A 143,059-nucleotide genomic window follows, 5' to 3' on the forward strand; every position below is an offset into this window, starting at 1 on the left:
ATGGAGAAAATGCTTGTGCCAGCTGTCTTTGTGTCACCTGGAATGATCCCACTGTCCCACTTAGAGCAGCTCCAAGGCCACATGTCTCTACTGGACACTGGTATGGCAGCTGTAAAGATTTACTCCTTTATGGGTGGCTCCCTACACTGGAATTTTACCTGAACAGTGTGGATCCCTTTCCTGACATCCATGGAGGACAAATAAAGATACCAAGAGCGATATGGTGACACTGAAATGCACTGAGTTGGAAAGAGTGAAGGGCCAAAGCGCTATAGTTTAAAATTGCAAAAGGCCTTAGGGAGGATCAAGAAATGGAGACAAAGGTAGACCTGGAAATATCTACAGAGCTACATGGAGAGCGTAGAACAGAAGAGCAAGTAGTAAATAGAGAGAGAAGAATACTTCAAGAACTGTTACCAAGGGCTGGAACATGAGCAGGACTGTGGACACACTTGGTTTTGCAATACTCAGTGATGTGTATTACTCCTGTGTGCTTCCTGCTGCACTCAGCACCTGGTGGAATCATAGAATCATGGAATGGTTTGCGTTGGAAGGCACCTTAAAGATCATCCAGTTCCACCCCCCCGCTATGGGCACGGACACCTTCCACTAGACCAGGTTGTTCAAAGCCCCATCCAACTTGGCCTTGAACACTTTCAGGGAGGGGGCATCCGCAGCTTCTCTGGGCAACCTGTGCCAGTGCCTCACCACCCTCATAGTAAAGAATTTCCTTCTTTAATCTAAATCCACCCTCTTTTAGTTTAAAGCCATTACCCTTTGTACTATCACTACATGAAGAACTTCAACGCTTCTTTCTGCTGCTGGGTCACCCAAGGTGACAGTACAGCTGATTGATAGAAACATTTGGAGGGTCATTGTTTTGAGGAACTGGACCAGCCTTTCCTCAAACAGGCTCATGCTAATCTGTCTACCCACCAGTACCAAAGAAAAGATTCCATTAGCAGAGTTTAGACTAACTATATTTGGATAAGAAGAGGCAGCGGCAGTGTCCTGCTTCCTCTTCCCTCTCCAGGTTGGTCCTGCTCCTCATCCAGAGCACACACAGCTCTGATATGCCGCCTGCTCCAGCTGAGTCTGCTCCACCATCAACAAACAACAGATCAATGCCTCACACAATCAGGTGTGGTACTTCTCTGCACAACATGGTTTCCCCCAGTTTTTGGAATGGCTGAAGCATCCCTGGCTGCTGAGTTGCTGTGTTCTCCCTGCTTCTAAGAACAGCCAGCATGAAGAAACATCAAAGGGGGCTTTCCAGTCCGCACTTCCTAAAACACAGCACTAGGCAACAGCAGTTGGGAGCTGGCATTATTAAATATGTATAACCTCATGGATCACAAGGTAGCACTTAGCTATCCTCTAATTAAAAGGCAGATGCTTCCTAATACAGTGCAAAAAGCCTGCTAGAAGACACTAGATTTTTCCCTGCATGATGGCTGATTGATGAGAAGCCCTGTAGCTCTTTCCTGCCCAACTCAGAGATGCCAAAGGGACCCTTCAACCTTCTGCAGCTTCCTTCCAGAGCTGCTGAGGGTCTCTGCTCAAGAGACCCTTCAACCACTTAGACAATTGGGATCTCACTTGATTCGCAAAGCCAGTACTGAAAAGGTTAATGCTGAGAACAGGTGGAAGCACTTTTGGACTTCCATGCCAGCTACAGAGCTGCTTCCTGCACAGAAGAGCTTGGAATGAATAAAAGAAATATTGTTGTACTGAATCAGTCCCTCTAGCAATGAGCTCTGTCTTCCCCTGGCTGTTTTCATTAATTAATTACATTTGTATTCATGGAACATGCAAGCATCCCAATCATGGTCCAAGATCGCACTATGCTGGGGACTGAAAAAAAAATTGAAACAAGACAGCTCCTTCTCCAAAGAGCTTCAAGTATGGAAAAAAGAGACAAGATGACTGCAGCCATCGAGCCATGGGGTGCAGTGACATTGTCTTGGCGTGGACAGAGCTGCGGTCTGAACATATTTTGGAGTGACACTGCAGTATTGCAAGCCAGTGTGATGCCAAGGGAGCTTTCTGCATCATTCCCATGTGCCTGGGATACAGAAAGCCCAAGTGGCTCCTCAAAGCGGTTTTCCTCTAGAGGACATGTTTGTATCCATGAGCTCAGTTGGCAGAGACGGGGCTTGCCACCCAGGCTCAGCATCCCCTTTTTCCTCAATGGCGAAAGGTGGTGAAGGAGGCATCGCACCAACTTTTATGACCTTGGCACCCAAGTGCTGACCAGAGCCCAGGGGTACTACCCAGAGCATCCCTCCTTGCCCCCCACTGATGAGCCTTCCAGAGGACAGAGCAGGTTTGAGATCCTACGGGAGGGAGATGCATACAGGTTCTCATGTTCAGCACTATCCTCTATGGCATTGTGGGATCAAAGAGACACTGACTCACAGTCAGCAAGATGCACGCTGCATGTTAAGTGGCTGCACACAGCTCCCAAATGAAGCTCCCTCTTAACAAGAGCGGAGTCATTAGGGATGAGCCACTTATTTATGCTACAGAAGAACAGAGACGATGCTAAGATAATATTCAAAGGTGCTTCCCGTTCTAGAAATAATGAATCACAGCGTCTCCCCTGCCTACTACTTTTTTGCCCCAGTTCCCATCCCTTAGCTGAGAATGTTTCCTGGTGGCGGGTGAAGCTAACACGCCCCCGCTTGCCCTCTTCCACCAGCTGTGAAACAATGACTGAAAAACAGGCATAGGAGGAACAGAGAGATGGGGGGGGGGAATAAACCTTGAATCATATATATTAATGTGAAAAATTAAAAAGCTAACAAACCCTGGATCTATTTCAAAGCCAACAGGATGAAAAGAATTTGCAATATAAATATACTAGATCTTTTTTCCTGCCTTCCTATTTATACCATTTCAGGTAAATCAAGGGGTAAATTCTGCCCAGTATCTCCCAGAGCCACAGAGCCTTCACGGGTAATCTCAGGCACCCAGGAGAGTGCACAGTACTTAAGGTAAAGCACAGCTAAAGGCTTCGCAGGAGCAAGGCCTGAGCTTGTTAGCAGATCTCAGATACTAACGCTGTATGCGAGGCAGAGAGGGCTACAGTGATTTTTGCATAATCCCTCCCAAGGATGTGAGCTGCTAAAGCTGCAAATATTTGACAAAGGTAAACAAAGAGAAAAGGGTTACTTAAGATGAAATGATGCACAGTGAGGAGCCATCCTGGAATGAATTTAAGAGGGAAGATAGACTGAAGCACAGATTAGTCTGCTGCAGAGATCAGCTCCAGGGAACAAGGCTGGGATCTCATCAACTGCAGCATTTAGCCCTAATGGGGATCCTGTGCAGAATAAGGGATATATGGAATATGTGGAATATGCTTTATTTCTCTGGTAGCTCCTGTGATGACCAGGGGAGTCTTCTGCCCGTTGCCCAGCTGAGTAGAAGCTGTGAGATAGGAAGCCAGATCTGTCTCCCTGTTCGCTGCTGCCCAGTTCTGAGGGGCTGGCCAGACGAGCAAAAAAAAGGATGAGGCTGCCTAAATAGACAGCAAGGCACTGGGAGATGATGCTCTTGGGACATCATGTCATCACTGTAAGACTAGAGGGAACAGTGCTAAATTCCCAGATCAAAACAGCCTTTCTGACTGGTAATAGCAACCTGATGTGCATCCCCTTGCTCTGCATGTGTAGGTGAGCTTGCACGTTTCCCTCTTCACCAGGTTACCTTTACCCTTCCTACCAGGTCAGACTTCAAACACAGTTACTGCTCTCCCAGCAGTAATCCAGGACACATCATAAGTTTCTTGACCAGCTTCCCTGCACCGAAGGCAGGAGAAAAGACATGGAATTTATGAGTAACCTTTCTGTTTTTCTCCTGTGAACTGTTTTCAACATTTAGAAATCATTTGAATATTATGCAAATTGAAGTGACTTGGCTTCTAAATATCATGAAAAATGCCCACTATGGCAGTCTGTGCCATATGGAAATTACCTCTGCTGAGATGTTGTGAAATAAATCACCATTAAGGGAAGGATGGATTGGCCAAAAGTGAACAGCTGACATGTGAGAGGCGAGGTTTGTGGTTAACTCGTTCAGGCAGCAGGTCGCAGGGACCCCCCCCCGGATGGGTCCAGCTCCGGGGGCAGAACAGGGGGCTCACACTGTGGAAGGGCTCTGCTCTGCTGTGGGCAGGCAGGATGCCCCTGTGCTCTCCAGGCTGCCAGGTCATGGGAAGCTGCTGGTTCGCTTCCACTTCAGCAAACTGTGTGACTTCAGCATGAGATGCTCGGGAAATGCCTCGGCTGGCACTGCTAAACGAGCTGATGTGCTGGGCACCAAGTCAGTCTCCTCAGGAAATACAGAGATGGTGACGGTCGAACTGCAGTCTGGCATCATAAGCACAGATGATGACTGTTGTCAGCCCTGCACCATCCATCCATCCATCCATCCGTCTGTCCATCCCTCCCTCCCTCCCTCCACTTGCAACTGCAAACAGACAGACATTGCCCATGCACACAGCCGAGCAGTGTAAAGTAAACCCAGGAGGGAGGATGCAGCTATAAGTGCTAATAGCTATGAGGAGATTGGGAGAGAGTGCAGAGGGACTTACAAATCCCCGTGAGCATGAATCAAGGCAGGAGCAGGAGAAATGCAGCCAGTCTTCTGCAACTGCTTCCAAATAGAGTGGGAAAAAGCCCTGCTAGAAGACACTAGCTTTTTCCCGCATGATGGGGAGAGCAGAGGAAGAACCCTGTGGCCCTTTCCTGTGAAAGGGATGGGGGATCCATACCTTGGGGCTGCCTGCATACTGAGCAGGGCCTGGAGTGGGGTGTCGTGAAGCACATGGCAAGGGGGACCACTCGCTTATTTTTATCAAGGACAATAAATGTATCTGTCTAGACCTTCTGCATTTGAAGTAAACGTTCTAGGAATAATCTACTACAGAAGTAATGAAGTGTCTCAGTTCTACAGATCCATCAAGGAGATTTTCCACAGGCTCAGAGAGATTCTAATTTTTTAAGACACAGGTAAAAACTGTGTTATTTACATACATGGGATAGAATCACCAGCTCTGTCTGCACGTGATAAGTGAGCTATAAACAAAATGAAAGCTGATCACAGGTCACAAGTCCTGGGTTGGTTCTGGCTTTGCTGATATTACCCAGATGACTCTGGGCTTGGGTAAGCTGGATCTGGGAAAATGGCTAAGAAAAAAGAAAAGAAAATGGTTTGGAGGCTAGGGGAACAGCGTTAGTGGGTGGCTTAGAAGCTGAGGACAGAAAGAAAGAAAAACCTGTGGTCCAGCTGCAGATCTCCTGTGGAGCTAAATGCCCCACTGTGTACCGAGGCCGTTGTACACGATGGGAAGGTCTTTGGCCCTGTCCTCCATGCAGGAATGATGAATAAGCAGTTGAGCAGATGGTGCAAAGAGACTTTGGATTGCAGAAGCCAGGTATGGCTTCAGGAAAACAGGCCCACAGGGGTGAAATATTCCCAGCAGGTCTGGGAAAAGACACCGAATCCAGGTGAGAGGAAGGAGGTTTGGAACTAACGCTTCTTTCAATGAAAAGAGAGGTTTGGATGGACAGTCCCTCTTCAGGGGCTCCCTAACCCTTGGAACAGCCCCTGGTAAAAGCATCTCATGGTAACAGAAATTTGAGCCAACAAGTGATGGATGGACAGGTTTGCTGGCACCCAGTGCTAAAACTGGAGGCTGTGCCATGCTGTAACCACTGCCTGTGCCCCAACAGTAGTCAGATACATGGAAATACAGGTGGAGCAGTGAGCAGGGCTCAAGGTCTCCCGAGACGGGCCAGCACCAGTGAGTGAGCCAGGGTGCCCGATGGCTGCAGTCCCTGGCCTGAGTGCTGCCACTGTGGTGCAAATCCAATGGCAAGTGCTCACTGCTCTGGGCAGCACTGCCAGGCTTTTCTCTGGGGCTGGCAAAGCTGACTGAAGTTAGGAAGTGCTCAATAAGTGCTCAGGTAATAAGTGCTGAGGTATTTCTGTGCTCATTTGGTAATGAAAATCTTTGCATTCTCCTGTAACTGGAAGCCCCTCTGATGCAGAGGACAACACCAATTCTCTGCTTCATTAAATCCCATTATAAACATCACCCTGCTCTGCTTAGCAGCTGACTCCAACTGAAATTCAGTCTGCCCAAACCATCCGTGGAACTGAGCTCCCTCCACCATCCTCCCCCGACTCCAAGTCGTGAGCTGTATTTTCTGCAGTAGCGTTTTACAGGGAAAGGCAGGGCAGAAGCCTCCCTGGAGAGCACACCTAGCCAGATGCCTTTTCCCCCCTCCCCTAACAAGCAGCAGGATGCTAAATTGACTGCAGGCAGTGAATCAGAAATTGTAATTCTGTTGCTCTTGATCCCATGGGAATTATCCTCCTTCCTGACACAGGCTGGGTGAAAACAGCCCTTCCCATCTCCACCATGGCCTGGGGATTACAGCAGAGTAAATGGCTGGAGAGATGCAAGAGGAGAAGGGCTCTGGAGTCTATTTTTTCTCCCTGTTCTGCCCCCACAACATCCAGCAGGCAATATTGCCTTATAAGGCAGAATTTCTGACGCACTGGGAAGGGGAAAGGTTTATTTTGAGGTTTCCAGCAATGGTGTGAAATTCAAATCTCATTCAATAGCAGCTGACTCGCTCAAGTATTAATTGATTTTGCTGCAAGGCTCCCTTGTGCCCCCTCACTGCCTTTCCCCCCTCCTTTGCACAATGTGTGCCCCCACTGTATTTTGTCGTCATTTCTGAGCAGACAAACTCTATCCCAGGACCTCAGAGCCTCCTCCTCTCTCTTTCTCCCGGCTCCTTTCACAAGCTGGTTCCTCTCTTCTCCTTTATGTCTCACTTGTGTCTTCACTGCTGTATCTTCTCTGTCCTTGTCTGTTGCCCACCTGAGGTGGCATCTCTGCCCTGCATCTCTCATTTTGTCTGGAGACTCTCAGCCTTTTCTATCCCATGTTTGTCGACTTTCCGTCCTGCTCCCAGCATATCATACAGGTCCTGCAAATCATCTTTGCTACACTGCCCACCAGAACAGAGTCTGACCATATCGGCAGGTCAAAAAGCAAGTAATCCAGAAAAGGCATAAAATGAGTTGTCATCTGGTAATTCATAAAGTTGTGATGAAGCTTAGTCTGCAGCTGTATCATCTTCACACACCTCATTCGCTTCCTCCCCTTGCTGATTGATTTGTGAGTTAAACAAGTTCCTCAGTGATGGAGCTCCAGAGCTGCTGGAGCACTGAGTGAGACCCCACAGCTGTCCACAGGCTGCTGAGCATCTGCCAAGTGTGTAGTTATACCCTCACACAGCCCTTTTCGGATGCTGGACCACGGTGCAGCTTCTGCTGCGTGGCTTCAGCCTTGCCATGTACAGCCTTTGCCTCCTGCACTCATGACAAGAAGCTATGGGAGACCCATGACTGTGTGTGAGGCCACCAGGAATTACCTGGCAAAAAGGGTCTCTGGGACTTTCGGGCTTTTAGGCAGTACCAACTTTATAGAAAAATACAGCCTAAAGAGGCATAGGCAGCTAGGGAAATCTTGCTTCCAGGGCTGGTTGAGTGATGCATTTCCTCTGAATGTGAAAATGTTGATGGAAAGTGATTTTAATGTTTCCCTAAGCATTTTTTATTTTTCATTTAAAAATTAAAAAGGGGGGTTTATCTGAAATGTTTTTGTTAAAAGTTCAACAGTCTGCACAAGGAGAAACTTGGATAAAAAAAGAAGTAGTTTAGTAAAATGTATTCAATTCTCCATCAAAATATAGCTTAACTTGGGAAATACTAACCAGCTGTAACAATATTGGATCAGGAGGGAAATAGCTACAGGTAGAATCTTATTTCTTAGAGCTGACTTTTCATCAAAACTCTCAAGTTTTTTTCTGCCTAAAAATTTCAATTGAAAATGTGATCGTGTATCCCCACAGGAATCAGTTACTTTCTGAAATCAATTTGGTTTAGTCAAGAATCCAACTTTCCATCCAGAAACAGTTTGGGCATAAAATGCTTGCCTTTGTCTCCACATTTCAAGTGACACCCTCTTCCCCTCCCCCCCAGATCCCTCTTTTGCACATCACACAAATTGCTGTTGAATTTGTTCTGAAATACTTGTAGTCCCTGAAGAGGTCATTAAGCAGTTCTTGGGCTTTATCCCCTCCTAGCTGTTTCCTTTTTTTTTTTTTTTTTTTTTTTCCCTGAGCATGATGAAAGTCTTACCTGGGTGGACTGCAGTCAGGCACATGGATTTCCCATATTTACTGGGACTTGGAGCTATAATGCGTATAGTAGTCTCCCTTAAACATTGATCGTTATCAAATTAGTTACATATTAATGGAACAGGCCTGAAGGAACTGGTTTTGCTATAAATCTTTGGGCACTGTTCTGTGTACAGAATAATTGATGGCGTCTTATAAATGTTTGATTGGCATGACTTTGCGATGGTGCATTACAACGCATGAGCTGTGCTAGTTATTCCAAGTGAATGCCTGTTAAACACCAGACCACTTTACACTATGGACACTATGGAGCTGCGTAAACAGTTTTTAGACTTTTCAGAGGTTTCCCTGATCCCTGCATCTGAGTCTGTCTCGATTCCCGTAATACCCAGGCTGAGTTCCCAGGACATCAAGGAAATGGACATAGATGCCCTTAGCAGTCCCTAGGAAGAAAGAATCCACATGGATTCTCCACATGTAACATTTCAGGTTTCCTTAACATCAAAGGGATGGTTTGCTCATTTCTTAATTTGACTTTTTCCAAGAGCAAAATCATCCCCACTTTGTGATGAAAAGGGAGGTAGGTGATGCTGAGGAAAATGCTGACACTTTCATGCTACCACCAAAGGCTTTCCAAAGAAGCCCTGCCAAAGGCAAAGATCTGGTCAGCTGGGAACCCCTTGCCCTGTGCAGAAGGTTTTGGCCTCAGGCTTTGTGTACGGGGACTCAAATACAAATTTATAATTGGAGAATTAGGTGCTGCATGAGCGAAAAGCAAAAAGCAAATAGCAAATGCCTATTTCACAAGGTCTTAAAAGCACTGGCCAGGTGGATTCATATAAAAGATAATGAACCATGGTATATTTGTTACAAAGCTAAGCAGCTAATCTGACATCCCCACGAAGTGACTGCTGTGTTTGCTACTGCTGCTGACGAGGTAATGCGCTGTGTTTGCTAATGAGATGCTGTATCAGGGTGTCTACCAGGAATTCCATTTAGCACAAGTTCAATTTGAATGTGTCAGTCCCTGCAAGACCCTGACTACTATCATGAGTAGAAGCAGTAGCAGTAGCACTGTCTTGTGCCATGTACCCCAGCTGTGCTCCAGGACCATGGTGCCACATGGCGCACAAAGATAATGGCAGTGGAAACATCACAATTTGAACATCTCAGCACCTTAGCGCTGGGGTTTGCCCATGCCCTCTGGCTTTGGTTACACTGACTGCCACTGTTGCCTCGGGACTTGGAAAGGAAAAGGTCTCTTGTATTTGGAAAGTTGCTCCCCTGAGCTGCGGGACTGGCAATGGCCTTTGAGAAACCACCACTTCCACGTGACCATCACCTCCCACCCAATGCACTAGGACCATAAGATGGATATGCCTGTAAGACCTTTTGGAAATGGAGCCAAAGTGAAAACATGCCTAGTACCAGAAAAATTGGAATTTGCTTGCTTTGCCTTCAAACAACGTAGCCATATCCATGCAGCGGAATCACAGAAAAGGTTATCCCAGACTGTGTGGACTCCAAGGCTGCCACATGGCTGCATCCTGATTAGATGTTCTTACTTGAAGGAGGAACTGGTGACTCATGTCTCAAGCCTGTGTGTTTTCCTTGGCTATGAAAAGTGGTCCTGGATGACCCAGATACATGTACCTTTACTGGAGCCATCTCCAGGTAGGGAGCTGGATCCCATCCTCAGTGCTTATGTCTCCATGGAAGTTTGTATTTGCCATACTCTCAAGCATGACACCTCCCAGCACCTCTGCTAAAAAAAATACAAACAAAAGAAAACATTGAGATTACCACATGCAGTTTGGGCTAACCCTGCCCCAAGAATCTCTGGTGGCAAAGAATGTTCCCCATTCAGCTTCATCCCCACTCTACACAGAGCCGTCAAACCCCTTTTTTGTGAAGCTGGAGTGTTCTCTGCTGAAATGAAAGCAGGTTTGTATCTCTGTTCATCCTCGCTGCCCTTTTCTAAGCTGTTTTTTCTAAATTCTGCTACAGTCTTCTTGAAATGAGACAACCAGAAGGGCACATGGTCTTCAGGGTGCAAACACTCCCTGGGTGTTTCATTTCACCTGCTCACCAGGTGCCCTTTACTTCATGCTGATCAGAGTGCACTAATGCCCTTGAAGCTGTGTCAAGCTCTTCTCCTGGACCAGCAAGAGCTAGCTCAGAGCTCACCATTGTACTAATGTGGACAGCATTGACTTCCCCATGTGCTTTCTCTTGCCTTTATCAACACCAGTATGTGCCTTGTAACTCCCAACCCTTCTATATCGCTGAATACCGCTCCATTTCTTCACAGCCAGTTTCACATTTGACTGTTCTCAGTAACAGCACATCATATGCAAATACCATCTTCTTTCATTTGCTCCCTTTTCAGGTAGTTTAGGAACATTATACAACCCAAATGTCAACATAGACCTTTGGGGAACTCTACTGGCAACCAGTTTCATTTATTCCTGCTCTTTGTTCCTCTCCTTTAACCTATGATATGTTCCCACTTACACCAAGGCAGCCAGTTCTTGAGGAGCTCCTAATGAGAGAGCACGCAGGATGCATTTGGAAAATCCATGTGCGGTATACCAAGCTGGATCACCCTTCTCTACATGCTTGTCAGTTCCTTCAAAGAGCTCAGATGAACGTCTGAAGCATTTCTTCCCACTGTACATCCATGACTACTAATTCATTCTGCACTACAGCATTTTCCAATTTTCCCAGTGTAGAAGTCAGACTTACTACTCTGTGCCTCCCTTCCCCAGGTTCCCTGGGAGTTTGTTTTAAAAATTGGCATCTCATTTGCCACCTCCTATTCCTCTGACACTCAGGCCAATTTAAGCAATAGGTTGCAAGCCACAGTGAGCAGCTCAGCAATTTCATATCTGAGCTCCTTTACAACACTTGTGTGAATACCAGCTGGTCCTGACGATTTGTCATTATTCACTTTATCTATTCAGTCTAAAACCCTCCTTACTGACACTTCAGTCTGAGGTTGTTCCTCTGACTTGTCTCTTGCACCACCCTAAGGCCCCAGTGAAGGACTGTCTCCTTATTCCAGTGCAAAGAAATAACAGGAATTTTATGCTATCACTTTACCTTAATGAGCACTTCTCCACACTTTGGAGGTCACCTGTTGGCTCCTCCAGGTCTTCAGCAGTTTTCCCGATGGCCTCTCCTTATCAGGACTATGAGCTGCTGAAGGACTGAGCAGAACAGAGGATTGGGGAGTGTTGCTTTTTTCTGCTTTTTTTCCACGTGAGCCCAAATGCCCGGCCAAGTAATAGGATGTCCCAGTGAGGAGCTGTATGAAAATAGTTCCTTCAAGCTGGCCTCTGCAGCCAGCTGGGACAGCCTCAATCAGCCGCGCATGAAAGAAGCAGGTTATATCATCTGCCTAGATTTCCTACCAGTCCCCGGTGACTAGGCTTGGAAATGAAGCATATGGTAGACAGGAGCTTTTTAATGAGTTTAAGGAGTCCTATGTAGTTTCCTTTTAGTTTTGATTTTCTTTCCCCATAAATTAAAAAAAAGCCTTCGGGGTAAAATGTAATTCTTCCCCTAATGCTACCTGTTCCCCTTGATATCCTTCCTGAGACCAGTCCCTTCCAGCAGAGCCTGGAGTTACCTACACATCCAAACGAGGCATTTTCCCAGCTTCAAGACAGTGTATATGTCTCTTTCAGATCCAGCTTGGCTGAGGAACACTGAGGAGGGGAGCGAAAAGGCAGTACAGCTTTTAAACACTATATATGCAACCCAGTCTCCATGAAGCCACAGCACATGCTTGGCCCTCCTCTCCATCACATTATCTCTAAAAATGGACAAAGTCCTTCAAATGCCGGGAAAACCTTTCCCCTCTACCAGACTGCATTTAAAACACAACTCTGAGCTTCTTTTCTACCCAGGACTATGCCTTTCTGATGCAAAAAATTCTGCAACCCAAAAATAAATATTATTAGAGGAGAGCACGAAGGAGAAATGACCACTGCTCACTGCTTGCCATGACAGTGATTTCATGCTCGATTACACGTGAGCCCCTCTGACCCGGGTGCTGAGCATGCTAACAGAAACTCCTGGAATAAAGGGTTTGGACTGGCACGATCAGGGAGCTGCAAGAGCCACACCATGCTGGCATCACATGGATAGCCATTACTCAGGCTTCTCATGAACGTTTAATGAAGAGACGTGCTTACTGATTTGTAACTGGAAAGAAACCACATGGATTATTAAAGACACTGTCCTGAGCCTTCAGCCTGCTCTATTTCCAAGGAGTCTGCCAGGGCGAGCGGGCTGCAGCAGCAGAGGCGGATGAGGGGAGAACCTCCCCATGTTGCGACGACACGCATGCACACACATCCACATTCACACACACACACCCCCACCCTTCTGGGTGTGCTTGATCAGCAAAGATGGGAGCTTGGGGACGTCTCTGTGGCGTGAAGGCAGCACCACGCAGAAACCCAGCATCATGACGATGTGCACTTACCGGGACGCTGCCAGTGCCAACCACGGTCAGAATGTCCGGCCATAGATGCTGTATCTAACCATAGGTTCTTTATCTCACCCTTTCCCAGGCAGAGGGGCAAAACAGGGACATGCATGGCAGCACTCACTCCGAACGGCTGCTGGATGATGCTTTGGTCAAAAGCTGTCCACGCAGGTCACAGATGCCCTGTAACAGAGCTGAAGCAAGGTGTCCTAACGTGGGGGAACAGGGCTGTGAAACAGCCTCAGCTGCAGAATTCGGAGCATTTGCCACCCTGTGGGAAAATGCAGCATTTTGTCTTTCTTGATTTTGGCCCAGAAGGGTGAGAAAGGCTCTTTGGTGGGGGACAAGGGGACCTCTGCAGAGTGGAGCTGAGGAATGTGTGCCTCGGTGGTCAGTGCCTTCCACCTCCCGGGTTTCCAGACTCATGGCTTTTGCTACCATATCAATTTCTTTGTGGGGATAAACTTCCTTTCCTGACTTACACATGACCACCACCTCCCCACCTCCAGCATTTATTCCTCTGGACAAATTCACCATCCCTGGCTTAATAAAAGAAACAGTCAGAGCATAAAATGCAGCCCCAGCAGTGTGAGAACTTCCACACAAATTCCAAAATGTCACTTTAGAAGTTAGCACTTCATCTTTTTTAGCTGCGAAGGGTAAAGATCCTCCTCAATGCAAATTAGCACTGCAGCAAAAATGCCAAACCTTCTTTTCCTCCCCCAGTCATGGTAAGATTCAAGATTGCCGCATGATTAAGCCCTGGCAGCTTTCCCTCCCCTCCTTTTTCTAAAACAAACATTAAATTATGAAAATAAATGTAAAAAATCCCTTATGCTACTGAAATCTGGATGTTAAGGATCAAATGGACCGAAGTCAGAATATAGAAAATCAAAAGGTTAGAGAGAAATATCAGCTCTTCATCCTTCATTTCACAAACTTTAAATCAGTATTAAATGACTGCATTAAGCAGGCAGAATATTAGAGAGGGAATTGGATGAAATTTTGAAGGAATACTTTCAGTCAGTGAAAATGCAAATGTATTAACAACAAAATGTTTTGCAAATCCATATTTGTTTTGCAGCTTGTGCATTTATTAAAGACACTTGGGCAATGTCATATTCTTTGGTTTCAATCATTGTGCTTTTTATAGTTTGAGGTTAATTTAAAAAAATAAAAGGATGTTCCAATTTGAAGTTGAAATGTTTGTGGTTTGTCAAACAAGTTTTCACTTTGCCCCAGTAAAATTCATCTTTCAGTTTCCAGTTTTCCAAAAATTTCAGTTTTGGTTTTTCTTTAGCTTGGAATTAATTTCTCTGATTCTATGAAAAAATCTGGGTCTATATATCAGCTACGACAGGGCTGTTTTTCACCAGAACCTCTCCTTTTGTATTTTCTGTCTCTTCAGTTTGCATCCTAAATCTGGGGAGCTTTTGACTTTTATTGCTACAATCTATTTTAGTAAATATTTAGTCAGCAAGTTAGTCAGAATCTCTTCTTCTTCCTTTCTTCTTCCTTTCAAGTGCAAAGTCCTTTCATGATGAAATCTGCAGTAGTCAGTGCTGGGAACTAACGGACACATGTAGGGGCATTCTCCACCCTCAGCTGCTTAGACCTGTTAAAAACCTTTGCCACACTGGAAAATTTTCATGGTGAACGTTCTGTCGCATGCTGCCAATGGGCCATGTGTCAGTTGTACCTCTACATCACTCTCATTAAGTTCCCAGTATGTTAGTGCTTTCTTCATGGTTTTGTTGCTCTCCTCCCTCCCCAAATGGACTCACCATCTCCATCTGTTTGGGATGATTGCGATGGGCCAGCGCTCCACTGGGATGTCCTTGATGAAGGCCTTCTTCTGAGATTTGTGGCTGTGAAGGGAAGTCCTGGTGGAAAACGGGAGAAATCAGAGGTCTCAACAGCAGTTCCCAAAATTCCAGAGCATTTGGTGAGGAGGGCACAATCCAAGTGCTGTGACTGACCACGGTGGGCATGTCTGTGATTGACCATGATGGTCACGTCTCAGGGCTGGAGGAGCATCATAAAGCATGACTGAAATTCATGAATTGTATTAGCTGAGAAAAAATCTGCAGCTTTTTCCAAATGAGGATGCTGGAGTCCTGAGGAGATGCCAGTATAAAAGTGGAGTGAGCGTACACTGAGACTGAAGCTGGAAGAGGTGCTGTCTGTGCTCGGTGGTGTAGCACCCAGATACGCGTATGGGTGAACCCTACACTTCACCCCCCAACCCAGGGGAAGGGCACTCACCAGTGCTCTTCCTGTCCTGCACCCGGTGTTTCAGGAGTAAAGCTGGAAACTAGGGGAGGAGCAAGGAAAGGAGAATTTTGTCAGCCCGAACTTATACTCTGACTGTCTAGGTGCATGCAGCCAAGCTAGAGAAAATATACAAGTTTCAACATGCAAGTCACTGCTTTCGCCTACTTAGATATCTTCCTGGTAGCGAGATTGATGGCTTTCTGGCAGGGATGATTTCTCACTGTTGACCATAATGGGACTCTAGATGATTACTCAGATGGAGACATCTCTACTCTGCATCAGTGTTCAGGCAGATCAATCCTGCCAGTGTCCCAATCACTCTGACACTTGCCTGCACACCAGGAGGGAGCACTCTGCCTCACACGATTAATGGCTCAGCATACTAGACGAGTTCAGGAGGATACAATCCTGTCCTTCTTGTCCCATAGCCCGGTGTAGGTTTTGTCCATTCAGCCTAGAGCTCTCTCTGGAGTCACAGGAGTGCTAGGTTCCATCCCAGCTCCAACACAAGCCAGGTGAGCAGCCATGGAGTAAAACTCCCCTCTTCTGTAAATCAGATTAAAAACAACTCTGCCAAAATAAAGCAATTCACTTCTTGTCAGAGGAAGTGTTTCATTCGGCATTTTAACCAAATATGAACTGTTTCACCTTACCAAAAATTCTGTAAAGTTGTGGTTTTGGGTCAACCTCAGACAATTATATTTTTCTGGATCACTGGCCAAACCAAGAAAACAATTACTTGCGTATCTCTGCTCGTGACAATCAGACAAGGTAGTCCTGCCCTCCATTTGCAAAAATAGCAGAAGGAGGTGAAAGCTCTGAGCCGTCACTAACACACACTCAATATTGCCAGCTCCTGCCTTCCAGGGCCTAGAAAAACAAGTGATTTTACAGGAAACAGTAAAGTTGATTATTTCTTGAGCTCCTTTCCCTGGAGCAGAGAGGGAGGGATGAGGCTGTGATTCAGAGAAAGCATGTGGCTTGGAGATTCACGGAAAAGTGTGCTTTGATGCAGAGGTTAGCGAAGAAAAACGAAATGCCAGCAAAACCACACGTCATAGCCATCATTGACGTTTCTAGGAAAATGAGTGTAACCCTCTGAGTAGGCATGAGCTGAATGAGAGTCCAGCACCTCTACCAAGGGCTGTTCTCAGCTAGACTTATTACAGAGGTGATCTAATAATGGCTGATTCTGACCCAAAGCTGTTATGATTAAATGTTTGCAGTTTCTTAGAGATGTCCTGGTGATTTATTTGTTAGTATATTCACTGGAGAACAGCTCTACTCTTGTTGACGCCATTTCTTTTAGTAAATGAGTACACAAAAATCAGAGAAATTCAGAAAACAGGAAGCAAACGCATTGCAAGTTCAGAGTAGTAAAGCAAAAATGTTTTCCAAGGCTGTTAGCTGCAGGTTCACATATTCCTCTTTCTAGCAAACCCTACAGACCTCCTTCATGCAAGGAGACTCACAACTGGAGACAGCACAGAGGATGCTCTGTGTCTGTTCAAGCCACACATCACTTGCAAAGTGACGATCCGGGGGGGGGGGGGTGCAGATGCCAGGCAGGATGCATGGGAAGTGTGTTTTCTTGTTCACTGGTCATTCTTACGTTGATTTCCATTGTGGATTCCACTATGCCCCTCGTGGTCTTTGGTGCAATTTCCTTCTCCATGGACAGGGGCAATCTGTGGAAGCAAATAACCTCTTTGAGGGATGGGACTGACATCAGCAATCTTCATCTCTGTTTGCCCTTGACTTTTACATCTAGGATCAGGAACGAATTTCTCATGGTTTCTGAAACGATGTACATCAAGCTGCATCCAGTGAGCAGGGAATACTTGAGACTCAGAGAAACATACTGACACAGGCCAGCCCAACATCCCACACAGCTTGACCTCGCTATTTCTGCCTGAATTGTGACCTTACGGCTTAGCATTTCCTCCTTCTTTGAGCAAACTGAGGAATTAGGGTCACCCACCAAGGCAACATGCAAAGTGGGTGTTGGACATGCCTGTGGGTGTTATGCAGGAGCACACCCTAAATTTCAGTCCTAAAATGCCATCTCAGGCTGCTGCCTAAAAAATCTGCTGCTTTGGACTTTGTGCAGCTACAGGGCTCTGGATTTCTATGCAAGATCCAGCCCTTCCAGCCTGGACCCCACCGTGCACAGCTTTGGTGTGTCTAACTTTTTAGTGGCTCTAGCAAAAAGTCCAGCACTTCTTAAATAGCTAGCATTATCATAAATTGCAGTCTGTGTGCCATTTTCAGATGCAGACTTCCATGCCTGCAATTTCCTACAGCTGGATTTTGATCTGTCCTTACCTGCAAAATTAGACACTGTTTTTCTATCAGTAATCTGCACCCTGTGGGTGGATTTTTGTGCTGTGACTATTGTTCGTAAACTTCACTTTCATAAGCTGAAAGATGGATCTCCTTCTGTCTGTCACACTCAGGCAGGTTTTCCAGACCTTGCCTCATCCTTGCAAGTCTTTGTCTACTTCTTCCGGCTTGACAACACATTTTAACAGTGTGGAGATCAGATATAGATCCAGTGTTTTACCTTGTTCTCCCTAATACTGTATGCAGAAATCACACCATCTCTTCCTACCCAGTTAGCATTTCCCTATGAACGGAATTTTGGCTCATGTTCACCATCTCAGTTTCTTTATCTTAGAGTAAGCTTCCTTTAGATGGTTATCTCAGATGATCTCGAAGTCATTTGTGGGGTTATGGCTTTACCATTTCGCGTACCACAAGTCTGATCTGTGCTGCCTGTGCCTTGACTTAAGTCCTTGTGTCCGATGTGTTAAGCTGCATATCGTTCACTTGAGCCTGCCTTTCGGGACCGGCCCTTTGTAACTGACCTGCCATGAGGTACCACTGTACCTCATTCCACCTCAGCTGTGAAGAAGCTGAATGGTTTGGGGCTGAAGACAGAACCCTCCAGAGCAGTTAGGAGCAGAGGGTGGTGGGCAGCTTGCTCTGCTGGGGCTTGATAGAGGGGATTGTAAGAAATGTGAAACTATAACAAAAAGTCTTAATATTTTCTAGTTTTTAGTAGTCTTTAGTACTGTATCTTGTATTTCTGCATGCATAGTGATCTAACGATGTAACTGTTACACTAATCCCTGTTTTCTCATTAAGGAATGTAGTGGAAGGACATGGGCATAAGCTATCACTTAGTCATTAGACAAAATAATTAAGTGAAACAGAAGTGGTCTTGGTTCTCAGCAAATAATTGGGATAATTGTGGATAAAAGAGACTCCCAAATAACTCTACTCCAGACAGCTCGGCCTTGGGAAGGCAAATGCGCCAAGCTCCAGAGATCAGGAGGCACCAAGAGAGCAACAAGACCAGAGCCAAACAACCTGAAGGACATGATCTACGTGATCCTGGAACTGAGTCTGCGCAGAAACAAATGTCAATCAGTGAACAGCGTGATGAAGAGGATGGGCCTTCATCTTGGGACCCCCGAAGACCACCCAAAGATGCTAACAGACATGCATGAAAGATATTTACATATGCTAATTAGTTCCTAGAAATATAATGAATATTTACATGTGTGATTGTATTTAACCTGAAGCAACAGGGTGTCTCGTGCTCATGTTTGGAGGAGAAATCCCCTGTGTGCCCGGCGCTGCAATAAAGAATCCCTGCTGAGCAGTATACGTTGTACTGTTAGGTTTTCCTACCGGATCTTCGAATCAGGCTCTGCAGCCTGGGTGGTGGTTTGCTACCTGCCATGGCCAAAGGTTTGCCATGTGGGATGGCACCAGTCCACAGGAGAAGCAAGTGACTTCCTTACAAGCTTCCTCATCAAGATGAGAGGATGATTTTAAGTGACTCCTGTGCGCTTTGATAAAGAAGCTTCTAGTTACTGCGTAATACAGTTTTTTCCTCTGCTGCACTTATGTTTTCCATCATCAGTGAAGTGTGACTTTTGCCAGGGTACCTGATTCTTTCCTTGTCAGTGGAGAAGAACACCTCGCCAGTTTTCTCACTGCTTCCCAGGCTTCCGGAGGAGGACTGAGCCACTTGACATCTAAAAATTCACACCCAGCCTCTGGTTCTGCCATCTGTTGCCTGTGGTGCTCACGGAGAGCTACTCTTTTCCTATAATAAAGCTATCAGAGCCTCCCTGCAGGCTCTCTCTCTCTTCACCCAGACCAGGGTGGACAGGGAGGTTGTGTTTACCACACCACCGTGCAGGTGTGAGATTTGGACGCTGTACAGAAAACGCGTCCAGCTGCTGGAGAAGGATGCACCAGAGGAATTCCTAGCTTTGCTCCGAATGGGAGAGCGAGACAGGCTGTGCAGCAAAAGCATTTTGCAGCTTGCTGAGTGCATCACCACTGGGGTATGATTAATGAAGGCCCAGCTGCACTGGGACAGACACACGGCTCAGATGGACACAAAAACACCCCAGCAGTTCCAAGAACTCTCCAGAAAAGTGCATGTCAGCCAGGTCTTTTTAATTACCGCTTGCAAAAAGGCAACAAAACAGCAGCTACCTGGGGGAAGCCTTGTGCAGAAACAACAGCCCTGGGAAAGAACACGCACCCAGGGTGGACGGTGCGGCAGCAGGGAAGCACCGTTCCTTCCAGCTGCAGGGGACCCATCGCAGCCGCACCACTGCCAAATCCATCTCTCGACATCAGACCCAAACTTGGATAGTATTTTGATCAAAATTCAGTCACGTTAGGAAAGAAAGAACCTTTTAAGACAAATACTGACTGCAGAGGGAAACAGAAATTGATTGATTTGCAGAAGAGCCCATAGTCAAGGCCAAGAACCCAACATGGGCCCCTGACAGGTGAACTATGGGTCAAGCAGCAGCTATAGGCACAATCCCAGCAGTTTGTTACTCATCTTATGGGCTCCTCCTACCTGGCATTTGCCACTGGAGGCCGGTGAATGAAGTGGTTTTACTTCCCTGTTACAAATTCACAACCAGAGGGGATTGTTATGCTGATCTTTCCTGATCTCCTGCTGATGACAGAGCAATAGCCATCCAGCCTCTTTTTTATGGCTAAAGAAGAACAGATGCTCTAGCAAGGCATTAAATCTTCACCTAAATGCCCTATCTGCACAGAATCCTCCATATTTAAAGGCTGTGGGATAAACTTTGTGCTTTGCTGGGGGGGAGCTACTGCCCTACCGCCCTTTGCTCATTTGAGGGCCTTTGCTGTGCCCCATGGAGCTCCATCAGTGCTGGCGAAAGGAGGCTTTGTACCATGCTCTACCGTGCGTGGTGAAGATGCCCAACACCCTCACGGTTTGAGTAGCCAGGAGTGTTTTGTGGTGTGCAGGGTACGCAGTGCGATGCCATTCACGCTAGAATTTTCTCATCTCCCATATTTTCCCAGCACCCTTTCTCAAAAGAAAAAAAAAAAGTATTAAGGTGGCTTTCTGCTACCCATCCCTCCAAACACAAATAATGTGACTATCATAAGCATGTCTAATTCACATGAATAATTTATGCAAACTAATAAGTTCCTGATACCAATAAACAGAATAAATACAACTCCCAGAGACCACATTACAAACCAGAATTCATTTTTACACAGATATAAAACTGTTATGATCAAGTAAGGGGAGAAATAATCTCCATCAATAACACTTCCTTTTCTCTTCATTGTTTTATTCGCACAGTTCTACATCTCTGTACAGTGCACAATCCATCCAGCTGTCCCGGGGATGCCTAGGAAGCTATTCCAGCAGGTATTATATTAATCATTTCTCATCACCAGACAGACGTTGTTGGAGGCTTTTCTTGTTTCGCTTGCAACATTAGATCACTTTTAGCAACAAGCAGAGTAGGATCTAAACATATTTTCCCCTGCAGATGCTGAGACACAGTCTTATTTGTAAAATACATATTTTCACTGTTAATTTCATATTGGCATTCACTGCACAAGACATAAAACGCTATTATCCGACACCGGTAGCATGTCTGAATTCAGGAGCTAAGTCAGTGAAAATACTCTGTGTCACTGGCTGGTTGTTCTGATTTCTGCAGATATTATTTTCCATTCAGGTCCAGATCATCTTTTCCCATTATTTCCCAGCTTCTACCATTTCATCATTCACTAAACTATTTGAGAGCTCAACAGAATGATTTTGATGCACCATCTACTTAGCAGTGCTACTTCTATGGCTGTATCCTGTGGACAACCCTGGAATTCTACCTTTCACGTAGCAATAATAATAATTTACTGGGTAACTACTGTTTTTCCTCTTTGTTTACCTGATTTTCTAAACTGCTTAGCAGCTCTAAAGAGCACAAAGGCCAATTGCCTACAATAAATGTACTTTCATTTTTGTCAGGAATTTGGGATTGTCAGTAAATAGGTTAAAAAAGCCCCTGATTTAATACTTCGTAACTTTTTAGACTTCGCTAGCCAGATTACCGCAAGGACAATATTCAGCTGCATTTACTAAGCAGCACAAATTAGCTCCCTCAGTGGGAAACTCTCTCATGCTCAGCATGGAAAACATCAGGTCCCTTCAGAAGGGAAACACCTACCTCTGCAACTCCTAATTGCAACTGTTAATTGTCGCGCTGGAAGTGCTGGCTGCCTACAAACAGGAGCTGCAGGTGACAAACGGAAGATGAAAAGAGAACAAAGGCAGCAGCCAAATGCAAAGCCTGCGTGCTTTGGAGGGCAAAGCGTGGGGACACAGCAGGCCCCCGGCAGAAGGACCAGCCCAAGCAGAATTTGGAAACGCAGCAGGTTACCTGTGGAAGAGCGGAGTTTGGAGACGGGGTAGAGTCAGCGGGGCATGAGCCCAAAGCATCGCAGGGCTGCGGTCCTCGGACTCCCCGGCACATCCAGGATTTCTCCTCCTCTCGCACCTCCAAGCTGCAGCCAAGCCTAGGATCAGCCACCCAGGAGGCAGGCTTGGTCCTGGCAGAGCCGCCTGTGCTCAGGACATCCTTCCAAGGGTTTAATCACGCTGAGGGAGATAAATGTGTTTTAATGAGGAAAGCTGCGGTGCCAGGGCAGGCTTTTACTGCACAGAAAGGATGCCGTAGCAATTATCTCAGATGCCTATCAGGGAACCTGCATACAGCTCTTTACCACATTGTACAGGTGTTGGGAATAAATTTAACTTGGTTTGTCTCCATCACTGGTCTGAGAAAAATCTTCCAAAATGGCCCAGGGAAACAATAACACTAAAACTGCCGAGAAAACTAAGGCGGTCTCTGATTGTTTTTTCAATTACTGTGTTTTCAGGAAGAAAAGAAATCTCTTTACAATTACTTTCATGAGAAGATTTCATTTTCCCACACAGAGTCTGTGATTTTCCCTCTCATTTGATCTTCGTCCATTTCAAAAACATGGGCAAGTGGAGAAGATCTTCTTATTTTTACAAGGTAAATCTTTGTTTTTAATTATTCATGATTTCATAGAGAAAGTTAGCCTTGGAAAAGGTTTGATTTTAGCAGGTGGCGTGAGCTGGGAAGCCAGTATCCACACGGGAGAAGCTGAGTTTTCTCCATTCTCACGGGTTTTTCAGTGGCCAAAGAGAAGAAAAATCCACATACTTGACTAAATGCTCTTTCAAAGTCTTGTAAAGAAGTTGTGTTTCTCAAACATTTTGCTTAAAAATAGAAGCCGGGAATGAAAACAGTAATTGAAAATTAGTGTCACTCCTTCAAAAGCAATTTCCTTCAGAGAAACACTGTTTCTTGAATAAAAGAAGATACTTATTTTTGGAATTTTTTCACTCTACTCCAATTAACGCCATCTAGACAAATACTCTTGTTTCTGAGTACAGAACAAATCTAGCCAAATCCACACATATTGTTTTTATCACAGTCCTATGGCATTGGATATGGATTTTTTCTGTCCTCTAGCAGATCTAATGTCATTGCTGAAAAATCCCAGTGGCAGTTTTCCTGGATGAAGCATATTTATGACCCGCCTCAACACAGGAGATATATTCTTCCTAGACGTTTGCTGATACCACTACTTTTCTTGGCATGTTTAGCTGAAATAGGTTTAACAGCTCCTGCCACTAATCTGCCCCTCCTTTATACGTCCTTCCCATACCACACTGAGGACCTTCTCTGGACACTGGTTTTACCACGCAGCCCCAGAAGCACAGCTGGAGGAAGCCTTGGTCCTTACAGCAGCAGACGGTATTTGCAGTTTGACCTTGGGTTCCTCCATAATAACTTTAGTGTCTGGATATTTTTTTCTTAAAATAGGTGCTAAGATGGTTTGTATGATTTGTCCTCTGGAAATACGTTGTGCTCTGAGTTCCTCTGCAAGAAGCAGCTCCGATTTGGTAGCTATCTTTAATTTCTCAGCTCATCAGCAGCACTGTGAGCATACCAGTGCTTGTGTATATCTATTTTAAGTGCAGGATTGGATGGTCACTGTCTCTGGACAGAGCCATCGTCTGAACAGAGGCCTCCACATCAGTGTGAACAACACGTGCAGTCCCTCCTGGGATTTGGTTTGTGCCAGAATTCAAAGCAGCTTTTCTTGCTCCACGAAAGCATGATCAAAGCCTCCCTCCCTTGAGCTGATTCCAGCAATATTCCTCATCAAAAAGCAAGGCAAAAAAAACATATTTGACTGTGGTTGTCTTCTAAATAAATCCCCCTATCTCAGGAGGCTTGGGGCTGCTGTCTTGCCACCAATCGGTTTCCGTGCTGCTGGTAGGATTCTTCTTTTCTCTTCATCACCTTCAGAAAAAATCCCCCTATTGTAGGAATTTGAGATGTTTACAACTGCTTATCTTCCTTCTGATCTCAGGATTCGTATAACATTTCAGCTCCCTCTTTAGCTGTATCATTAATTCTACACAGATCACTGAGAAAAGCCTTCTTGCAGAGCTTTGCCTCTGGAGCCAGCCCAGCACCGGTGCCCCAGTAAGAGCATTTCTTTCCATCCATGTGCTGATCAGGCAGAGTGGAGATCCGGTTCTGACCCCAAAGCTAAGCAAGTTGTGCCTGAAGGCACATAAACCCCTCTATGGGACATTTATAACCTCCCCTGGAGCAGAAGCAGGTTTAGAATTTACCTGCAAAATTGCAGGGGACCCAGGTGCCCTGGTATACATCTTCAGACAGGGATGTTCTTCCAAATTTGAAATGATCTAAATGCAAGAGAGCTGAGACAAAATAGACTGCCCAAAAGCCAAGGCTTACTTCTGTAACTGTCATGATTGGTGCAGCTGAGCTGAGAGCAAAGTTCTGACTCCAGTGGGTGTTGTGGTCCTTGACCCCACTCTGAACGAAGCCATACCCGTATTGTCTTAGGGAAGCTACCCATAACATGGTTGTACCCTTATGTACCTGTAAGACCACACTACCCGGCCTGATTTTTATGTTCACTCAACTTTTTTAGCATTGTGTTAGGCAGGTGAGGTAGGAGAGCATTTCAGGGGCAGGACCTGGCATTTCAATTCACCGTGAAGCTTTATGATACACCAAAGGATGTTTCTAGAGTCAGATGCATCTACAGTGTCACACTGGAGCATTGCCAGCTCCTACTTGTCCTTGCTGTCCCCATACTGACACCCAGGTGGGTCCTGCCCCAATACACACTCCCTTGGGAAGAAAACTCAAATGCAACTGAAAAGCCAGTGTACGTTTGACTTCTCTCACCCTGTGAGGTCCTGGCACACCAGATATGGCTCCTACAATGGGGACTGTGTGCCCGTGCAAGAGCTATGCCCAATGCCCATGGCAGCGTGAGGTTGAGCGTGGTGGTGCCTGGGAGAGACCATCCTGATGGATGTCTGCGTGGGATGCCCTGGGCACTGTCCTCTGCCTTGTCTCAGAGCATACACTGCTGTACAGGCCATGACGAAGCACCCCCGCCTTGGCCATCTGGCAAGAATTTGGGGATGGAAGTCACCTTATAATCTCCTGCTTAAAGAGGGCTGCATGGCCCAGATAGTAAGGGAACATTGCGTTGTCCAAAGCGGAGGGCTGGCAGTAAGGCTGCAGTGTCCCAGCTCAGCGAGTGTTCTGGTCTAAGTGCTTACAGCACGTGACCATTGCCTGCCCACTGGTATCACCAGCTACGATGCTCAGGGAGACCGCAGTAATTCCACAGCATCAATATTCCTTGGGACTCATGAAACAGAGAGTATCAAAGAGAGAGGATCTTTCTACCAGTCCCATCAATGTCCTATAAAAGTTAAAATTTTATGCCTCGATCCTTTTAAACCCTACCCAACTTGCTGGTGAGCCAGCACGCTCACCTTCTGCAGATCCCTGTCGGAGCTGGTGCCTTCAGCAGTACGCATCTGCCCTGCGCCAAAACAGCTATCCCTCCTCTGTCTGTGAGAAAACACGTTTTAATTGAGCAGCCCCACTCACCCAGGAATTTAGCTAAGTCTGTAAAGCTGCTTGCTTTTATCTGTGTATGCCATTCTGCCAGTCTTGATGTTATCTGCAAATTTTAGATTTATTTTTTAGATAATTGATAGAAGTGTTGAAAAGTACAAAGGCTTCACTGTTTCCTTGAGATCCCGACAGGAATGTCCCCATTCAGTGACAGTTTTGTGTTGATTACTCGTGTTTTGTAGCCTGTTGTCACTTCCCAACTCATTTAGCATGGATTAGGTAATGCCCAACACTGATGTTTAAAAACAGAATGTGATGTCAGATCCCTTGCAAAAGCCTTTTGTGGGTTATATCTGTCAGGTCCATGCTGAGACCTCAGTGCCCTGGAGCCCAGCTATTTTGCCAGTGCTTTATTCACACCATACACAATGGTCCTCGAACCTCACGACCAAACAGCACAGAAGCAAAATTCAGACTTCAAGGTCCAGGAACCTCAGGCCAAATTGGAGCTGGCCCTGCTGAAGCAGAGCTCCTGTATTCCCAGTCACTGCTTCTCTTGAAGGAAGTCTCGTACTCCAGCAGCAGCACTTTTCTGCAAGACTTTGACCTGCTCCTGCTGCCTTTTTCAGCACGCCCCTATGATGCTGTCAGCTCTGTGAATGGGTTACCCATAGGGAGAGGGGAAAGGAGCTCTGCATGGACCACGCTCAGCAGGTCAGCTGTTGCCCTGCTCCCCAAAGCCATCCTGGCTCTGACCCTGAAAGAACTGCCGCATCGAGCGATGCCCGATCCATCCCTGCATCCCTCCGGCCCCACAGTGCCCTGCCCGATGCCCTCCCTCTGTGCAGCTCTGCTCTCACTCTCCTGCCCAGCCGCCACGGCAGAGGGATGAAGGCAGCTCTGACGGTCTCCCTCTGGTAGCCTGGCCTGGGCTCACTGCAATTAATTCTCCATCCTGCCCACTGACTCTATAAAGGTGTAAGCACCGGGTTGTACCAGTGCTTGGCAGCAGCCCAGGAGCAGCTCCATGTGTCAGGATGCAATCAGCGCTTGCAGTGGGGATTTTTATAATTTTTTTTTTTATCATCAAGCTCAGCTACAAACAAACCTTTAATTAATTCCTCCACAAAGTTCTGCTGAGCTTGTGGCCTCCAATTCTTCTGGGAGGCTAATTAACCTGATCCTCTCCCTCCGTGCTCCTTTCTCGAGATATTGTCAGTTTTCACTTGTTGAATCCTAATGCCTTTCACTGGCGTAAAAATCTGCTCTTCCTCACCAGACGCCTCTCGCCCCCAGCGCACAGGCTGCATTTCTTTTTTGAAGTCTATATGAGCTCATGCTACAGCTGCTTGAAAAACAGCACAGCTCACATTACTTTGCAGGAAAAATTGACTTTTTGCAAAATTTCCCCTTAGCATTGGAAAAGGAAATCGCCCAGGAATTTCAGTTTTCCACTAAAATTTTCAGTTTTCAAAAGCTGTTGGGGTTTTCTTGTGTGTGAAAGATGAAGTGCTGTGGAATATGTTCTTGTTCAATGTTTTCAGCAAAAGCTTGAGGAAAAAGAAACCAAACTGATATCTGCACAGATACAGACATACGCAGGCATTTTGGGCAAAAGCCCATTTTTTTGCGGGGGGGAGGACAGGACTATTTCACTCGGTTCCATCTTGATCAAAAGCCCATTGATTTCAGGTGTAAGGCACCCAGGCTGTCTTCAACACGCATCTCCAGCCTTGAAAAACATTCCCTGAAGCTGAAATCGAGAAGCTCATAGAAGTAATTGAGATGTTTTGGAGGCTGTGCTTTCAGTCTTCTTGTGACTCAGTTCCCTGAGATTGACATAGGAGCACCGAGCTTTCCAGCCTGCCCTGGGGAGTGACATTGAGGGCAAAAATGCTTGCAAAGCTTCAAGACACTGATGTGCACCATGAGCCCGTGGCCGTGGAAATGCTGAAGGCAGAGGTGTGGGGTCCATGTGCAGGGGAATGAGCTGGCACCCCAAAACCTGGGACGGAAGTGTGGGACGTGGCATCACTGTGGGATACAGGTGCAACACCCCTCTGCATCTCGTGGGATGGCCACAGCCACTTGGTCTGGTATAAAAGCAAGGCTAGGAGAAGGTGCTGCAGCAGTCCCTGGGTACGGGTGGGCTTGTTTAGTGATGATGCACAGAGATCACCCTCTGCAGCAAAGCATATCGGCATGTTTCCATGGGGGAAAAAACCTTGCATGATGCTGTAGCCTAGGGACAACGACGCCTACCTAGGAGGGATTTCACAACAACGCAGCATGAGAAGGGGCAGAGGGGATGCCCTGGGACTTTTCTCCCAGATCTGGGCTGGGGGGAAAGGAGATGGCCTCCACCTGACTCTCTCAGGGACCTGTGCCTGAGTGCAGGCTGCTATTTCCAAGTTTTTGCTTCCACTGTAGAAACCTGAAATAGAATCAGTTTAACAGATTTTTTTTTGTTGTTGTTGTTGAGCACACGGTTTTCCTCTTTTCAGCCCTCTTGAGAGAAAAAAAAAAAGTGGAAAAACACTGACATTTCTGTTGGGTCCAAATTCTTTTGGCCACTTAATGCCTCAAAGATTATTTGCATGTTGGTACCATTTATACCACTCTCATTAGAGATGCCTGGGAGATGCTGCCTGTTAGCTAAACGTTTGGGAAGGAGGAGAATAGAAATATTGTAATTTGGGTTCTGGGGGGTTTTTCTTGTTTGTTTTTTTTTTTAACCTGTGTGGCATCCTCAAATCAGTAGAAATTTTGTTTGCTGAAATGGAGGAGGCTGGGAGCAGCTTTCAGGTAGTTTGCTGCTCTGACAAGCCAAATCCCATGCATGCTTTGAGCGGATGAGAGGGCAGCAGCACCAAATTCTGCTCTCCAAATGCCCTGCTCTCCAAGCACCCGGAAGGTGCTGACTAGAATGGTGTTAAAATAATCTCCCTACTTTACAATGGTCTTGAACACCTTCAGGACCAGCTGGGAAGCACTCAGATGCTGTAGCAAAAAGCCCCAGGACATCTATAGTGCTATATTCAGAGCAGAGCTGGGTGAAACAGGCCACACGGTAAATGGTGCCTGTGGAAAGGAGAACAGAGCAGTCGTTCCCAAGTTGAGTGAGGTGAGGCCGTGTGGGAAAACTATGAGATCATTTAGTTCACCATCCGAAGGCATGCTTGCAAGGAGTTTGCAGTAACGCTGCATGGGGAGGCAGCCCTGGTCTTCCCACTTCTGTAGCATTTGATTGAGCATCACCCTACCGCAAGGTCACTCTCCAAGCCAGGCTTTCCAGCTACCGCTGCCCATCTTGTGTGGGGGCAAAAGAGCAGCTCCAAAATTGACTCAGACCTGCCAAATTCCACTGTTAGTGAAACATGAGACTAAATGCAAAGAAGCAGCCGTATATAAGTGAATATCAGTTTTCAGCTTTATTCAGGAAAGATGTAATTGTTGCTCAGCTCAGGATTTAAATTCAGGATTTGATCAGCCCTGGATAAAAATGCAGCAGTTTGTGTCCAAATCCCTGCCACCTGGGGCATTTCACCCACTCAGAGCCTCCATTGCTCCCATGAGTAATGACAATATAGGGCTGAGCCCTTCCTAGAGAGACTGAGGTCTAGAAGAGAAGTACTGCACAGGAGCTCTGCCTCTCTTCGTAACTCTTGTGCCACAGGGGGCTAATGACTCTGTTAAACTCTCTACTTGGGTTAGGTTTTGCTGTTCCAGGTTGTGACAAAGGATGGAAAAGGTGCCAGGAGTCCTAAAGTAACAGCCTGCCAGCCCTGCAGCGTGGTCCTGGGTCTCAGGGTACAAACACCGGTCCAGGGACTGGTCCTCATTCCTCGGTGAACCCCCTACGGCCAGCACAGCACCTGGACTTTGTCCCCCCAGGCAGCCTGCAGCCTCCCCCCAAACAGGAGACAGCACCTCTGAGTGTGGATGCCCAGATCTCAAGTGGCCTAGCACAAGGCAAAACAGACCTGGAGGAGGGAAGAGAGGGAGGACAGACTTAAAATAAGATCATCGGGCAAAGCAAAAAAAGAAAAAAACCCACCACACACCCTCTCAATCTCGCATGCTTTCAAAATGTGTGAGTTTCTCTGAGGCTGAAGAGATGACAAAGAAGGAGCTCCAGGGAATGGGTCTAGGGAGGGGGTCTCCGTGGAAATGAGAAAGCCCCACGACAGCACCGCTTTGCAAAGGCCCTGCAGGGGTGGGGAGGGATGCCAGTTATCCCATCACAGCTTATTAGTGCACTTTGTTTCTATATTATTATCCTCCTGTTGCTAGAGCCATTAAAAACTGTCTCTAAATAGCTTGGCATGGTGATTTACTAATTGAGTTAACTTGGCTGCAGTGGCTCTGGTGCTGAAGGATGTGGTTTGTGATTAGATAAGACCATTGCCCCTTTCAAAATGAACAACACATTAAGAGGTTTTTGTAGGTCATGCTAGACTGCTCAGCACAGCACTCTGCCAAACACTGCCCAGCCCAGGGCCCGTGGCCCCAGCCCAAGACAGACGGTCATTACAGCTAATGAAGGTCTGTGCTTTCCTTCCCCCGGAGGAGGCACGGAGCCTGAGAAAAGCCCAGGAGCATCTTCAAGCTGGAATCAGTCTCTTCTGCCTCAAAGTCAAGGGAAGGCCAGCTCAGGTTGCTTGCACTTCCCAGGTCCTGCTGCACAGGTAGTGAGTGAGGGGTTCCCATGCTCCCAGGGGAGACACGTACTCCGATCTCCCCACAAGACAAAACCCTGCTTGGTGACCTCAGTTTAGATGGTCTTCAGGGCAAAAACCACTGGTGTGCCCCCCTTGCATTTTTCTTGCTGTTTCTCCCCCAGATCTGCCAGCACCATGCTGACACTGGCCAAACCCCTTGTCCCAGGAGCAGCAAATGCTGGGTTGGACTCTTCCTCAGTAGCACACATCTCAGATGCATCTCACAGGCTGTTGAGAGCCAGCACAGACCCACACCAGGGAGGAACTGGCAGCTCCACTCTGCCTCAGCTGTACAGCGGCTGGTGCACAGAGCTCCTGGGCTGCCCACTGGAGAGCTGGTAGAAGTGATGGATCTCATTGCTCTTCCATGAACATGCCTATAGTGTTAGGTGAGCTAGTTCTTGAGTGCACATGGGGGCCAGCCTCCTTTGCCCACATCAGCCAGCACTGATGAGCATTTAGCTCAGCTTTGTTGAGCCTTCCCTTGGCAGGAAGACATAAGACTTCATGGGGCTCAATCGCAGCAACCGGTAGCACAACCTAGAAGCAAGTTGTGTGATGCTGAGGTCCCACCAAACCTCAAGAGCGGCACCACTCCACAGAAAGAGTCAACCCCAAAGGAAAAGAAGATGGCAGCATGCAGGCATGTTCACTTAGGTCTGCCACAGTGTTTCTCAGACCCTTGTGTCCTCCAGCTCAGACTGACGAAGACTTTGAGGCAAACCCTGCATTTCTGACATCACAGAACTCAATACAAAGGGGTTCTTCTTCCCTCAGCAGTGCTCAGGCTTACACCTTTGCCTGCACCGCTGTCCCAGGGACAGGCATGGGGGAAAGCAAAGCTGGAAAAGTCCTGGGGACAAACCATGAGGAAAGACTACTGCAGCCAGGGTCCTGGAGCCACCATTCCACCAAAGTGCTTTCAGCGGTGGAGATGCATTTGAGAAGACCTCCCGCCAGCAAGCAGACGCTGTGTCACACCTGCCTGTGTCTGCATTGCCCCGCAGTGACGGCTGCGGCGGAATCTGCCCGGCTCAAAGCACGGAGGGGAGCTGCAACATATCAGAGGGGACAAAGCCGCTCTCCTTGCAGCTCAAGCACTGGCCAAGCGGGTGTGCTGGAACATGAAATAAAACCCCGTTTAACAAGAAGCCTGAAAGTTTTTAAACAGTGAAATAATCTCGGATGGAGCCCGGTTCCCCCCTGTCAGATGAGAGCTTCAATTGGCAGCCAGACGAGCACCCGTCAGGGCTGGGCTGGAGTCATTAGCAAGATCAGAGTCCTGGCAGAACAGCGGGAGGCTGGACGAGATGACCTAATTTGTGTCCCTTCTAGCTCAAAAAAGTCTGTGATGTATTTTTAATGAAGCACACACAATAAACTGCTAACACAATATTAGAGGCTCACTTCAAAGCTCAAATAGGCAGGGAAATCAAGGTGAAAGTTTCTGAATTCGTCATTACTGCATGTCACTCATCTTCACTATGACAATCCCTGGGCACACCAGACACTTCCGTTCCAGTCTTTGGTACACGGTTTGAAGCCCACCCTCCTCCTCACTTTATTCAAGCCAACCAGAAAGAAGCTGGAAAGTATAAAGCTTGACTAGACATCCCTTATACATGTATATGCATTGTTCCAGCCCCACAAAAGATTTCTCAAGCAGCAAAATTTAGTGACTCTGGAGAAGACTGGGGTCCTACTTTAGAGAAGCTGGGTTCTGCTGACCCCTTGTCATCATTTAGCTGGTGCCTGTAAGGTTTATGATTTCACGAGATGTGTCAGGGAGCAGCAGGAGCAGGGCTGCTCCCTCAGGGAAGGCAAGCCAGGAGCCTAGCTGTATCCCTTGGCTGGAAGGGAGCCCAGCAGCCACAGCCTGTCCCACAGGACCTAAGTGAGGAAACCAGACCAAGAGATGGTGGCCAGGTCCAGCCAAGAGTCCATACCACAAGGCAATATCACAGCAATGAGGCAGGTCCAAGGTGAAGCCAGGAACTCAATCCACAGCTCAGGACCATGTCCAGTGATCAACAAGCACATCCATAGCAAGGTGACAGGTCCAAGGTCAAGCCATGAAATCAGCCCACAGCTGGGGTTCAGAACAGCAGGGTTCAGAGCAGCAGGGCTCAGTAGTCAAGCAGGGACACGACTACAGCCGAGCTGCAGACCAGCACTCCTCTAACATGGCTCTGACAGGGACTGAAGGCACCAGGCTGAACATAACTGGAGCTTCTAGGCCCATGGATTGGGTGGAGACCCCAAACAAGGCTGGTCAGGACCATTAGGACCTGTTAGTCAACTCAGGGCCCTGGCAAGATGTCTGAGCTGCACCAGTGATACAGAAACACGCAATGGAAAACTGGATGTCACTGTGGAAAATGAGATGACCTCCTTGTCTGGGACACTTCAAGCCGCTTTCTCCTCAACACCCGTAGTCCCCACCAGCCTCACCCCCCACAGTCCCAGCAAGGTCAGTCTGGCAGTGAGGGAGGGGTGGTGAGGAACAAAAAAAAAGCATTTAGCAAAATAGAGAATTTAATAGTCTTGATTGGAAACCTTGTTAAAATTTCAACTTTTACTGCCCAAAGCAGACGGGAACATTTAGTCCTAGCGTCTTGAAGTCAACTTGAAATTCGGTGAACGCCTGACATTGCCGGGTGAGGAGCGTGCCTGTTCTCCAGTCTTCCTGCATCTTGTTTGAGTTCAGCCTCTAATTGTCATGCAGAAAGGGACTGAGCCTTCCAGGTAACCTGGTGTTAATTTCACTGCGGGGAGGATGGAGACAGCTAATGAACGTGCAAAAGTGATTGATTCCTGTCTCGGTGTCAGGACACCGAACGGCTGTTTGTCAAGAACCAAGAAAATGTCACTGGGATTTGTAAGCGCTTGTAACTATTACATAAAGCACTTTGACTAAGAATCGTATAAGATAACTTTCCGAGACCGCTGCTCTGAGAGTGTGTTAATGCAACCACTGGCTCTTCTTGACATTTCTGCAAACAACTTATAAATATTCCATGGGAGCGGCTGCTCCTGCTGTCTTTGTTGTTGCGGTTTGAATAGAAATACCAGGGGAGAAAAGAGCAGCTCTGCCCTTATTTAGCAAGCGTGCAGCTAAATAAGAGCCCTCAGTCAGCCCACTCCAGGGCTTTGCTCCAGCGAAAACAAAAAGCACTCGAGCATCCTGCCCTTCTCATGCTGAAGGAGACGCTTGGATGTGTGTGACGACCCAGCACAGTGTCCTACCACCAGCCCCTCCACACCCAGACGGGCGCTGGGAAAGAGGTTAAATGACTCGCCCGAGGTCTCGCGTTGTGCGTCTGACGCTGCTGGGAACTGCAGCCCAGCCAGAGCTGTCTCTGTCGCCGTACCCCAAGGCTCAGAGCTCCTCGAGCAGGACACGGCAGCGCTGGAGAGGCTGAGGGTCTGGGGGCAAGCTCAGGGTGTATTTGGGGACTGTACGTGATGGGTGCTGTTGAAGAAAGATGCCATGCCGCTCCTCCCAGACACGGCCACGCTAGTGCCTGACGTGCAGGGAGGATGGGGGCGATGGGAGAGATCATGCAGTGACCCGGTGAGAGATGCTGCCGTGCTCCGGGTCTGCATCAGCTGTCCACGCCGTGAAGCTCCTTGTCATTCTCTAGAGGTGCTGGGTCAAACTGCTTGGGCAGAAAGCGGAGCAGGGTCCTACAGCTCAGGCAGCAGCAGACACACGTGCCGCAAGCTGCAGGAGTGCTGGTTTAAACCCCACTGACTGCAGCCAGCCAACCGGTGCAGCCTCACCGTTCTGAAATGCGAGCTACCCGCCCACATGGAAAAGTCCAGCACTCCCTCCTCATACCAGATTTTGTGGTCCTTCCCTGCTTTAAACCTCAGCGATAATACTCAAAACCAGCCACAGAACAACAAACGCAAAACCACACCACCACAAAGGAGCTGAGCCGTGAGCACACCGCCGCCAGCAGACCCGACCCACAGATCAGCCACTGCAGATGGACCCCGACACACGTCGTAAACCACTGCAGATGGAGCCACCCACAACCAAAACGCTGCGAAGAAGCCCAGCCCGTGACTCATCCCAGAGAGCGTGCCTGTGCTGCTGCCACGTGGAGCGCGGGGCAGCCTATCAAGAGCTGTGATTTCATCCCAAAAGACGTTACTGTTTTTATGCCTGATGACAGCTGGGCCTTTTTGGTACCTGCTGACCTAGAACAAGTCTCTCAAACTGTACCGAAGTTGGGTCACTGCAAGATTTGAAGTCCCTCATCGTTCAGCGAGTGGGCAGCATATACCTTTATTTTCATCATGCCTCTCTTTGCCAAGTCTCCATTATCCCTATTTATAGATGCCCTGAGAAGCAATTCCATTAAGTCTCACCTGCCTCAGCATTTCCCATGCAGTGCCCTAGTTATGGCTCAGATCAAGGGGTCTCTAATCAGTGTTTCTGCCCCTAGCCAGATTCAAATGTCTGGGCTTGGCTTCATAAGGAAGGTCCCTGCATAATTTCACAGATTCCTTGCCCTCACCGTGGTTGTTCCCAGAGCTCATGCTATCTCCGGAGCTTCCCATCAGCAGTCGTGACACCGTGGTCCAATATCATCCCTCAGAAACCTTTGCCTCTCCTGCCTGTTCTCTGTTCTCCTACCCACCCCCATCTCTCAATGACTCTGTTTTTTTGTCCTTTTCTGATTTTGAGAAGGAGGCAGAATGGCAATAGCTCTTCTCCCTTGCTGTTTAGTGAGAGGGAACTAATCCAGAAACACAGCTTTGAATTAGAAAACCTTCCAGCCTTTTTTATTTCTATGCATCATGTTTGTTTGTAGCAAAACTCAGCAGCTCGGATAATCTTCTTCTTTCCAGACCAGAGAGATGTGGAAACACCACTTGCTCACAAGGTTTAGGAGGTCCTGTTTAGAAGCAGAGTTCTCAGCCCTGTGGAGGCACAGGAAGCTCGGCATTTGCCCCGTGATCTTCTACGAGCTATTGGGGAAGGATGGGGCAGAGATTCCATCTGCCTGCAGCCCAGGGCTGGGGTTACAAGCAGGTACTTGTCCTCATGGACAGGTAATGGCAGGCACTACTGCCAGAAGCAGTGTTCAGTCGCCGACACAGCACTCCTAGCTCTCAGCACCGTCCCGAGTCTTGCGAGATTTGGTGTTTCTCTGACTGGCCCAGAGGAGGAGTCCCCACTCAGCCTCCTGAGAAAAGCTTGGAAGCATGGTCTCCAAAAACAGTAGGCTAAGCAGAACTCAGACGAGCTTCATTAAGAAGCCCCATGTATTTAAACCGATTTCAGTCTGGGGACACGAGTAATGTTTTTTAGCAGTTGGAGAGTCACAGTGCTGCTGTCTGAAGGACCAGCTTGGAAACAGGAGTCCCCTGTCTCAGGGGAAGGGCAGGAGAGGCAAAGGCAGCTTGCATGTCCTCTCTCTCACATCCAGTGAAAGAGGGGCAAGAGGGGAGGAAAGCAGCTGCCACAAACACGTCTGAAGCAACTGTAGAATCCTGAAGTCTGAAGCTGAGAGAGACCAGTAGCTCTGCCTGAGCTTGTCTCCCTGAGGGATTGCACTTCTAGATCCCCTGCGTGCAGCAAAATGACTGTTCCTGAAACACTATCGGGGACACGATCTGCTGTGCGCAGCAGGCAGAGAACAAAGATACCAAGGTCCAGTGCCTGGCCACAGTCAGCTGGTCTTGTCCTGCTCAGAGCCTATCCTGGTTATCTGATGATGTGTTTCCAGGAAGGCTGGTTCAGCACCTATAGCAATGAGGTTTAGACTCAGCCCTGTGAGGAACTTCAATGCACAGACCCAGACTGCTCATCTTTTGAAGGCTTGGAGGGGCTCTGCACAGGGAAAGCGAAGAATCCTCATGAGACCACAGCTTACAGTAGAACTGCTTGAGCTACATGTGTCACAGCATCTAAGTCCTTTGCAATCAACATCTAGGACTTCTTACGAACCAGGCCATTCACGGGGTTTCTTTCACACTGCATTACCCCTCTCTTCCTCCCTGGCTTTGATCGAAAATCTCTTGCTGATGGAAATGGCGTCAAAGCTACAGCATCCCTGTATGAAGTTTTGATCTCGGTGAATCACAGTTATCCATTAAAAAAAGAAAAAGAAATCTTTCAAAGCCAGTTTGATGAAATTACTTTTACATAAACTGTCCATGTCAGATGTTGCAGCTCAGCAGCATCGCAGAGAGAGATGGGGACCTCTGGAGCGAGGCTTACCATGCCTGTGTCAGGCACCCCGTTTAGGATGGGACAAATCACTGCCTGGGGACACACACCTTTGGACTTCACTTCCCCACCCACAGGCAGAGGCACAATCCCATCTCCCTGCCCTCTGCAGGAGGATGGGAAGATGGAGGGAGGAGGCAGAGGATAGAATCATAGAATCATTAAGGTTGGAAAACACCTCTAATCAAGTCCAACCAACATGCCTACTAAATATATGCAAAAATACACTTCACGTGTTACCATGACAAGGAGGGGCATAATCGTCTCCTTGGCTAGCTTGGAGCCTGGCAGTGCTTACAGGTATTGCATCTTCAGTAGTGAGCACTGCATCGTCCAGGGTCTGCATGGCTACAATGCGTCGGGGACACCACGTGCCGAGTCGTGCAGCTCTGTGCTCTGTGATGGGGAGTCCACTCTTCCCAGGACAGTCTGGACTGCACCCCTCATCCATGCAGAGCCATTCTGCCTCCTCGCTGTTGACTTTGTTTATTTGATTTCACTCCTGACATCAAGGCTGTGAGCAGAAAATTGACTGTGAATTTCACAGTGAGAAAGGAAGACGGAGAACGTATCACAAGATGGGCAACAGTCAACAAGGTCCTGAGCCCTGCTGGATAAATCCCACTTAAGTTAGTGACGTCTGTATGTAAAATAGGTCTAGGTTCCAAAATATGCAAGACTTGTGCCAACCCCAGCAAAGCACAAAGCAGAAATGAAACTGCCTTCCTTTGAAGTCCTCAAACCCTTCCTACCCTCACCAATACCAGAGCTCACCCTTTGCCTCTTCCAACCTCCTATGGGTGTTCCTACTGTCCGCTGCACCCCTTCTTCAATAATTTGTCATTCAAATGGCCTTCTAATGCCTGTAAACACAGAAATTGGCATCTGGACAGCACGAAATCTAGGAAATTAGCACAAGGGACTCTTCTGGGCTTCTGGCCAATATGTAGTCCTAAGAGCTACTGAAAGCACAGCAGAGTCAAGCTCTAGAAAGCAGGATGAGTGTCACTGGGTTGGCATAAAGCGACTCCTAGTCCATTCAGGGTAAGTGACAGTAATGCGCGAGTCTGCTACGTGTTAACCACAGGGAGCGTCAAAGCCAAGCTCCCTGTGATACTGATTTGGGCACGGACAGGCCCAGATCTCAGCCCTTTTCAGGGCCCGCTCAGCTGCTGTGGGGAAATGCCACAACATGTACCTGTTCTTTTTATTTTTTTTTCAGGTTCATCCTGGGTTTTGACACCTCATCTGGTTTCCTCATGCTGGTAGAGCTGTGGGCACTGGTCCAAGCATGTTGACCACAGGACTCACCAACTACTGTACAAGGGAGACATAGTCCTGAGACTATGACCAAAATGGGAGTTTCCACAGCAGCCCATCACAGCACTCAGCAATTCTCCTTCTGGGTTCTCCATGGGCTTTGGAGTGGTGCTGACCCTGTGTCCAAGCCAGGCTGAGCCGCTCTCTGCTACTGTGCTTCAGCTTCAGGAGTAGGTTTGAATCCCTCAGGAGTGTGAATGATGCTTTTGGATGAGTAGGAGAGGACAAGGCCTGCTTTGGGCACACAGGACCTCAGAAAATCCTTCAGCACCACTGGCATGAAGGGGACAAATCCTAGCAAATACGGCAGAAAGCAGCCGGTAATGTACTGATGACTCACCTGTGTGCGTGGATCAGTATGCAGAGAAACCAGACATGCATGCAGGCATCAGGATTGTCAAGGCTGTCTAGCTTACCAAGGCATTTAGGAATCCCAGCACAGGGCACTGACTTCTTGCTTCATCCTTTGGGCAGGGCAGTGTATTTGCTCCAGAACATTACTGGGTTCTCTGCAGAGGCTGGTGCTGGTCATGGAGCTGTGATGGCAGCAGTCAGATCTGCCAGGATGCCGGGGCCATGCTGCACAGAATCTCCTGCCCAGCAGCACAGCTGGTACTGACCGATCATTCCCCACCTCAGTGCCCAGAGCAGGCTGTTCACCAGTACTGGTCTGTGCCACGTATTTTTGCAGCCCCAGTGGTGGGTTTGGAGGAGACAGATCACAAATGCAACAGTTTGGGCATCATCACCCAGCCTGTCATTCACAGAGCTGGAAACTGGCTGTGGCAGAGGTAGAAAGTACGCAGCAACACTCCATGAAGTTGTTGCAGGCGGGCCTCAGGCACTGACACACTGGCTGCCCAACCTGCAGCTTCACAGTCTCTCTGGGACCTGAGCCATCCAAGCATCCTCCCCTGCTTCTTCCCATGGTTGCTGTTCCCTCATCATGAACCATCAAGCCTAGAGCAAGCTGGCAGTAGGTCACAGCCCTGCTGATGTCCTTCACTCCCAGTTTGCGATGGTCCCTCCCTCTTCCATGTGTGGTTGTTCTGCGAAGCTGAGCACCAGTCCCAGTGCTGTGAACCCCAATGGTGGCCGGTGCAGCCTGCAGACCCTCAGTCTGACTTGCACACATAGTCCTCTACTGCATGTTCCCCAGACCTTGGTACACCCCTGACACTGCTCTCACTCTTCTCTCGCCCACGCTACATGCCACCTGCTTGTGACAGGCTGGTCTTGCGTGCATAGACCTCAGTAACCTCAACAGTCTTCCTGATGAGAGAAGCACAGAAGAAAATCTATAGTTTGACAAGGAAACGCAACCTCCTGGCAAACCCTCTGCACAACCCTGCCACAGCCAGGAGCACATGCAGAGCACACAGTGTCCGCAGCACAGGGAGAACACAGCTACCTTGGCAGGTGCTTTATGGCCCGCTGTGTGGTATGGGGCCAACCAGACATGGATGGGTTTATTTTCATAGCATCCTGATGTCAAAGATGGGGGTCATACAGAAGATGAAGCCACTTGCACAGTGACTCCACAAAGCACTGGCGGTACAGCCAGGAATAGACACCAGCTCTCCAGCACAGCCAGCCTGTGGCCAGGATCTGCCTGTTTGAGGAGATACACCCTATTTCATAAATGCAAGCCTGAGTTCTGCTCCACTCTGGAAGTACCTTCTGGTTCATTCATCACAGAGCTGAGTCCAGTCATCTGTGCATATCAAAGAAAAACGGCCCTGCCCGACTTCTTGGGATTGCTTACTAATGTTCCTCTACCTGCAGCCTGGAGTCCTCAGCTCCAAAGGGCTGGGATAATATTTCCTGCTATTCTGAGCATCCTGAAATATGAATGACGCGGGGCGAATGCGTGAGACAGTCCGAAGAGAAACAGGAGCATTAGCAGAGCATGTTTCACGCAAGAAAGCTCTTTGCTGGCACCAGTTAAAGATTGCATAACCACACCGAGTATGTCTTATTTATTGCTGTCGTGTTAAATGCTCAGACTGCCTTCAGATCATGGATTGCTCAACATCCTTTTAATTTTTCAGCTTTTTAGCTGGTTAGCGTACTTCATGCCTTGCAGATGACAACCATTTAGGAAAAAGAAATCTTTATTTTATATTTTTTTGTATACTTGTACACAAGTAAAATAAAATGCATATCTATATATACTGCAATCTTGTGAAGGAAAAGGTAGCATTCTTTAACAAATGCTGCCCATAAACATGGTGTGATGGAATGAATACGGAAAAACTGCAATATTAATAAACATAGGATTAAAACAGCATCAAATTCATTACCTCTGCAAATGGGAACCTGCAATATTGTTCAGTGTGATGTCAAGTTACAAACAGATTTTAGACATTCTTTTCAGAGCATTTCTTACACTTTTTTTTTTTTCTTTCCTGTAAATAAACCATATTTCTTTACCATCTGCTGTAGCAAAAGCTGCTTTGTGGGCAAGTGCAGTTCCGAAGACCAAAGGTATAATTCACAGGTTTCAGGACAAATAAATTATGTACATCTCGGTGTTTGTCTTTTTTGTGTTTTTTGTGGTTTGTTTTTTTTTTTTTATAAAGGCATCCAGTTAACTTTTGTGTAACAAAGCTTTCTCAGGGTGGATGGTAGTTTTGCTTTTGTTTGCAACATTTATGGAGGTCAGCAAAAGTCTAGTATTAAAGTGTCATCAACCCAGGAAAAGAGTTAATTTTAGCAGAATAACAGTAAGCTCCACACCAAGGGGGGGATCAAAAGGCTTAGGCTGAGCTGTAACGTGGAGCTGTTTGCTTGCTGGGTGAGGCGGCACTGGGCCTTTGATTTGTTCTTTTTAGAGCAGCCCTGCCTCTTTCTGGTTGGGATTGTGGAAGGTTCAATAGGCTCTAGAAATTCTGGTTTCAACTTGGTCAATGGAGGGTCTACAATGCTGGGGAAGGTCCCAAAGGGGGAATCATTTATCTGCTTGTTGCTGCCATTTTTGGAAGGGTCCGTCTCAACATACTTGGTTTTGGACATGTTCTCCTTATCCTTGAGAGGGTTGTTGGAGGAAGGCCGGCTGCTGTGGGAAGAAGGACCTGCCTTGCCTTTAGCTTCGTAAATAAAAGACTTATCCGTTTCTGGCTGGCAGCACTTCGGGGAGCCGTTGTGGGAGGCGAGAGGCGGGACCCCGGTTGACAGTTTACCAGACCTGGTCTTAGTGCTAAAAACGCTTGTTCGTATCTGGTTGAAGGAGTCGACGCACCCTTCCAAGTCGGCGCTCTGCAGCCTTTTGAGGTCTCTCCCTGCCAAGCGGGGGGGAAGGTGGCACTCCAGCTCCGAAGATGACCCTTTAAACTGCTTAAACCAATTCCAGAGAGACCGGGCCTGGCAGTCACAGATCCACTGGTTGCCATTCAAGCGCAGGTACTGGAGGGACACCAGTGGAGCCATGGTTTCCCCTGTGAGCACGGTCAGGTTGTTGTTAAACAGATACAAGGTCATCACTTTCCCAAGGTCATGAAAAGACCGGCGGTGAACCAGGCTGACCCTGTTCTGGTGCAGAAGCAGCCGGTCGAGGTTGATTAGCCCACGAAAGACGTTCTCTGACAAGCTCTTGATTTTGTTACCGTGCAAAAACAGGTAGGTGAGGTTTGCGAGATCTATGAAGGTATCATCCAGCAGGTTCTGAAGATTATTATCCTGAAGGTAGAGATATTGCAAGGAGAACAAACCTCGAAAAAGCCCTGTGGAGAGCTCCAGGAGCCCACAGCGATCCAGGTGTAACGTGTGGAGGTGAACAAGACCCCGGAAAGTGACAGGGTTGATAGATTTCAGGTTCGTGTTGTCGCTGAGATCTAACTCCTCCAGTTTGTTGAGCCCATAGAAGGCTCCAGGCTCAATGAGGCTGATGTTGTTGGAGTGGATCCAAAGAATTGTCATGTTGCGGCAGGAGGTGAAGCTGGTGGACCTCACAAGGGTTATCCTGTTGTTGTGCAGGAAGATTCGCTGGCTCTGGATGGGTATCTCAGTGGGGATTGCTGTCAGTCCTTGCTGCTGACAACTTATTGTAATCTTGGGTTCACTGTAGCATACACACGCCCCAGGGCAAGACTCCACTTCTGACTGGATGTTCAAGCAAAGCACCAAAATCAGCAGTCTGCTTCCTAAAGGATAACAAAAATAGTATGCAAATTAGCCAGGGTCATGGGACAGTGCTTTTCTTCGCAACTAATAGACGAGCCTGAAAATCACCCTTCTAAAGTGCGTTGCCACTAACCACAAACAACATATGCCAGGGGAGCCAAACAACTAAAATGCAGAATTAAAAATGCTCTACCACTCAACGCAATAGCTACAATCAACATACACTCGTCGTGACAAAGTCCGAGCATCTCCTCAGCCTTTCATACTTGGGAGGCCCCTGACTTTGGTGGCGAGAGAGAGTGATCATTACGTATTTGCACCATGGGTCCTGGATGCACACCTAACACGAGCCCTGTTCCAGAGAGCTTACTGCTGGGCAAAGGAGCTGTCTTCTGGGGGCCGTTTGTCTCTGCCACGGGCACATTTAGCACAGTTCAGCCTACGGTAAAGCATCTGCCCAGCTTTGGCTGATGGCTGCAGCCACAGGGTTGTCCTAGGCAGCTCTGCGTCCCATTGCAGCAGTGCCACCAGCTCCTTGCTTTTTGGGAATGTCGAACAACTCCCCAACATGAGCAGGTGTCCCCAGATTGCACGCAAAATGTAAGATGGAAATGTGGCTTTGTGACTTTCCATGAGCAATTTTGGACTGATCTGGTCTTCCCGTAAAAAAAAAACTGCGAGAGTTTCCCAGAATAATGTACAGGTCAGACCTGCCTGTAGAGGTCTTGTGACCAAGAGCATCCTTTCCTTCTCTTGGTCCAAACTTTATGCCACGTATTCTCTCTTCTCCTCCTCTCTCCCCTTTTTTTCCTTTGAATCTGTGCAGCCACCGAGGAAGAGGAGAAAACAGCACTTTTTTCCACAGAGGGCAGTGCTGCTGTTGAAGAAAATCACATGCAATGCTTGATTGAGGGATTCCTCAAAGTCTGCAAGGCAGAAGTGGATTTCATGTGTCCTAAGCATGCAGGCAGCCCACTGGGGTTGAAGAGCCCCTCAGAGGAACATTTTCTTATGGGGGTGACCACCCATTTCCCCAGGTGCTGGGCTGCACAGGAATCACGAGGAAATGTTTTGATTCCCCAAATTCACCAGCCCCAGCTGGGACGCTGGGAAAGGGCCCCAAGGATGGGCAGAGACGAGCAGAGGCTGCGCAGCAGCAGCATCTTCTGGAAGTGGACCTCGGAGGGAGGGTTGGGGTGAATCTCCAGCTGAAAGAGAGACCTGCAGAGAGACCTACCCGTGGTGGGGAAGGCAGTGAAGAGAGGCAGGTTCGGCAGTGCTTTACCAGCAATTAGCAGCCAGTAGTTAGATTGCTTCCTCTAAACCTCATATGGAAGCTAAAAGGAATGGGCAGCCACCGTGGCAGCGGGAAGGTCCCTTTGTGAAGGTCACCACGTGTGAGCAGGGACACGTGTGCCTCCTTCCCAGCTCATCACAGCACCTCTGGCAAAAAAGACACTTTCCTCCCCATCGCTGGGGATCTCCAGCCTGGGGACAACAAGCAGCTTTCCCTCTTCGCTGTCGTGGCAGGTTTTTTCTTCCTGGAAAGACTGAAAATATTGTTTTACAATGCAAAATGGGATAAACTGAGGAGACTGTATAGAGCCCGGCTGCATCCAGCCACACGTGCACAGTGCAGCACGATGGCCCCCGTGGGGCCAAAGCCTGGAGACCAGAGGCTGCATCTCACAGAAAAGCCTGAAAGGCGATCGCATTGCTAATGAAATCACATCATCTCTGCATCGAAGTAGCAACTTCAAACGCCAGCGATAAAGGATTAAATCATACGGAAATCTCACCAAACCATTTACTGAAGCAATAACAAAGTTATTGGAGACGCCAAGGTGGGAAAGTTGCTCTTCTGCAATGACAGGCTGCGATCCCAGGCCTGAGTTTCAGTCTAGTCAAAATAGTTCAACTGTGTGCAGCTAATAAATCTGTGGTGATCCAACAGTCCAATATAGGCAGGACACTCCTATATATCATAGTCCACATGGGATTAAAAATAACAGCTCAGCATGCAGAGATAATTTGAGCCTGATATTATTAGCTGCTGAGCATCCCTGGAAGGCAGTGTTTTGAGTGCAGTATTATGACACGTTCTGGCTGGCTTGTCATGTTTTGACATATCACGTCCCATTGTATGGAGTGAAGTAACACGAGACAACTGAAATCCTCTGCTGCAGACATGTCACACCAAGAGGGGCCTCCTGGGAAATTAAAACAACGCCGGCAACTCCCTGACCAGCACAATTCCTCTCCAGCTGATAATGACAGCCTGTAGCCAGAGAAACAGGACTTTCTGGAGCCTCTTTCTTCAGTCCCGTGATTCAGCTGACGGGGGCAGGGGTGGCACTGGAGCAACGGGATTCACCTCGCTACGCAACACCACCTGCTCCAGCAGAACGGCGCTGGGACTGCGGGCTCCACGGCAATCCCCGCTGCTCCTCCCTGCCTTGGCAGCAGCGCGGGGGCTACAGCCTCCTCGGGGAAAATCCAACCGCAGCCCAGATGCATCCCACATGCCTGCTACGTATGCGGCATGCTCACAGCGGAGTGAACGCAAAGAACCATTCCTATGGGAGAGGAATCACAACAACACTCCTGTTCCAGCTCCAGCCAGGGGAGGCAAGTGCGTAATAAATATATGCAGACATGGGGAGAGAAAGAGAGAACAAGCCATGCATACGGACACCACCCTGCCCTGTGTCACCCCTCCTGACAGCCACGCTCCTGCACCCTCTGGCCATCCGACCGCTTGTGCCCTGAGCGTGCCCCTCCAGCTCTCTCTGATGGACAGGGCTGCCGGGCCCCGCAGCGAGGTCTCATCCCAGCCCCCGGGCGCGTGCAGAGCTGCAGGCACGCGACGGGTTCTCCCCAGCACAGAGGAGCAGAAGGGAAGGGGCAAACCCTGCTCCACTCTGAACCACGGCTTTTCTGCTGCTGCCGCCGATGCCTCTGAGGCTGCCGGGAGCTGTGAGTCAGTGGCACTGATAGCTGGCTGCCAGTGGAGCAGCACAGGGAAATTAATTACAGGCAGGGCTAGCCTGTGTGCTTTAATTAGGGACCTGGTGTTCATGAGCTGCTCGGATTAGCTCCTTCCACCAGAGACAGTTACTGTCAATCATCCCTCAAAGCTTTTTTCCAGTTAGTTTCCTGCCGTGCAGCTCAACCATGTCCTGACTGATCCATGATGAAGCTCAGCACCCAGCAGTTGTCAGGGGGTCCCCGGCCAGAGCAGGGCCTGAAGCAAGCGCAGGTTCACGTGCAGTCCCCAGACAGCATTGGGAAGTCAAGGCGACCCTTTCCTCCCGAGCCAGCCTGGGGTCTGCTGTGGCAGCAGCCAGAAGTACCACGCCTTGGCCTTCCCCTGCTCCTCCATGGAGCTTTTCCATCACTGGTGTTCAATCAGTAACTGTGCCTTGTGCCCAGTGTGTCCCAGACCACAGTGGCCACCAAGTGCCATGAGCCATCCAGACCTTGCACCAGCAGAGTTTCACCCATCCAATTCCAGGCAAACAGTACCTTGCTTTTTCCGACCAGGTACCAAGCGACCACTTTAGGACAGGGACAAGCACAAGGCAGAGTCATGGGAGGAATGTCGCTAAGACCTGGCATCAAGCCACATTAACACAGCCACACAATTTTAGGATGGTCTGAAGCACAGCAGTGCTTGTTCCTGCCTGCCTGGAATGTACCCCCATATTTTGAGGCAGTCTGCTACCTTAGACCAAGCCCTGCAAGATCAAGACAGGGCAATGGTGTCACTGCCCTGTGCCCCCAGGGCTTGAGAGCATCCGCTGGAAACAGGCACCTGTTCTGGGGCCCAGCGTCCTGAAGCAAAGCACAGACCCAAGGCCCCTGATGCTGAGCTGAGCCCTGCAGCATGGCGTGGAGCGTCACCTCGCTGAGCCTCCTGCTCTAGCACAGAGCCAGGGCCACAGCGCGGAGGAAGGAGCTGGAGCACTGATCCGGGGACTGTACTGCAGAGGCGTGTACAGGAACCAGGCACTCCAACACCCATCAGCCGGGCACCCTGGCACCAAACCAGGTGCTCCACCTTCTTCTGTTCTCTTCACCTCCCCTTGCCCTTCCCCCTTTCTGATGACCTCCTTCTTTCCATCCTCTTCTCCTCCTTCACAACCACCATGGCCCAGGGCTTGTCCAGCTGAGGTGAAGGCAGCACCCAGGCAAACCACTCCATCCCCAGAGAGGCTGGGACCCATCCTGGCAGCACCCACAGACTGCGCGCTGTCCTGTACACCACACTGAAGCTTGTTTCCCTTGGCACAAAGCAGGGGGGAAGGATGAAGCTCTTCAGAGTGTGACCAGGCAAAGATCACACAGCTGAAAAGTGTGAGTGTCATGGGCTTCTGCTCCTCTTGGGAGGCACCAAGTATCATTGATGCTGAGGGTTCCCAGTGGGTGCTGCCCTGAGCAGAAAAGTCAAAGACCTGGTTAAAGGCAGATGACAAGAATCCAGAAGCCTTGGCAGAAAGAGCCCAGCTGCTCTGCAGCCCAGCTGGCACAAACAAATGCCATCGTTTCTTTTCCTGGAGCACTCGGTTCAGCTCTGGCTGTGGGGTCCTTCCTTTTCCACGAAAAACACACCCTGCCCTTAGAAGTAGAAGAGATATTCACTGGTGTCACAGGGAGGAGGGAGGTCAGACAGTCCATAGTGTGCCTGTTCCCAGAAATATGTGCCAAATCCAGTGTCCTTCCCTTGATCGACCAGATGAGTCATCTGGAGCTCTGCGTGAAAAGTGTGCTCCCACCAGTACTGCCCACTGACTGATGTCGGACCCTCCACCACCTGATGGACCCAACTTTAACACCCACCCCTGAGAAAAAGGCCCTTGGCGCGACATCCATTCCCTCGTCTCTTAGACGAGAAGCCATTCCTACCCCTTCCAGAACGTGATTAAAACTTAACTGGATAGTTCCAGTCAAAAGCAAAAGATGAAAGAAAACCCAGTACCTGGAACCTTCAGCCCCTCCAAGAATTTGGCTTTGAGTTTAGCATTTGTTCCTCCAGAGCTTTCTTAAAAGCCAGAAACCTCCTTCAGTCAAACTGCCGCACTTCCCCTTTGCCATCTCAAAAGTGTTATGACTCATGGAACTGGGAAGCAATTAAAGTGGGTCCATTATCTGTCTTTCCGCTGGTCCCCTGTGCGATCACATTGTCAAACATGGCAATTAGAAAGAAAAGGCTCCGGGGGCCTCTAATAGATGCTTTGCAAACTTTTTAAGAGGCCAAAGCAAAATGCAATTTTCTGCAGTTTGCAGAGCCGTGGCCTTTCTCTGCCGCTCTGCACTTGTCTCTATTGATTTGGAGATATTATAATGCGGCTTTCCTACAGTGGAGGGTCAATAATCATTTGAATTCTCTCCTGGTTGGACATAAAGAGACTACTTTACAATACAAAGCCTTTTGCTGATGCACACAGCATTTTGCCTTTGTTTATAGTACAGAGACACTATAGCTGCTTAATTCCCTGTTCTGAACAGATATTGTTTGAAATTCAGCACACGGCTTTGAAAGACCCTCTGCAAAGCAGCTTCAGCGTCTCCCGCTTTGTCCTGCGGCCAAAGGTGGGTCTGTGCGTGCGAGGCCATGTGGGCCAAAGGAAGAGAGCAGCACTTTTATGCATTTCACATTGAAGGCAAACTGAGAGGTGAATGAGGGAGGAGAATAGGTTTGGAGTAGTCTCACCCCAGGCTGGAGTTTCCCCTCCCTTCTGCTGCCTCCTCCCTCCCTCCGCTGCGGAGATGAAGGCTGTTTCATGACGGTGCAAGCTGGAGCAGCTTTAGGGCGAGGAGGAGAGGAGAGGAGTGGAGTGATGCTCTGTCACCCCACAAACACCTGCGAAAAGCAACCAGTGCTACACCTCCAGGGAACCGAGGACCCAGAGCAGGTACGAGCAGAGCAGATCTCAGCATGCAGGTGCCCGCTGCCCTGCAAGCATCCTCAGGCAGCTGCCTGGCAGCCAGCTGCAACAGAAAATTCTGGGGCTGCTGCAGGTCCTGTGGCACATCTGTAGCTCCGTAGGGATGCTGGGGGGCCGGGCACCCCTCTTGAGGAAAAGAGTCAGTGGGGCTATTGGAGCGAGCGAGCTGACTGCAGCTCCGACGCTGCTCTGGGGCACTGAATTGCTCCCCAGGCTCGGCTGACTGGGTCACCTCCGTCTCCACGGGCCGTTATGGAGCTCAGAGCCCCAGCTCACACCAAAACACCTATGCCTTGTTCTGGTACGGAATCCCAGCTGCCTAAAAACGGGCAGCTAATTCCATTTCAGACACCCCTGGGGTTCTTGGATGCCAACATGAGCGTGGGCAGATGTGACACAGCTCCTCTAGACCTGTGTTCCTCCAGCAGCTGGAGCTGGGTGTGATATAAACGGCAGCAGGCAGCAATGTTTAGGCACCTGAACCCCACCTCTAACTTCTAAAGGTACAGTCTCTGATCCCACATGCTCTGGGACTGCAACCAGATCCATTAACCTTTGGGACTGTGGTGCTTCTCACTCCCTTTGGCAGCACAGGCTCAGTCCTGCTCTTTGGTGCATCCAGTCTCTGCCCTGAATGAGACAGGATTTCAGCAGAACAAATATCGTATGCGGTCAGAAATGAAAGGCCATTTCCGTAACGCATCCAGGCAGGCGATGGAGGCAATACATGTGCCATTTCCTAACTTCTGGGTGTTCATCTTTTCCACCTAAATCATGCTCCCTTAATGTGATTTTTGGATTTAATATTGCAGGGATATTTTTAAGGGAAGAAGGTAAAAGCGAGTTGTATCACCTGCAATTCTTAGACTCCATCCTCACAAATCTCCAGAGGGGTTTGAACGCTGATTCTTCAACACCGCTCAGGGCTGAGCTACAGGATTCATCACGTGGGCTGAGTGCAGCACAAACCTTCACCGGGGCAGCTCTGTCCGTCCACGGGCACGTGCCACAGCAGCTCCCGGCCACGGCTGCTCCCCACCCCTGCCAGGGGCTCTCCAGAGCTCCCAGCATTCTGGCAGCACCATCGGTTTAGCCTAACAGCATTTGGGCTGGGTTATACTTCTGGTGGTTTGCTAGCATTTCCCTCAGCAACACCAGGGAGAGAAAGAAAGGAAAAGGTGATAGTTAACAGTTTATCTTTCAGCCAATTTGAATACAAATTTGATGAGAGAAAAAAAAGAAAAAGTCTCTTCCCTAACCAGAGGGTTTTCCTTCTGCTGAGTTTCAAAGGTTGCTGCAAGCCACGGAGGTGTGAAAGAGTGTCAAAGAAAAGGTCAGGAGAAACATTCACAGGGAAAATATCAAGGGATTTAAACACAGGAGTCATTAGGTCCCTGTATAACGATAACACTAATATAAATTATTATAGGCTAGTAATGCCCAGTGAGACCTGGAAACCAGAAACAGAAAAGCCCTCGTTGCAACACAAGAACACAGAAGAGCGGGACCGAGTCAGACAGGGCCCAGTCTGGCTGATCTGACACAGAGGTCAGGAGCAGATGCAGATGGAAAGGCAACATCAAAGGGTGCGAGCGTTGCCTTGGCATCTTCTCCAGGCCCCGCGCAAGCAGTGGCCTGCCTGAGGCAGAACTTCCCTTTCTCCTTAACAGACCATAAAAACCTTCCTTCCACTCGCTCAGGTTTCCTCCAAGCCCTAGGTCATTGTGTGAATGCTGCTCCAGACTTCTTTGCTGTACTTTGCTGCATCTTTTCCAGGTCCTCTTCACTGTAGGGGTGGAAGGACAATACTTGGGATGCCCCTGCAGCATGGACTTCTGCAGAGGCTTAGGGGCCCTGCCCTGTCCCTTACAGCTCCTGCTCTCTGCCTGCCAGCGCATGGCATCAAGCTGAGCCTTTCAGGGAGCCCTCCACAAAGTCCCCGAGATCACTTTGCTGAGCAGCAGTAGCCCATTTAGAGCCCATCATTGTGCTTGTTTAGGTAAGGGTCTGGGCCGTTTGCCAGCGTACATTACTTTGTATTTATAAATGTTGAATTGCATCTGCCATCTAGTCTGTGGTTATGATTTTACTGTGAAACCCCTCACCGCAACAAATCATGTACCCAAATATCCACTTTCCTTCAAGTAGAAATATTACCATCCTGCACTGCTGTGCCCAAACCTTAAAATGTAAGCTGGCTGTAGCAGTGGCATCTTCCTGATCCAGCAGCCGAGCTGCAGCAGTAGTTGACAGAAATAAGGACTTTGTAATCCCTACCTATCAATACAGGCTAAAGATGCTCCTTAAAAAGGTTTAAGTTAAAAGAGGAATAAATTTGCTTGCATCTTTGATATGAGGCTATTCTCAGACATTGAAAGGCTGACCTAGTTATCACCGTTTCCTATGGATAAGCATAGGAAAATCCTACGGACATCCTAGGCCATGCTTCAATGAACGCTCTCACCAGCTCTGTGCTCTGCCACCTCACCAGGTCAGACAACCTCTGCCAATTCTATCAGCAGAGGCAGAATTTTCAGCTGTTCTTGCGCAAGATGTAATAAATCTGCATGTTTTCCATCTGTCCTATTTCCAACTATCTATCACATATCTGGAAGGGAAAAGCTTAGACCTTTTAGAGGGAAAAGCCTACGACCTTAACGTAAAGATATGGAGAATTCCTGTAGAAAAGGCCTCTGAAGCAGGTTTATACCATTCAGCCCCGGTCCTTTCCACGCAGACAGTGTAGGTCCCAGATGCTGCTGGCCCACCCAGAATCTCCCAGTATTCCCTTTTTCTCTCTCAGAGGCAAGCTGGTTTCCCCACCATATGCAGAAGTGTGTCCCCTTTCAGGATGTGATCACGTATGGTTGCTTAATACTGGAATAACTACGGTCGCGTTCGGCTCTCCTAACGAGAAAATACAAAGTCTTGGCATTGCCTTGCTCCTGGCCCTCTCTAGTGTCCCCTCCACCAGCATGACACCGCAAAGGTCCCTGCACCAGAGCTTCCCCCAGGCCAATCTCAGCACCAGCCTCTACACCCAGCAGAGCCCACGGGATTTGTAGGGATCTGGCCCCAAGCAGGCGAGTTTGACATGATACCGTGCCAGTTATCAGACAACAGTAATAGCTGGAGGAGAGGCAAAAATCTCATGCACGTGAGGACAGGCAGGAAGGTGGTAGGCTTGCTGCAGGAGAGCCAGCAGAACAAGGCCAGACAGACCTCCATGTAAGCCTGCAGGTACAAGCTGAAGTCTCCAAATCCACCTGATGTCACAGACTGATCTTAGCCAGCCGCTCCAAGCAGCTACTGTGGTCCCGATCCACCAGGTATGGTGCGCAGGGGAGGGGTGGGCTGCTTCCACACGGCCGGGGAGAAACATCACATCGTGTGTTTTCCAGGTCACAGCCACCTATGGCCATGGCGTTACCATAGCTATCCCTGCCACGCTGCCTTCCGCAAAGCGCCGCATGACTAGAATCCACACCCAGGCCAGTGAATCCTAGCAGATCCCAGGCTGCCTAAGAAAGCAGAGTGAAAGAAGCTGCAACCGGTCCCCCAGCACAGTGGGTAAAGGCATCGAAGTGGTCACGATCCTCATTTACATCTTATCTGCATGGGATACATTCAGCACATTCCATGAACAGGATCATCTATGATATTGCCACCATTCAATCCTCACGCTGTGAAGAATGAAGTGAGAAAATATGCATTGTGAATCACAGCTAGCTCCTACAGAAGTTAATATTATCTGTGCCATATTTGTAAAAAATCAGGGATAAACAGGTGTCCAGAGGAAGTAAACTGTGGTTCTTGAGATGACTTAGACCTCCCATGGAGCCCAAAGTACCTCAGGAATGAATGCTTCAAAACATCATTACTAAGAAGCAGAGTTTCCTGCCTACCCAAAGCTGGCACTGGTGGAAGCACTGTGTGCGAGTGACTCAGAAAGGAGAGGTAAAACTCCAGATGGCATCTACACCTGCTCCCCCCCGCCATCTGGGACTGCACCCCACCTGCCAGCTGCACATCCCACCCCCACATCTCCAGCACTGGAAGAGCCCCGTTGCACTAAGCAGCATTTTTCTCGGTTTTCCTCCAAAATGACACTTATCTCAGCTTTTGCTTACAGACTATTATCTACAGATAACACAGAGTGGAGCAATGAAGTCTAGGAAAGAGCCCGGAAGGAAAAAATGCTCCAAAAGTGTCCCCCTCAACCTCAGTTTGGTTGTCTGCGTGGATGCAGACAACCCCTGCAGCTGAAGAAACAGCTCAGGAGCTAGTGCCCCAGGCAACGCAAGCGGGACGGGAAGAGGGAGAGCATTTTAATTGCAGCTTTAGACACAACCACTTTTTCAAAGAACAGGTAGAAACAAAAACAAGAGGGTAGACACGGGTGACTGAAGATTGTATTTCTCTACCCTGCTCACAAACTGATGCTCTCCTTTCCCAGCCTGGATGACCAGAGCTCCCCACACCACCCCATGAACTGCCACAGAATCACAGAATCATAAAGGTTGGAAATGACCTTTAAGATCATCCGGTCCAACTGTCAAACCAACACAACCACGCTTGCTAAACCATGTCCTGAAGTGCCATACCTACAGGTTTTCTGAACACCTCCAGGGATGGTGACTCCACCACTGCCCTGGGCAGCCTGTTTGAATGTCTGACCACTCTTTCAGTAAAGAAATTTTTCCTGATACCCAATCTAAACCTCAAACAGTGGAGCAACTGAATCACAGTGAAACGTGAGGTCCCTACCACGAAGCTGCCTCACCGCAGGCTCCGTGGTGCAGACACAGGCGTTTCTCAGCAGTCCCCTGGCCCCTCCATCCCCACAGTGGGACAGAGCCCGGTCCAGCCACGCTCCCCGCTCTGCCTCCTTCCCCTGTCTCTGTTGGCATCCCTCCCACCTCTCTGGCACACATCCCTGCTACATTCACATAGCTTTTTCTTTCCCAGATAAAAGCCGGGACTGGTTTTTAATAAGAGTGCAAATTCAACTGCCGCTGTCTTTACCAGGTGTCGGCTTTGTCTCGCTGCAGTTTTGGCATTAGACGTGCTTGCCTGCCCTTCTGCAGCGCTCTCATCCACTCCCGCCAGATAAGAAACACGACACCCACAACTCTACAAACATATTTCTCTGTGACGTGCAGACTCCGTGAAGCCAAGCTAAACAAGCGTCCAACAGGACGCTAACGACACCCCTTCCCGTCCGTGTGGAAACCAGGAGGCGAGCAGCGGGGAAGGCATCCCAGCCTGCAGCCGAGACACGGCTCCAGGCTCACCACAGGCAGCAGCCCCCGGTCCCTGGCTGAGCTGCCCGCATCTCTTACAACAGATACTCACCCCGAGTTCAGAGACCCCATAGCACACCACCAGGAATTTGCACTAGATCTCCATGCCAAAAGCCCTCGGTTCAGCTTCCAGCCTTTAGGTCTCACTACAGCTACAGTAGATTACGGCACCCTCCTGCTTCTTAATCAAAGCGGATAAAAGCTCCCTATTCCGGCTTCCGACTCCTCTCTTTATGCGGGGAGCACGTTCATCCATTTCACCATTACAGGGCATTAAATGTTCATAATCACCTGTTATCCAGTATGGCCCCTCAATCAATCTGGGAGTTGCTGCCCTCGAGCAGGCAGTCCCCAGTCTGACAGAGTGGCCAACATTCTGTACTCGGAGACGGATGACCGAGCATTCAGCTGTGTTAAGATTCATGTTGTTTCACGGTTGCCAGTCTACCAAGCAATTGCAGTTGCTCTGCATTGGAGACTTGCCTTCATCATTATTCATCATGGCAAAATTTGAGTCAGCTGCAAACTTTAGGGGCAACTAATTTATGCGTTTTTCCAGATCATTCATGAAAATCGTGAGATACACCAGGGTGAAAGCTGAATCTTGCTAAGCTACCGTGCAAGCAGCGATCAGCAATGATCCTCCAACAACAATCGCATTTTGAGAGCTTTTAGCTGCCTGTTTCTTAATCCACTTAATAACTGTCCATTGATTCAATGGAGAGTATATTTTCAGCCAAGTAAATCAAGTGCCTGACACAAGTCTAAATATATTATGAAAATCCAGATACATGAGCAGAGACTGGGGGTTTTTTGTCCACATCTAATTCACCAGGACATTAGTCCATGCCTGGGGCTTGTTGGCATTGTGGCAATATGATTAAAATAACAGCAACATCTTTAAAAACAATATCAGGAAAAAACCTGAGAAATTGACTGGGTTTCAGAATACTTTCTGGGAAATCTACCAGTTGAAATTAATGGTATTTCTGCGTATTTGGTCTCTAGCTATGTTAACATTTACTCTTTCTCCCACAGCACTGAGATCGAACTGGCCAGCCTCTCCTTACCTCCTGAGCTTTCCTGCTTGAAACCGGTGCTGGGCACTGGCCTTCCCTGCCTCTGGGGCTCCCCTGCTTTTCTGATGTTTATAAGGAATTAGAACTAGGATCTTGTCAGCCGATTTTGACAGCGTTTCCATGCATGCGCCTTAGGAAGAGGCTTGCACATCCATCCACGCCTGGATTACTGGCACTGTCCACAAACCACTCCTGATGGACGTGGTCTCACCTCAGCCGGGTGTCCCCCTCTGGAGATGCAACTTCACAGCCTCCAAAGGCAAGCTGCTTGAGCACTCGGGATCATTTCAGAGAAAACAAAAGACTTCCTTAGCACTGACTCCACGAGACTGGTTTTTCTCCAGGATTGGCTATTCACGTCACTCTACCACGGCCCTGTCAAGCCAATAACTTTTCCTTATTCTTCCACAGCACGCAAGGTAGGGATTGCTGTCCCACTGCTGGCCTTGTCTGACAAAGGGATGTTGTAGGAACAGGTTTTTCTTCAGCCCCTGAAGCATATTACTTAATTAAAAGAACCAAACCATGAAGCTTATTGAAGGCAATGTTCATCCTACAGCCAGGACCTGCAAATCTCCACGGGGACACAGACTTCACACCCTGCAGTTCCCTCATTCCATGCAGGGCAGTTTTAGCGCAGCAGGACTAATTTCCCCTAATACTAAGTGGCTATTAATATTTCATGATACTAAGCGAGCTTCTTTTCCATTTCATTTGCCATCTTTGCTTAATTCACCTACTTCAGCACTGGGAGACCATGGACCAGCTGTTGATGTGGGGGAAATATGGATCATGTCACCAAAGGAATTAAATGAAGTGGAAAAAAGGAAGAATTTGTTCAAATTCTGAATAGAAATTATGTCAGAATCACAAAAATGCACCTGGGAAGCTCAGTCCTGCAGGATAACCTGGAAGTTCAGAGCAATAACATCAGGCACTAAAACAGCACCCAATAGGAAATATATACATTTACAGGCAGAATATGCCCTCTCTTACAGCCCGGAAAAAGCTCATCCCAAAACATTCACTTACTTTCTTCGGAATTTCTCACACCTGATGCAAGCCAAGGAAAGAGAAGAGTAAATCTTATGGATTTGAAGACGGAAAAAAATGACTCCTCGTTTTGCCCTGCTCTCTTTTCCCTGCCAAAGTGGAAGCAAACTCTTCTTTCTCTGGGGGAATAGCTTCTGCAACCTCTGACAGGAGCAAGGACAAGGAAAGCAAATCCCGCTGGTTCCAGCAGGCACCATCCAGACAACACGTTTCAAAAAAGCAAGCTCTGTGCCAGCCTTGGCATACAAACCTCTAGTTTAGTACTCGTGTCGGTACCCTTACCTCCCAGAACCAAAACTCCACAAAAACTGCCCAGCAAACCATCTCAGCCCAGCAAACCCCCTCCAGCCTTGTGTGAGGAATGAGGCCGGGGATCTCGCACAGGGAAGCCACAAACAGACCAGAGTAAAGCTAGGAATTCTGGGTTGTCCTTTTCTCCTGGTGTCTCCATCTCTGCCTTCGCTCCCCTAGGGATTTTTTCAGAGATGTAGCTTTAGGCAAACTCAGACACTCTCACCTTTATTAGAGAGTCAGAAAGGCTCCTGCATTACTGCCCACATCCTTAGGAAAGCCTACTTCCACCCAGGGTTTAGATTCTGCCATTTCTGCTTCACCACCCTTGGCCTCTGCCTTGCTGTTTTCCTTCTCAGATGTTATTTAGGGTGAAATTCCCTTCACCTCCACCTTTTGCAGAGAACACAGTCCCAAACAGCTTCCCTTGTTGGACAGCTTGGTCTAACCAGCACAACACAGCAATGTCGTGTAACAAGCATCAGCAGCCTGACATACCAAGCAACTGGAGAAAGCACACAGAGCAAATCAGGCTGACAAAGGAAATTGTGGACAAATTCTGCAGTGACTTCTAAAATGTCACCTCAAGGAAGGGTGTCTTCCCAGTGCTTCACAGACCAAGCCTGTGCTGTTTCCAAAGCAAGGCAATATCTTCTTGACTTTGCACCACATTTATCCTGGTCTCTGCTGATGTGTATACGCATCTTCTCCTGCCTGCATCGCTCTTACAGTCATCACCACAGTGTAGCTTTTCTTCTTCTTGGTGCCAGAAGCTTAAGTCTTCCTCTGCCCTGAGCAAAACCTCACACTTCCCTTCACTAACCATGTTCTACCTCTGCAGGGTCCGGCTGCTGGGGAGGTCTGTGTCCTCCCCTAGAGCTACCCACGCTCCCTGTGTCTCCAGCCGTTTGTGCTGCTGGCTTCTTGCATTGATAGAATATCTTCTAGACCTCCATTCTTCCCAGGTGACAGCATCCTTTGCTGAAGCCACCGTGTGTCCCTCATCCCTAAGATAATGCTTTCCGAATCCCTAAGTCCCGTTAATTATCAAAATATTCCACCTCTTCTCCCAGCAGCCTAGAGGTCACCTTACATTATTTCCCATTCCCAAATGTACGGTTTGACATTTGCTATTGTTAAAATCCAGCAGCTATTTCCTTTTCCTTTCCGCTTACGTGTTTAAATCCCTCTGAAGGTGACGCATGTCTCTTAGCCCTGGTGTTAGCTTCTGGTGCCCAGAGGCTATTGTCAGGGAATGGGCTAATGTGGATTTGGAAGGTCCCTCTGAGGTTTGCTGTGACGGGATAGGGCACGGGGGTGCCTGACGGCTGGGTTTGCTCAAAATCGCTGCCTCAATTCAAATCAAACCAGTTCAGTGTCCTCCTGTTCATCTTTTCTGAGACTCTGGCTGGTTCCCACAGCGCAGCATCCCCTCTTCTCCAGCTGGCCGGAGAGCAGCAAGGCGAGTGAAACAGCAGCAGCAGCCAGTCCCTGGGACAAGCGTAGCTCTTGCAGTTGGCAAACCCCCCCAGGAGCTGTCAGCGCCTGAAGTGCAACTGCCACAGCAGTTCTCAGACTCATCTCAGCTGCCTGCAAAGCCCATGGCACATAAATTTACTTGCCACCTACCAGCGTGAGGGTGCACGCTTCCATCTCCAGGTGTTGACGGACCTCAGCATGCAGGGGCTTGCTTGGCCAGCTGAGTACGGAGCAGCTTGCAGTGGTGGCCACTGGTGTACAACCATTTCACCCATCAGCCCAACGCGGTGAGAGACCCGGCTGGCGCATCCCCACAGTGCCTGACTTGAGGCAGAAACCTACACTTCGTCTCCAGTTGGCGGGGCAAGGCAGGCAGATGGATGACACACACTACAGCATCAACCAACTCACTTGTGACACGTTACACAAAACAGCAATTCACACTGGATTGAAGGAATGACTACTGCTGGCTGAAAGATCCCAGTTGAAGCTTAATGTTAACTGGTTGATATATCAAGAGGAGGACATGTGCTGTGATAGGCCACTGGGACCACTATTAGACCCAGACTCATTAGGCACTCATTAATGATCTAGATGAGAATTGGAGAAAATAGCAGGTTAATTAAATTTGCCCCTACTGAGCTGGAGAAGCTTTCAGCATTAGTAGGGGTAGATAAATGATAGGGAGGGCTGTGGAAAAAAAAAAAAGGCAGGTTGATATAGGCTAGAAAAATGCAGCTACTTCTGGGGAAAATGATCAGCCTTCCAACTAATCAGTGTTGAGGGGAAAGGCTATAGATAAAAGAGCTGTATCTGAGGAGCTGCCAGAGAGCTGCAAGATGATGGCTGATAATGAGTGAAGGGAAGGTGGCTTACTTGGGAGCGAATTTTTGCTCTGTGCTTGCATTGCCAAATGTTTGTTCTTGCCTGGGGCTCCTTCTCCTATCAGAAAGAACACAATTGTTATTACTGATCGCCGTTACAACAGCTCTAGGTTCTGATGTTCTTGCTTACCCAAAACACCAAGAAACTTATGGAAGTGGCCAGAGAAAGAGCATTATCCATGGGTGAACTTGGAGGACTAGCTCTAGGGTCAGGTTGAAGTGTTTTAATTTTGTGTCCTAAGGGCTGCACATTCCTGGAAAAATAGAGGAGGAAGCAGTGTAGCACAGCAAATTAACGGAGCTGAAGGAGGAGCAACTGCCCTACCACGCACTATAGCAAGGCTCATCAGCAAGGAGCTATGGAAAAAACACAGGGGAAAACATGTTGTCTGTCCTCTCGATTTCAAATTTGAATTTCAGAAATGAGCTGTGCCATGGCAGGCTACCCCACGTAGTCAGGTTGGTACCCACATGAAGGCAGAGTTGCAGAGAGCTAGTGAACCAAACACATGCCAGGTCAACCCTGGGCAGGCTGTTTGCAAAGGGCTGGGAAAAATAAAACCAGAAAGTCTTGGACAAAATAGTCCCAGGTCAATTTCTGCATTAGATCAGAACAGAGCATCTGGATGTAAAACCAGCTGTCAGACCAGCACAGCACCACAGGTCAATGTTATTTGGCCTCCTTTTTGTCATCCTTACGCAGGGGAAGGGAAGGACATTGGGTGCTCCACAAAAGGAAATTTTTCAGGAGAAAATGTTTGGTGAAAAAGGGACATCAAAACATCACATTCTAGAGGTATAAATACTCCCAGGCCATGAGAGATGGTAATAAATGTGTGTGTGTGTGTGTGTGTCTCAGCTCTACTCAGCCAACTTAACCCAGCTGCCGTCCAAGCAGTCTGTGAAATAACAGCAGTGAAAGTCCGGTCCCGTGACACACGAGAAACTTCTCTCCAGAGGGGAAGCAAATGTGAGGCAAAATTCTTTGAGAAAGAGGGAGACTAAGTGTACTTAAAGCCATTTCTAAAGGGAGTAACTTCAAAAAAAGAGGGAGAAGATATTCAAGGCGAGTGGGGAAGTCTGACTACTTAAAACAGCGACTAAAGAACAGAGACAAGGCAACATGGCAATCTCTGCAGAAAGTGTTAAGGCTTGATAGCAGCACTAATGCACAAAACCAAAGCAAGTTCTCTAATGCTGGCACAATAATTTCTGCTTGTTGGGAGTTCAGCCACTCCTGATAATGACAAAAATACGAGGGAAACCCACGGCTGAGAGACATTTACAAGAGACTGAGAAGAAAATCTAAATGTGAATGAGAAAGTGAGACCTGAAAAGCACTTGCAACAAAGGACACACAAGGTTTCTGCCAAGATGCCTGTAAGCTCTGGTGCATCTGAAACTTGCACGGCCTTGCACAAATTAATGAATGGGTGATGCAGGGTATGGATTTAAAAAAATAAACATATATATATATAAGTGGTTGTCAACTACAGACCGCTTATTTGAATGCAGATTGTGTAACCACTGATCAGCTCACATCCAGACACAGGCAATTCAGCAGAGGAAACAAATGAAATACGCAACATACAAAACCAGCATTTTTAATTTATGAGCTAGTTATAAACTACCTATCCGAGAGAAGAAACCTTCAGGATAACACAGATAGACCAAAAGGCTTAAACTTAGTTCTGTGTTGGTGGATATGGAAGATACTGAGAACGTCTGGTACTTTAAAGAACTTCATGAGTTGGCTGTGATGGAGCGGAAGATCCCACCTGGCCTTCCACACCAGTGACCATCCTCTAAAGGTGCACACTGTCACTTCTGGCTCTTCTGCATTTGCTTCACCCGCTCTTCTTGTAATAGATCAGCTAGACCTCAGTATAAGTTTACCATCGATCACCCTGTCTCTGTGGACTATCTGAAATAACATGCAAAGCTGAGGAAAGGTATCGTAGCTTTGTCTAAGATCATTAAAAACACTTCAAATCGTATTTGGATGAAATCTGAACTAATGAATGCACTGATGTGACATTGAGAAGGACCAACCTTTAAGAGAAATGGTCTGAGCTGAACTTCAGATGAAGTCACTGACCCGTTACCCCCAAAAGAAAGTACAAATAGTCTGACATTTCAGAGCATGGCCTCTCCAGTGACTCTGACATTAGAAAGAGAAAACAACTTTAGACTACAAGAAGAGTTTAGCTCCAGAAATCCAGGCTGAGTGGAAACAGCCAGGCCCAGTGCCATCCCAGCTACATTCACAGCACTCGCATGCCAGTCTGGACTCTGGAACAGTGTTAGAGAGGGTGGCCGAACACAACACTTGCCAAGCAAACGTGGATGTTGGACTGCCTACCTACGCAAAAATGAAGAAGTAACTTGAGATACTCTTGCATATAAAGAGAACTCACAACAGTGAGTTCATGGATGGAGCATGAGGGAGATCCCAGGAAAACACAAGACTATTTAAAAGGGTGGAAAATAAAGCCCCTGTGCATAATACGCAATCTTTTCACAACCACGAACATGCCTCTTAAGACCAGCAGCTGAAGCTCTCATTACAGAGTCACAAGATGATGCTCTTCACACAGACTGTCTGGACTGGCCAGGCTCTGAAAACTGGTGAGCTCCCACAGCAAAGCAGTGGCCCCGCACATCTGCCCAGAGGGAAGAGCCATTCCTCAGTGACTGCTCAGGGCTGGTCAAAGGCACACATCCTCAGAGCAGAGCTGTTAGATCCCACGTGCAGGTTAAAAATCATCAGTTTTTAGCAAAAGACACCAGTGGCATCAACTCATAATGATGGATGGTTAACGGTTGGACTTGATGATCTTAGAGGTCTTTTCCAACCTTAATGATTCTATGATGATGCAAGAGCATCACAGCAGGAGGAGAGGCTCCTTCATAGACCTGGTGCCCTGAACGTGTCTACTCGCACCTCACTGGCAAATTCACAAGCTTGAAGCTATATTTGTGCATCACCAAGCAGCATCTCAGCAGTTGGCGGGAGACTCCAGAGAAATGGGGGCAACTTCAAGCATCTGAATCCTCCAGATCATAACCACATCCAAGTGGATTCGAGAGGAACCAATAAGCATGCTGAAGGGCTGGATCAGTAACCTTATCAGGAAAGACTGAAAAATGAAGTGCATTGAGCGTGGGTCTGCCATGAGAAATACAACAAAATCTTGCAAAGAATGATGCAGGAGATGACCCTGAGACTGGGACAGAGAGCAGAAAGGAGAAGGTCTGTTTCAGTCCCTGCTCAGAGGGCTGCTTTTGTATCTGACATGACACATCTGGGAATTAAAAATCAGAGATGTTGCACTGAGGGGGGGATGGGGACAAAGGGCTCCCTCCACTGCTGTGTGCTCGGGCAATAAGCTCATGCTGTCCTCTGCTTGCTCCCTCAGGGTCCTTGCACTGCTGGCTGCCCCTGGGCTCAGAAGCAGAAACTGCAGAGCACCACTCCCCAACAATAGTACATCGTTTTGGGGTGGCCGTTGAAAGCCAGGTAGCATGGACCACCGGGCTTTCTGACTCAGTCTTGGCTCCTAAATCTCTTTCACCCTCGATGGCAGAAGTGTAGGTATGCTTCACCCTCAAGTTACCACGAATTATTTGGAGTTCATTCCTTGCTGGCCTGATTTTCAGAAGTAACTCAACCCCACAGCTCCAGGTGGGTACCAGTGGGATTGACAGAGAGGATGAAGCTCGTTTATGTCTGACCTTGCAGTCAGAGCTGTAGGGGAGAGGAGCATCCTGCACAAGAATGCCTCAGATACCCAACAGCAGCCTGGGTGCTGCAGCCTGCATGTCAATGCTCCGCAGGAACGCACCCTCCATCACCCAAGACTGAAGAAAGTTACAAGATTCACTAACTTCAGGACTTTTCATGTTCACTGGACACCTAAGAACCTCCAAGACTGCAGCATGTGGATGACACATCCCGTAAACTGCGGGAATAGCTGCTCTGCCCTGTAGTGCAGCAGGGTCGTATGGCTCAGCAAACTGCAGGCGAGCGCGCTGGTGTTGGCAGAGCGACCAGGGCCAGAGAACTGTCTTCAAGGTTAGGCATCAGATATGGCAGGCTTTGTGTTGAGAACTAACTAATAAACACCCGAGAAGATCCCAGGCCCTGGAGAGAGGGAGGTCATCAAGGGTTTGCCATCCTTTTCTCCTAAGACATCATTTTCCAAACAGCTGCCCCACAACTGTGCGCTGCGACTGCTACTGCAGCCTCCCCCCCACTGAGCTCCAGTCCTTGCTCCACTTTCTGCACCCAAAAATGCCCCAGCCTCACTCAGAAACCAAACAGCTCTCGTCCGCAGGTAAAATATTTTGGGGGAGGATGACATTTTATCACAACTCCCTTGACTAATATCACAGCCAAAACAAGAGGGAACTCCAAAATGCTTTTAAACCAGGATAATTCAAGAAAGGAAGTAGAAACATTACCTGTGGTTTCCTTGACAGAATATGACCCACACGATGACTTCCTGAGTGAGATTACAGAGCTGTCACTCACTGCCACCGCACCGGAATTAGTGGATCAGGCTGACGATGAATGTCTTGTCTTCACGTTAAATACAGGCTGCTGTGACCCCATTGCCCCCCTCAGTTGTAGGGCTTAGGAAAGGCAAGGGGAGGGTGGCAAGGGGCAGGAGCACCACCCGAGCCTCAACCCAGCCGTCAGAGGCAGGGAGATGTGTGGGCACTCACACGTTGCAGGTCTTGCTAACTTTCAGGATTTTATCACTGATCTTAAAAAAAAAAAAATTTGCTAAATATCTTAAGTCTCCAGCTTCTGGATTCAGGAGTTCATCACAGCTTTCTTCCTAATCCTATTTTTCTTTTTTTTTCTGGCAAGGAAGATGAAAATGCTAACTCATCTATCTCCCCAAACCTCAGAGAGAAGAAGGTGAATGAAATGCCTCAAACCCTGTGTTCTCCGAGAATTTCCTTCCCTATTCAAAGCTGAGGTTTGCAGCTGCTGTTTGCAAACACGGTGGATGAGGAAAGGCGCAATGACAGGCTCACAAACCACAGCGCAACCCCCCAAAGGGACTGACACCCCTTTTCCGAGCAACAGCATACCATTTCCCATCACCTTCTGATTTTAGCTGGCCTCCCTGCAGCTTCCAGCAGCGCAGTGTGGAAAGAGCTTGAGAAGGTCTCAAAAGCAGCTGAAGCTTGAGTACTCGCTGTCCTCAAACTGAAAAACAGTTCGCAAAAACGAGTTTGAAAAGAGGGAGCAGGCTGCACAGGTTTAGCACTGAAGAGGACAGTTTGAAAGAACAGCAGGGAGGAAGGAAGATGCTGACAACCTGCCAGCACAGACTCTGCCCAAGGAAGCATGGCAGAGGCACTGCTTAGCCTGACCTGGGGGCTTTGATTTAAGGGGCTGTGCCTTCTGGAGTCCAACTGACCAATAAGTGCTTGTCGCTTTTAAGGAAGCCCTTGTGCCTTGCAATAATTTACAGCTGATTGCCTACATCTCCTTAACAGAGCTCATTTAGAGTTAATTTAAGTGCTCCTGGGGAGGGCAGGCAGGCAGGCAGGAGGGGGTGTGGTGATTTACGGACCTGGTATCAGCTGCAGAGGCAGCAGAGGCTCTCCCGTCTGCAGCAGTGATGCTGGGGACTGGCTGGAGGGTTACTGTGGAGAATGTGAGGGCCAGACCCAAAAAGGCCCTGGAGATGATCCATGGCAGCCGTAAATCTTACGAGATCCTACTTCTCCCCCTCTTTAAGGGCCAGCTCCGATCCAAGCGTGGCTTTGCTGTGTACCACAGATCCCAGAGATGAGATGATGCTTGCAGCTGCACTTCACTATTCTAATTTGGGGGAGGGGGTCTGATCAGTCTGGGCTACAGACGCTGGGACACAATTCAGCTGAGCAAGTGCAGGTGTTTAGAAAGAGAACTATCATGCACTGGACTCCATTGACTGTAAAGAGTGCAAAGGTGACTCGCTTAGACGCAGACACTCAGGTTTGGCCAAACAAATGTCACTGGACCACCCGATCAGATGTACATATCCATACTGGGCTGATCCGTCTTTGTTTTGAAGTGATGCCTTCTGCAAGGGCCTTCAGTGAGGACCTGTGCGGACCCTGAGCGCAGTCGGTTTTGCGCCGCCGGATGCCTTGCTGCTTTACGGACCCTCCTCGCTGATGTCTCCTGGCTCTGCAGATAGCTGCTCGGCTACGGACAGCCTTGGAAGCAGAGGCAGGGGGCTCAGTAATGTGTGGAGGCAAACCCCAAATGGCTTCCTCCGTTCCTGATCACTGCATGGCATCTCTGCTGAGCACCACGCCTGTGACAGAGACGTCTGAGAATGAGAGGCAAGTGCCCCCAGGCCTGTCCTGCTCCTCCTTCTCACCCACCGCCCGCTGCGGAGTGCAGCCACCCCCAGGAGCCGGCTGGCAGGTCCCCGCGCAGCTCTGTCTCCTGACAAGAAATAGAAAAGCAGGAATGATCCAACAGAGTGCAAACTTTTAACCACATATATCCTTGCTTTGTAAGCGGGCTGCCACTTTAAAACACCGTGGCTTCTTTGTCTGTACGTTCCTATCTGGAAGGACTGAAAAAGAGTAGAGAATAGGAATAGCAAAGAATAAAAGCATCGGTTTAGCAACGAGCAGAATGGGGAGCTTTCTGCTGCGCTTCCCTCCCCGGGTCGAGTCGCCCTCTCCATTACTGCCCTCCCAAACTGAGAGCAAGGCCGGCCAAGGAAGGAGTTGCTCCACGCTTGCCCCAGCGAGGTGCAGAAGAGGATCGGTGCCTCTCTCGTGTTCATTGTTTCCAGCCCAGGAGCCTTGTCTCCGATTCCTCCCTGGATGAGGACTGGAGAGCTGTCAGACAGGGACTGGTTTCCATAGCAAACCCAGCGTTTTCAGATGGAGAGGCTCAGCCCTGCATTCACTAGAGCTGAAAAGAAAAGCATTTATTCGCCCACAAGCATGAAGGACAGGGAGAAGTCTAATGCCACATGCGGTTTATGTTTCTTGAGCTTCTTCAGAGCAGAAATAGCCTGCTAGCGAGTGCCCGCTGGCAGCTTTTCTCTCTCTAACTCAATACATGAGTTGAAGCCTTGGCGACCCAGAGCCGAGTCTTGCTCCCTGTTTATCGGTTTGCTGGCTTCACGCCGTATCCGAGGGTCAGCGGTGGGCCACGCCGCGCACAGAGGGAGGAGATGCTGCTCTTGGCCCGTGTGCTTTGCTGAGAAGCAGAGACAGAAGCTGGCACAAGGGCAAAACTGAACTGAAGGCACGGTAACCTCAGCAGCAGGCACAGGAGGGCGAGACAGAGGGGCAGCCAGTGGGCGTGAGATGGAGATGACCAAGAGCATTGCATCCAGTGGCAGACAGAAAAACAGAAAGCAAGGGCTGGGGACACACAGGATTAAGAGCCAGATTCTGGAAAGCACCTGGGGAGGGGCTAGGCATTGCCAAGGCCAAAAATTATGAAAGCCCATGGACTAGGAAGGGTGGAGTACCCTCTTCACCAGAGCTATTCTCAGCTCTGCTCTGCACCACTGTGCCTGGTAGCGGTCATGCTCCATGCTCCCAGGGAAGCTGAGACTGGACCGCTAATGCTCTGCCATTCTACAGCCACCATGAAAGCAGCACAGGGGCCACACAGCCTCCAGCATCTCTGCTTCTCCTGCAAAGCTGCTGGCACAGGGACATGCCCATGTGCTGGGCGCTGGCCGCACAGAACAGTGGAAAGGGCACTTTCCACAGCCAGCTCCCCACACACACGCCCATGCGATGCACAAGCACCAAACCAGCACACGGCATTCCTTACAGATAATCAGTGTTGTGGATCCGTTGATTTCTGGTTCTGCTGCGTGAATCCACATGGGTGAGTTATTTCATCTTTTTCCGCAGCCATCATCATTATAAACCACTTTAGAAATTGAACCCGTGCTCCCGAAAGCTAGGGTTTTCAACAAAGGGATGGTGTTACAGAAAGCTGGGAGGGCAAACCTTAGCCGATGAAGGAGAGTGAAAGAAGGAGATACACTGCCAAGGCCATAAAGGGTTACAGGAAGCAAAAAGAAATTATTTCTCTCCTCCTCTGTGACTACAGATCCCCAGCTCACTTCACACAGGCTGCATGCTGGTCAGTCACTGCGGTGTCATCCGCAAGGCGTTGGGGACCGGTAAGAGCTGGAGGGTGGTGGGGGCATCTCTGCCCGCACAGGGCCCAGACCCGCGCTCCCAGGGGCACGGAGCAATCAGTCCTCGTCTGCGCGGGTCCTCGACTCGCGGTTCTGAAGAGCACCCCAGGAGAAGAGGGTCCAGCCCTGACCCAGAGCGGTGAAGAGGCAGCCCTGTCCCCAGCGCCCTTCGGCAGCGCTCGCCAAGTGCTGCGCAGAGCGACGCGTCCCTGTCCTCCAGAATGAGTTATCACGCCTATGCAGAGCAGACAGTGCAGGCGTTTATTCCTCCTCCAGATGGAGAGATCTGCATTTGCGGTGGACATTAAATTCGTAGCAAAGAGAAAAAGGAAAACCGCGCTGCAGCCATAAACCACCTTTCCCCAGCCAGAGAGCACAGAGTGCTGGTGGAGCGGTAGAAGTCCACCCCGTGAGAGACAGGAGGGGACAAAGCGGCTGTCCTCTGAGAGCTCTCACCTTTCTCATAGCAACACGAAGGGGAGGACAAGTATTCAGCTCTTCCTGACATCCTTGTGCAGAAAATGCACCAAAGCATTTGTTAAATATGCTGGCAAGCGTCGCCTCAGCCCCCTGTTGCTTTTCCCTGGCTACAAAATGAGCATCTTCAGTCACAGGTCGGGGCTGAGAATTTTACAGGTAGGACGGAACGCTCTATTTCCCAGCTTGGTGCTGGCACCCCGCAGTGTGGCCCCGTGCCCAGCTGCGTTTCGGGGATGGTCTGATTCCTCCTCTCCTCTGCCCTGGGACGCTCCCTTTGCTGCGGGAGCCCATCCTGCAGCCCTGTGCCCAAGCCCTCTTCCACGGCCGGGACCACATCCCCATGCCCTGGTGCAGGAGGAGACTTCCGAACCTGTTTACAAACGCCCGTCGGTTAAGGAAAGGCAGTGAAGGAGGGAAGATGCTCTTTTATGTATTAATTACATGTCAACTCATTTGCTCTAGAACTGCACCGGGAGCACACGAAGAATTACTGCATTAATTAGAGATCAAATGACCCCTAACTCATAACAGTGGTCTCCCAGCTTTGGCAGCCGTTTGTTAATAGCAATGAAAAGCACCGGATTTCATTACAGAGCATAACAACGAGAGACCGCATGCCCAGGCCTTCGGTGTTCCCGCGCCAGAGCACAGGGAAGTTATTTGTCCCACTGAAATCAGCAGGACCTGCTGTATATAACGCTTCGAGCATCTCATGCATCTGATTTCGGGACCGAGATCTTTTTGCTCCGGCTGAAATGTCCGTAGCGTGCTGTCGATGCATCGCATCAGAGCGATGACCAGAGGCAGCTTCCACTCCTCTGCGGCTCTTCCCAAGCCAGAGACCCAGCAGCCTGTGCATTCTTAATTGACAGAATTAGGAAGCTTATTTGAAGAATACTTGAGTCCTCAGAGTCTAATTTCCTGCCGTATAAATAATACATCAGCAACAGCAGTCTCCAGGAAAAAAATAAATAAATAAAAATAAAGACTAAGAAGCCCAGATGAATATTCTGGCTTCCATCATACTGTGAAAATCCTTTGCAGAGGTTTTTCACAGTAGACCCCAACTGCATTGTACCATTTCTCGCCTCGTCTGATTTAACGAAGGGGATAGGAGCTGAAAATTACACACGGGGGCCTCGCCGCTGCAGGCGCGATCACACCTTCTGATGAGCACGGCACCAGCCGGGGCTCTCCGGAGCACACGCTCCAGCCCCCCAGCACGAAGCCTTCAGCTGCACGTCCAGTGAAGCCCACCACCAGCATCGCCGGGAACCCCCCAGCCCCACTCGGCAGGTGGCGAAAGGGCTCACGACAGCAAAGCACCGCGAACCTCCCGCCCGGCACCAACCCCGGCGCTCCCAGGTCAGATCCCACCACGGCCGCTCCCTCCCACGGCAGCCTCGGGGCTGGCACAGCCCCGGGAGATCAAACAGCAAGTGCTGATATTATTAAACCCCACGTCGCTGTACATACATACTCATGGGTGGGGGAAGGATGAGAACTGCAGAGCCATCTGCAATTTTGGCAGACTGCAACTTTTTAGGGCTGCATTTGCAACAGCGAGCTCCCTCACCGGGTCCAGGTCCGGGGTGAAACGTCAGCCTGGTGTACCAGGCTGGGAAAGCTCAGCTCTGGTCTCGCTGGACCACTCTGTGCCCCAGCACCATCCCACACCCACCAGCTCCGTCCTCAGATGACGCTACGGCGTTATTTTGCTCCTGCTCTGGCCCCACTGCGGAGAGACGGAGGGAAAGCGGCAGGGTCTTGCTGGGCAGCGCTGTGGATGCTGCCGGGAGGACGTGGGACAAGGAAGGAGCTGCGGCGTTTGGGTGCTCGGGGGGGGGGTTTGCCGGGCAGAGCCACGCTGTCTGCAGGGCTCCCACGGACCGAGATGCAGACAGGCCTCCGAAAGGCTGAGAGGCATTGGAAAGGGGAGCTCCAGGACTCCATCGGAAGTGTTTCCGCAGCACAAATATTTGTACTCCTCTGATGTGGGATTTACAAGCACACACTCGACTCCGGCAGGGAGAGCCTACAAATACGAGCGAGGTCTGTGTGTACTCACCACTTGCTCCTGCCTTCCTCTGTCTCTCTGGCTTCCTCTCGTGTGTTATCTGTTATTTTTTGTGTGCCTGAACCAGGGAAATGCTGTTTCTGGCACGCGAGCCAGTTCACGGCTGCTCTCACGAGAGGCAAGTCATCACGGGAGAAGGGGAGCGCACAGGAGAGCTCGGGGTGCCCGGCTGCAGGCCGTCCCTTTGCTTCCCCACAGCACACGGGACATTGCAGCCTATCCCACGCGTAGCCCTGATGTCCCATGTGCAGCCCTGACATCCCATGGCCAGTCCTGGCATCCCATGTGCAGCCCTGACATCCCACACACAGCCCTGACGTCCGACGCACAGCCCTGACGTCCCACGCACGGGGACGCGGTCCAGCACGGGGGCAGAGGTGCCGGGCACCCCGAGCCCCTGCCGATGATGCTCCCGGAGGCGTGAAGGGGTGCGGGGACCACAGCCCCGGCTGCGGCTGCCCAGCTACAGGCGGCTCCGGGGTTGTCTCCATCCCGCTCGCAACAGGCAGCGCCGCCGTTTCAAGGGTGTTCCCTGGCTCTCGCCCCACGGGCAGAGTAAACGCAAGGGCTGTGGCAAATGGAGCTGTTCCTTTCCCCACGCTCTGCCCCAGAGGACCATGGCATCGTCTCCGCCTTGGAGAGATGAGATCTGGAGCAAACGCAGCAGACAAAGGGGCCCGTTTGAAACAGCGCTGCCGATAAATAATTCATGGGAGAGAAGTGGTGAGTCTCAGGGGAGCCAGCGCGGGGATCTGCGAATCTGGATGAGTTTGCAGTGCTTTAATTATGCAAATTGACAAATGTCTCTACACTGAGAAATTCTGCTAGTCCTGCAAAAGAGCAAGAGCTGGAAAATAGCAAGAATCTCCCAAGGCCGCGTGCCTCGCCAGCTGCCAGCCACAGCTGGCAGGGTGAACCTCGCCGAGGCCCCCCCAGAGCTCGCTCTGCTCCTTTAAAGGGCAGCAGCAGACAGAGTGCAGAGCCTTGACAGCTTTGGCTGCTTGACGCAGCCACGGCCTCGGCCCCAGCCCCTCGCTTGCACCCCTTTGCTCCCAGCATGAGCCAGCTCAGGGAGCGGGATCGAACAGCCAGCTGAGGGCTGCTGTGGGATCACAGGTTAGGAGACAACGCCAGACAACTTCAGCAAGGACAGCTGGGGATCCCCCAAGGACTGATCAGCTCAGCTGTGACCAATGCAAAGGGTCTTGTGGGGAGATGTCTCTGCCCCCCAAAACACATGGTTGGGAACGTGGGACACTGTCTTCTGCGTGTCTCAGAAACGGCTGCTTGGTCCCCTGCTGACGTCTCGTGGCTGCAGCCCGGGCGCTTGGCTCCCGGCGCCAGCCCCAAGCCCTGCATCAGCCAAGCCAGAGCCCCAGAGGATGGAGGACCCGCAGCCGGCTGTGGTGGGGTGCTCACGGGCGGACACAGGGGCCATCCCTCACAGCTTGGTGAAGTAAAGCCTTTGCCTTTGTGAGAGACTTTGGTCACAGGGAGCTTTTGGAAAGCCAAGCCTGTCGACAGGCCAGGCAGAAATAGGGCAGAAGGAAGCCGAATCCAGGGCGCCGGGGGCTGGCAACCTCCCCAGCAGCAGCCAGCCCACGTGGGGTGCGTGGAAACCAGCTCCGTTACGGAGCAGGCATCCCCTGAGACCCCAGACAATGCCTCCTCGTTCTGGTGCCCAGCACGCTCTTTGTCACTGCAGCAGATTAATTTGGTGGCTGGTCCAGCCTCGTCAGGATCGGATGGAGGACCAGGCACGGCCTGCCGAGAGCAGGAGGATGCTCGCAGCAAACCCCATCACGGAGAAGTGCATCTCGGGCTTTCGGCCATGAGCAAGAGGAGCGACCGGCGGCCACCGATGCTCCCCTCCCCACTTCCCCCGTGGCTCTGCACGGTCAGGGCTGGGTGGGACACGGCATCCTCCTGCGCCGCGGGCCGGCCAGTTACAGACCCCACTTTCTCTCTGCAAGCTATTCACCGGGCAGTTATAATTCTCCCACTACATTAAGAGTTGCTGGTTTCATTTCTGAAAACTGACTCTTCCTCAGTTCTGATCAAAAATATTTGATTTTCTCTACAGATATGCAGTCCTCTGTTACCCAAACCCAGACACTCTCACTGAAAAATTAACACTGCTTCTGAATTATTTTTCTGCTTGTCTCTTTAGAAGAGGGTGGGAGAAGAAAGGAGGGGAACTGTATCACTGAAGAAAAAAATGGGAAAATGTCAACGCAAACAATATTTTATGCAGAAATGCCTGGTTTGATTGAAAATCCATTTTCTCAGAAAATAAATTTTTCATGAAAACTGTGTCAGAGCCAAATCCAAACAGGGACAACCTGGAGCAGAGGCAAGCCACCTCGTCCCACTGATGCTGATTTATGCCAGGCTGCCTGGAAGCAGGAGCTGGTGGCAGCTGTCTTGACCTGTCAGGCGCAGAAAAAAGCAGCTGAACCTCCCAATCCCCACACAAAGCAGGGAACGAGGAGGCTCTCGTCTTTGCCCAGGTTCTTCCCAGCACCCTGGCAGCCAGAGCACCGCGTTGCTGGCCGTACTGCTGCCTCCCTAAGCAAACCATCCTCTCCCCTCACAGTTTTGGCAGCCTGATGGTGGGGCAGGATGGGGGCAATGGTTGAGGTGAAACGCAAGGTCTGTTCGCGGGTGATTTGCTCTGCTATGACCCAAGCTGACACAGCTCGAAGCAGGAATAGCGGGGCACAGCCCAGCACCACGCGGTCCCCAGGAGCCCACTGTTTTCAGGTTCTCCATCCCCAGAAGAGACAGGAAAGGTGGCACCCCAGGAGTGTCGTACTCTGCTCTAGGACTGCAGAACAACTCATACGAGGTCAGTCCCGCTGCCAACGCACCCATCACTCCGTGGATGGAAAAAGCCGCTCGTGACTGCCAGCCCCCAGGGCCGCAACACCAGCGTGTGACGCATCCCGGTCTGCGAATGCCTGCAGAGACGTTCGATCCGAGCAGGACGGGCAACCGGCCCTTCAGGGGACTCGGGATATTCCGGCACCAGCTCTGCGCTGGAGGCAGGATGCTGGCAGCCGGACGGGCTACCCAGATCCCCTCCGTTTCTCAGACAGCATCCCTCAGGTTTGCTAAGCAAGCTGCTGGCGTGTTAGGGACTCACTGCAGGCTCGGCGCTCCCGTCGGTCCCCGGGTCAGAAGCTGGTGTCTCGGCGGTGTGGGCTCTGCCGTCTGTCTGCCCTGCAGACCGCCCGGGTGCCAGGATTCCTCTGTGCCAGGAGCAGAGCCGGGCTGGAGCACCCACCTCCCAGCTCCCCGGGCACAGGAGCTGCTGCTCTCATGGACAACGAGGAATGAAGTCCATGGGCTACATACAAGTGTGTTCTGGCCACGATCCCCTTCCCGGTGAGCAGCTCCCGTATGCAGTGGGTCAGCCCCTGCACCTCCAAGCAAAGGTTTGGTTGCTGCACTGTGCCGGCAGCCCCACAATAGCTTGCGGCACGCAGGAGCCTTGGCTGGATTTGGGTGATTCTTGGGCAGAATTTTGGGTACTTCTTCAGGTCTCTGCACTCCCATCCATCTGCCGCAGTCATCCGTCAGCTCCAGTCACCCTTCCAGCTGCCCTTGCCTTTGCTGTTGTGCTCCAAGCTCAGAGTGGAGACCTGCCCTGTGCCAGCAGGACATGTATCCCCCCCTGCAGAGAGCACAGTGGGGCCAAGAGCTTCTCACCAGGGCAGGTCCAGCCCCAGACCTGCCGTGAGAGCAGAGGAGCACGGTATGGTCCTGCTCCAGAGCCTGCATTTGTCAGACGCATCAGCTCCTTCGCCCTGAAGCCGGGTGGAGATGCTCCTGGCCAGCTGCACCGTGCTTCTGGTGCACTGCAGGAGCAGGTCCGTGCCGGCAGCCACCTTTCTTTGGGACCACTGAACCTCTCTCAGGGTTGCACCGTGAACTCTGGCTCTTCTGCCGCACAGCCGGGGAGCCCGTTCCCCTTCTCCTCCCTGGGGAAGAGGCCGCATTGATCTCTGCCAGGTCCTCGGGTGAGCGCAGCCTTGTTCTGCAGTTCTCGTTTTGGGCAGCTTGGCCAGGTGGAGAGAGAAAGCTGCGTCTGACCTTGAGTGGGGATCAGAGGTCAGCGCAGACTCGCTCCAGTCGGCGTGGCCCGAAGAGGGGAAGCCCCCGTTATTTTCTGCCTCAGCACAGGAGACCGACAGCAGCGTCTTTAAAACAAGATTCTCTCATCAATCATTTATTGGATTTATGCAGCTTCACTTAGGAACCTGATTTATATTTCCTCTCAATTTACTGCATTTGAATTGTTTGCGAATAGGCACGTGAATCATCGGTTGGAGCAGCAAAAAAGCTATTTTCAAGCTTCATTTAGGCCGTTCGAAGCATTAATTTTTAGTTGCAAAGGCTATTTTTTGCTAAATTGGTTTTTAGATCTTGTCTTCCTTGTGCTGGGTTATAAATTTAGTGCTGCTGGAGCGAAAATGATCAGAACTGGATTTTTCAGCCTTCTGAGGCAGGTGCAAGGGCCCATTTGGGGCTGGATTGCACTGCGGCACCAGAGAAGATAATTTGGCTCTTGCTGCCGAGACAGAAATACCTGCCCTCCCCCCCAGCACAACGCAGCACAAGCTCTTGAGGACAACCTGAAGCCCTGTGCACGCTCTCCCGTCTTTCTTTGGCATCAGGATTGGATTTTTTCCTTTGAGCATATTCTGAATCCTTAAGCTACCCTCCAAGGCCATCTTCGGTCTTGGTAAATCACCTGTGAATCTAGCATGGGAAAAGCCTTCAACTCAGCTGTTCTAAAGGTGAACTTGTTTCAGGGCCACAGCATCCCAGCAGCATGTGTGGGTGGTTGGTGGATGATGTTTTATTTAAACACAAAGGCATGAGATTCCAGCTCATTTCAAACAAATCCTTCGGTGGGAAAATATGCACATACTTTTGACACAAATCTGTCCGTGGCTCTATTAATTCTCTGCCAGAGTGCTTTACCTGCTGGAGCAGATAATAATTCAGCAATGTAAACACAGCCTTTTAATTTCATTTTGGGATCGCGAATGGAAACAAACTGATTAACAAAAGCAGGGTAAACAATGGTGCTGTCTCCTCCTGTTAGTATTAATATTCACCTAGTATTGGTGCTGTTCTCCCAGCAGCCTGTGTCAACGCAGCGAGCGGGGTGCCACGACGCCTGTGCATCCTGCCGAGCCCTTCACACCCAAGGACGAGGTTCGGTGCCAGGAGGATGGCTTCTGCAGCAGGCAGGGGGGAGAGGGCCTTCTCCACGGCGAGGTACACCGGCAGAGAGGGGAACGCATCCCCTTGGCTTCCGCCGCCGTCCAGGAGCTCGCACCCCGCTGCCAGGGGCTGCCCCACGCGGCATGCCCCGTGCTGACGCTGCACGGGAGCGACTCCGAGATGGGACGTGAAGCTGCCTGCGGGGGTCCCTTCAGGCATCCCAGGAGGGTTTTGCTCAAGGGCAAGGGGAAGGGATAAGCCTGTAACACCACAGAGTCCCTGACGGCCGACCTACACGCTGACGTGCGTGCTCTGAAACGCTCCAGCTAGGGAGAAAGCGAGCAGTGCTCGGGAGGTGATGCAGCACGTATGAATTTATCGCTAATCTGCTGTAGATTATTTCAGCAGGAGCCTGGGGGAGTGCAAAAACGCTATCCCAGCTTGAGCAAGGGCAGAGGGAGGTGTTCAGAGTTCTTGGTGGGGACTCCTCCACCCACATAGCAAGCCCAGGAGAGACCGAGCACCCACCACCCACAGAAGCACAGGGAGGAGCCGGCTCTCTCCCCGGGTGAGCAGGGCACGCGGCAGGGCTGGGGACGGGGGTACGTTACAGCTGCTCCCCCTCCACACCACCCGACAGAACACACGCACGTTCGAGCAACGAAAAACAGCCAAGATGTGGCTCCTGCCTGCACAGCAACCCCACCCCAGCCCACGAGCTGGAATTTGGCCCGTGCTGGGATGCACACAGGGGCGGCAGACAGCTTGCGGTAAACGTGCCACTGGCTCCTGGGGAAGGGCTGCAGGACAAGATCATGCCCAAGCCACAGGATGAATTAAATCTTGATCAGGTTTGTGTGCCATTCCAGCTGCCAGAGAAGAAAAACCTAGAGGCAGACAGCAAAGTTTTGGTGCTACAAACACAGCTTTTACTTGCTTTACTTTGGTGCTAAACACAATGGCTGGTCTTTCACTCTTTGCTTTGAAGAACAACAGGCTGCACCTCTGCGAGGGACGGGGGCACGCAGGTCGCTGCCGGGACAGGGCAGGTGAGCACCTTTTAACGCACCTCTCAACCCAGCACGAGCTGCGAGCACCACGATGCGAGAGCTGGTTTGGGGAACGCAAACACTGGCATCAGAGGATGCCATCTCCACTGCCAAGTGGCACCTCAGGAAGCCCAAGCTGGTGTGTCTGGGGACAAGGAGGAGAACAGAAAGAGAACCCTGCAGGTCTCGTAGCATGGTGGCAGATGATTACAGGAGATCAGGGAGGTGAGAGGAAGGCACAACGTCCTTAACCAGACTTTGCTGGGCCCAGGAGTTACAGAGATGATGTCTAGACCAAGAACTCACAGACACTGCTTATACAGATATCTGTACACATACGCTAGAGCCCAAGACACTTTGGATCCAAATAACAGATTTGCAGCAGTTTGTTGCAGCTTAATTTGATTTCAGGGTTGTCATAAGCATTAAATAAACAACGATTTCTCAAATACTCTTATTGCAAGTTCTTTGTGAAGCAGCGAACAGGTTCCTGTTGCGAGATGTGCTGGTGGGGAGCAGGAAAACCGAGCTCAACCCGTGAGAGGACACCAAGGACCTCCTACAGTATGTAATCTGCAAACTGTTACAGTATGTTCTTACGACTGCAGTTCAATTACCTCTTGCAAGAGGAGGTAAACGGGTTGGAAATCAGCACTTGAGAGTCCCTTTTTGTTCATCAAAGAGATTTCTCCTCAAATCAGCTTAAGAGCGTTTCATTAACGGGCCTGCAGATGCTCAAAGGCTAGCAGCAAGACCCCAGTGTAGGGAAGCTCTGGCAGCAGTAGAATGAAAAGCTGCTGGAGACGAACTCTGTGATGCGGATGGAAACCACTCCAGAGCCCCCAGGACGTCTTTGTCTCCTGCATTTGATCTCCGCGGTTCCCCCGGCCGAGGGCATATCGGAGCAGCCAGCCTGCCCGGGCAGGCACCCGGTGTCCCCGCTCCCGACCTGCCCGGAGGGGTGGTTGTGGGGGAGCGGGGGCCGCAGGGACTGTCCCGTTTTTGGTTAAATGGCGACAGGGACTCATCCAGATCGAGAGCTGAGAGTGCGGCGGGGCTTCCTCGTTGGCTTTAACTACCTGTTGCGTTCTGTTAACTTCTGGTAACAGGTTTACAAAGTCTGTCATTAGGAGGATCACTCTGACTTTGGTGAAATCAGCCAAACTGACTCTACTCTTACAGCCCCGTCATGAGGCAGGTGTCACCCCCAGGCCAAGCTGGCACACGCGGGACAGCGGTCCCACGGTGACGGCATCTGGCTGAAGGCACGTGGTGGTCCAGCCAGAGCGACTCCCGCCCCGGCACACACCGAGAGAGTCCGGAACGCGGGGGCAGACACTCGTCGCCATCCTGCAAAGTGCACCTGAGAATCGGCACCGTCGGGTGTCCGGACTGCAAAGAGAAACGTCCCTGGGAGGGCACAGCCAGGCCCCTCCAGCTCGGAGGCAGCTTGGCGACGGCCAGCTACCCTTCCCATCACACCCACAGCAAAGCTTCCATCCGACGGGTCAGAGCACAACGAACTGGGAAAGCCAATCCAGCTGTTATTTGGGAGCTTTTGTTTAAAAATAATTCATGCTGTTTCAGAACATCTGCAACGTTTTACGCTATTCCGTCCGCCAAGTGATCGAGGCACATTTCACCAAGCAGCTGCACGGTCTGTCTGTCTTTGAAAACTAAGCAGTTAGCACCAAGCTGCTGTGGATTTTCACACACCCACACGCGTGCGCACACACGTACACACAGAGTAAACCGACCAGAAAGAACGGGATGCTTTACTGCAATTTCAGGAAGCTGTTCAAAAAAAAAAAAAAAAAAAGACAGATAAGAGATAGAAAGAAATCTCAGGCTTCTGAAAGTTAAATCCCTGCTTCTGCAAGACTGAAGCAGCTCTGAATCTGGGTCTTAGCTGCTCCTGTGAACCCTCTTTTTAATTCTTTTTTTATACAAGAACTGGCAGATCGAACCAGAACAAAGCTCATCAGAGCTTCCATCCTGTCTCTGGCACAGCCAGCAGCCTCCGCTTCGGCAGGAGCAGGAGAAACGGGGCAGCAATATGCTCTCTTTTGACTCCCACAGCATTCCCAGGCAAAGACCTCCAGCAGCGACGGATGCGCTGTGAGACGCCAGCCTCACCGTTTTACCGAGTGCCACCAGCGTTAAAACCAGTGACTAATTACTCTCTGCTCATCGGCCCCGCCCCACTCCTTGGAGACCTTTGTGTAAGAGGTCTCCAAACGTGTAAAAAACCTCTACACGGGTCCTTCCCCCTCTGGACCTGTTTTGCACCTCTGATCATCCTGGCTGCCCTTCTCACAGGCTTTTCCTTTACTACAGCACCTTTTCTGAGGCACGGCAATAAGAAAGATATGGATTATGCAAAACACGGACAATAGCCTGGGCTTACATATATATATTTAAAAAACTTCTCTCTTAGCGGCATAAAATCTTTGCACATTCAAAACAAATTGATTCCTTGTTAACATTAAAAAGTGATCTCAGTTTTCAATGCACGAACAAAGCTGCTGTAAAATTATTGCGCACATAAGCTGACATTTCCAAATGAAGCAGTACAAAATTAGGCTCATTCTCCCAGCCTCAGGGAATTAGGAAAGATTTTCTAAAGCATTTAACTGCTTGAGGAGCCAAAGTCCCAATAAATCCAACCTGCAAACTCTGACAATGGGATTTGGCCAAACCAAAGCCCCTTGGCCCTCTCGCCGGGAGACTGCTCCACGCATCAGAAGGTCGGGTTTGTTGCTCAGCAAATGCGTCTGTATCATTCCTAGAGCAGAGTTTTTCCTTGGGCTTTGGCACTGCTTTTCAGTACAGATGAGCTTTTTAAGGACTAACCTTAAGAAACAAACTTCTTCAGAAGAAAAAGTCTCTATGGAAAAGCTGGGAAACTGCTAAGAAACTAATTAAAGAAACAAGCACAAAACAACCACTTTAGCAGCACAAGCCTGTAAGACGAAAAGAACATGCAGACCCACAACATGAAAAGAAATCAAACTAATTTAAATTTTAAAACATCTCCTTTTTTTTTCCCCAATTGCTTTGTGCTTACCCTGATTTCTCTGCACATAACAGCCCCTGGCCACCGCTCTGCCATCGCCATTTCACAGACGCATCGGCAGTCCTCTGCAAAGCTGGGCTTGAAGCAGATCTGTGCTCGTTCAGACCACCAGATCCTCCAGCACGGTCAGGAATGGTGTCCAGGGCGACGCACGTGCCTTCAGCGAGGAGCTTGCTCCTCCTAACACGCACTCCACTGCAGCCCTCGGCAGGGCGAGGGATGGAGCCCACAAGCCCGGTCTCTGATCCCCAGCACCCGTGTGTGCCATGGGGCGAGCAGAGGGGTCTGGCCACGCAGAAGACCGGTCAGAGAGTTGCAGGGAGCAAAAACCTGCCCCTAAGGCAGGATCCCTTCCCAGTCCACCGTCGCTGGCTGGAAAGCCCTAGGAGGGAACCGTGTTCTCCTGCCTCTGGCACTGCAGAGACAGTAGGACTGCCTGGATTTCGTTCTGCTTCAGGACTGGAGCTGATGAAGAGGGAGACACAAACTCTGCCCACTGGACCTGCCAGGGACACCAGACCCCCTTGCCGTCCCCCTTGGCACAGCAGCTAGCTCCTGTCCCTGCTAAACAACACGTGCTGTAGCTCCGGGTCCTGACACCAGCCCTTCTCTAGCCTCTGCCTGCCGGTCTGAAGAGCCCTTTTCGCTCAGATGTCGTCTCCTGCACGGGCCTTCGCAGCCATGAGCCGCTCCAGCAGGCAGCCAGCTCAGGGACAGGTATCTGAGCTGGGGCTGGGGTAGCCGTAGTGGGCACGGGACCACAGCTCTGTGCGAGACCCTCTGCAGGCAGCCGACCCTGCTGACCCCCCCTCTCGCCTCCTGGGAAGGAAGCCTGTCCCATGCAGGTCCTATCTCCCGCTCGATGCTGGTGTGACCTTCTCCTTCCAGCCTGGAGCCCCTCACCTCTGCTCCTGCGCAGACCCGCGGTGCCTTCTGCCCCCTCCAGCTTGTGTTGTCTGTGCTTCTGGTGTCACTTGGTCAGAGGAACTTACAGACCCACAACCTAAAACATCCCACTGCGTCTTCCCGAGTGGGAGCAGCACCGGCACGGCACGCATGGCAGGAGCCGTGTGTCGAGGCCGTGGCTGACAGCCCTCTCGGGAGCGACGGCGATTTTCCCCAGGCCGTCCCAGGTCTCCACCAGCCCCATCGCAAGCACCGGCTGCGGACGGAGGGCAGGTCCCTGGGGAGTCTCTGCTGAGGAGCATGGCGTTTCTGCGCGGAGTCGGCGGCGTTTCCAGCCACTTCACAGCCTGAGCCTCACGCTCAGAAATCGCAGCGAGATGGGAAAGGTCGAGCACTAAGAGTCCTCGATGCAATTCTTTGCAAAACCACTCTGCAGCCCAAAAACACTCAGCCTGCTATTTAAAGAGGGGACTTTCCCAGGAGACAAGCTTGGCGCAGAAAATAAGAGAGGAAGGACTTCTTAGCCTTCCCGTACATCGTCCAGGAGAGCTTTGCTGCTCACATAGCCCTGGCCTGGCTTTGGCTGAAACCCACCGAAATGCCTGAAATGGGCGTTGCAGACTCTGCGGAGGGGGGAACTCCTGCAGAAAGCGTGGCCAAGCACGGGGAAGGAGGAGAACAAGCAGTACCTGCTGGGAGGTATTGTGCAGACCCACGTGTAACCTCCCGTCTATCAGTTGGAGTAGGAACAAGCTCCTGGCCAAAGGAGACATGGGCCTGAGCTCAGGCTCATTCCTGCTTTCTGCACCATCCATGACATCGTTGGTGCCTCTATCCACCACTGGTCTCCTTGTTGATGGGGACAGCTCAGCACAAGACCATCCTTCTAGGGACACGGACAACAGGGCAAGTAAAGCTCAGAGTCACCATATGCCTTGGGAAGGACAGAGACTCTGAGAAGCTCGGCGTAGGAGGACAGCAGGACCAGGCTCCTGTGGGTGGACCACAGGTGCATGGCTGCCATCCCTCCCAGGATTCAGGTTTTGTAGGATCTGAGCCCATTCTGTTTAAAATCAAACACTGTTGCCCAACTGCATGAGTTTCGTCTCCATTTGGACACCTGTGAAGCCACCACCTCTGCAGACAAGGAGCCGTAGCCCAGCCTGCCTGCTGCGGTCCAGCTGGGTCCGTGGCAGCAGAGGAAGGGCTGGGTCACGTGTAGAAACACTTTGGATTAGAAGAGACCTTTAGATGTCATTTAGCCCAACCCCCCTGCAGTGAGCAGGGACATCTTCAACTAGACCAGGTTGGTCAGAGCCCCTTCAACCTGGCCTTGAATGTTTCCACAGATGGGGCATCCACTACCTCTGTCCAGTGTTTCATCACCCTCATGGTAAAAAAAGTCTTCCTTGTACCTAGTCTAAATCTACCCTCGCTGAGTTTAAAGCCATTACTCCTCCTTTCTCCAGCTGATCTTGGATTTCTGACCCCTCCTGGAGAACAACATCTGCCTCCCTTTGGAGGGAAAGGACGTGTGGGAGCAGAGCCGGTTCACCTCTCTTTTGACCGCTGGAAGGCTTGTTAATCTAGCGGAGGATGGCAAAGCAAGACCCAGCGGCTTAAGGCTGCAGCCAGAGAATTCAAACCAGAGATGAGTCACAGCGATCAACCACGATCACGAGCAGTGGAGGGAAACAGCGGCTCCTCCGTCTACCGGTGCCTTCAAAGCGAGAATGTCCATCACACAAGCTGCATTCCCACGCAGAGTCTTGCAGGTTCAAAGCCCTGTGCCACCCCGCAGGCACCTCTCACGCTCCGGCTCCCCAGCCTGACCAGCGGGAAGGTCTTGCCCCCGCAGAGAGCTCTTGGTGACGCACACAGCCTCGGCACAGAGGCAGGTGAGGCTCTGGACCTGCCTTTGCCAGCGTTTCCCCTTCTCCCACGGCGTGTCTGGCACACCGCGCTGCCGGCCCCACGCACCGTCTCTCTCTCGACAACGGCTGGCCCAGGCTGTACTGAACACGTGCAACTCTCTCATTAGATGTCCCAGCTCTGGGTCCTCGAGACCCTGCATGCCCTACAGCCAGCGCCTGACACCACCGAAAGTGGCCTTTTCGAGGCAGGGCTCCTACGTTCACGGTCCCATCCTCTCCTAAAAGCAGACTCAGGCAGGGCACAGAGCGATGCAGCAGCTCTCAGCTACATCTCCCCACGTCCCGCTCGCTCTCGCCGCCCGGTTTTCGGGATGTTGCTGCACCAGTGCCCCGAACCCCGCGCAGCCGGCGAGGCGGAGCGATGCGGATGCACGCAGCGTCCTCCTGCTCGGGGAGGGAAGGAGGGTTTGGCAGCACGAGCACCCTGAGACCTGCCATCCTGAGCACGCCCTTGCCATGGCCTTCACCGCGGCTTCCTCAACAGCGCTGCCCTTGGCCGTGGCCCGTGAGCTGAGCGTCACCCTGTTTCGCCCGATTTCCCAGCTCCTCCCGGGCACCGCAGACTGTGCTGTTGCTCCCAGCACCTCCCGGCTGAGCACCATCTGCGCCTCTCGCTGCCGTGCCTGCCTCCAGCTCGCTAATGACACTGTTAAATACCAAACGCCCGTTGCCGCATGCGTCCCTTGCACCCCACGCACAGCCGCAGCTCCCCACTCTGCCATCACCCATCCTTGCCCTCTCTTTACGACCCCCCAGGCAATCTTTGCTCTTTATGGCAGCGTTGACAACCCGGGCTGTTAAAACTCAGCCCGAGACAAAGATTTCACGCGAATCTGCAGCAAACGCTTCCGTAAACCTCAGCCTTGTGCAGTCTGAAGGGCAGAGCCAGCTGAGACGCTTCTGACAGAGCCTTTAGAAAATGCAGCACTCCTGAAAGGGGCCACCATGGGGAATCTCATCTCTTGGGAGAGGTCCCCAAACACCTCAACACAATTTGCTTTAATTTCCTTGTTTCCTGAATGCTCAAACATCTCTTCCAAAATGGATCCCATAGCTTCATTTTTATTGGTCAAAATAATCTGTATTACTCTGCTTGGGAATTACAGAAAACAAGACGCTCCCGTGTTTGCAAAGCAGCCGGGATTGTATTGCCATGGGAAAACGGAGGAGATATTTTTGTTCTTCCTTGGGAAATCAGGGGGGCGGGTAGATAAGGGGGCTAACACTGAAATCCCCCTCCAAATACAGATGCGGTTTTTCCAGCGTCTCTCTTGAATAGTAATCCAGTTTTCTTGGCAGGATTAATTCCTTCTAATCCTAGGGCACGGTTTGCCCTTATGTCAGCTCTTCCCTCAGCCCCTGCTCCCAAGCTGAGCAGCGTCGGAGTGGCAACAGCCCCTGCAGCAGGACTGGGTCCCAGCTTGCCGAGAGATCTTCTTCTCCAGCTGCCCCTTGTCTACCGGAGCTGTTTTTTCAGGAAAGAGCCCCCCTCCTGGTCACCCGCACAGGTTTGCTCAGGTCCAGTCGCTGTGTGCCCAGCCCCCCTGAGCTGCAGATGCCATGCTTCCCCCTTGCACAAAGCTCCTGCACAGGGCGGCTCCGGGTGCCGAGAGGGACCCGCCGACCCGTGCATCGCGTGGGGGTAAGGGACTCCGCAGCCCCACTGGCGTCACCGTGCCAGGTCCCTGTTTCCAGGACACGGCCTCCCCTCCTGCACTGGGGAATCGTTTACAGGGAGTCTGGGTGTCAGCTTCAGCAGTGGCCTCCCCAGAGGGGCCACGGGAGCTCGAAGCTGCTTTGGAGGAAACCATTATCAGGGGAGGTTCAGATTGGATGTTAGGAAAAAATTCTTTACTGAAAGAGCTGTGAAGCATTGGACCAGGCTGCCCAGGGCAGTGGTGGAGTCACCATCCCTAGAGGGGTTCAAAAACCACATAGATATGGCCCTTCAGGACGTGGTTCAGCAGGCGTGGTAGGGATGGGTTGATGGTTGGACTTGATGATCTTAGAGATCTTTTCCAACCTTAGCGATTCCATGTCCTCTGAGACCTTGTGCCACCGCCTGAGGTTTGTCACTGAGGCATTCAGTGGCTCAGTCGCAGCTCTGTGCTCGCTGACCAGACCAGGACACCCAATATCTTCACCCACTTCCTGCTTCAGCACAGGTGAAAGCTGGCACCAAGGCATTCACCGCTGCCATGGGCCATCCTGGCTGCCTGGCCAGATCAGCACCAACCTTCTCCTGTCCCAGCCTGAGGGAAACCTCTCTGCCAGAAAAACTGCATCGTCTTCACCTGAAGACAGCAGAGCTACAAGACAGGGAGAAAACACTCCTGGGGCTGAAGCGACCGCCCTGGCTTCCTGCTGGGTGTAAGGACGAGGGGCAATCCCACAGCCTCCTCCGTGGCAAGGTGAGCCCAGACACGAAGGCTGTCCAGGACCGGCCATGGCCAAGGCGGGTTCCCAGCACCAGAGTGCCGCGAGGCACGGCCAGAGAGGATCCCTCGGTCTGGAGAGGGAAGGTGAATTCACAGCTCAGCAGAACACCACAGGCATCCAGATGGCCAGAGCGCATCTTCCATTAGTCAAAATAAAATGTAGACGCTTAATTATTAATCAGCTCATATGCAAAATAGGTATCATAGCAGAAGGGGGGGGGGGAAACGCATTGTTCTTTAAGAATAAATATTTAACATGATACAGAACAGCATGAATTTTTAAAGAGAAGTTTTTGTAACTGCTGAAGCTCTTGAACTGCTAAAGAAGCAGAACATGTTCTAGAAGCAATGCCAGCTTCTAGAGTGGGCAACAGCCACTCCCACAAAGGGACTGCAGAGGAGGAGGAAGGACACGAGAGCCTGGGCCCCAGGAAGAGCAGCTTTGCAACCACCGTCCTCCTACGCCCACAGCAACACAGCTCAAAGCGCAGCTTCAGCTGGCGAGGTCAGATCAGCTGCAAGGGGCTCGGCCGGCCCTGCTGCATCCATGAAGGAAACCCCCGCGATTCCTCCTGGTTCCAGGAGTCTGCACAGTGAGAGCAGAAGCTCAGGGGGCTGAGACGCTCCAGCCATTAATGGTTCCTGGGATGTGTCAGGAAGGCTCGTGCTCTCCATCCCGCGCAGGGCTGGTGGTGTTGATGGACGCAGGGTCTGGGACCCTGCTCGCTCCCACCCATGCTCTCAGCCTTCCCTTTCCCCACTCCTTCCAGTGCCTCCACACCCGTCAGCTGCTTCAGGCCATGCCTGCAGCCTCAGGAATGACTCAGAAAGGGATTCACTCCGCCAGACCCTCCGCAGGGAACACAGCCTGCTCCAGCCCAGCTCAGTCCACGCAGCTTCCCCGGCCCCAACACTGCCACGCACCCAACCCGGAGGAGCCTTTCTCACCCCTGTGCTGCTCGGGGCTCGCCCAGCACTGCTGCTGCGATCCCCAGCTCCCAGATAAGCTTCCAGCTACCAGTGTCATGGGGCTGGCACCCAGGACCCTGCATTCCGGCCAGGTAAAGCAAACAGAGCCAGAGTGATTCCACCCACCAGGAGCTCAGCCGTCTCCTGCTCGGGGCATCTCCACTGCCAGGGCATCACCTCGGGCAGCTCTGGGTGGGGGCAATGGACACTGCTCCAGGGGACAGATGGGAGGAAAGGGCTTCTGCAGCAGAGAGCAGACCCCACCACTTTATCCCCACCCTCTGATGGGCTCGCTGGCTGCTGAGAAGAGCTGTGGGGAGCAAAACAGGAGCTAACCTGACCTTTCAGCTTTCTGCTGAAGTCAGACAAACCAAGGCAGACTGTTAGGAGCACCAAGAAATGACGCTGGTTGAAGGGACACCTTGGGGCAGGTCCCCAGTGCCAGGGCAAGGCACAGAGAGAGCCCACAACAACAGCACCAGCTCCGGGTACGGATGCAGGGAGGGACAGGAAGGTGAAACACGCCCATGGTGGAGGCCACGAGCACAGAGGAAGGCTGTGCACAGGACAGGGCATCCTAGGAAGGTCCCCTAGGCAGGGCAGGGAGCCTGGTGGGAACTGGCAAGACCTCTGGCCCCACATGCTGCATTGGACAAGCTTCGGGAAATCTCTGCTTCTTCAGCTCCCCACCGCTGCCAGAAGCCAAGGGGCTTTGGATACCACCTCTGGCTTCCCCCAGCACGGACTCAACATCAGCGTGCAGCAGTGCACAGAGCCAGCCGCAGCAGCGCGGCGAGGCAGCGGCAGGATTGCCTCTTCTCGGCTCCTGAAGCGCAAGGGTTAAAGCGGCTACACCGGTGAACGATCCCACTGCCGTCCCTGCTCCCAGAGCCTTCAGGACAGTCCCCCTTCTGCTGATGGGCCGCATGAAAGCTATTACGCTCTCCCGTGATATATACCTCCCATAAATCCAGGGACCATAAATTAGGGTAACCTTCCGCTTTAAGGGCTGTCTGAGCTCTGCAAAGACATCCCAAAGTCAGGCAGATCCTCCCAGCAGACAGAGTCCTCAGCTCCCTGGTGGGAAGTGGCCCTGGGACAAGGAGCAACCGCACTCCAGCTCAGGGACATGGAGCAGCCGTGCCGACTGCTCTACTTGCTCAGGGCTTGGGCAAGAACCTGCTTTCTGTTCTCAGAGGGGAGACCAAAGGCGGTCTCTGGGCCACTCCTACTGTCCGCAGGACCTGTCACCCCTCCCCACGACGCATCTCCTCTCTGCGACCATCCCCGTGGCTGTGGTTTGGACGAGCGACTGTCTCGCGGCCCAGCGACAAACTGCCGCTGTGCCAGACACACAGGAGTGAGCACCAAGTCACCGCCATTGCCTCGCAGAGGTCAAAGAAGAGGGCTATAAAAAAGATGCAGCACTTCCCTGCTCATCTTTGAAAGCACGTTACCCCGTTAATGACTCTGCACTGAGCCTTGGCAGGAGCGGAGACAGCTCTGGGCTAGCGCAGAGCCCGTTCCTCCCCTCCTCCACCAGACCTAAGCGGGTCACCGTGACCTGATGCCATGTGTCCACGCTCAGGGTCCAACCCTTCTCCTCCAAGACCACCCAAGCCCACGCTGCTCTGTCTCATCCCCCTCTCCGCCCCGCATCCCAGCAGCATCCCCACTGCCCGCACGGATGCTCCCGGCTGCGATGGGAGCCCCAGGGCTGCAGGCAGCAGGAATGGAAACTGAGAGACCAAACTGGATTCACCTCACTGGAGCCAGCCCCAGGCTGCTGGCAGGAGTAACGCTGCTGACTACGTCCTCACGGGAAGGCAGCCCACCGGTCACCCACCGCCCCGGGGCAGCAGAAAGCCCCCGGGGAGTTACAGAATCACAGAATGGTAGGGGTTGGAAGGGACCTCTGTGGGTCATCTAGTCCAACCCTCCTGCCGAAGCAGGGTCACCTACAGCAGGCTGCACAGGACCTTGTCCAGGCGGGTCTTGAATATCTCCAGAGAAGGAGAATCCACAGCCTCCCTGGGCAGCCTGGGCCAGGGCTCTGTCACCCTCAGAGGGAAGAAGTTCTTCCTCATGTTCAGACGGAACTTCCTCTGCTTCAGTTTGTGCCCATTGCCCCTTGTCCTGTCGCTGGGCACCACTGAAAAGAGCTTGGCCCCATCCTCCTGACACCCACCCTGCAGATATTTGTAAGCATCTATTAAGTCCCCTCTCAGCCTGCTCTTCTCCAGGTTGAACAAGCCCAGCTCCCTCAGCCTCTCCTTGCAGGAGAGATGCTCCAGTCCCCTCACCATCCTCTCAGCCCTCCGCTGGACTCTCTCCAGTACCTCCTCATCTTTCTTGAACTGGGGAGCCCAGCACTGGACACAGCACTGCAGATGAGGCCTCACCAGGGCAGTGTAGAGGGGAAGGAGAACCTCCCTCAACCTGCTGGCCACACTCCTCCTAATGCACCCCAGGATCCCATTGGCCTTCTTGGCAGCCAGGGCACACTGCTGGCTCATGGTTAACCTGTCGTTCACCAGGACACCCAGGTCCCTCTCCACAGAGCTGCTCTCCAGCAGGTCTGCCCCAGCCTGTACTGGTGCCTGGGGTTGTTCCTCCCCAGGTGCAGGACCCTGCATTTGCCCTTGTTGAACCTCATCAGATTCCTCTCTGCCCAACTTTCCAGCCCGTCCAGGTCTCACTGAATGGCAGCACAACCCTTCCACAAGGGACTTTACCTCTTTCCTTATCACTTTGCACTTTTCTTCCCTCGGGGCATCCCTCCTGCCTGCCAGGCGCTGGGTGAAGCTGTGGGCAGCGGTGCCAGAGCCGGACCCACTGTCAGAGCCCACCGCAGCCTACGTGAGCGCCAGTCTGAGGGAACACCGCAGAGCGAGCCCTCCCAGTATACGGCCGTAAGGTTGATCTGCAACCCCCCGGAGGGCAGACTGGCCAGGCTGGGGGGAGCAGAGGGGTGCAGACACATGGTCTGGGGGGATGCGCTGCAGCGGGTCTGAGGATGCTGCCCCGAGGGGCATGCAGAGCTGGGCTGTGTGAGGGCTCCGAGGCCACAGCAAAGCCAGCTCAGGCAAGAGCACCAAGCCACTCACCTGCAGACAGCTTGAGCCCCAAAACACCTACACATGCGGGGGTCACCAATACCTGCAGGACTCAGGGGCGGCGGCGGCACGTGTCTTGCGGCTGGCCGGACTGCTCTGCCATGCTCGGCAGCTGGACCTGCCATGGCCATGGAGGATGCAGGAGCTGGACCACGACAGCCAGGAGCACAAGGACATTGCCGTGGGCCTATGCCACCTGAAGCAACGCTTGCCAGCCATGGTCCAGCCTTCCACCTGGAGGTCTTGTTTTCACAACACCAGCAACACACATGCACAAGCTTAAAACACACAAGATCACATGCAGGGCATCACAGAGCAGATTCCCATTGCCACGCTGCCACAGGCTGCCGTAAACTCCGAGGGTTCAAGGCGAGCCTGCCCGGATCAGCGTGGGATTGACACCTACTGTCTCCCAAGCTACAGGGAGGTGGCACCAGGGGTGGAGAGGACGGGACCCCAGCCTAGAACTGGAGCAGCCTGGAGTAAAGCCACCGCACACTCCCTGATGAGTAGCCTCGCCCTCGGCTCCGGTGCTGCTGCTCAGGGCGTCTCACAGCTCAAACTGGGCAGAGCACTAACACACACCGAAATTTAAAGTTGAAACTAAGCAGATCAGCTTCCCAACAGAAAATACCCCCAAGAACCCAGCCTGTTCATCTGCTTCTGGATGAGAAATCTAATAAAGTCATTGCGGTGAGTTAGGGCTGGGGACCATTATTCTCCCCCAATTTGTGCTGTCAACCTCTTGTAAAACATGACATACGACTCTGAAAATTCATCTTGGGCACCAAACAGAATTTATTCTGCTGTAAAAAAGAAATGCGCAGAAAGAGGCGGTGAACAGTGGCCCAGGGACCTCCACGCCACTGACAGCACACATGCACTGATCTCGGCAAACAATTGATTTTATTCATCACCACCGCCATCCATCTCCGCTCCATCCATTGCCCAGGCTGGCTGGCAGGAGAATATGAGTTTTAAAGGTCACCACTTAATGATGTTAAGGAGCCATCCTCCCTCCCAGATAAAATACTGATCAATCTGTAATATTTCTGACTGGGCTCTGCTCACAGAGAAGATACAGGGGGATTCTGTTCCCCTTGACGTTTCAAATATACTTAAAGCCTTTTCTGAGATGGAGCTGGTAGCTCACGCTGGGGACGGACACACCACGTGTCCACTGTGCGGGCACAAAGCCAGCAGAAAGGGTGATGAAGCGCAGTTTGGATTGCTCTACAACACAAAGTGCTATTATATCCTTCATCACTTCACACCCCGCAGACTCACACGACCACAGCATCACCTCTCCGCGCAGCTCCGGGAGGCCTGGCACCCTGCGCAGCCACACAGGCAGCGTCACCCCTGCTCCCAGCGTCCCATCCCAGGGATTTATCACCACGGAGGCAGCGCCGGGCTGCAAAACGCACGTCCCTCCAGCGAGGTTCCTTACCACCCGCTCCGGCAGGACCTACCCAGTCCTTTGCTGAGCCATCTCCAGGGTGCTTTCCAAGCACGGCAGCCAAGAAGAGCTTGTTTAACAGGCCTGGCTCCCTGCAGCAGAACTCCTGCTCCGAGGAGACGCAGCATCACCCCTGTGCCTCATCCCAGCCTGGCACAGGAAGCGCAGGGGAGCGCTTTCACAGCGCAGGAAGGGGAGCTGGGCTCTCCCCGCTTTAAAAAGCAGCACGATTCCCACATGTGCCTCCTCCAGACACGGGCAGCCCGAGGCAGGAGCCAGCGGTCCCCGCTCGGTGCTCAGGGCAGAGCCGGAGCAGCAGGCACCGACTGCACCCGCGCAACCCCCAGCCCGCTCCGCATCCCAGCTCCCACCCAGAGACAGCCCCCTCCGGAGCAGCCCGAGAAAAAGATCAATAATTTGAATACACGGCCTTCGCGATGAAGCAAGCAGCTCCACTGTTTGAAATTACACCGAATAGTCTTCCATTCGCTTTTGGATGCGCAGCCTGAAACAAGCGCTCTACCAGAGGACGCATGTTTATAATTTATTCAGCAGCCAGTGCATTTCGGAGTCTTTCAGAAGTCCTCACAAAGAATGCCACAGACTGGGGGGGGGGGGTGGGGGGGGGGAGTGGCAGGGGGTATTTATTTTTTTAAACAAAGCAAGCAGGGTCAAATCTGAATTTCTAATGCATCTCACAGATGCTCAGACTTTTAAAGCTCTCCAGAGATAGCATTCGCACCTTTTCTTCCATTCTTGCTCATTTTGCTCTGCAAAGTAGATCCCTCCAAGTTTGTTTTAAACTCAGAACAAAACAACACAAGCCTACCTGCCTTGCTCACAGACCGACCAGGCTCCAAAACTCCTTGCTTCTTTCAGCAACAACAAAAAGCAAATTAACATCCCAGACCTCTCTTTATTCCCAAACAATTCCACCTGAAAACAATCTCTCTTTCACTAAGCTAGGCCACGAGCTCAAGGCAGCCAGGGAGCCCGGATCGTGTGCACAGCCAAACAAAAACAGGTCAGGGTTTCCCCCCCCCCCTTTTCCCTCCCGCAGGATTTCAGATGAGCTCCCGGAGGCGGGCGCAGTTTCAGCTCAGGCTAAGCGAAGATGTATGGCAGAGCACTGGAAAGCCGCAGAGGCCCCAGATGCATCGTGGACGGTGGGGTGTGTGGCCCCGGACCTGCAGCCCCCTGTACGTCCTTGCTCCCCAGACCCCCCCCGAAGCACCTCGGGGACAGGGCTGCAGCCAAACCCCCCAGCCACCACCTTTCTCCTTCCCCTGCAGAGGAGCGAGACAGAGACAAAGCATTTTGGAGGTCCCCAAATTCAGAGCTACCCCACGAGGCTCTTCCCAGAAATGCCTGGTGTGATCGTTTCAGCCTGTGACCTATTTTAGATGATGCTGAGCAGGGTTTTGACTCCCTTAGTCACTGACAGGGGCTCCTTCTATAAATACCATCAGCACTTTACAAGCAGCAGTCTCCCAGACCAAACTCCAGCCCCCATCGTGCCCAGAGCTCCCGCAGACACAATTTCTGTCGGAAAGATCTGGATTAACCCGGGGCGGGAGGAAGGAGGCAGCCCCCCGGCTGCCACAGCACGTCCTCCCAGGGCAGCTGCCGCAGCTTGGTGGCAAAAGGGTGAGGCTGCCAGCTTGTCCAGCTACCCAAGGCACAGGAGAAACAAGGGATGAGGCTCAGCAACAAACACACCCTGCCATTGATGCTTGTTTTTCCACTGACAAACAGTCCCCAATGCTATAACCACGACTTCAGCTCCTCGCTTTGCTAGAATAAAGTCTACCGCTGAACAGCGAGCCCACTGATTTCATAGAACCATAAAGGCTGGAAAAGACCTCTAAGATCATCAAGTCCAACCGTCAAGCCAACACCACCTGCCTAGTGAACCATGTCCCGAAGTGCCACGTCTACACGTTTTTCAAACACCTCCAGGGATGGGGACTCCACCTCTGCCCTGGGCAGCCTGGTCCAATGCCTGACCACTCTTTCATTAAAACATTTTTTTCCTAATATCTAATCTGAACCTCCTCTGACATAACTTGAGGTCATTTCTAGTGAGTAACGCACAAAACTGCACCAGCCACCCTTGCCAACAGATCCAGGCACCTGCAACCCCAAGTGAGATCGCAAGGTTCCGCTCAGAGAGCTGCGGGGGATGCTCTTGTGAGGGGTAACAGGAAAAACCTCCCCTTTAACTCCCTGACCCAGCAGGCAAGCAGTGAGGAGAAAACCTGCAGCAGCACAAACAAATGCAAGCCATGCCCAGGGTATCAGCCTCCTCACCAGACCCGCAGCCTGCTGAGCCCTTGGAGCAGCAGTATTCACACAGCGGGGCGGATCACGACCGCTTGCCAAGAAGGAATTTGTGACTTGGGGCAGGAAAGGGCCCCGTGACAGCAGACAGCCACTACTGACACACTGGGGAAAGCAGAAAACATCCAGATGTTCCCCCCGACTCTCCCCAGGCTCGGGGGCCACATCCCACTGGCTGCATCGCAGGCTTTACATAGTCAAGAATAACCAGCAGGTTCTGGGTTCTGGAGCCAGGTCCCGCTCACAGACCTCCGCACAGGCACAGAGCATCATCCTGCTCAGGAGGAGCGCACAGAAACATCGCTGCTGCCCACCTGACCCGGGAAAGCAGCTTAGGGGTGAGCGCAGGGAGGAGAGCAGCAGCGAAGGGGCCAGCGCGACAGAATTAGCTGCCCGATGAAAGCGGATTACAAGCCCCAGCATGTCCCGGGGGCAAGCCAGCAGCCAGGGCTGGCAGGCAAGGGCCAGCTGGGATGGGAGGAATGAAGAAGCCAGGTCTGGGCTGGCCAGGTGAGAGGCTGCAGACGACGGGGTCTGCAGCATCCCCCCAGCTCAGACGCTGCTGGCAGGCAGTGGCTGCTACACAGGCTTCAGTGCACAGGGGAGGAAGCATTTGGGCATTTGCAGTCTCCAGGGGAAACGGCCACTATTTCTCACCATACCCAGAGGTCAGCAGGGTGTTCAGGGAGCTCTGAGGGGCACGGGAGGGTGGGCAACCTGGAGACACGGCTGCACACACAGCGATGACGTTCAGCCACCAAGCAGCAGAGATGGCAGGATGTGAGCAAACAGGTTTTGCCAGAGGTTTCTGTGATGGTGGTTCTTCAGCGACCTACCCACCCTCACCTGCTCACCCCTCCTGTTGCCCACCCAGCTCCTGACCCCCCACCAGCACACCGGCTCCATGCGCAATGGCATCGTGGGGCTGCACCCCCTCTCCCCAGGAAGGTCCGTGCTGTCTCTACTGATGGTGCTCCCACCCCCAAGCACCTGTCCCAGCTCTGCTGGAGAACCGCTTCCCAGCAAGGCAGAGAGGGGCAAAGTGACAAGCTATGCTGAGGAGCTATGCTCCATTCTCCTCAAAAAAACTCATGGTACTGAGCACAGGATCTGACGAGGAGAAGGTGCTCGTGCCCGCCCCACAGCACAGGAGCTACAGGCGAACACGAAGAGCTGCGTTTACCAGCAATACCTCAGCTCTGAAGCAGTGTGGATGGAAAAGACATAGAGGCAAGAAATGTGACAGATTAATGGTCTAGGGCTGAAATATGAGATTAGAAATTTCAGAATATGCCCGCATATTCCAGGTGCTCTTTAAATTTGTACAATCCAGTTACTCTATTATGTAAAATTTAATTGCCTAAGAAATCCATATCGCTTCATGCCCTCAGCAGCCAGAGCAGGGCTTTCTTGTCTTTGCAATCTTTATTCAGGTTGGTTTTAAAGACTGAAATACGATCTCTCCCGGGTAAAGGTAGTTTACTAAATCAAGTGCCGCTGTCGGGCTGGGAGCACGGGAGGACACGGCCCAGCAGCGGACACAGGCAGGGTCCCTGTGCTTCGCAGGGGGGGTCTGCGGGAGGGCTGCCCATGCAGCCACTTCGGCTGCGATGATACGCCCAAAAACAGCTACTGGGGTTCAGCACGTCCAGACACGCAGGGCCAGGGACGAGCCGAGCCCTGGCTTGGGCAGAAGCGACGAGGTTTGCCAAGCTCCGGGCTGCGGAGACGGGCAGGCAGCACCGCAGGGCAGCAGGCACGCAGGAGGGTTCTGCTGCTCTGCTTCGCCCTGCGCCAAGCTTGGGGAGGACGGCCACGAGCCGCCGACCACCGAGAACGGCCACGAGCCGCCGACCACCGAGGACGGGCAGCACCACCCCACTGCTGCCTGCCTGCTCTCCCCCCCAGCAGCCCTCACGGAGGAGAGGAAGGCGCAGAGGCACCAACAAGAGACTTGCTGACACTCGCTCTGAGCTCTGGCAGCACTCTCTGAGAAAAGCCCAGCTCTTCTGACGGCTCTGCAGGGACGAGAGGCTCAGGGCTGACCCCACACTAGGCGAAGAGCCCATCTGGATGAGAAGGTCCTCAGCCAGGGCTGAATGTGGAAGGCTGAGTCACATCCATGGGCATCACTCATCCAGACAGCGCAGCATCTCGCTCAGAGCCTGCCTTCTGCCTCCACTCGCCCTGCCCCGGCATTGGGGCCTTCAGGGCATGCTGGGAACACAGCCCAGGACCTGCCAGACCCGAGGGCAAGCACGCAGCTTCTGCAACACTGCAGCGACCAAGGAGAGCGAATCACAGAATCATTCAGGTTGGAAAAGACCTCCAGGATCATCCAGTCCAACCATCATCCCAACACCACCATGGCTGCTAAACCATATCCTGAAGTGCCACAGCTACATGATTTTTGAACACCTCCAGGGATGGTGACTCCACCACTGCTCTTTCAGTAAAGAAATTTTTCCCAATATCCAATGTGAACCTCCTCTGACATAACTTGAGGCCGTTTCGTCTCATCCTATCACCAGTTACCTGAGAGTAGAGACCAGCCCCCCCTCACTACACTCCTCTCAGGTAGCTGTAGAGAGCGATAAGGTCTCCTCGCAGCCTCCTCCAGACTAAACAAGTGCAGGTCCCTCAGCCGCTCCTCATAAAGACTTGTGCTGCAGGCCCTTCACCAGCTTCGTTGCCCTTCTCCGGACACACTCCAGCCCCTCAATGTCCTTCTTGTCGTGAGGGGCAGAGCGAGAAGCGAGGCACCAGCCCATGGTCAGAGAGCCCAGCCTGGCAGGCGGCCGCAGGCCCCCGCACAGCCTCCCCAGGCAGAGCGGAGCTGCCCTGCCACCTCGCCCCGCGCAGAGTCCCCGCCAGCACCCTGCCAACAGCCAGCACCGCGCCGTGCTGCTCGGGAAGTCTCGCCTCAAAGCCACCCCCGTCCCTCTCGGAGCGGCGGGCAGCGCGACGGCGGTGAGCAGTACCCCCAGCAGACACTCAGCCTTGCAGAAGCAAAGCAACTAACAAAGGGATATTTAAGGTTGCTGCTAAGCACTTAATATAGTTTATATTTACAGCTTAATGGCTTTTCAGCATCACTAACTTCCACTTCAACAAAAAGACTTCTACTGTATTGCCTCAGCTTAAGTGCTAACTACATCTTCACATTAATAAATATTTTAAAAGAGTGGAACTCTAACTCCTCTGGCACAGAGCCGGCACCTGCTGAACTGCAGTCTGCATCTGCACAGGAGAGAAAGCAGACGGAAAAGCACCCTCCGGATCCCCGGACCCACGCTGGCAAGGAACCTCTCCAGCCCTGCGCCAGAGCACCTCGGGGGGGATGGCCACCTCCGCTCTCCTCCACCCCCCCGAAGCAGTGACCACAGGGGCTCCAACGGTGCCGGCCAGACAGCTCCTCCTCCGGGGTCTGCACCCCACCGGGGGTCTGCACCCCACCGGGGGTCTGCGTCCGGGCACCAGGCTGGCACGGAGGGCAGCCAGGCTCTGCTGGCATGTCCTCTGCCCTCCAGCTACCCCTCGAGATGCCCATTCCCCACCGCTGCACCCACGCATCCCACACCTTCTCACGCCTGAGCCCTGGGTGCTGGTGCCCACGGGGGGAGTCCCTTCTGTGTGGCACCCCTGCACCCCACAACCCTCACGCACCCCCAAAGCCGCCTTCCCCTCACTACTGAGCCCCGCGCAGAGCAGTCACCTGGGCATCGTGAGGAAGCCACAGGCTTGGAGCAGCAGACAGAATTAGCTCCAGAAAAAAAGATTTAGCTCTGTCTTTGCTTAAGCCTGAGCAGGGTCACAAAATGAGCAGGAGAGAGGGAAACTGTGGGGATTTGTGGAATGGACCTTCACGGAGCTAAGGACCATCCCAGACCTTCCAGCTTCTGACCAAAGCGCACAGAGCATGCCTCAAAACCACTTTCATCAGCATGAATCTGTGGTGAGCGAGAAGCAATCCACATCAGAGCGCCATACCTGCACAACCTGCTGTCCGTGCAGAGGAGACGGAGACAAAAATCAGATGAGCAGGCTCTAGGAAGATCTGCATGTTGTCCAGCGGGGACCAGGTTGAGCAGAGGACCTAAACTATAGTCTTCAGAGCGACCTCCTCACAAGCCTCTCTCCAGGACTCTCCCACAGACACCACTCCACAAGGTCTGGATTCTCCCACAGAAAGGTCTTGGGGAGCAGACCCAGCACTGGCTTAGGTGGGCTGCGCTGGCAGCATCGACCCAGCCTAGCCCACCACAGGCTGCACCTCAAGGCGTGGGACAGGGAAACAAGCAGGAATATGGTCCCACCTGCCAAACCACAGCCCTCAGTGAGGCTCAGCACGCTCTGCCCCATCTGCCAAGGGTGACAGATGGGTCATCTGTGGGTGCTGGTCCTCGTAAAGATCCTTCCTCTTATTGAGCTCTTTACTGAAAAGTAAAACTATCTTTTACTGAAAGAGTGGTCAGGCACTGGACCAGGCTGCCCAGGGCAGTGGTGGAGTCCCCATCCCAGGAGGGGTTCAAAAAACGTGTAGATGTGGCCCTTCAGGACAAGTTTTAGCAGGCGTGGTGGTGTTGGGTTGACAGTTGGACTTGATCTTAGAGGTCTTTTCCAACCTTAACAATTCTCTGATTCCTGAGACCACTGAGGCAGTTTAGCTCAGGGAACTACAAGAAAACACAGAGCGCCGCAAGACAGACCTGCTCAGGGCAGCTGCGGGTCCTTTCTGCAGCTCTTAAGCCCACAGATCACCTTAGCTATAATAAGAGTCTGCAGCCACGGGGCACTCTCCAGGCCAGGCTGTGGCTTGGCCCTCAGGTGAGCATGACTCTCCCACGCAGACATCTGCTGTGACTTCAAAACCCTGAGAGGTGCAAGGAGAAATCTGAAAAGCCAGACACAGTTCAGAGGCCATCCAGGCTCAGGAAATAACTTGTGACAAGCCAGGTGAACATCAGCAATGAGCCACCACTGTTCAGAAAGACTGAGAAGCAAGACCTGCTCAGCCATCCCAGCTGCGTCAGCCAGAGGACTCAAGGGCCTTGGCCCCATTGTCAGAGACGTCCACCAAGACTTCTGCTGCCAGCCACAATGCCCAGCTGCCAGCAGCAAGGTGTCCTGAAACTGCCTCCAAGCTAGCTGAAACACTAATGGAGCCATAGACAAAGTCACCATGTCCAGCCCAGATTACCCAAGACCACGATCAGGAGCTCAGGAACTTCTGGTAGATACCTTGGACCCCACTGGAGCGTGGTTCTCTCACAGCCACAAAGCTGCCAAGGAACAGCACCAGTGGGGACAGGCAGGGACTAAGAAGGGCTCCTGATACGTGCAGCAAGATCTGCTGCTCACAGACATCCTACCCATCATGAGCCCGAGATGCTCTGCTCCTCCAGAGGCCCCACGTCACGCAAACAAAGCAAGGTCTCACAGGTCAAGGTCCTGCAGACCATGCAGCTGGCCCATGCCGAGGAGCCCACCCTCTCCCTGGTCTGAACGCGACTCCCTGCACGGCCTCCTCATCCAGCAACGAGCCTGTCCCACCCGCACTGCGCCAGCCTTGGCAGATTTAAAGCTCTTCCCGCAAACTCGTCCTTCGCCTTGCGGTGGGGGATCCCCGCGGGAAGGGACGCAGCCAGGAAAGCAGGCAGAGGCACCACTCTCGCATGTGGCACTCGGGCGGGGGTTTGTGTCCCCTCCGAGGGACCCAGCTGCACAGGAGTCACACGCATGCGCCTCTGCGAATCCAGCAAGCAAAGCCACGGCTGGGAACAGTAAGCCTATATCAAGCACGGGCTGGGTCATCTCTGCTTTTAATTGTCTGGATGACTTTCTACAGGAGGGAGGAAGGAAAAAAAACCAAACCCACTTTGCTCTCAAGGATCCAGCTCTGTAAACGGCATTATGCCTCGGCTTGTACAGGAACCAGTACAAAGCTCAGCTGAAGGGAAGCCTTGACTTGTACAGTGAGAGATAAAAATCCTTAGCGCTCACAAATGAATGTACCCATCTGCTGTGCACCATATTATCTCTCTCAAAAAGAAAAAAAAAAAAAAAAGAAAGGAAAAAAAAAAAAGGAGTGAATTGAACTTTGGATGCTTTTCATTTCCCTACAATGTGCAGCAAACTGTGATTCCTATTCATTAGGGGAGAAGATTGACATTCATTATAGTGCACATTAAATTCCTCATTCTTCTTCTACCCTCAAAATTAGTCTACAGAGGGTAGTAACTAGTAATTTCTATATTGAATTTCTAGTAACTACAGTGGGTTTTTTCTTCCAAATAAGCAAAGCAATTATAATAAGACACACTTCTTCCTGAAATGGTAAAACAGGCAGCGCCATTTGAAGTCTCCGTTGCTTCCCTTCACAGCTGCAGTCAGACACGTGCACAAGTAGCTCCCATCTTTGCTCCCGAACAAGTTCTGGAAGAAACGCCTACAGCCCAGCGCACAGCCAGCTCTGCTGTAGCTGCAGCTCTCACCCAAAATGGCTCCCAGCTCCGGATGCACGCAACTGCAACACACCGTCAAACACGGGAGAGCCATCGGTCCCGCTGAGCAGGCGTGGGCTGCGGCAGGGAAGCCACCAAGGTGCCCATGCTCGCACCGTGGCACACGCAGGGGCTTGGCCGCCGAGCTCCCCGCCAAGCTGCCTCCGCACAGACGAGCCAGGAGTCGCCTCCCCCATCACCTCTTCTTCCTCAGGTGAGTGCCAGAAGAAGGAGCCCGTCCACGATGGCTCTGCCATCCCGTCACTACTGGCTGCACGCCGGCAGCTCCCAAGCACAGCAGCAGACGCAGCCCTGCTCTCCCCCAGGCACGACCCAGCCCCGGGGGCAGGGCGCATGCAAGGAGCCCCCAGACCCACAGTCCAAACCCAGCCACCACCTCCTCAACTGCACAGGGGTTACCCTGCTCACCATCCCCCGGGACCGGACCATCTCACACATGGCTTTGCCACCACTGAGGTCCCTCGTCTCTGGAGATGCGAGAGGTCTGTGGCAATCCAGATGAACGCGATCTTAGCAACGCCATAAGGACAAGTGATTAGCGTCTGTGGTTTTAACTAAGCAGCCCCATCTCTCCTCAGACAGCAGGGACCTGCAGACACTACACACAGATCCGGCAGCTCACGGCAGGTGTGGAAAAGCAGACTATCTCGGGAGCAGAGAAAAGCAGCGTGAGGAAGACAGGAACGGGGACAGACCCCTCTTCGTCCCTGCAGCCCACAGCTTCCGACACTGGATGCACGTCTAAGAAACCATCTTGGCTTGTGCAGGCTCCCCTGGGGGCACAGCCAACCTCCAAGGGTGCATGGAGGGCCACCACCTTCTATGCAGATTTCTCAGCCAGCTTGGGGAGCAAAAGCATGTGGGACGGAGAGCCTCTGGCCCCGCTCACCAGGACATCCAGCCCCTCCTGCCAGCCCGAGGCACACCCAGCAGGCAAAGCCCCCCGCACAGGACCCCACCATCTCCCCTGTCCCGGGGTGACGGCACAGCTCCGCCGCCTCAGCGCTCCTCACGCAGCCCCTGCGTCGCAGCAAGAGCTGCTCCCCTGCGCCCGGCCGGCCACCACCCGCTCGGGTGATTTCTCAGCGGGGCAGAAGGCGCGGGAGCATCGTGCAGCTCTGGGGCACACACGCTGGGGTGCTTTACCCCGGTCAGTCACTGGCAAAAGACCCGTCTGTACACGCAGCCCCCTGCCCCTCTGCCACTGCCCCTCCAGCCCCTTGACACCGCTGCGGGCGCACCACGGCCACAGCACGGCTCACAGCAGAGCCCCGGTCTCAGGTCACTGAAACGGGACCTGTCACCTTCCCCAGAACGGGAGTTAGAGGGCAGCGGCAGCTGAGAGCCTTCAACGTGGGTACTGGGGAGGTGGGCTTGCCGAGGATGGGGGGCACGGCCACTTTGGGCATCACACAGCCGCCTCGGGAAGAGCTCGACGCGTCAGCGTCGGCACAGTTGGGGAGCTGCACACGAGTGTTTGCTCTGGGTGACCCTGCTTCGGCAGGGGGTTGGACTGGGTGACCCACAGAGGGCCCTTCCAGCCCCTGCCATGCTGGGATTCTGCGAGTGCCACCCTGCACGAGCTCCCCTGCTCCCCCCAGCCCACCCGCTCCCCGTCCGGGCGGCGAAGCCTGGAACCAGGCAGGCTTTTTCTACAAAGACGCAGCAATTGTATCTGTTTTGCTATTTTCAGGCCAGACTCCAAGGTTCCGATCTCTGTCCCTAAGGGACAAACCTGTGGCCATTGAGCTGCCCGGCCAGGCGCTGCGGGGCCCGGGGACCTGGCGGCACGGCCATGCTTACCCAGCACAGGGGACGGTCAGGGTAGGCTGCAGGCGCCAGGAACGGACATCGAAGGACACAACGGGCTCAGGAGGGGCTCTGCAGTCTGCCGGCACAGCCAGCAAGGAGACAGATGGGCATTTCTGCCCCTGGGCAGGTGGAGAACAGAGTCTGCTATAGAAACCGCCTGTCTGGAGCCTGTCAGGGTGTTAAGATGCTATCTGAGGATGATTTAGATTTTGCATCTTTGCCTGGCGAGCTCTGCTTTAGCCCTGCTGATGCGCGAGCGCAGCGCCCAGACGCCTGTCACTCACGTCACCTCATCAACCCTCAGCTGACACAAACTGGGAGCACCGCGGGGAGTGAAAGGCAGTTTGGACAAGGCGTGCTTCGCAACGGGCTCAAACATCGCGTTATCAGGATCACCCAAGTAATAAACCTTGTTGGGGACATTCAGACCTCTGAACTCACCAAGCAAGGACACCACTGCCTTCTTGCTCCTGACGAAACCACACCATCAGTGCCAACTCATGAACGGAGGTACCTTTAGCAAGAGCAGGCTCCCTCCTTTCACTGGCTTCACTCCCACTCAGCAGGAATGCTACGTCCCTCTTGGCTCTTGCCCTTGATGTCCTGCAGACAGTGGAGACCAGCAAAGCCCAGCCCACCTGGCAGAAGAGCAACACGAAGAAGCGGGGCAGAGCAGTAGGTCTGTTTTGGTCTGGCACCGCTCCCCAGGGTACGGGCATGCAACGTGAATTGAAACACTACGTCCCCAGAGGCAGCGTATCACAAAAGCGGGTGACACCAGCACAGCATCCAGACCTGGGAGGGGAACTGCTTCCCAAAATGGAAATATTCCTCAGTGAGCTACTGCAAAGAGATGTGGAGACAAAGGAGAGGAAACTGCTCCACATCTCTCAGAAAGCCTGTGGACCTTCCTTGCCAGCTCCCAGAGGACAAGCGGACAATAAAGCCCCCGTTCTCAGGACTTAAGTTCCCTGAAAGAACCACCCGTGGCATTTTCTTGAACTGTTCATCTGCAGTAGGGCACTTCTCTGCATAGTTTTCCAGGGACAAACCCACCACAACTCAGGACATGAGTTCCCCACTGAGGAGCCCTCCTCCTTCTTGCATCTGTGTATTAACCACACCTGCAGCTCAAACCCCAGCATCCCTGCTCTTCAGGCAAGTGAGGACTCCCCTTCTACATGGCGATTTTTCACCAGAAGATGTGAATATGGTGGAAGCTCCATGTATTAGTGCTAGTTTCAAGACAACTTGATCAGGAAGGGGTGTCTCTAGACCAGGAAGGTACTTCTAGTCAAGGAGCATGCAAAGTCCAAAGCTGCCCCAATGATGAAGGCACTCACCCACACTTCAGGCCAGTTTGGATCCCGTCTTGCCAGCGGGGTCAGAAGCACGCTCCATGTAAGCCACTGTTGTAAGGAAGTAACGCTCTTAATCCCCGCCTTCATTCTGAGCTACTCTACTTTGTGCAAATAATCTGGCATCCTTCAGTCCAGAACGCCTACGTAGCCTTGGGGCAGGCTGTGTCTTGTGGCCACGTCTGGTACAGGGCCCTCTTCTTGCCGCAGGGTCTTCAACCAGTGTCCCTTGGGTGACACCGCCATCGGCCACATGCTCTCCAGTAGCGCTGGACAGGGAAATCCATCCCTGCACTGCTCTCACCTTTCCATCCACATCACCAAGACAAAGACTGTGACGATTTTTCGGTCACCAAGCAGCCACAGGGAAACGTGGCAATACCAAGGGCGCTGGCAGCAGCTTGAACCCTCAGCTGCCAGCTGCGAGACCAGCAGCTTTCCTGTGCAGAGCCCACCACGACCCGCTTTGCCATGCTGCCTTGCTCCTGGGGGCTGAGGACTGAGCAGGCAGCATCCTCCCCACTTCGTCTCACCGCTCCACAGCTTGGTGTCCATACCCACCCTGCGTTCCCCTCCAGTGCTCACAGCCCTTCTCCCAGAGACTGCAGTGTTTACTGTGTATTAGTTAAGGAGATTTTAATACACCTTGTGACGGATTTGTAATGGCTCTTATCTGAATTTACAGAGAGTTGCAGAATACATAGCAGAGCTTCGACGTTCTCTTAATTAGCACCCAAGCAAATAAGAGCACGCTAGATCTGGAGATCTTCAGGGCCTCACGCTCCCCTTCTCAGACCCACTGCAAATGCGAGTGTAATTTCAAACAGTTAAGGCTGCTAGGAAGGGCACCTCCAAGGTATTTGTCATCACTTTCAAAACCCTTATTTACTCTCTGCTGTTTCCAGAAACCCCTCTGGGAGCTGGGAAACGAATCTATTTTCCTACTGAAACCCATCACATGGACATCCTGCTTTGCTATTTTTAGGGATGCTTGTGAAGGCAGGCTGTGCTGCGCTCTTATTTCAGGGTCTTGCTAGCCTGGAGCTGCCCGTGCTGGCTGTTATTGGAGGGTCCTGGAGGAGAGCCCAGCTGCACACCTTGGCTTGTTCTTTGAGAGCTCCTGCTCTGCTGACCCTGGAGCATTTGTCCTAAACAAAGACAGATCTATACTGGCAACTGTAATAACTCTGCAGAAAGCTGCAGGGAACACCCTGCACCAGGGCCACACAACCAGAGCCGTTCACAGCGCTCTTCAGGTATATTCTACCTCCCCAAAGCCACACTTCGAGCTGGCACAGCCCACACAGGTACGGTGGAAGTGCTCCAGAGACAGGCACATCTGCCCTGGCTCGTAAAAGCAGCAGAGCTGATGTCGCCAGAAAGGCTTTGGCATGGATGGTCCAGCAACCAGAGCAAAGCCCTCCAAGGGTGTCGATACAGCCTTTGGTTATTCACCTGTGCTGAAATCCATCTCTTCGCACAGTCATTCCTGCCCGCACGGTAATCACACCTTTGTTCTGCTCCACAGTTCCCTGCCAGGGGCAGCCCACAAACCGAACCCTTCATCTCTGGCCTGAGCTAGGATGTGGGCCAGCCAGATGCATCCGCCGAGATCGAGCATCTGCTGCTGATGCCCCCTCCCCTCCTGAGACCAGACAAGCCCAGCTTGACGCCCTGAGTGACATTTCCCGGGAAAAGAACAGCACAGTAAATTCAAAGGTTAAATTTGCATATTTCCTGGTGCTGCTCTGCAGAGCCAGGCAGCCGTTCGGGATGCGCTGCTGCCGACCCGCTGCGCAGGGACCACCAACGCCCTGCGCCCACCGGGCCGAGGGACCCTTTTGGGTGGCACCGTGCAGTTCCGAGACGCAGCAAACCAAGGCACCACAAGCAGTGGAGGGGATGAAGCTTTGGCCACGCATCGGCAGAGCAGCCCAGGCCGCTGAGGAGGAAGCCAGCATCACCTCCATCGCCCCGTCTGAGGAACAGCCAGGACTTGACGCGTCCCAGGAAGAAGCAGTGGAGGCACTTCTGTACTAACTGGCACAACATCTGCTTTCAGCAGTGTGACTGGGACTGTATCGCTCCAATAACGTGTCCAGGGAGGCCACACAGTCTCAACAAAAAGCTCCAAAGGCTACAGGCTCAGCAAAATGCTGCACATTAAGTACTCTTTGTAGTGCGTGCAGAAGGACTGTTACGAATCCAAACGAACAAGCCGCCAGCGAGTCGCCCAACGGGGAAGGGCTGGCTGCAGCCAGGCAGAAGCGAAGCCACAGCCAGGGAGGGCTCTCGGTGGGAGAGGGCTCAGGCTCAGCCACAAGCTGCTAAAACACAGGGAGAAACTCCTCGGCAGCGCACACGGTGGGAGAAACAGACGGCCTCCCCCGAAGCGTAGGCACAGGACCACCCCGCAGCACCCGCTCCCCAGCTCAGCAACGCCGCGCAGCTCTGCGTCAGTCCTTCAGCAGCACCAAGCAGTGCCCATCCACCACTGCCAAACGTGTACTCCAGAGTCTTCTCTACCTACCACCTTTCCCAAGCCTTGTATCTGCTCCTCCAGGTGTCTGCGTTCTGCTTTGAAGAACACCACGCTCTCTCATCTCCTCCTCAAGCTCCTCTGAAGCAAGAAACCGAGGTGGCAATGCTCGAGAGGGAGCAGGTCACGAGGAAGCAGCTGCACCCACAGCGGCTGGGTAAGGAGCAAACAGGGTCCAAAGCAGGGCAGTGCCGAGGCTGGTGGCACCAGCCGCTGGTTTTCCAGAAGCGGCTACTGGTGCCGACCCCTCCGCACACTCCTGCGGGCAGCAGGGCTGGCTCGCAGCCTCGGCTCTCCTCCACCCCTGCCAGACACGGGAGAGCCTGCAAGTCGGCACTGCTGGATGCTTTCCTGAAAACAAACACAGGGCCCTTGCTGCACCTTCCGTGGTCCTTCAGCAGGACCTCGCGGGAGGCAGCTCCGGCGGGCTCTCCTGCTAGCGAAACGCTCTCCTCCCACGCTTTTCAGCGCGTTGCCATCTGGCTCTTGTATAAGAAGCCACAGCCAAGCTAACCTTCCGTGCCATTTGTCACCGTGCTTTCTCCTCTACACCGGCCCAGCTTTTCCAGCTCCCTGTGAGCTCGCTTCATGTCAAACTCTCTTTGCATCCTCAGTAATTTAGGTCTATTTGGAGAGAAGGGGATGGAAGCAACCGCGATTCTCCAAGGGAGGAGGTACCACTGATGTACGGACAGACCTTCCGTCTTTTCCTCGTCTGGTTTTTACCCCCCTTCATACACGCTCCTGTTCGGCTGTCAGAGCCCCATGCCGAGATGTGCACCAGGGTCCCGGCTGCCCTGGTACCCACCGTGCACGCTGTGCTTTTCCTAGCGCTGAGCCTGTTGCCCCACCAGCTCCAGAACCACCCGAGCAGACAGGGCTCAGCCCCTGCAGCAGAGAGCAATGCTGACCACTGCCCAGATGCTCGGTGGAGCCTGCCATTAGCCTGTATTCAGCACAGCCATTTGTTTAATTATTTTTGCTCCGTGCCTCCGATTTTCCTGTCTCTTCTGGGTGACAAGCAAGCACAGTCCCTTCCCCTCCACAAGCCACACACTCATCCCATGATCACCGTCAACCCTGTCCCATGGCAGAAACAAAAGCAGCCCCTCGTGCAGCAGTCACCGTGCCCTGCTTGCGTGACCACACGCACGTATGGTCGCTGCTCACGCGGCCCCACACGTGCAGACAGTATCACGCATCCAGGCACATCCACGCTCTGCGCTGGGCATTTTGCTCTTACAACCACACGTACAGCCTCATGATCCAGAGACGCCCGGGGGTCCTGCAAGGCTGCACGAGCACGCCCTTGGCCCGGACGGTTACACCCGTCGCCTCATCCTTCCGAGCACGGGAGGTCTGGGGGAAGCAGGAGGGAGGAGCGGGGACCGCATGAGATGCTCTGGCAGGCTGACTCCAGCCCCAGCCAAAGGTGGGTCACGGCTCTGCACAGGAGCTGTTGGGGTACACCTGCAATCACCACTCATCTCCTCCTCCTCTGTCGATTTTGACACTCACAACGAGGTGCAATTTTCCTTACCGCATCATTTAGCTGCCACCACACCGAGAGATTCCTGTGCCATTATAGCCCTGCCTCCCATTATCACTTCCCACGTCTCCTGGTGGAGCCACGCGTCAGGCTCGTTCCTCTAACTCACAGGATCCCTCAGCTTTAGAGGGCACGCGCGGCTTTCAGCAGTCCAGTGCTGCGTTCCCCGGGCTCAGAGCAACGGGACCCGGTACCAGCGGTGCTGCCAGCCGCCAGTCAGCCTAGTCTGCTGCCCTGGGATGTTCAACCCGCACTCAGCCCCTGACAAACACAGGGGATGTCGGGACGGGCTGCGGGGGGGCAGAGACAACGACTGTCACCCCCTCTCCGGACAGAAAGATGACAATACGCTGACGAGGATTTACGGGGAGGGTCTGCGTGCCTTGGTCACACGCGGGGCGGTGGGAGCCGCTGGCCTGTAGCCTCTGCGTGTCACACGCCGAATCGTTTGCCTGACAGCAGGTCACCCTGGCCAGGCAACCCCAGGTTTTGCTCACCAGCCCAAACGTTGTCTGCATCGCAGCAGCAGACACCTAGGCTCACCTACACCCATCTCCCACCCGCACACCGTGAGCGGAGCAAACCCCAAGCGCGTCGCCGGGTTTTTCGGGGTTTTGACATCAGCAGTCTTCCCCCATCGAGCCCGTGCCTTACGGGGTGGCTTCACGAGCAGCAAGCGGGGCATGGCAAGGGAGTCGTGCTCAGATGAGCAGCAGCGAAGGCTTCATTGTCAGTAGAGAGGAGCAAGCGAGAAAGCTCGGCCAAACCCAACACAGCTCAAGCACTTCCAGAGGGTCCACTCCGCTGCAGCAAGAGGAGGGTGCAGGCAGGGAAACAAGTCCACAGCACACAGAGCTGCCTTGGCCGGCACCCGCTGGGTGTTTGCCAACAAAATAAGCTCAAAAGGCAGGCACTGACCACGTCAGAGGGCTGGGATCCCCCTCCAGCATCAAAGGCAAAGATCGTGTGGCACAGGGAGTCCCGGGGAGCCAGCACTGCTCCCCCAGTACCAGCCAGTCCCGCGGCCCATCCACCGCAGCATGACCTCAAGGCATTTCACAAAACGCTACGCAGGCAGCAAGGCTGGAGCAGGCAAAGTCTGCTCTGGGGGATCTTCCTGACCAGAGTCGTGTCAGGCGCTCCCGGGTGAGAGGCAAGCCCAGCTCTAACGCCTGTGTCACACGCACCGGGCCAGCTCACCACCGGCTCAGCCACGCAGCGACTTGCAGCCAGTCCCTTCCCTGCGCGCTGGCTCCCAGCAGCGGCATGCCGGCTGCCACCTCTCCCGAGGGAGAGCAAATTCCCTGTCCTTCTGACGGGCTTCTCCACCCCTTCCCCAGGCAGGCAGCAGCCACGGGTACCTCCTCTCCATCAAAAGCGGCGCATGCACTTGCCCCAGGTTGAGCCCTTTCCAGCCCCGAGTAAATCCAAGGTCCCCAGCAAACGACCAGGCAAACTGCTTTGACAAAGATTTTGTCCCCGCAGCCCAGCTGGCCACCCAGAAGCTTGGGATTAATTGTAAGCCTAGCAAAACACTCGGAAAGCCAAAAATAAATACAGCGAAAGAAGAGCGCTTCCCACTGGAAAGCCGTGGCCAAGTAAAGTCAGTCTCTTCTGGACCGGTTCCCAGGAGGCAGCTCAGACTCATTTATCGTGTCACTCGTACAAACGTCTCCCTTCGACTGTGCTCTCCCTCGGTGCTCCCTTCCAGCCCGGGAGGGAAAGGGCCGCTGTCCAGACACAACGCCACGCGTCAAGCCACGAAGCGGAGCCCAGGCAGACGCGTTGCCCGACACCAGCGGCAGCCCCAGCCGGAGCTGCTCCTGGGGCTCAGGACCACCCTCGGCGGCACACAGGGGAGGATGCAGCCGCACGGAGCGGTGCTCGCTGACCCGGGGACACCATTTAAATAACCGCTGCCCGATTTCCAGGCAGCGCGCTTCCCTCGGAGCACAGCCAGTGCCCCAGCAGCAAACAGCACGCCGTGTTGGAAGAGGCTCTTTCCAAAAGGACCAGAAGACAGCTCATCTGTCTTGTGGGTAACACCCATCCCAAGACATTACCTTGTCCAGTCTTGGGTGCAAGCCACAGACTCTCGGCCAGACTGTGCCTCCAAGCCCCAGATGAAGTCTCACTTCCCCACATGTCAGAAATTGAGGCTCAAAGATGACACGCCACAGCCTGCCGGAGCCGACACCCCCATAACGCCCAGACAGGCTCGGCTGGCAGAATCCCTTTGCTGTCTCACCCAGAGGGCCTAAGATTCATTTTGTGGACTAAAACTGAACCAGCCAAGGAGGGATTTGGCAGCTATCGGTCTCCACAGAGGAGTGCGGACGCGGGGAAGCAGGGGCTGGGGCGGAGGGACGCAGCCCACCAGCCCAGCCTGGGCAGCTCCCCAGGAACATCCCCACCACAGGCAGGGAAGGGCAGCATCAGCACGCTGCCTTCTCGCACCGACATCCCGCCCTGGTCGCACACTGCAGTGGGTTTCTGGAAAGAGCTAGGTGCTCTGCAGGCCTTCCCGTGCTCCGCGGAGCCGGTCCCCATCCTGCCTCGCATCTGGCAGCAGCTGCCGTCCCAGCCGTGGTGGTGGTGGATGGGGAGCAGGTCCAGCAGGCCATCTCCACGCCCAGCTTCCTCGTGGCAGGGCAGTCTCCCACCATCCATCACCACACACGTGGTTAACTCTACCGCTCGGGACTGCGAGCTGCTGTAATTACCATTATTAATTCCCCCCTCCCTTCAGGATGTATTAGCTGCAAATTGAGAAAAGAGGGAGGGAGAGGAGTCCCTGGACTTGATAAATCAGCTGCTGACAAAGAACTGAGCTGCCCAGCTCTGCTTTCCACCCCATCAGTGGCCCCCCTCTGCCAGCTCCCGGCCGCCCCACCACACCCCCCCACCTCCAGCCCCACTCGCTGGAGCACACCCTCGTTAGCAGAGCCCGAGGACTTGGCAGCTCTCAGCTAACACCGCTCCTGCCCGAATCAACCAAACGGTGACCGCACAGGCACCCAGGAACGGAACGAAACACCCTGAACGCAGCTGGCACAATGCACTTGGAAGTCACCGAGGGGCTCGTGTTTGTGGTTGCATCTCTCCAGGCAGCTATCCCGCTTCAAGGAAAGGTCCGAATTCAAACCATGTTTGTTAAGCAAAGGCAAACCTCAGCTACTTTCACCCTTACCAGAGTTAAATTCGGTCTAGGTGGATGTGAGCGTGGACAGAATTAGAGAAATCTGTGACAAGCACCTGCACGGACCCGAAGCAGTTGGCCTTCATGGGGCCAAGGTCCCCACAGAGGTCCCAGCCCAGCCATTGGCAGCAGAGCCGGAGGAAGCCGTCCCACATGAGCTTATGGAACGAAAGCTGCTGAGCCTCCTGCAGCCCGAGGACGCTGAGGACCCTCCTCCTGCCCGCAGGGTAGCCCCTTCCAACACAGCTCCCACACGGGTGCACAGCATGGCTTGCTGAACCGGGTGTGCAGATGTTTGGGGCAGCAGCAGAAAACACCACACTCACGGAAACCCAGAGCGAGCCCCTGCGCCAGCACTCGGTGCTGTCACTCCCAAACAAACAGGAGGGGAACACCACGCCAGTCTGGAGCCTGCTGGTCCCCACAAAAAGGCTGCCGACCCATGCAGGAGGGCCAAGAGCCTGGCGGTAAAACCAGAGGGGCTTCACTTCAGAGACAGGCGGCTTCCAAGCGCCCTGCAGACCGGGACAGGGGTGTTCCCGCACAGCACGGAGAGGCAGCGAGCGGCACACACGAGCCCGCAGCATTACCCACCGGACAAAACACTCCGCTGTCCGACAGCGTGGGCACCGCGAGCAATGGGAGCATTGCCGGCAGAATCACAGAATAGTAGGGGTTGGAAGGGACCTCTGTGGGTCATCTAGTCCAACCCTCCTGCCGAAGCAGGGTCACCTACAGCAGGCTGCACAGGACCTTGTCCAGGTGGGTCTTGAATATCTCCAGAGAAGGAGACTCCACAGCCCCTCTGGGCAGCCTGTTCCAGGGCTCTGTCACCCTCAGAGGGAACAAGTTCTTCCTCGGGTTCAGACGGAACTTCGTGTGCCTCAGCTTGTGCCCATTGCCCCTTGTCCTGTCACTGGGCACCACTGAAAAGAGCTTGGCCCCATCCTCCTGACACCCACCCTGCAGATATTTGTAAGCATTTATTAGGTCCCCTCTCAGCCTTCTCTTCTTCAGGCTGAAGAAGCCCAGCTCCCTCAGCCTCTCCTCGTAGGGGAGATGTTCCAGTCCCCTCATCATCCTTGTAGCACTCGGCTGGCACAAGGGCTCACGCCTGTTCTCCGAAGGGAAAGGGACAGACAGCCCTCTAGTGTAAAGCCAACGCTAACCGTGTTCACGCGGGCGTGGGAAGCGGCATCTATCGCAGCCGGACCCGCGCGGGACGCGTATGCGTGGGAAGGGACCAGCGCCCGCGGAGAGGGTTTTGCTGCCCAGCTGCTCGGGTTGCGATTCCCCACCGCCCCTCGAAACGCGCTGACGCCGTGGAGATGGGCAAGTCCTGGAGGTCCCATGGGCTTTCAGGTGATCCTCCCACTGCAGAGACAAATGCAAGGTTCACAAACTCAGCGTTTGCTCTTAGGATTTCAAAAGATGCCTTCTGTCAGAGGAGGGAATGCAGCCTTCAGAGCCCGACACCGGCACTCGCTAAAGGCTTCCAAAATCCCAACTTGCCCGGCAGCGTGTTTTTGACAAAGCCCCCCGTGGTGCCTGGAAGCAGGGAATGCTGGATTCGGGGCCTCCAATGATTTTCTCCCTTCCTCTCTGCCTCCTCCTTTCTGCTTAGGAGTCAGACTGAGTTCACGCCTCTTCCCCGCGCACGTTGCTGTGTTCTGCGCACAGGGTGTTGTACATGGCTCTGATCACCACTCACAGCCTTAAGAAAGATGCACAATTCAAATCAATATTTAAAGTCATCAAACAAGCACACACAAATTTTAACAGCCACACAATTCACTCTGGCATAACGACGCAGGGCGCAGAGTTGAGAGCTGTGCTGGAGTGCCGAGAGCACAGTTCTGCCCACAGTCTTCAAAATTTAATGAAAACACACCACTTTTAAACACTTTCCCAAATCTGGCTCACAAAATCTGTCACTTTGATGTGAATGGTCTCAGTCTCAGACTAATCAGTCACTTTTACTTTCTCTTTAGTAGCTAAAGACACAAATGAACTCCCAGCAAACTGCACAGCTTCAGGAGAAGAATTTAGCAGCCAGATGGTTCTTGCAAAGGATTTGTTCTTAACAAAAAAAAAAAAAAAAGAAAAAACCCCAAACCCCACATTTCCCCAATAAGCAGCACACAGGAGATGATCTGACACATCCGCAAGCAATTCTGAACTGTTGTCTTCGAGCATCACTTCTACCGTAGACATGCCCCTTCTTCCTAAACCATCATGTAAATTATAATTATCACTAATAACTGATCAATTAGTACAAGTCCATGCAAGGCACTATAATTATCCCTTGCACTCAGGGGAGAAAAGAAAGCATCAAATTTGAATGCAAACGTTCCTTTGTTTCCAGCGGAAGGTGCAACACAGAGAGATAAAAGCAAGCACAACTGTTAAAAAGGCAACACCATTCAAAGAGCCATCTGAGGGAGCGTGGCGAACTCCCACGAGACGGAGCAAAGCTGTGACGGGCTGGAAACTCCCATCCAGGCAGCGAACCTCACTCTGCCGGTGCATTTGCATTTGCTTTCTCTGGGCATTTTTTTCATCTCCATGTGGAATTGCAGCTGCGGATGGGGATCAAAGCATAGCTGACAATAAAGACTCTCCAGACCTTCATGGAGACCTCCTCAGATAAAGCACAGAAACACAGGACGAGAAAGCTTTTCTGAGTCAATAGGGAGGTAAACAGCAAAACAAGCATCATTTGGCAAAAGGACTTTGATCACCTGAAGACATTGGCAGTGGAAGGAAGAAGGCAACTCATGTCAGACTAGCTTCTCCTCAGCTGCCTGGCCTGGAACTTGGGCAGCGGCATGAGGAGCAGCCGCTCAGCGCAGTGATTTGGAGAAGTGAAGTGCCGGATGGGAATCCTGGACTTCTTCAAATGTTTCTGGCCACTGCTAAATAACACTTCAGTACAGTAAAGGAACAAATTCATATGCAGGTAGGCACCTGTTTACCTAAATGCCCAAGCTTTTTGAATGAGCGAAAGCAGAACAGCGTTAGGAAGCACTCACTTGGGACACGAAGTGCATGAAGTTCTGCACCTGGGGCAGAACAACTCCATGCATCGATATCAGCCTGCAAACCATAAGCAGCGGTCTGCTGTAAACAGTCTGGGAGCTATGGTGGACACCAAGGTGAGTATGAGTAAATGGTCGACCTTGCTATGAATACAGCAGCTACATCCTGGGCCCTGCCAAGAGGAGCATGGACAGCAGAGCTGGGCAGTAAATTCCCCCGCTCTGGTCACGACTGAGGAGGCTGTACCTCAAACACCGTGTCCACTTGCGGTCCCCTGAGCCCAAAATAAACACAGGGAATCCATAAACGTCCAGTGAAGGGTGAGCTAGATGCTCAGAAGCCTAAAGCATATGTCCTACGGGGTGAGGTAGAGGGAGTTAGGATGGCTGAGTCTGGCAACGAGGAGGTGAGGGGGCAATCTGATTGCAGCCTACAGCTACTCAAAGGCAATTACAAGGACAACGGAGCCAAACACACCTTTGTGAGACCAGATGACACACCAAGGAGCTGTGGACAGCTTGGGAGGTTCAGTTCAGACATTACAAAAAACTTTTTAACCAGCTCCAGGGCTGGGAAAGGCCAGCAAGTCTCCATCTTTGGAGGTTTCCAAAGCTTGGCTAGAGAAAGCCATAGCAGACTTGACATTAGCCATAGCCCCACTCAGGGTAGGAGCCTGGACCCTCCTAGCAGGCCCTTCCCACCAGCACCTCCAGGACTCTGGGATCTGGTCATCCTAAACCAAGGCCAGGTTGGACGAGGCTCTGAGCAGCCTGATCTAATGGTAGATGTCCCTGATCACTGCAAGGGGGTTGTGCTAGATGGCCTCTAAAGGTGCCTTCCAAGCCAAAGCATGCTACAATTCTGTTCTATGATTCTAAACCATGTCCTCAGAGAGGTCTCTGCTGCTGGACGGTGCCCAGGAAGGGCTTCCAGCACAATGTGCATTTGAGGACTAAAGAGTCACTGGGAAAGTCTGCTTTAACTAATATTCATGTGGGACACCATGCAGGGAGAGCTATAACCAGGATACAGGATCCAAGGCCTTCATCCCCAAAGGCAGTCCGAAAAGCAAACACACAGGCGCAAGACAGAAATGTCTGGGAGTGTTTGCTGCCTTCCCGAGTGTCCCTGCCAGGGACGCCGGCTGTGACGCCCAGTCTCAGGTCCTCCTTGGTATCTCCCTCAACGCCTGCTCCTGAGCTCACACGGACAACCGCTTACTCCCACCAAGCACGGACTATGCGCTCCTGCTCCACCACCGCCATGCCTAGGGACAGACAAGAGGACCACAACCGCACCAAAGGGCCATGGGCCACTCATGGTCCTGACTCAGGCCAGGCAGCAAAGGGCTTGAGCAGCCTTGGCCAGACAGGCCAAGAAGTCTCAAGCGATGGAAGAACAGAGGGTATCTCCACCCTTGGAGACAACATCCATCCTTGACAGGACAAGGCCCTGAGCAACCTGATCCAGCTTTGAAATCAGCTGTACTTTGAGCTGGAGGTTGACTAGATACCTCCAGATCTCTCTTCCAAACCATTCCACGGTTTTATGAAAACAGATACTCTGTAAGCCCTGCCTTGCCTGACCCGTGCAGAGAGGACCCTGACACCGCCAGCTGTCTGGGGAGCAGGGTTGCAGCCCGCTACTCACCAGTCGTCACACTGATGCCTCATGCTACTGAGCTACCAAGAACCTGTACTAAAAAATCACAGCATCGCAGTGCTTTCTTGCTTTCAGCTTCCTCGACATTTTGCACACACTTGCATAATGCTTCTGCTTTTCTCAACAACCAGGAAGGCTACAAAATAAAACCCAAGCACTGTTCTAACCCCCTGATTCCAGGAGCAGAGACTCAAGAGGGACGATAAATATCGTAAAATCTCCTGGTGCTATTGATCAGCTCCAAGTCACAACGCGAAGGCTGTGAGGACAGCAGGCCAGACCAGAGACACAAACCTGCCGCTGACACAGCAACACCCGTAAGGAGAACATCATCGGTCTTGTCACCTGACACTGGGTCACTGCTAAAGAAGTGATGGGCAGTTGCACAGACCTCCACGCTTCAGCTCCAGGCTGACCTTTCAGCATGTCCCGCGTCCCTCGGGAGACAACTCAGCATCACTCCCCCAGCGTTAGAGCTGGAAAAGCTGAAACTAAATCACAGAAAGGCTCGTTGAGGTGGTCAAGGATACAGCGAAGCCAGAAGCAGGGCTGAGACGGGAGCCCAGAAGCCCTGCCCTCCAGGAGCTCTAACGGCACAGCGAACACGGGCAGAGCCTGCGCGATGCCACGCGCAGAGGCGTTCTGCTCAGGCATGGGCAGGGCCTTTCCACGCGCGCTGCACACCCCGCATGACATACTGCTGCCGCTTCGATGCCGCTCCTCGCCTGCACACCAGCACCGAGTACCACCGTAACGGGCAGCCAGCCACCCAGAGCTGACGCTGCGGCGCGTCCCGGTGCCACCATCAGGCACCAGCACAGGCGGGGTGAGCGTGCACGCTTTGCCAAGGTCTGTACGAATCGCTTGGGCATCTCTGCGCAAACGCGGAAGGACCCACCCTCTGCACCTGTTTGCTGATTACGACCTCCCAGCGCAATTGTCTCCTTTTCCCTCGGTCTCTGGAAGCCTCCAGGAGCTGCAGCCACAAGCATGAATGGGGAGGAGAGGCCGGGCTCTGTAGACAAGCCTCCCTCCTCCCTCCCACACCTCTGTGTGTCTGATGGAGAAGCCCCGAAACCCTGCTGCTCACGAATCGCAGACAGACCCGCCTGGCTCTAGGGCACGGCACCAAGCCTTCTGCACGGACCCGGGGGAGAAACCCTAGCACAATTCCCAGCCCTTGCAGGCACCATGCTGTGATGCTGCCTCGTACAACACCTCTTTGCAGTGGCACAGGATACTCCTGTTCCACTGTGTGCGAGTCTCCTGCGTCAAAAAAAAAAAAAAAAGTCCTCTTCAGGAACATCAAAAGAGGAGCTTGGCACTCAGAGATGTGTCTTAATGAAGGTGACAGCAGCAGAAAGCATTGCAAATCCAAGGGGAAGAGAGTGCACACCTCATTAGACCGGCTCCTTTCTTCCTCTCGGTCCGGCTCTGCCTCCGGCCGGATGCGCAGGGCGAGTCCTGTCCTGGGATGGCAGCTCCAGCTTCCCCTCCCCGAAGCACTCCCAGAGCCGTGTGCGGGCTCCGAGCAGAGATCGGAGCTCAGCTCTTCGCAATCTTTCTCGCCCTGCTCTGGGCCGAGGCTCTGGCTGAGCCAGTTCTCCCTCCGGGCTGGGGAGATGGGAAGGGGAGGAAGACTCCGTGCTCTCCAGGGCAGCAGCTCCCCACAGCCAGCATCACTGTGCGCGCAGGGTGCCCCAGAGCTGGCCGCTGGAGCATCCTTCCCCTCCCTGCCACCATCTCAGTCTCCCTCGCTGCCTGCGAGCTGAAGAACATGGAAAATTCACACAGGCACAGCTGGACTTTTCAGATTTTGCTTATTCCTTTGGAAGGCTTGATGGCCAAAGTCATTGCTGGTGTCAGAAGACAACAGAGACACACGGCCTTCATTACCAGCATGCTGATTGTCAGAGACATTTGTGGGGATGCGAGCTGCGGACCCCCACATCCCCTGCCAGCTTCCAGCTCCACGGACAGACAGTCATTCCCCTGCCCTCTCCCTCCAAGCCTCCTGAGCAGGGCAGGCAGCAGATGAAAGCAGAGGGAGGATCTCAGCCATGCAGCAAACTGTCCCCTTCCTCCACTTGCTCCTTCCCACCACCGACTCCTCCTCACAGGCTCCGAAAGGTTTCCACTCAAGCAAAGCCCAGAGCATCTGAACATGGGATGGAGGTAATTAATGAAGGACCTGGCTTGCTGAGACAGGACTGCCATGCTCCCCGAGCTGGTGGTGAGCAGCACAGGCACACGCTGCCCACAAGCCACAGCAGCAGTGGCCTTCTCGCCACTTCTAATTAACTTATTTTCGGGACCAGCTTTCTCCAGCGCTGTTAGTGGGGAAAACATCACAGACCCAGCAGGGACACCACGACATCCGCACCGATACAACTCCCGGGCACGGAGCAGTGTGACAGCACCTCCACTTCTTTGCCCTGATGTTCCTCCTCAGGAAACATCTCCAAACACACCCTCTGATGGTCCCACAGAACACAGCTCTGAGGTACGTGCTGCCCAGTGGGGAAGAGGGGACGAAGCCCAGGAAAGCCTACGGCCCCTTGACACCACACAAACACTGCGCAGAAAGGGAACAAAATAATACACTGATGAACGGTGTTTTCTCTCAAGAAAAGAACGAGCTGCTCTCATATCAGTGATTAAATAGTCTCTGAGGTTGGGGTAGACTCCCATATTACAGGGTTTTGTGTTCATTTTTTTCAAAAATAAATTTTATGAACGAATAAGCATGGAAAGACCTCTTTCCATGTAAATGAATTGTGTTAATAAGGCAGTAAGTGCTGAGCACACCAGGCGAGAGCTCTGCTTGCCGACCCGCCCCTGGTGGCTATTTCTGCTTCCGAGGCACTGGCAGCATCCTGGCAGCCCGCGGTGGGAAACATGGTCCAGATACACCGGGGTGGTCACTCCTCTAAACACAACCTCCCGAGGCTCGTCAGGGCTCTGCAGTCACACCTACCAGCAATCCCAGCTACCCAGCCCCTCACAGCAGCAACTCAAACTGCAGGGGGGGGGGAATAAAAAAAAAAAAAAAAAAAAAAAAAAAAATCAAACCCAAACCCCTCAAAGCCTTGTTCTATAAATAAAGCCCTTGTAACACAGTTTTTATATTTCATTATCTTCTGTGTGGTTTCACACGACGCTGGCAGCAGCCGGGAATGTCACAAAGTGCTGTGCCGCAGCAGGATGGTGACGGGCAGGAGCGATGCCGTCCCGGGCGCCTGCACCACGCCCGTCACCCGGACGCTGCTCCGCACCGCCGACAGCCGTCCCACAGCACCGCGGCGGACGAACAGCCCGCACCACCACCCCGGCACCGGGGCTCCGTGTGCAGGCACACAGCCAGCGGGTCGAGATGGACGGGTAGCCCACGCGCCAGGCTACAGCGCAGCACGCCGCAAACAGATGCTGGAAAGCCAGGATCCCTCACGGGCCCGCGGGAGAAGGCATCACTGCAACCTGCGCCCAAGGCGTGTCCCAAACAGGAGCAAATTGGCCATTTCCAAACTGAAAATGATACAAACTCTCTAAAGGAGGCGGTGTGACATTCGGATCAGAGCTCGGGTACATCCTTTCACCATCACAAACAAATCAGCCAGAGCGCTCTCCGAAAAAAGAAAGAAACTAAAGAGATGATTATATTTGCGTGGCAAGCTGGGGGTGGCACACTCGGGAAGTGGCTCTGCGTGCCCAGCGCTGCCCCGACCAGCAGCCCGGGCAGCGGTGGAGCTCCGGCGTGGGTCGATTGCTCGCCACACAACCTGCATCCCACGGGCTGGGTTTCCAGCGGGCACGCCCGGGTGGCACAGGCTTCTCCCGCGGTCCGGACCCGCAGCGCAGGAGCACGCGTCCCTCCCAGCGCGGGTCCGTTTCGGGTCTCGCCAAGCCACGACCATACGGGGGCTGCTCTGAGAGCGGCCGCAGCCCCCCGCTGCTGCTGCCAGCGCAGACCCAGCCCCGTCCCACCGCACCGGGACGCAGAGACGATCGCCAGGGCTGCCAAAATGGGTCAAAAAGGGCTGTTTTCAGCCAGAGGGTCCGGCTGGCCTCGCCGCATGCTGCGTGTGCCGACACGGGGGTCTCCCCCCAGCACCCCCAGCTCTCCCCAGCCTCCGGCTGCAGGACACCGCGCTGAGACGAAGCAGGGGAGACCCGGGAGGGGGGGGGGGCGCTGCGGGGCACCCCCGCCAACCCCGGTACCCGCCGTCCCGGCAGGGGGGGGGGCACGCCACGCCGCCCCGTCCCCTGTCCTGTGTGTCCCCCCCCCCCCCCCCCCCGGCCAGCAGCTCCGCGGCCCCGGCGATGCCGCTGCCCCCGCGGCACTGCCCGCTCCCACTTCGGGGGGACCCCGGACACCCCGAGGCCGAGCCGAGGCGGGGGGGAACCGACCAGGACCCCCGCGGGGCTGGAGCGGGGTCAGCCCGGTGCCCGCCCGCCCCCGCACCCTCCCCGGGGTCCGGCCCCTCTCCCCCGCGGCAGCACCGCTCCGCGGGGAACAAAAGAAATAAAAAAAAAGAAGAAAAAAAAAAGTTGGATCGAGGGAAGTTCCCGGCGCGGAGCGAAGTTAAGGACGTGTCCGCCGCGCCCTGCCCCGGGGGGGGGACACCGAGGGGCAGGGGACATGGGGCCGCACCTACCTTCGGCTATCGCCCTCTTCATCTTAGGGGCCGGGGGAGGCAGGTCCGGGGTCGCCGAGCCGGGCGGCAGCGGTACGATCCGTGCCAGGGTCCGCGCCCCAAACTTCAGCCCGAGCGCGGGGAGGGGGCTCTGCCGGCGCCGTCGGTCATCGGGGGAAGGAGCAGCCCCCGAGCTGGAGTCAGCATCCAGGCGAGCCTCCCCCTCCCTGCCGCCTCCCCCCGTCCGTCCGAGGCCGGGGCCGGGCTGCGGCGGGAGCGCGGAGCCTGCTGCTCGGTATCCCGGGAGCGGCGCGGGGACGGAGAGGCGATGAATGTTTTATGGGATCATGTGGTTTGACGCGAGAGCAATCAGCCGGGATCGGATTTACCGGCTGGAGGAGTGAGCGGGAGGACGGGGGAGACGGGCACGGCGCGGGGGGAGGGAGGGGAGGACGGCGGGGAGGGAGGGGCCGCTCCGACGGCGGCGGCTCCGCGGCCGAGCCCCCGCGGCCGGGCCCGGGCAGGCGGCGGGGCCGGGCGGCTCCGGGCGCTTCGTTCCTGGAGGCGCGGTGCCACCCAGAGGCGGCCGCGGAGAGGGACGCGCGGGCGGCCGCGGGGCCCCGGCCCGGCCCGCTGCCCCCCGCCGGCCTCCCCCCGCGGGTGACGCCCGATCCGCAGACACCCCCCCCCCCCCCGCCCCGGAGCCGCTGACCTGCCTGGGGGCGGCCAGGCCCGGCCCTTGGGCAGACCCCCCCCGTCCAAAGGGGCGAGCCCGTCCTCCCGCCCCGCACGCCCGAGCCCGCTCGCCGCAAACACCCCCCGGGCTTGAGGACCGCTCGTCCCAGGCCGGCAGGGGGCACGGCAGGGGGCGGCGGTTGAAGCCCCCCCCCACCCACCCCCCCCAAGCCCTTCCCTCCCCTCCCGTCCCGCAGCACGGCCCTTCCCGCACAGGCGACCCCTGCCCGCCCCGGGGAGCAGACAGACGGACAGACTCGCGTTAAATCGACTCATCTGGGTGGGGGGGAAAAGGAGAGGGGGAGGGAAGGATGGTGCCGGAGAAAGCCGAACGGCTTCAACAGGAAAACATGGCGGCTCCATCTCTGCTACCAGACACGTGTACATATCTACATACAGATGGATATACGCTAACAAGCGTTCATACCTCTCCTGCAGCTCATCACCCCGACATCGACCATCTCCAGAGCAGCCTGCGCTCAGGGCTCGTGCCACGCCACGTCTCTTGAGGGCCTACCCAGCTTCCATCTTGCTGGGCAGGCATTGTTCCAAGATGAGCCAGCAAACCATTTCTCCTGCACACAACAACCCGCCCCACACCCACCCCACAGATCTGTGGGGTACCTCAAGCTGACACCACAGCCATCTGCAGGGAAAAGAAACACAACCACAGGAAGGCCTGCCCAGACACTAGAGCCAGGTGGAGGTCTTTTATGGCGGTAATTACACAAACAGCCTCAGCTGCTGGAAGGCACGTGGCTTTCAGCACAGCGGTCTGTGCTGGGGGCTCGGGCCAGCCTGGGGCAGGTCTGCTATGAAGGAGCAGGAGGGGTGTCTGGGGGTCTCAGGGGTGACGGAAGCGTGAGGTCTGGGGAGCGACGAGGAGCCTTCCCATGCGATCTGCTGGCAGCACACCTTATTGTGGGTTTGTGGACATCTGGGGAGGGGGGATGGTCCCACCATGCCCCGCTCTTCCTGCAGTGACAGCCTGGGTACCACAGGTTAGGAATATGCTGCTCCTCACCTCTAAACACACCTCCAAGTGCTCGTGTTTCAGTAGTGCCCTCTGACTTTGCCATCCCTCACGGGGCGGCAGGAGAGATAGGTCACCTACGTGCAGAGCATCAGGATCGCTGCTCACAAAAGGACCATGGAGCTGGAATTGTCTGGGAGAGGGCTGGAAGGCTGAACATGAGCAGCGAAGGAGTTAACTGAAGCTGTAGTCACAAGGCCGAAAATCACAGGTTCTACCAGGAAGGCAGCTGGCTGCGTGTGGCTGTTTGGCTGACATTTCTGAAAGGTTAATCTTGAAACGGAGAGAGCACATCTGTAGAGGGCTGCGACTGACTTTTCTTGCAGATTCCTGCACCACTTTGGGCGGGTTTGAGACCCAAGAGTTGGTTGCGCGCAGGTCACCGTGGAGTAATCTGGTGGCTGCGACCTTGGCGTGCAGAGTGGTGCTCCACAGTGCGACAGGTGTCCTAGAGCCAGCTGGCTTTCCAAGCTCCTGTTGCAAGGTGCAGGAGACTGGCTCTCCTTCCGCGCCTGCACACTGGACGTTTGCGCCTTCCACTTCCCAAGTCTAAGCGCTGCCTGGCAAGGACTGGGTGAAGGAGAAGGAGCCTCCCAGGTAGGAGATCTCCTGGGGGATCTGAGGTGGCTTGCAATTACAGTGTGAGTAATTCAGTGCAGCTCGTTTGCAGCTTGGAAAGGAGCCAACATTCACGGAGATCAAGAGACACCTTGCTTTGACTGGGTAATTACATGTTCGTCTTTACCTAATGCTTAATCACACTCAGATCAATTCTCTTCCTTCAGATTGTGAGTCTTGTTTGCAAAGTGTCAACTGTTCGCTTGCTCTCTTTAACCCTCGTTTGTGAGCAGAGTGGCTCCAACGTGTTTGGGGCACGATCCTGGGTCTAAGGGTGCGGAACAGAAGATGGAAGAGAGAGGTGGATGTGGGGAAAGAGAGAGGCCACAGTGAAACGGGAAGTCACTGCCCTTGCCACTCTCATGCCCACCTCTTTTTTGGGATAGGACCTAATGGAGTAGATTCCTGAATCCCAATATTAAAGTGTAGCTTTTACCCTTGTGCTGATCCAGCTTTTTATCTTTCCTCCCCGCTGCCTTGTGGCTGCACCTGTCCTGTGTCTGATATGGATGTGAGCATCCAAAAACATGTCTTGGAGGAGCGAGGAGGCAGAAGAAGGGCACTACAAGACCAATTTGTTTGCCGTTGTGCCTAGGCCGAGCGCTGGAACTGCCTGTGCTTGCAGGAGGCGAGCGCATGGTGCGTGATGCAGCAGTCAGCGGGCCAGGGAATATCACCTTCTCCACTAGACATGGATCCCTCTGGACCTGCAGACAAGTCGTCCTTCTGGAGATCCAAGAAGACCTTGTCTTGAAGTAGTGTTCACCTGCTCTGAGGACAGGCTCGGGCAGACAATGGCTTAGACTCTCAAATACACATTCGAAAGGGCTCCCCAGACCCACCAACACTGGGGCTATTGACCTAGTTTATGTGTTATACCATCTACCTGTTGTCTTATATGAGGGACACATAGATCATGGCACTTTGCTGGACATTTCCAGCAGCTGAAACACATACCCTGCAGGCTGGCCGAACGTGGAGGCGCAGGGAGGCTCCGTGTCAGCAAGGCTCCTTGGCCAGGTCTGCGTACATGAGGAGGAGCTGTGCTGTGCTGGCATGATTTACCCGGACACCCAGCGTAGTTACTGCTCCATTTTTGAGACTTGAATGGATGCACAGCGCTGAGCAGATAAGTTGCATGGTGACAGTGACAGCAGACCAGAGTGCCATGAACGCAATATCTTACCTAAACACCAAATATATATATATATATATACACACACGTAAATACGAACAGTCCCAGGTTACATGTCAGGTCTGGTTTCTTTCCTGTGGCAGGGTACCCCACTGAGCAATGTGTCCTGGGTTCCAGAATGCCTCAGATAGCCGTACGAGCAGCAGCACGCTGCAGGGAGAGCCCGGCAGCTGGAAGACAGAAGTGCGGCTGGCCACTCCTAGGCTCCTTTGCGTCAAGAGATGTCATGTCAGAGACGCGGTGATTGAGTCCTGGGCCCTGGTGTGAGCTTTGCCTGGCTTGAACCATCCACCCCCTCTACGGCAGTCATGACCCTCCAACCCTTCGTCTCTGTCAGCTCTCTCAGCTCATCACCGTGTCGCGTGAGTTCAGGAAAAGGCGCTGAATATCTGTGTTGTTCTTATGTGCTGTTTCTCTCCTGTTGCCATGAAAAGCTGCGCCAGAGCCTTGCAGAGCCTGGATGGGCAAGGCAGAGTGAGAAAATCTTCCCCTCTGTGGGCGCATCCACCCCCTGCACAGCCAGTGATTCCCCATGGATGCTACCTCTCCCAGAAAGGTGAATTATGAGCCTCGTAGCTTCTGCTTCATGATTTCTCTCAGATTTCAGGCTTCTTCTGTCTGAGCAATAGGGTCGGCTTGGACGAGTTGCTCCTGTAAATCATCTGAGCACTTGCTTCAACCTGACACATCAATCCCCTCTCGTCGCACAGTAAAAGGTTCCCACCTGGTCCTGGCAATGCTGCTGAGATTGGGATGCGCCAAGAATCCTTCAGAGCATCATAGGGCCATGTGGGAAGGGCCACAGATTTATTCAGGCAGCTCTCGCAGAAGGCTGCTTGGTTTCAAGCCTTGGGGAGACTTAGCTGGATGAGAGCTTGCACATGGCTTGCTCTGCACGGGCCATGAAGTAAATGGGAACAGTCAAAGATGTTAAATGGACTCTGAAGAAGAGGAGACACAATCCTCTAAGAGGTTTCTTCAGTGATTTCCTGGCCAGACTCTTGATTTAAAGCAGGGCCTTCCACCGTGGGTACGGGTACTTGTAGGGTCTGCTGAGAAAGGCTCCGCATCCTGAGTGTCTGGCCTTACCAGAGGCTCAAGGGGTAGATCAGTCCCCTGGATTCCATGGCAGGATGGGTTTTTTCTTTCCAAATGCTGGGCTGGATAGGATTCATGACTGCAGGGAGCGTATGAGGGTAGGAGATTCTCTTCAGCATGTACAGAGTGAGCCAAGAGGAGTGGGGAGAAGGGCAGCAAAGGTCCAAACACGGACCAAGGGTAAAGCCTGCTCCACCATGGAGCTGAACCAGGGCCTCCTGTATGCTCCATGTCTGTTGGCCACAGAGTGAACGAGGGCTGGGTTGAACTGGCAAGGTCGTGCTCCCACAGGCCCACCCGGCGACCTGGTCCCTAGGATCCCAGCAGAGTCACAGCCTCTCCATTTCTGTGCTGTTGCACTCTGGCAGCTCTCATCCCCAGCTGTGTGAATGCCAAACCTCCAGAAGAGCAAAGCATCCAAAACAAGCAGGCATTTGTAGTGGAAAGCCCTCCCAGTTGCCCTTCAGTAAGACCTGGTGACCAGATCCTGCACATATTCCGTGGCTATTCCTGGACCACCAGGACTACCAGGACCACCAACGTGTGTTGGACGTAGTGCCCAGGAAGTGGGAAGAGTCCCAAGAACAGCAGCTGAAGAATGGCCGCTCCATCACAGCCGTACCAGTATGATTCTGTTGGGGCCACCTTCCAGGTCCTGTAACTGCTCGTGGGTCTGGATTTCAGGAGCTCTGCTGTTGCCAAGTACAGCATACTGATGGTGTGGGCGGTAGCTCGTATGTTGTTTAAAGGGGTCAGCCTGTTGTTGTTCCTCCAAGCCAACAGTGCCTCCACTGTGATGGTGCTAGTCCTGGATGGACGTTGCTGCATATTGTTTCTCTGCCTTGAGTTACTGAGACATGGCTTCTCCTACTTTGTTTGTTTTTTGTTTGTTTGTTTGTTTGTTTTCCAGTTTAAGATGAGAAGGGGTTACTCTTTGTTTTTTTGAGGCTGACTCCTACTCTTTTAATGTTGATGGATGTCCTGGCAGGGGCAGTGGTAGCGACGTGCAGAAGGGCTACTGGAGAGCACTGGCAGAAAATGAACATCAAATTCGTGACTGGGAGCATCTGCCCTTACAGCCTGATTCTAAACGTCACATCTATTTCATGGAGGGATGAGAGCATGGCAGTACCACATGACCAATCAAAACAGCTCTGACTTCAGATCTGCAGTACTCCCAACAGAGTTAGCAAATGAGTTGCAGACCGGGAACTATCTGCAAATAGTTTCCAATAATGAATTGAGGTGCGAAAGCTGCAATCTGCTCCTAGACAATCTGTAAACAGAGGGAAGGAAAATTCACCAAAATAAATTATTCATTTCAGATTACTCTCCTAGCTCATGTCTTAACTTGAAACCTTCAGGGCCTGCAGAGATTTCCAGGGATGCTCCTATACCTTAAGCAGTGCTGTGTTGGGGACAGGCACAATGACGGTGAGGCAGATGAGGGTGTCCCATCACTGCCTGGCCGGCAGTTATCCCTCCCAACTGATGTGGATTTGCTACCAGACATGAACAAGCTCCAAGGGTTGTCCAGAGACAGTAAAGGTAGGCCTATTCCAGGCAAAAAAAATAGGACTTTTCTCTTCTCCCTGCTGCCATCATCAGAGAGAGATGGAAGAAAGGGAACCACCATGGAGCAGGAACAAGAACAGAGGTGGGGCAGGGAAGGGCGGGGAGAGACAAGCATGGCAGGCTGGAGGCAAGTTGTTACTCCTAGCTGGACCAAATCAAATGGGACATAGAGATGTGCACATCGTGGCGTGGCATTCCTGAACAAGGGCACGTGTGCTGGATGCTGGAGCCTGCCTGTGTGACGAACCAGGAACTGTGCCCATACGTCCTTTGGAAATGTTCCGAACAGCCTTAGGAGAAGAATTATAGAACCGTAGAATCATGAAGGTTGGAAACGACCTCTAAGGTCATCAAGTCCGAACATCAACCCAACCCATCACCACCATGCCTACTAACTTGGCCCTTAAGAAGCGTGAGTTCCCTAAGAGTAGCTTGAGGCTTCCTGAGGGGACATCTGACCTGACAAATGCCTCAGACCTCAGGCAGACTGTCCAGGTGATGGGGACTATGAGCAGGCTGTGTTTGAATGATGTGAGGGATGCAGTGTCCCATGCCCATGCACTCTCCCTGATGAGTTTGGGACTTGGCATGGCTTGATGCATGAGAAGTTGGCTAAAGAGCAGAAAAACTGCACACGGTAAAGAGAAACATATGGAGCTGGAGGAAGGTGCAAGATAGGAAGCTGAGATACGGCAGCGATTATTTGTTCAGTCATCTGCAAAGATGGCTCCCCGTGGAGTGGCTGGAGCTGTTTATGGGTCCTCCTATGCAGGACCTTCAGCTGGGACAGACCAGGTTTACGTAGCTTTGTCATTTTGACTGTGGATGACCCATGGACCTCCAGATGCCACAGTCTGGCTCTTCTGTTTCCTAAAAACGGTAGTGCAGTCACAAGTCTTTAAAAGGCAACACGTGAAACGGAAGACTGGACTGGATTGCATTAAGGTGTTTCACAGAAAGGTGTGAGGCACTATTGTCTACTTTTATTAGATTTAAACGATTAAACAGAATTCTTACGCATGTTTTCCTGAGTGCGTAGTGCGGGGGACATTAATCTGACAGGTGGAAGTGCAAAGTCCTGAGCAGAATTTTCCATCCCTGATCATGCCCAACCGGGCAGAAGACTTGAGGAACAATGTATTGCTCACAATATAAGAGGGTTTTACGTTAAATGTGACCCCAAACTTCACCTGGAGAGAGTCTGTGGCAAGTTGGACTTATTCAAACCTTATTTTCTATCCTAAAACTTTCTCTGTATTCAGCAGAATACAGTAATACTTAAACAGTGAGCTCAAATCTGGTGGATTTGTCCCTGATCCATTTTGGCAATTATTTTCCCAAACTACAGTGATCTCCCCAAATGCCAGTGTTTGGCCTTTTGGACCTGCCTGTCTTACAACCCAGCTAACAGTAATCACCAAGCCACAGGATTACTGTTGCATTATTACTGCTCTGGACCACAACGATTTTTCAGGAAGATGTGTGCTGAAACTACTGGGGCTTTACAAAGACCATTTCAGCTTTAAGGAATAACCCAAATAAAATGCTGGTGAAGTTGTTCAACCAGCTCTCAATGAAGACTTCACAAATATCGCTCTCAAGGCAGTGGCTTTGCTCTGTTGACAAAAGGCAGGTGAACATTCGGGCTCCTGATTCACAGGTGTAAACTGGGAAGTGACGAGAGGAACTCAGAAGTGAGCATTTTGGAAAAATATTGCTGTGTGCAGTGAGAGGAAGGTGGTAGTCTTGGCAGTGTCCTGAGCCTGCAAGACCTCCTGTGGTTAAGCCACCTCATGAAACCCACTGAGCTGGTGGCCACTTGGTCATCCATCCTTTCGTATTTCAGTTCAGAGGCTGAAGAGATGACTGAAAGCCTGTTCTTGCATAGTGTGTCCCCAGGAAAAATGCAGTGCCCACGTAGTTTCCTAAAGAAAGCGGTTTTCAGGAAAAGACAGAAGGCTGGAGGTAAACATCATGCTTCTCTGTGGGAAGACTCGGCGTCCCATGGAAATCAGTTATTTTCATTGAAAATTTGAAAATCTGAAAACCAGCTACTTGATTTAGAGACCTAGCAGCGGCAGCAAGAATTGTGAGCCTGATGATGTCTCTTGTTCCCACCTCCTATAAAACCAGGACTCATTGAGGCCGTGCTGACCAGTTCTTGACCAGGTGAAGAAGCATGGGGACACTCACGCCATGCTAGCTGCTCGTCAAGTTTAAACGTCGTAGTGCATCATCAGAGGTGAGGTCCAGCCATGAATGCTGGAGGATGCCGTGAGAATGATTACACGGAAGGCCCATCTCCAGCAAAACCCTGCTGCAGTGTTTCTGAACTGAAGGGTCTCCGCAGTTTCCTCCATGACCTTCCTCCCTACCCAGACTCCTGGGTGCTGATGTTTATGGCATCCCTTGGCTCAGGACTGTAAAATGGGCATCTCAGGGATGCCGATTTGGGTTTTTTTCTTCTGAAGATCTCAAAGCACTAGAGAGCACGTCTCAGTTTCCCGTGCTGCAGGAAAAGGTTCAGAAGCTCTGGGGAGCTGGTGGAGGTGTTAACAGCTGTGCCTTAATATGAGCCTGGGGCTTCCCAATTTTCCTCAGACACAAGTCACTCTGTGCTGGCATTGCAGGTGCTCCCCTCGAGCTGTGGATAATGGTGCTCTGCTGCTGCCTTGCTGAGAAAGATGTCCCATTAGACGAGCACCCCTGAAGCAAGCGGAAGAGCACTTGCAGAGGGCTGCGTTCAGGTGGCCAGGCCGGGCCAATTGAACTAGGGTGCCATATGGTGCAGAGACAGTGCTGTCCATTACTTTGCAATGAAATAATATTTTGGTTTATGATTGTTTGCAATTAGCCTCCTGCAGCAGATGAATAATCTGTTCTTGTTGATTCGACAGAGACGTTGTTTGGAAAGGGGACAAATAGCATGTGCCGCCTCACCCAGCAATCGCAGGCATTAAAGGAGAGAAATACGGACATACCAATAATTCCCAGCAACAGCTCCAGTAAATTTAGCAACGCCGGCATAAAGCAAGCAGTAAATGCAGGAACCAGTGATTGGAGGAGCCACAAAACCTGCTGCCACCAGGCAGAGCCACCACTTGCCACTTGAGCGTGGCTGGAGCGAGGGTCAGGGAGAGGAAGGGGGCAGACCCCACCCCGGGCTGCTCGGCTCTGAAGTGTGACAGCCAGCAGCACCGCAACCCCCGTGGGAGAGATGCTTTCTCGCAGTCAGAAAATATAAACCATTTTCAGAACGCGAACAGATTTTGGTTGGGAGGTGAGGGAAGCGGAGGGCCAAGAATAGAAGGGAACAGTGGGCGTAATTCTGACTCCCTGCTGCATTCAAAGTAAAGTACAGGACAAGTTTCAAGGAAACAGCGGGCCAGACCTGGGGGGAGCTGGCAGGGAAATTTGAACCTGGCAGGGTGTTGGTGGTCCGGCCATGCTGCCCCAGGGCAGGTGACAGAGCGTCGAGGCAGGCACATTGCCTGAGCAGCACAAAGGCCGGATAGATCGCTGCGCTGATCTCAAGCAGGGTACCGAGGTGCAGGTGATAGTCCCCTTATTGGGGATTGTAGTGGAGAGATGTGAAGCAGGAGAAGATGATCCTGGGTGTCAGCGGAGAAGTGGATCTTAAGCACAATGGAGCTGAGCATGAGAGAGAGACCACTGAAGCCTCTGACAGTTGATCGTTATCAAAACACAACATTTTCAACAGAGGTTTGTACGTGTACGTATCTGGCCTTACACACCCGTGCGCGCGTGTGCGTGCTGCTGGGCACGCTGGGCACAGCGACCCGCAGCGCGCGGCCCAAGGCCATCTACGCGGGGAGAGCAGGCATCGCACCAGGCCTTCCCCGGGCAGGAGGGCTGGCGGGATGAGCCGAGGACATTGCCTGCTGCTCCGCCGTTTGCCTCTTCCTTCAGAGGGCAGGGTTTGCAGCAGCTTGGCGCTGTCCTGCCAGGGGCCTGGCACCGACCACGTGTCTGTGTTGGCCCATGCCATGATGGGGATGTCCGGTAAAGCCAGCAGCTCGGGGCACGAGGCCGCTGCAGTGCCAGGCAAGGCAGCCCTGGGCATTTCCACGCTGCAGGAGCTGCGGCCTCGACTTCTTTCCCCTGCGAGTGGTACCCGCTGGGGCCTGCTTTTGCTGTATCTGCTCAGGTCTGCAGTGCTGGCCTGGGCACAGACCGAAGCGGCAGTAGGTGGGCTGCAGGCAGAAGGCAGTGTTAGAAATGTGCTGCTGTCCCGGGCGTCTCAGGGAGGACAGGCACGGCCAAAGGGGCCTTCCCAGTGAATTGGTGTGGAGAGGAACAACCACAGTGCTGTCCGTGGCCAGAGGTGCGTCTCGGACAGCGAGAAGGAGTGATGCTCGGGGAGCAGTGCAGGAACAGGGTGGGTGTGGAGGAGGCCACCCCCTGCCAGCCCCTGGACACCCTGCGGATGCTGGCGTGAGGAGAAGGCTTGGTGAAAAGCCTCAGCATTTCAGCGCAGAAGGTTGCATCCCCAGCAGCGTGGGCACAGGGCAAGGGAGGGGGTTCTGGTCCTCTGCTCCACTCCGGTGAGACCCCTCTGGGAGTCCTGTGTCCAGCTCGGGAGCCCTCAGCACAGGACAGAGCTGGAGCTGTGGGAGCGGGGCCAGAGGAGGCCCCAGCAATGATGCGAGGGCTGGAACCCCTCTGCTCCGAGGAACAGCTGGGAGAGCTGGGGCTGGGCAGCCTGCGGAAGAGAAGGCTGCGGGGACACCTTACTGCAGCCTCTCAGCGCTTAAAGGGGGCTTATAAGAAAGATGGGGACAGACTTTTTTAGCAGGACCTGTTGCGATAGGACAAGGGGTCATGGTTTTAAACTGAAACAGGAGAGATTTAGACTGGGTATAAGGAAGAATTTTTTTACAATGAGGGTGGTGAAACACTGGCACAAGTTGCCCAGAGAGGTGGTGGATGCCCCATCCCTGGAAACATTCAAGGCCATGTTGGATGGGGCTCTGACCAGCCTGATCTAGTGGTAGATGTCCATGCTCATTGCAGGGGTGGTGGACTAGATGACCTTGAAAGGTCCCTTCTAACCCAAACTGTTCTATGATTCTAAGGAAGCTCCTTCCCTGAACGGTGGGGAGAGGATCTACCTCTGGTCCTGCACATCACAACTGGTGAGAGCATCTACCCTGCAGGCACAAGCCCTTGTGCTGGATACGTGGGGAACCACGGTGGTGGAGGTCTGTACCCTGCTACTGCCCAGTGCCCTGGGAGTAGGGCAGGACTCGCTGCTCCTCGTTCCTCCTCCTCAGAGTTTTCCAAAGCCCAGAGCCCATCTGGCCCCTTTGGCTAATGCCTTCTCCCCACCCTTCCCAGTCCTGCCTCCTCTCACTTATAGGTGCAAGCAGCCAAGGACAGCAGCTGGATCCATGAAGGAGCCCGTATGAGGATGTATCCCATCCAGCTTTAGCTCCACTTGTGCAATGATTCACATCAAAGCTGGAAGAGGGCATGTCCATGGGACTAAGTAGGTCCTCCTGCAGTTGTCGTTGTGTCTGTTGGTTGTCTTGCCTACATCAACCCTGGCTGAGTTCCCACCAAAGCAGCAGGGGAAGGCCTCATGTAAACACCACTCTGTCTCCCACAGGTTTTATCATGGCAAACATCTCTGATCTGGTCGAACAGATGCCTTGTGGAGAAGGGCTGTCAGTCACATGCCCTGGAAAACTGCTGTCTGGGCAGGTCTAGCAGCACTGCTTGGGTGTGGAAGGAGCTGTGGTGTCTGGACAGACCATGGGACTGCTCCCTTCCTCAGGCTCTAGAGGGTCTGTGAGTCACACAGGCAACTGGATGTCACATTAAAGCAACAGAGAAGCCGTCTCTGAAGGGGACCTTCCTGTGTATGTGTGACAGTGTGCTCCAAAATATACAATATAGTTTCAGAGTGAGGAAGATCACTGATAGGTTTACCAAAATTTACTTGAAAAACTGTTCCAAAGCATTACAAACGTAGCTTGCAAATATCTGGACGTGTTTGCTGTTCTCTGAGAGGAGTGGGTGGTAGGTGCCTTTCTGCAGTGCTCCCGAGGAGCTGCTGTGAATATCATAGCTTTGCAAACCACACTTCTGAAGTGTCCGTGAAATGACAACCCTGCAGCCTGCATGTTGCTGGAGAGGGAAGATGAGCTCCAGGAGGGCAGGAAAGTCTTTTCAAGTCAGACCAGATATCATCCCACCAGCCCTTCAACTCATGGTCACAGGAGCATTGTTTCCCCGTCAAAATTGCATAGAGTATCTGATGAGCTGCTGCAGAACTCACGGCTGGGTTGTCCCCCAGACCAAGGATGGTGATGCCTTGGGAAAACAGAAAACGGGGAGAAGGGATCTCCTCCGCATCCACTGTCAGGATCTTGTGTCAAGCTCCTGGGCCAGTGCCCACTCTACAGGGAGGTAAGAAGGACCGAGTGGGTTTGCCTGCTGCCAGTGGTTGGTCTCTTCTGAAACAGGACTCAGGCAGAGCTGTGAGCAAGTGTGGAAGTGGAGCGGGGCTGGGAGATGTTCCTGAAACTGCTGACAGCTCATGGTGGCTACCATCCAGATGTGAAGTACCGCGCAGTGGGGTTTCCCAGGCAGGCCGGTCTGGATGTCCAGGCTGCAGGCAGGTAATACAAGGGGGCTGTGATAACCTGGGCATTTGGAGAGCCCTGAGAGATGTCTGCAGCCATCTCCCAGCCAGGCTTTGTCTGTTCTCTGCACCACATGGGTGACGAGCAGCCCGCCTGGCTCACGGCTCCTGGCAAACACAGCTCCCCATTCACTTTTAATAACAACGAGCAGAAAAGGATGGATGAAAATGTTTTTTTTCTTTCCCTTCCTTTTTCAGGAAACCTGGCAAGATGTCAAAACGCTCCACTGCCACTCTGTGCGTGGAGTGTGTTGCCCAGCTCCTCCGCGTGCTCCTTTGCCAGGCCTGGAGCAAGTGCAGATCTTATTTTCAGCAGCAGAACTGGCAGCATAAGCGGGAGGAGAAAGCTTGGCTATCAGTCATCAGGAGATACTAATCACTTCCACGGAGGTGCTTACTGGAGGGGCGTGTGTGTGTGCGTGCGTGTGTGTGTGAGATGGGAGATGAACTGCCATTAGAATTGCAGATCGTATACTTGTTAGCAAAGTGCCTAGACCCTGCTTTACAATTTGTTAATAATAAAGCATTTGTTCCCAGGGAACAAACACCCAGATTTATGTCTTACTCACAAAGGACTCCAATAGACATATTGATACCTTGTCAATCTGCAGCAGAGAGCAATATTGAAAAGAGGCTGTTTACCTGACTCCATCAAGCTCCTCTATTGATAACTGGGAGGCATTTATTTCACTATGGATAGACCACTTAGAATTGCTAACTCTCTGTTGCCAATACGTCCCATATTTAGGGTTATTATGTCACCATAAAATAGCTTTATGGAGCTATGAATATAGGCACACATCAATATCTGCAACAGCAGCGGCTGCCGTTTCATTTGCCTGACAGTGCTGGGAGAGCCCAGGCAGCCTTGAAGCCTGGAGGGCAAGGAACGGAGGTTTCAGAGGATAAACATGCAAAGGAAGAGCTCTTGGTGCCTTTCACCTGCCTGGGTGCAGAGCCCAGCAATGCCTCCTCTCTGGAGACCCGGTGTGCCGGCAGCCTTGCTTTGGCACTGGCGTCTCGGTTTAGCAGCACATCAAAACCCTGCAGTAAGGCTGATGCTCGTGGGCTGGCCGGGAAGCCCGAGGCACCAAAAGGCACGTGCAGGGACTTGAGTCTTCCTCTGCAGCCACAGCTATGCAGTCACGGCTGGGGTGCTCGCCTAGGGACGGAGGCTGCGGTGGGGCTTCCTGGTGAGCATGGATGGGACGTGTCGGAGCACTCTTATTTGTGCTCCTGTTTGGCAGCTGGTATTTTGCTCTGGGGTCATTTTCCAGAAGACCAAGGACCTCAGTGCCCAAGGGAAGTGCAGCATGGAGAGAAGGACCTTGGGTGTCACCGGGAGCAGTTTCTTCTGCAGGTGCGGGAAGGACAGACAGACAATACTGCCGGGATTCCACTGTGGGTTTGTACCATCCACAGCTAAGACCTTACACAGCCAAAACACCCACGTAGGTCTGGGCTCTCCCCTCTCACCCCGTTCACGTGTTCAATGTCTCTAACCGCATGCTGAGGCACGCCCTTGTTTCTTGATGGTTCATTAAATCTGGAGTAAGCTCACCATGCGGCAGGTCTGCATGCACAGCCCTGCGACTGCTGCCATAGCGGGCCTCTCCGAGCTGCTGTCAGGCATTGCAGCTTACATCCTCCATTACGTTTTAGCTGCTAAATAATGCACTAATGGAAAAGGAAACCTTAGCCAGGACATCTGGATTAAGATGTAGAGTAACCACAGCTTTTACCTTTAATTTTCTGGCTCCGAGTGATGTATATCTTAGCTCTGTTTCTGTATGTGTAGTATTTTTTTGCATGGGCTTGCCAAGAAGAGAGGAAACACGTTTTGACTATAGCACTTGAACTTTTGCTGTTAACATTCTCCTCACAGTAAATTTTTGCTTCACAAAGAAGCTGCTGGCTCTAAGAAACCAAATGCAGACAGTGCCCAAAGCACAGAAAGGGCTGAGAGGTGCCTTCAGCCTTTTCAGAAAACTCTGTTAAGATGGTGTGGCTCTGTCAATCTATCCATCTTTCTGCCTACTGCCATATTCAACTTTGAGAGGGAGTGGCCTTTCTCTTTATGACCTGAGAGATTTTTGTTCTGGGTATTGAATTAATAATTAGTGCTTCATTTACCCAGGATCTCCAATGCCAAGACAGTATTGATTTATCCAAGATGGTACAGTGAAAAGATGGATCTTCATTCACTGATGTTTCGGGCAGAGAGTCAGCAGGGCTTCTTAGCTATTAAAAGGTGCATTTCCCATGCAGCAGTCCGCAGAACAAGCAGGCTGGGGGAGAGGAGCCAAGGAGGTTGTGCTGCTGCAGGCTGCTCAGCCCTGTGCTGGCCTGCCCAAAGCCCTCCTACTGAGCTGCCTCTGGGCAAGGCAAAGGAGCTGCTGCACCCCAAGGCCACTGTCCCCAGCACAGCACCATCACCCAGAGACAGCCCATGCTGAGAATCCCTTGGGCATAAAACACCTTTCCTGCAAGGTCACACTGCCGAAGAGGGACCCCAGGCTCAGGACATTCCCCATGGCTGGGCAAGGAGTAGCGGAGGCTTTGGTTTAACAAGAGTTTGTGATTCCTGTGGAGAGTTCTCAGCTGCTTCAGGAAAGAGGAATGAGTATAGGAATTTGGCTAGGGGAAGTAGTCTTACTTACCTTTTCTGTCATAATTACTTTTGTTTTCTTTCACCTGATTTTTAAATCAGAGTGTAACTCACCACCACCACCCAAAAGCTGGCTGTTCTAATCCAAAGCATTCAGTAACCTTGTTGTTTGAAGCAGCCATTTATGAACTAGTGAAGCATTGCTAAGAAATCATGCAAACTTGATTGAAGAGACTTTCAATCTCCGAAGCAAGAGACAAGAGGTTATCCAACGCAACATGAGCATCCGCAGCCCAGCACAGGGTATCTCCTATCAATTCCATTCAGAGACAGCTTGCAGGATACACCCAAGACCCAAGGCACCGAGAACACACCTGGAGTTCAAGCCCATGGCAGTGTATTAAGGGCATGAAAACAGTGAAGGCTCAGCGGGAGGCTCTGCTAATTTCAGCTGGAGCTGAAATGTCGGAAGAGGATGCTCTGAGAAGCTGTGCCCAGGCCTGAGCAGAGAGAAGGAACCGCCGTAGACACACCGAGTAGCAGAAGCAGCACATCGGTGCAAACCGCTGTGCAGGGGATAAGCAGACTTAGTGAGGCTTTTCCCCACAGCTGTCAAGCACGAGGGAAAACATATGTAAAAAACAGTCTTTACAAGTAATCTTAATCTAATCTGTAGCTACAAACTCTCTACACTCAACCAGAATCACGCGTCACATGCAATGACGCAGGGTGTGTGACCGTGCCACGTGCCGCGCCATCTGCATCTCACCTGCAGCATCACCCCTCCTGCTGCCAGAGGGAAGTTCAGTGAGGATCCCGACTGTGCACGTTTACAACATGCCATCTCGAGATAAAGACTGATACATGTAAGGGATGAATGGACCTAATTTATCTACAACAGCCAATCATCTTTCCATGCAGGAGCAGCTCCCAGTACAGCATGGTCACTCTGGTGGAGTGGAGAGAGGTTAGAAACAGCTCTGGGCTCTCCCGGTATGTGTTTTTGAACCTTCTCCCACCAGAGACCTGTCTCTCCTGATGATGCCCTGCAGGAGAGTGTCTCTGCACACCCCACTGCCCTGCACTGTTGCTATTTCCACCAGCAGTGGATCAGATACCTGCATTTTCCCCCTGCATCTCGGGGATGCCTTGTGAGACTGGATTCCCAGCTGGAAAACATTCCTCCTTTTCCCTGCTTGGCTCCCCCGCTTCGCCAGGCACCAACCCTGTATTGGCAATAAGTTTTGCGCCACAAGCCTGACCAGCTGCGACATCCCAAGCAAAGGGGAAGAATGGACCAGGCTGGCTCTGAGAACAAACAACTCAGCCAACCTGAAACCAGCTGAGGACACCCAGAACCTCCAGCAGCATCCAGAGCACGTAGCAGAAACTGTGGTGGGTTTGGGGCAGTTCCAGAGACTGGAGCCAGGGGATGCCAGCTGTATCTTACTTCTCTTCTGAAACATCTGGGGCATTGCTCTGTAGAGGAAGGATTAGAACCCTGAAGACCTGGCCATCAGATGTCCTAATGGCAGGAGGCAAAGGCAGAGCCCCAAATAAGCAAAAGCAATCATTGCCTTCCACTGGAGCACATGGTTTTGAGGCCCTTTGGACAGCTGGCATCTGATGGATTGGTGCTAGGAGCAGGGAGCTGCAGAAGGAGTCAAAGCTGCTGCTGTTTGTTAGACATGGACAGCCCGTGCGCGTCCGGCTCGGAAGACCATGGACCCAGGGGAGGGGAGCACCTGACCAGGCTGAGACAGCAGCAGAGAGCAGAGCAGTCAGTCTGCCGTGGGGACACGTCCTCTCTGCTGGGGTGTCCTGCTCTCCTGGGGGACCCTCAGGCTGCTCTGCAGTAGCCCTGCTCGGCAACTGGCACCCTTGCTGGCAGCAGGCATCATCTGCTGGCTGCTGCCTCGGCAAATGCCCAAGCCTGGCACAGCAAGCATCGGAAGGACTTTCCCTTGCACTGGTTTGAGCTGTGGCTGAGATGGGCTCTGTTGGCTGTGCAGTGCAGGAGAAAGAAGCACTGACTGCATTGCCCCAGCTGCCTCCCGGTAGTTAACAGAGTTGTGAGCAAACTATGCCGCTGGAAACTTTGTCGAAAATTCATAAAATGACAGAAAAAACCCCAAACCTTTGTGTTTGAATCTAACTGAGCCAATATTAATTGAATCAAAATTGCAAACATAGACCCAGGCCCCAGATCTTGCACTTCGTGGACTGCTTGGATGTAAGAAGAAGCAACCGTCAGTCTGGCAGGAGGGGAGCGGAGCTGAGCAGCATCTAGGATGGCCTCCGAATAGGAAGCGTTTACGTTCTGGCCTCGTCATCCCAGATGGGCTCGGGACCTCCGCAGGCTTGCACAGAAGCTAGTCCCCAGCTGGTGCGTGGTGCAGACACGCTGCTCACTTTCTGCTTCGGGGGCCCTGGTTGCTGCCATCGGGAGGGTCAACACAAGCCCTACAAATAGTCCAAACAGCCTGGAGTTAAATTTACAAATGTTTGTGGCTACTGGGCAGTCGCTTGATCTTTTATCAAGACAATAGGACTCAGTTGCAGGAAAGGAAGGAGGAAAAGAGGACAAAAGAAGAAAAATCTGTAAAGTTCAGGCTGTTTGGAACAGTCTATGGAAAAAAACTAATGGTTTTTAAGTCAGTTTCCTCGTTTTTGAGGATTTTTTTTTTTAATAATGTCAAACTCTCAGGTTGCCCAGGCTTTTGAAGTTGGTTAGACAACACTTTCACAGGGGAAACATAAAAACACTTGGTATTATGGGTAAGTAGCAAGGAAAAATGGGATTTACCCATCAAAATCTATGTATCTTCCATCTCTGTGCGAGCACCGTAAGTAGATTCCATACCAAAGTGATCATACTAATCCTACTATCCTAAATACTAATGAAATATTCAGGATAATGTTAAACTTGACAAAAACCAGTTCTGTAAGTACTAGAGGTCCATTTAATTTTTACAAACATAAGGTAAGTCTTGAAATTGCGAAGCGAGCTGGAGTCCCTGCTCTCCATGAGGGTCACACGATTATGGAGCGGCATGGCCAGCCGAGCAGCTTGTTGGTTTGCTGGACCATCAGTTGCTGCGTACAGCAAAGCAGCTCGATCCATGAGAACTGGGCTGAGGAGCATCAGAGCAGGGCATCCATCCCCCAGAGACCTTAGAAGAAACATTTTCTGCGTGGTCAGCTCTGGCTTGGGGGAACAGAGGTGTTCTCTGTCAACAGGGCACAGTATTTGGTTCAGCATGGGAATCCTTGTCGCCGGAGAAGAGTGACCAGCACCCCGCCAGAGCTTGGAAGGACCTGCACGTCCACCTCACCCCAGGGGTGCACACTCCCATGCACACCCACCTCCAGAGCATACCAACCACCCTTCACTACTTGTCCAGGGCATGAGAAAGGGAGATCCATCATTTTTAAAACCAAACTTCCACTGCGTCTGTGGAGACCCAAGAGAGAATCAGCATGGAGCATTTTCACTGCCGTTGTTCCTCATCGTCTACTGTATTACAGCAAAAATCTCCTAGAGCTGCGCCACTTTTGCCTCTCATCCCCACACAGTACGGGAAGAGCAGAAGGAGGACGATGGGGATCCCTTCTCTGTGATGTCGTCAGTGTTTGCTGTGGAAACAGAAGATTCTGAGCATTGAAGCCACTCAAGAAGCAGGAACAAACGTGCTTGAAAACATAAAGTCTGGCCTCCAGGAAACAAGCTGCAGAGAAGAAAAAGTCAGGATATCTCATGACTGTCAGCTGCAAAGAACTGTTTTGTGTTTCCTTATTTATACTCAGACTCTCTTTTATTATTTTCTAAATTTCCATCATCGTCATTTGATCCTTTTTACAAATATTTCACTGATGAATTTTTTCCCCTTTTGCCTTTCTTCCTGGTTTTCCATTCTTTTAGTATGTATTTCCCTCTTTCCAGTTTCCCCAGTGTTGTCAATGATCTGCCTTTCAGGCTGACAAGTCCATCTCCTCCTTTCCTGCTTTTCTTTCTGTTTCATATCACTTTTAATTTCCTCCCCGCAGCTTTCTCTCCCCTTAGGCCAGATCTGTGCTGAGGCTGCTGTGGTTCTTCTCACTCAGAGGGACCAAAATATACTTGGTGGGGAGGGCTTTATTTTGGAAAAAAAAAATGAAAAAGCAGTCCGTGGGGAACAGCCTTCCATAAGCACTCCAGGGCAATTCACCACAGGCCAGTTTAAAGACAGAATCAGCAAGGAACAGGTTATGATTGTCTGGAAGACGTGGTCTGGGGTGTAACTGAGCCTGAGCGCCCAGGGACAGCAGCACGCGACATGAGCTTGAAGTCAGCAGAGGTTGAGCAGCCAGCGGCTGACGGCAGAGGGTTGGGATCTGAGCTCTCCTGAGCGAGCAGGAGGGGAAAGCTTTGGGGCTGAGTTCGGGGAACAATAAGGTTCCAAGTGAGCCACCATGGTGGAGGGGGTTGTAGTGGGCTTGACACAGGGACAAGAGCAGCCCAGGCTTTCATAGGATCAGCTGGTGGTGAGTCAGCCCAGTGTCCTGGGGTGGGTTCTGGGGTTGGAAGTGTTGATGCATCCACCTGGCAGACGGCCTTGGCAGCCCCGCAGGCTGGAAAGCCCTCCAGAGTTTGCACCTTTGGGGCTTGGGTGGCTGCCATGTGGGTGGGTTTCAGGGTGACTCCTCTGTGTCTAACAGCAGTAGAGGTTCATAGACCTCAGCAGGGATCTGAGCTGATTCCACCGCCAGGAAAAACCTTCTTCAATTAAATAGGGCACTGGGGACCCAAGACATTCATTGTCACTGCCCAGGGCACAATGGACAGTGATTTTGGAGATATTACCTGATGTGTAGTCCAACACGAAAGTAGTCCAGGGCAAGTGCATGTGGGGAGGGAGGCTGAACAAAGCCCCGCTGAGCAAGGCAGTAGGGTGGCTGCAGAGGTCAGTCTCGGCTGAGAGCTCCCTTCGGGTCAGCTGAGCAAGCTGTGTGACCTCTGACTCCACTTAAAGATGCAAGGAAGGTCCGAGGGACTCTGTGGGAATAGCCAGAGGCTCAGAGCCACTGCAGGTTTCCAGTGGTTTGCACGCAAACCAGAAATCTTTGGCCCATTCAGATTAGTTCTTGGAGGGTTTCCATGGGATGTCTGATCCTGGGAAGAAAAGCTCCAGAAATACACCCGCCTCGAGCAGGTGAGTGCTACTGTCAGTGCTCAGGGAAATGAGGCAGTTAAGGACATTCAGAATAAATGTCAAGAAATTGCAAGGAGAGTCACCTGCTCATTATTTTTATAAGTTCTTACTGAAAGAATGCTCCTTTAGGTAGCAAATGATAGTGCCGTGAGAAGCATAAAAGTCACGTCTTTTTTTCCTTAATTCACACTAGGCAGAGGCATCTGCCTGTTACACGTTTCTGATAATGAAGGGCATGTGATAGTGACCCCATATAGCATAAGCGAGCCCTGTTTAACATGCTCGTGCTTCCCTAGGTGTTCATTACGAAGCTGGCTGCGCCTGATGCAAACTCATCCATCCCATTATTGCACTGCTTTTTATTTGGGGATCACTTGAGCAAGCTGAGAGCTTTGGTCTTTGAGGGAATACGTTTACACTTGAAGCACTTGTGCATTTATTATAAGAGGTGTTCAGGGCAGGAGGGTCATGGCTTCAATCAGCATGATGCGGCTGGACTTACAAAGCAGGAGGAAAGAGCATCACATGCACTCAGTTCTCTCAGTCCTGGAGACGGGGCATTTGTAAAGACGCGGTGTTTGTTGGTGCTCCAAGTATTACTGGCAGAGGAACAGCGCATGGCCGTCACTGGGGTAATGAGCTTCTCCCAGCTTGGAGTAGATGGCAAGCAGGCAGGAGGCCAGTTGGGTGTGCAGGGAAAGAGGGACCAGGACCTGAATGTGAAGGATTAGGACTGGAATGTCAGCTCAATGCAGGGCTCGCCTGGGCTGCAGAGCTGGCTGGGGGCCTGGAAGCTGTAAAGAAAAGCCAGATCAGTGCTCTCCCATCTCACACACCTGGTCCTCAGAAGGGGAGCATGCCCTGCTGCCATGGCCGTGCAGCTTCCAGAGTTCCAGCAGTTCCTCTCCTGTCTGTCGCACTGTACGAGGTCTTTGGTGAATTCCTGATATCCTCTGCCAGCACAGCAAGCCATTGGTGTTGGTGAACACCCCTTGGCACAGCTTTACACAATGAGCCCAAGGCTTTCCTGGAAGCTGGCTGGCCTTTGCAAAGCCTGAAGTGCCCCTGCACCGTGTAGCTGCTCACTGGCTGCAGCACGCCTTCCTCTGCGGTCAGGCTCCGAGACCTTCCCTGGCTTGGATCAAGGGACGTGGCGGGGCACGTGGGATGCATTTCCCTGCCATGGGTGCTGGAACTGGTAAAGTGCAGGAGCCGTCCAAGCACCTTGCTGGTCACCACCACAATGAAGTTATCAGTGAAAGCGTGACCACAAGTGAGGGATGAGCAAGTTCCCCCAGTCTAGCCCCGGGACGCCTGCTCCCGCAGCACCTCGGAAGGCAAAGCACAGCCATCTGCTTTGCTGCAAGAGGCCACTTCTGCAGGTGAGGAGTGATGGGAGCTCTGCGATGCCATTTGCGTGGGCTGCTGCTCTCCGTCTCGCCGCCGCACCCTCCCCTCTGCCTTCAAAGGTTTTGTTCAGTTTTCTTCTCATTTTACAGCAACTGGGATTCCCAGTCCTCGATGGTGATTAAAGCGCCTGCAAAGCTGCCTGGTGGGGTCTCTGGAAGCTTTTGATCTTTGTGTGCATTTGTGCACGCGTGTGGGGGGATGCAACTTAAGCATCTGCAAACGCCTGTGGAAAACCCCCCACCACTGCAGACGGGCAGCCCGGGCTTCGAGCAGCGCCCGTTTGTTTTATTCCTCCCTTTGACGGCGATCTATGAAGGCTGCCTTAGTCCTGTCCTTCTGCTGATGAGCCCGTGCTGAGGGAGGAGTGGAAGCGCTCCCCACCTTTTCAAAACAAAATCTTGCTGTTCTGTCTTGCTGTGCTCGGCTGCGGCATCTGGAGGTGGCTGAAGCTGTGAAACGGCCCCGCAGCCGCTGTGCCGGCTCTGGTTTCTGCCGGATCCTGCACCGGACCCTTCCCCTCTGTACCCGTGTGCCTGCCAGCAGTACGATAAGCAATGCGAAGTGCTTCGTGTTTGGTCTTGTCCCATCCCAAAGCAGAAGCACGTGCAGCCCTCTATGTCGAGGAGAAACCAGCCGCACTTCCAAGCCATGTGCACACTTCTCTCAGAGGGAGCAAAGCACAGAAATGTGCCTTGTGCTTGGAGCAGCAGGCAGGACAGCCCGTGCGAGGACACACCACCTTTGGTAGCTCCAAGGAAAGCTCCATCATCCCTCCAGTGCTTCCACACTAGACAGGCACAACCAAACAAGATCTCGTGAGGTAAGGAATCAGTGGAGAATATTTTCAGGGTGAAAAAAGTCAAAAAAATTCTGATAAAAATTAAAGATGGTTGGAAGATGCTATTGTCTTTGTACTTTCCATTCAGGCATTTCCCAGGTTTCTTCTAATTCCACTGCATTTCTCAGGCAGCTCATCCTTCCCAGTTTTCTGACTCAGTATTGCCACGGTCTCTGTGCTTTTCCTTTTGGACCTGAGAACCTCTCCGTGCCTCTGTCCTTCAGCTGATGGCCCGGAGCCTCGTGCTCTCCAGCCTGGGGACAGGGCTCCTGTCTGCTTCCTGGCAGCCCCTGTCCGCCGTGCTGGAAGCCAGCCTTCCCCAGCTCGCAGCGGACCTGCAGTAGGGCCACCCATGTGGAAGGTGGTACTTTCAGCAGGCAAAACACAGGCAACTTCTGGACGTGGCCTGCCCTCATAATGACAGGCATGCTCTTTCCTCTACTCTACATTGCACTACCAGGTGGTTATTTAAGAAACAGAGTTTTGGGGTTTTTCATCTGTGCTTCTCAAAGTCCACACAGTCCCAAGCCCCTTTTGAGAGTGTTACGCCAAGCAGCACACTGTTTTGGCCGCTGCCAAGGAAAAGGTTGATTTTCCTTGCTGCTGGCAGCGGACCCCCAGTCCCATCAGTTTTGATTGAGATTCTGGCTCACAAGCATCTGTCTCCATGGCTGAAAGGTGCCCATCTCCTCCTGGTGACTTGTACCTGCCGATGCTCCAGTGCAGTTCTGGGGCACCCTGGTCCCAGGGCGGTGAGGAGGGGAAAGGACGGGCAGCGTTTTCCCATGGCAGGCAGCTCCAGGGAAGATGCCCAATGCCTCGCGGCCACTTCCAAGCAGAAATTGTCTGTTTTGGGGGTGACAGCAGGGCAGAAGCCAACGGGGTGTGTCCTGCTAATCTGGCTCTGCATGAGGATCCTTCTCTTGGGGCAGCAGAGACTCAAGGGAGCAAGGTGTCGTTGCCTGCATCTCTGCGATGTAGACTGTAGGTGGGCAAACATGTTCTGTAGGTAGGAAAATCTCCCACAGTGTCTTTTATTCAGCAGAAAATGTCAACAACTGCAGCTCTGCTGCCTCCTGACACCGTCAGGCATGTGCTTGCTTGCTTTCAGACTTGTTTCCGATTTGATGGCTGGGGAGATTCACTGGCAGTTGCCACCTCTGTCCACCACGATGTCTGCTAGGTTGTGACCCTGAGCAAGAGCCATCACACCCAAAAAAACACATGGCATGCAGCCAGCATTGTGACTCCTCTCACCAGCACTAATTTCATTAGGGATGAAGCCCAGCTACAGATTTTGTCCACTGATGAACAAAGTCATCTTAAGCTTCCCCCTCTGAACACACATTTCCTTTCCACGCTCCCTAATTCCCCCACTGTGGCTGGTTTGGAGCAGGCTGCACCCACACTGTCCCAGTCCCAGCAGTTACTGGGACACCCAGCCACCCAGGTCAGCATCATTCCTAGGCTGGGTCCCTGCTGTCTCATCCAGGCGGGCACAGCTGAAAATTTAATCAAATCGCTGGCGTCCCGTGCCAGGCCAGAGCCTTCCTGATAGCACTCGAGTAGATGGAAATGTAACATTTGAATGAATGGCCCTTTAATTATGCTTTATCTGCCCTGCTCTTTTGCTTCCCGCTGCAGAAAGCCAAGTGAATGTTAATGGGAAGAAGCTCCGCAGGGCGGCTCGCAGCCTCACACCTGCTTGCTTTCATGCTGCTGGATGCCTGCGCAGAGTATTAATTAAGCAATTAAGGAAAGGGAGGTGTCTTCTGGTCTGCAGCCCTAGTGAAATGCTCCCTTCAAGGACTTCGGGCTCTTACGGCACCTGCCATTAGTGGCAATCCTCTGTAAGCTCCTGGGACCGGTGTGAAAGGCTGACAGGAGCCGTTGTGTCTTGGTCAGGCAAACACAGCGTTTGAGCCGCACAATGAAACCGGCTCTTCCAGGGATTTCGTCTGCACAGAGGCTTGGCCTGACCTTTCCTTTCCCTTTTTTTTTGAGGGGGGGGGGAGCTCGATCTGCTCTGAGAAAAGCGCCATTTGAGCAGAATACAAAAGCTTTAGAAAAACTCTCATAGCAGAACCTGGCTAAGGCTCTTCTGTAATCCGCAGTTCGGAGACGAATGCCGCTGCGCTGGGGCCCAGCTGAGCTGCCTTTCAGAGCCCTGGGGAGGGGCATGTCACACACATTGCCAGGCTGGCCACGGAGTCAGGCTGCATCTCTGCTGCTCCCGGAGAATATGAGAGGGGCTGTGTGAGTCTAGGATTTACCTGACTGCTGTTAATTAGGGGAAGGAAATGGAGACAAGGCATCAGCCAGCATTTGAGTTGAGACCTTGGGGAATTCGCTGTCTATTGTCCTTTTAGCCAAACGCAAGAGGGAGGATGAAACAGGGCGAAGAAGCAGTTCAGGGTGCAAGTGCTCCAGAAAGAGCACTGGAAGGAGTGGATTTGGCTGCTCATCCAGACCTGCCATGTCCAAAGTGCTGAGCGCAAGACACCCCTGCCACGTACCACCTCCCCCTCAGCCCACTTCTCCCACCCCCAGGGCCCCTTGCGTGGTCTCTAGCCCAAAGCCAAGTGCAGCTGGTTCACTCTGTGTTTCCCTAACCTGACTGCTGAGGTCACCTTCTAGAGATTGCCCACCACAGGGTCTCATGTCCAAAGGAGCTATGCAGGAAGCCTTTCCAACCCCCACTGCAGCCTGTGATCCTGCCCACTGAGGAACCCTTGCAGCTCTGACATTGTCCCTG

The 143,059-nt window shown here is 52.3% G+C and overlaps 1 protein-coding gene across 1 annotated transcript; it reads right to left on the reverse strand.

Moving 5' to 3' along the window:
* Positions 1 to 39,596: 39,596 nt before the first annotated feature.
* Positions 39,597 to 117,667, reverse strand: RTN4R (reticulon 4 receptor). The gene is made up of 2 exons (XM_075434127.1): positions 117,357 to 117,667; positions 39,597 to 41,731 (listed from the first exon to the last, which is right to left on the reverse strand). Exons 1-2 carry the CDS (start codon positions 117,376 to 117,378, stop codon positions 40,302 to 40,304), a joined length of 1,452 nt encoding a protein of 483 aa, XP_075290242.1. The 5' UTR covers positions 117,379 to 117,667; the 3' UTR covers positions 39,597 to 40,301.
* Between the last annotated feature and the right edge of the window lie 25,392 nt (positions 117,668 to 143,059).

This window comes from Opisthocomus hoazin, chromosome 12 (genome assembly GCF_030867145.1).
Source record: "Opisthocomus hoazin isolate bOpiHoa1 chromosome 12, bOpiHoa1.hap1, whole genome shotgun sequence".
Classification (NCBI taxonomy): Eukaryota; Metazoa; Chordata; class Aves; order Opisthocomiformes; family Opisthocomidae; genus Opisthocomus; species Opisthocomus hoazin.

Coding starts and splice junctions, on each gene's coding strand:
- RTN4R (XM_075434127.1), bottom strand. CDS start 117,378: ATGAAGAGGGCGATAGCCGAAG. Junction 41,732..117,356: donor GAAGAGGGCGATAGCCGAAG/GTAGGTGCGGCC, acceptor GTTATCCTTTAG/GAAGCAGACTGCTGATTTTG.